Here is a 141,348-nt window from a genome sequence, read left to right as displayed (position 1 = left end):
TCTAGTTGCCACAGCCATGCTAGTGAAGGAGGCCAGCAAGCTCACCCTTGGACAGAATTTGCAGATAATTGGGGAGCATCATATAGAGAGAATTTTGAAATCCTCTCCTGATCGCTGGTTGTCTAATGCACGGCTAACTCAGTACCAGGTGCAGTTGCTGAATTCCCCATCAGTCCAGTTCCTGAAAAGTGCCGCCTTGAATCCAGCCACCCTGCTTCCAGCCCCTGATCCAACCATCATGCATAGCTGCCATGAAATATTAGAGCAGGTCACAGGCATGCGCCCAGACTTGCGGGATGAGGCATACAAAAAACCAGAGCTTGCTCTGTTCTCGGATAGCAGTAGTTTCCTTAGGGAAGGGCAGCGGTACACGGGGGCTGCGGTAACCACGGAAACTGAAGTCCTTTGGCAGCAAGCCCTGCCAAAAGGAACTTCAGCCCAGAGGGCGGAGTTGATGGGGCATTTGCAAGGTCTAATCTTAAGAAAGCTGCAGGATATCTCTGCATATCTAGGGACTTTGAGTAGAAGATGCCTGTACTAGTAGGGACTTTTGGCTGCCACGTACTGAGTTTAAGTGCTGAGTTTAAGTACAGTCCTTCCCAGGGTGGGAAAGGAGCAGGGATTAAAGGTAGACTGTAGTTAAATCTGGATGGGCAAAAATATGTAGAAAGGTTGTGAAAGTTTTAAACCTGGAGGAAAGGAAACCTCAACTACTTGTTTTCTGGTTTTATGGTAATGTAGTTTCATTTTGCTTCCGTTTCTAATCAGAAACCCCCTGTATCTGAAGACCTAGTTAGGGTCACCTGAAGACCTAGTGAAGGTCGCCTGTAACCGGTTGGAGAGAATGCCTTTGCCACTCAGGACCCAGGAAGGGTCATTTGGGCCTGATGTGTGTTTCAGCCTGAGGCAAAGGAGCACGTCTCTGCCAAGAGACCGGACCTGAATGGCATGTCTCTGCAGAGGCTCCAGTAGACGCACCGGTGCAAGAGGATGCCTCTACCTGTGTGCTGTTCTTATAGAACTCCGTCTGTGTTTTAGATTTTGTTCTGTATCTGCTCTGAAAAGAAAATTGAGGATTCCAGGGATAGTTAAAACTTCACACTCTGTAGGAAAGTGAACAAGGGAAAGTGCAAGATATGTAAATGAAGATGTATGAAAGGATACAGAAGGTTAGTGGATGTTGCAGAAGGTCTATGGGAAGCTGTAAAGATAGAAGAGGGTTTGTAAAAAGGTGTGTAAAAGGTTATAAAAGTTTGTGAAAGTTTTGGAAAGAAAGTGTGTGGGGCCAGTAATAGAAGGTATAAGGCATAGAGATGCAATCTTAGTAGATATCAGAAGGAAAAGGATTTTCCTTCGCACTTGGTATTTTTCTCCCTACCTGATCCCTCCAGAATTTGGCATTCTGAAGGAGTGAGTAATGACATAAGGTTTCTCTGCATAAATCCATTAAGACCAGTCATTAATAATTTGTTAACCGATGCTTTGACTGGAATGTCACGCCTGAAGGAGGCATGTCTGGGTTCTGGTTGTCATCAGGAAGCCCCGAGGAACTGGGATTGACTTGAGAAGCTAGCAAAAGCCCACAGGAAGAAGTTTGGTACCTTGGTTGATTGTGTGGTTCGTGGCAGTCTTTCCAGGGAAGGAGCGAAGGTTGCTTTCCTGAAAGATGGATAAAAAGGAACCTGTAGGCACAACGAAAGCCTCAAGGATTTAAGTGAAACAACTGGTACAGGCGAAGCCAGGTGGCAGATGTGTGGCTCTGCTTCTGTGCCCTGAGGGGCGGACTAAAAGTCAGTCTAAAGGTTCCCTGAGTTCCAGCGAAGCAAACTTAAAGATCATAGGCGATCCAGGCTGCTCTTGGTGTGTTTATGCAAACAGACAGGCAGAATTAAAAGTTGGACTCAAAGTAGTCTCTTTAATAACGATGAGGGTGATCTTAAGGAGAAAAATCATGGTCTAAGGAAAATCACAATGCTCAGTATTGGATATAGGAATCATGCAGCTGTCTTGAAAGTTTGCTTTCATTTGAAAGTTGAAACTGGGTTTGTAATATTACCGAAGATGTTCAATTTACAGGCACGAAGGGCCTGTCAAATTGCCATTGCTGTATGTCATCGCAGCAAGGGCCTTGCAACTGAATGTCTTCCCAAAAGACAGTCTCACCAGCATAGAGACTGGCTTGGGAGTGGTTGTGTAAATTAACCTGCGTGTTCCTCCTTCTGTTTTCATAGGGCGTGGGACTATGGCCTCATTACCTGAGAGAATGGTTGCAATATAGGCCTCACTTAAGGATCCCATCTTCATCATCTACCCCTGAGACTCAACTAGTTTGGTTAAACTAGGTAGTTGGGTTGGTAAAGGGTTTGAGAGATCTGTGGGCTTCACTTCAGAGCTTATCTTCCCTTTTCTGTCCTAATAGCCAAGACAGAAAGGGCCCAGAGATCTGAAAGGAGAGAAATCCTGATATATTCCCCTCAGCCCGAGTGAAGTGTAGTGAGCCACAGGGTTTTGGACAGGTGTAGCATGTCTCATACACCTTCCTCCAGATGAGCCATTCTTTACCTAGGTGCCTGCCTTTCTGATTCGGTAATTATGATTTAATTGTGCCTTCCAACTCTCTTGCCAAATCTGTCACCTCCAGAATATGACGAGGATGCCAACTGTCCAGTAATGCCAGCCTTTGGACACCGAGCCTGCAACTTCGCAGTGACAGCCAACTGACTTGGATTAAATAAGGTCCTTCCCCTTACAGGAAAGGACTACCTCCGTGCTGCACCCCCTTTCAGGGCACCCCTGACCCAAGGTTAGGTAGGACAACGTCCATGTCCAGCCGGAAGCAGTTACAAGAAGATGAGACCTTCGCCCATTGTCCTTTATATAATTATAAAGGGGTTATATATCTGAAAGGAAGGATTGAAGCAGGGTGCCGCCAAGAGGAGGGCCCAGGAAGGGATTTGTAATAGGGTCCAGAACTCAAGGTGTACCATTCCTAGGCCCCTTACTCATAATTCTTCTGGGGATTAAGCCTAGGGCCTTGCATCCTACAGACCCTAGTTCAGAATCTAGAAGCCACAGTCACTCGTACTGCAGTAGCTAAGGTGCTGGCCCTTCAGAATTATCAGCATCAGTACCAGAAACTAAGGCAGTTTACTGATACCCAGAACTATGGCCAGCTCTATAGTGATGCTAAAGGAGCCGAAAACGACTTTTTGCATCAAAAGGGGGGAATATAGTAGATAATGGTTTAGTTAGTATGCTGCTCCCAGTTACTATGCTGCTTCCAGGTTGCCCCTGGCTGCTCACTTACAGGTTCAGTGAGCCCAGGTGGCACTAAGGGAACCTGTGCTCAGGTTTGGGGAGGAAGTGAACCCCTAGGCTCTATAAGCTGAGCCTGCATGAATATTAGGAATTGGATACTAAGCCCTGTAGGTACACCACCATTTTAGGTAAGCCGATTATAGAAATCGTTGTTTAACAACAAGGAACATGACCCACTCCTCCGAAAAGAATCCAGGATTACTGAAAGCCCCTGAGGGCATTTGGTTTATATGCCTCCAAGGAATATATCTTTGTTTGCCACCAATTTCTTATCCAGAATTTCGTGTAACTGGGTACATAATTCCCCAAGTGTATCTCTATGCAGGAAACCCAGATTTTGTTCTCCCCTCTAGGACTAGGAAAAAAAAAACTCCCCTTCTTATACCCATAGTAGCCACTGTTAGGATCTTAGGGTCCCCCGCACTCAGTGCCGCAGCCCTCATTCGGGAGATTTAGAGTTAAGGCAGCTTTCGCAGACTTTCTCTAAGGACATATCTCTGCTGCAAGATCAGGTAGCTGATTTAGAAAGACTGGTAGACTCCTTAGCAGAGGTAGCTGTCCAAAATCGGAGAGGATTAGATTTATTGTTCTTAAGGAAAGAAGGATTATGCTCAGCATTAGGAGAAACTTGTTGCTTTTATGCTAATCATTCAGGGATAATTAGAGATAGTATCAAGGTCTTAACCCAGAGACTAAAAGAATGAGAAAATCTAGAAGAACCAACGTAGTACGCAGGAATCTATTAAGATGTCCCCATAGTTGACTACCCTGATTTCCTGTATTAGTGGGCCTTTATTAATTATACTCCTCTGTTTAACCTGTGGCCCCATCATTAGTATGATTCAAGGATTTGACTCATAAGTGCCAACAAGGAAATGGGGGAATGTTGAGAGCTAGGAAAGAGGGCTAGCCAATTTTAAGCATTGCTAAGCAGAAAACCTCTTGAAGGTCACCAGAATAGATAGGGGAGAGAAACAACATTGTCGGCCAAAGTAAAGGTAAACAATACGTGATTTGCAGAGGGCTTATTCTGAGTTACAGCCAATTAGAGGGCCATAAAACTTTGGGTGCCAGACTCATCTCGGGTCTGGACCCTTATCTTTAAACTGAGGGTACAAATTAAGTGGGACAGACAGATGGTTCTTATCAACAGGAGACAGACAGATAGTTCCTCCTGACCCCAGAGCTATGCAGAGATAGCCGCAACTCCCACTTTTGTAACTTGCTTGCTTGCTTCTCACCGTATAAAAGAGCTAGCCTGTGAGCGTTCGGCGCGACTCCCCTTTGCAGCCTTAACGGGCACCCTGGGAGTTCGCCCCTGCGCAGGTAAAAATAAAGTACCATCTAAGTGCACTCCACACGTCTCCATTTGATTTTCTGCTCGCGTACGGGATACAACAGAATACCCACAGATGCACAGTCCTTCCCTCTCCCTGTGCCCAGTCCGGGGTACCGTGTCTCAGGAAAAGAAGTAGAAGTCCGTGATTCAGGCTCCCGGCACCATCAGCTGTGTGGCTGCTGCAATCTTCAGTTAATCCAAAGCCATGCGGCACCTTCTCATGACCCACCAGCAAGAGTCCTTTCTCCCCTTTTTCTTCCCGTCAAAGTCTCTCCTGCTGCCTAAGCCGCGTGGCAAAAAGAAACACTCCAAAACCTCGTGGTCCTCTCTACTCTCCTTCAGAACCGTGTGGTCCTTCCATTTACTTCAGAACCGCATGGTCTACTCTTTACTTCAGAGCCGCGTGGTCTACTCCTTCCTTCAGAGCCGCATGGTCTCCTCCTTTCTCCCCCAAAACCTTGTGGTCCTCCCCCTTCTATGGCTGCCGCGCCTAGGTTTAAATCCCAGTGCCCATCTTCCTTTGCAGCCCCATTTCTGACTCCTCCTACAGTCAGTTACACCTGCCAGCATCCTTGTATTCTTCCAGCTTTACTGGGCTGCCACAGTAAGTCTGGGCAGGTGTGGCCCCATGGCATGGAGCCAATCATCTCCAAGCTCTCCCACAGGCCCTGTAACCAGGGGGAGTTGCTTCTCAGACCCACCTTGGGTGGAAGTCACTCCCATCTCCCTGGCTCAAAGCAGGGCCACAGCTATTTAACATATCTATGAAACCAGTTAAAGGTTATAGATATGTTAAATGACTGCCAGGGGTTAGCTACAAAGCTGTTGCTACCCAAAACAGCTCTGAATGGCCCTGTTCCATGTGTCCCATCCCCCCTGGCTCAGGCTTGTGGGGGTGAGGACATCCTACATACATTTTTCTAATATTTCCTGGACACCCCGAGTCCTGGACCCCATTACAAATCCCTTCCTGGGGCCCTCCTCTTGGCTGCACCCTGCTTCAATTCCATCAAATGTGAAAAACGATGAGAAATGCCAGGAGTGAGGGGGAGAATCCCCAAGTGAAATCACTTGGCAGCTGCTTGGGATTCTCCAAACCAAAACCTCAGGGCCTCTCAGCCCAGGCAGCCAATGGGACTCCCCACCAAATACCCACACTTCCCGGAGAGTCCCAAAGTGGGTCCCGGCGGAGTCGCCAAAATATGAAACCAGAGAAGACACTGGCATCCGGGCTGCCCGCCACTACCAAACCCAATCAGCAGCAACAGGGACTGAATCTTTATGGCGCTTTATGCACATGGCCGGCGATATGAGAACATGGCGGGTTCGTACCCTGACAGACCATCTAAATTCCATTTTAAAATGGCCCTTTTTATAAGGAGAGCAAAGCGTAGGTAGGGGTTTGGAATTCAGGGAAAAGTTCATTGGATTACAAACAAGTTCAGCATTCTCACCCTGGGCGGTGGGCTTTAGCTGTGTCCTAGCGGTGGGCATCTCACCTGGAGCACAATGGCTCAGACACCACCTGGAACTGGGTGTGGGCCTCCTGAGGCGCACAGGTGGAGCTGCTCCTGGCCTCCTGTAGTCAGGGTGGGTCCCACTACCAGTTCCTGGAACAAAGCTTTTGCAGGCATTGATTATTAAGCTTATTAGCTATTACCTAAACTGAAATCTTCCAACTCTTAAGTCCCCTATCAAACAGCACGTGAACTGTGTGTAAACAACATGTGAACAAAGCGTGGATGGCACGTGATCAATGGAAACAACACATGGATGGCACGTGATCGGTGTGTGATTGGCACGTGATCCATGCATGGACGGCATGTGAACACGGCAAGAATGTGGCTTGAAGTGGGGGGGGTGAGTGTGGCGTGAACATGGTGCTCCGTCCCCTCTCACCGTTCCCCTGGGGGGTTCTCTCGCTCCATGTGGAGGTCCGTACAGGGACTTATTCCCAGGCATAGATGTCTGCCGGGGTCCAGCCTCGGCGGGTCTCAGGGTCCCCGAAGGATGGACGGCACAGGCGACGAACGAGGGATCAGACACCAAGTTTGATGCCGGAGAACGGCCAGCCCTTGTGAGTCTGACCGAACTCTAAGAGTTTAATCAAGCTTTATTTTTATGGGGATTTGTTATATGACATCAAAGGAACAGGTGCATGGCATGATTTCTCAAGCAGGAAAAGTTTATACAGAAATACCAAGGAAATGTACAGGAAGTTCTACAGATTTGTTCATACTAAACAAAAGTTATTTTGACCAGGAGGGCCATCAATCAGACAAGCACAAGTAACTACATGTTCAAAGTTTCAAATGGCTATTGATCATTTGATGTCTAACAAAGTGTTCAGAATTTGGCATAGGTCAAAAAGATATGCTAGACTAGCCAGCAGTTATATGTGAACTATTAAAGGGCCTATGTGGTTAGGCTCTCTAACTCAGCCGTCTATCTTCCCGTCTAGGTTCTTTCTTTATGTGCTTTGCAGGGGATGATCTTTGTATTTGTTACCTCATGCTTAAATCATCTTAGTTCACGTATTTTCCTTGCTCTTTTACCCATCTAGTTCTGTCAATTATTATTCCTGTCCAAGGTATATGGGGGGTTGTACTAAGGGGAACATCTAGTAAAACTTTTCTCTATTTCCAGGCAGCTGGCCTGCCCATTGTCTAATATTAATCTTCCAATAGGTAGGGGAAGTAGGCTGCAGAGGGGTTATAAGGGACTTTTGTTCTATGGCCAAGAAATCAATTTGTGCCATTGTGTTGGAATTCTGCAGATCAGTGGACCTGAAATACAAGTGCTCAAAAATCCCACCACCTAGTAATAGCAAAGACAGACTTGCAAGAAGAGATAGACAGGAAGCCCAGCCACAGCTGCCTCTGCTGTGCAGACGCATCTCATCCGTCCCAACTGTGTCAAGGGTCGGCTGTTGGTGGGCTCCCGGCAGATGCCCACATGCCATTGCTGGGGCATTTAAATTTTTTCCTGTTTGCTGCTTTTCTAAATAAATCAGCTTGATTTTTGTAAATTGGCCTTGAACCCAGTGGCTTGGGTAAAATCACGCGTTAGTCTGGCAGTTTGTGGATGTTTCTGGATCTTCCCTACAGATGCCCCTGTCATCTGTCCCTCTCTGACCCTCCCTCCCACTTTAAGTTTCCGCCCGTGTGGCTTGCTGGCCGATTGCTCCTGTGTGTCCCTTGGAGGTGCAGTGTCGGTGGGCGCCCTGGTTCCACTCCCTGGCACTGCCCATCTGGCACCCGGCACCTCTGGCCAAACCGGGAGATGTTTTGGAGGCAGCTGTGTATTCGGCGCTGTTTTCCCTTTCTAATGGGGCGTCTCACTTCCTTCTGCGCCTCCTGAGGTGACGCCCAGCTGCCCGGCAGCACCGTGCCCAGCAGGGGCTCCCTGGGCCGCTTCAGACCGTTCTCCTCCTAGCCCTGTGTCCGGAACCCCGCGTGGCCCGGGCACGGCTACTCCCCAAGGTCAGCGTGCAGCCGCCCACCTCGCCCCTCAGCCTCTGCTCGGGGTGGCCCAGCGCCACCTCCTGGAACTGAAGCAGGGTGTAGCCAAGAGGAGGGCCATAAGAAGGGATTTGTAATGGGGTCCCGAACTCAAGGTGTTCAGGAAATATTAGCAAAAATTTATAGGATGTCCTCACACCCACAAGCCTGAGCACGGGGAAGGGACATATGGAACAGAGCCATTCAGAGCTGTTTTGGGTAGCAAGAGCTTTGCAGCTAACCCCTGGCACGGTCATTTAACATATCTATAACCTTTAACTGGTTTCATAGATATGTTAAATAGCTGTGGGCACACTTTGAGCCAGGGGGATGGGAGCAAATTCCACCTAAGATGTAACTGGGAAGCAACTCCCCCTGGTTACAGAGCCTGCGTGAGAGCGTGGAGATGATTGGCTCCATGCCATGCAGGGGGCCACACCTGCCCGGACTTACTATGGCAGCCCAGTAAAGCTGGAAGAATACAGGGATGCTGGCAGGTGTAACTGGTTGTAGGAGGAGTCAGAAATGGGGCTGCAAAGGAAGATGGGCTCTGGGATTTAAACCTAGGTGCGGCAGCCATAGAGAGAGAGGACCACGTGGTTCTGAAGGAGAAGAGGGACGACCACGAGGTTTTGGGGAAGAAGGGAGAGAAACATGCAGCTTTGGTGGAGTGAATAGGAGAGGACCATGGGGTTTTGGAGTGCTTCTTTTTGCCACATGGCTTAGGCAGCTGAAGAGACTTTGCCGGGAAGACAAGGGGAGAAAGGACTCTTGCTGGTGGGCTGTGGCATGGGCTGCCACATGGCTTTGGATTAACTGGAGATTGCAGCAGCCACACAACTGATGGTGCCAGGAGTCTGAATCACGGACTTCTAATTCTTTTCCTGAGATGCGGTACCCCAGACTGGGCAGAGGGAGAGGGAAGGACTGTGCATCTGTGGGTATTCTAGAGGACTTTAGTATCTTAATGAAGACATTCAGTCATTACTCTAAGTCTGTGTGATTTTTAAATAAATAATTTCTTTCCTTTCAACAGTCTCTGGCATTGAGAGACGTCTTTCCTCTGGCGGCGGGCATTTCGAACCTAGTAGGTATGTGTGTGCGTGGGGTAACCTCCAGAGACAGAAAGGGGGAATCCTTTCTGTAAAACTTTATCATGAACCACCCCCCGCGTGTTCTATAACAGAACGGCCCGTGTGCTCGACTCAGACCCTGGGAGGTGTTCGGGAGAGGGAACCCCCCCCCCCCCCCGCCAAGGTGTAACGAGGTCACGGACCCCCCAAGCGCGCTCCGCAAACAGATGTCCCCTGCAGGAGCCCCTGTCTCCGCATCAGGAAAAGGACACTTCTGTTTGGTAAATTATTACAAAATCAGCCTTCCAGCTGAAAAGGGCCACAAAACAATACCCCTGGGTGGGGGGGAATGCTGCCAGATGGTTTCTTATTAAAAACCATGATGTTAAAAACAAAATAAAATTCTGTAACAACTCGACAGAGAGCAGAAGGGCCCCTCCCCTGGTCCTGCAGAGCGATCTCTGTAAAAAGCTTTCTGTAATTTCAGACTTTTATTTGCTATACCTCTCAGTCACTTTGGAAGCTCAGCTCGGCTCTGGTTTGGGGATTTCATGAGTGTGTTTAATGCCCACGTCTGAGTGTTTCAACCCATTAACTGCACCAAGTCGAGGTGCCTCCGATGCCTGTGGATGCCGCTCAGCTCCTGGCCAACCCTGCACCCCAGGCCACCACCCACTCCTCGCTGGGGACCTCGCAGTGCGGGGAGGGGACCCTGCCAGACCTCGCTTCTGACACACTCCCCTCTCCGGGTCTCTGAGTCAACCCACCCCCAGCTCCTGTTCACAGGTTCCTGACTAGGAGCAACCCTGTTCTCCACGCTGCCTTCGCCATTGGACGAAGTTCAGGGTGACCCACGGTGGGGACTGTGTGCCAGACTCTTGGGCTCTGGGGGGCAGTTATGTGCCCACAGGAAGCCTCTGCTGGTTGGGCCGAACCCCCACGCCAGCTGCCCGTCCTCCAAGGGGCCCACGTGCAGGGCCAGAGGGGGCCTCATTCGAACAGCACGTCGCCAACATGCAGATGATTCCCCGAGGGGAATGTGCACCCCAACAGTGTTCCCTGCAGGGGAAGGGGGTCAGTGACCAGGCTCACATGGCCTCCCGTGCCTCCAAGGCCGCTTGCTGAAGGCTGGTCCATGGGAGTCCGTGGCCCGAGCTCAGACCGCCACACACAGGAGACACCGTCTCCCCAGAGCCACCTCCATGGACATACATCCGGTGGCTGTCCTGACCAGGTGGGAGTCTGCCGGATCCGACCTGACCCTCGGCGAGCCCCAGTCACCCATCCGAAGACAGTGGCTCCCCCTTAATGTCACATCTGCGTGGGATTCCATCCAGAAAACATCACAAGTGGAAAATAATTCTAAAACAAATGCTCCTCAGCAGTTCCACAGCCAGCCAGCCAACCCTGGGGATGACAACAAGGGTATTGTTAGTTATTGTTTATTATTATTACCACTATTACTATTACTGCAATAGGACAAACCCAGGGCCCCAAAGCTCAGGCGACCTGGCCTCCTTCAGCCCGGGGAGAGACCTGCTGTGTGTGCACCCTGTTCTGCAGGGGGGTGTGGGGAGGTGTCCTGGACAGGACGGGCCCCAGTAGTCCCCGTCTCAGCATGCTCTCTCCAATGCCATCCTCCCGCCCGCCCCACGTGGTGGCAAATCGCTGCTTAAAAAAAAAGAAAATCCCAATCCCGGATGTTTTGGGGGGGCAGCGGGGTGAACGGTGAGCCTAGCCCTGAGCACAGGTGCAGGTCCCTCACAGATGCTGTACTGGTACAAACCAGAATGCTGTCTGCTCAAGTTCACTACCGTTTCTCCTACTCGCAAACCCAACCACAAAAGGACTATTTCATCATCTTCACCCTTCTTGCTCCCAGAGACTGGTCCCCTGGGGTTTAACAGACAGAAGTTGTTAGAGCCATCGAAGCAGAAAGACAACCACTGGGGAGAAAACCAGGGTTGGGGGGGTCCTACGGGAATATGTTCCAAATGGATGCAGGTCTCCTTGGCGTCCAGAGGCTGGGTCTGCATCAGGCCCCAGCTGCGACCTGGACATGGGGAGGGGAGGGTGCTGCCCAAGATGGGGGATGGGGGCACTTCAGTGTCACTACAAGTTACCAGGGTGGGAGAGGGCCTCCGTGGTGCCAAAGGGCAGGCACTGCCTTCCCCGGTGACTCTGCCTGGAGGGAGGGAAGAGACGGAGATAATTAGGGTTTTTTCATGGAAATCAGCATTTATCCGAAATCAAAGACCGAGGATTCTGCACCATCTAAATGGGCTTCTGCCAGAGAACTAAAACATAAAAGACCATCGGTCCCCACAGCCCCCCGCAAAAGCAATTAAATTGTTCACCAAAGGGCTGTGAGCCATCAACGCCACCTGCTTCCTGGGTTCAGCAGGGTGGTACAGATGCCTGAAACTGGACAGAGATGTGGAGTTCTGGGGCCTCCCCGCAGGCCACGGAAAAGAAGCTGAGCCCTGGTGTGCCTCCCCGGTGCCGGACCTCCCAGGGGATCACAAACCAGGTGGGAGTGGCGTTTCATCCCAGCTCTGCCACAGTTTGGGCAGCTGTAGCATGGAGCCAGGGAGTGAATGCCCTGAGCTTTTCACTCTGGGGTGGAAGACTTTAAGGAAAATGCTGTGGGGGTGGGTTGAAGTCAGAGATAAAACGGGCTTGTGTTTTAAAAAATCCTCAGCACTGTCCACTGAGGAGAAAAAGGCAGACCAGCCACAAGGAGCACCCCCGTCCCTGTGTTTATACCCGTCCTGGGGAGCAGCAGGGTCCCCGAGAAGGGGAAGAGCTAGCATGCCAGGGCTGCAGTTCCTGAGCCTGAAGACTGGCCTCTGAGGTGATAAGCCCTCACCATGAGTCTACTGGAACCTCAGACCCGGTGTCCAGGGCCCATGGTCCACTTCAGGCCGTCCGCTGAAGGAGAGGCTGTGGCAGGAGAGGCCTGGAGACAGTGAGAACTCACAGGGGCCTGGAGGGCACCTGTCCTGCCTTCTCCCACAGGCTGGGAGTTTCCACATCGTTTCCGAGTAAAAGCGCAGAAGTATGACCTGTGTCCATTCTCCTTGTGAATTCTGATCGTCCAGAGAAAGGGGAGCCCTCCTTGCTGTAACCCCACAAGGGACCCCACAACCAGCTGCATCACTGGTCCAGGAAGCCCCCCACGGGAGCCTTCCTCTGAGAAGGACGAATTGCTGACCTCCCCTTCTTCCTCTGGCCCCACGTGTGTACCTGGTGTGTCTGAGAGCCCTGGCCACACGGGTCGTGCACTCGAGTCAGGGACTGACTTTTCCCATTGCGATGCCCCTTGAGGACTTCCTGGCAGGGTGTGGGGGGCTGCACTGCTGGCGACCTGGGCCCGGGGCTGCCCTGGTTGGGACTCAGTTTCCTCCTCTGCGCAACGAAGGGGCAGGGCCTGCAACTTCGGGAACCCCGCCCAAATGGGAGCACCTGCAGGACGCCCAGGCTCTCTGTGGTCCCTGCCCCCTGGGGAGGAGGTGGGGCGGACAGGGGTGTGAGCCTATGAAGCGGGCTGTAAAAAAAAATACTGAAGTATAACATACAGAAAAGTACACAAGTTCTAAGTGTACGGATGCATAAAAAGTGACCACAGTCATGTAGCCAACAATCAGGTCAAGAAATAGGAATTCATGAAAAAAATACTAACTCAGGGTAAAAATAAGTCAGCGTAATGGGTAACTTTGGGAGTTATCATCTGGGATGCGACACATCTGCTGGGGTGTTCAAATGTTCTACATCTTGATCCGAATGATGGTTATCATGACAGTTTACGTATTTAAATATCATCTTGTACTTTTAAGATCTGTGCGTTTTCTCTACTTATTATAATTCAGTAAAAAATAAAATTTATTAAAGGGGGAAAAAAAAAGGAAACAGCTCCGCCTGCTCCCTGAGTAGGTGAGAGGGGCCAGAACAGCAGGGGACCATCATCCTTCCCAGAGAGAAGTCAAGGGTCTGGCGGCGGCAGCAGCAATTCTGGGGGGGGCTCTGCCCTGCTCCTCACAAGTGTGTGGTGCCCATGCCCATGCCTCCCCCGCCTCAGGTCCCGGGGACCCTGAGCTTGAGGACCGGTGAGGAGGGGGCTGCGGAGCTGAGGGCTGGCCATGGTGGGACTGCCGCATTTGCCAACCTGACCCCATGGCCCTCGTCTGCTCCCCTGGGGTCTTTGGTTTAGATGAGCCCATCTGGTTGGAAGCACAACTGCCCACTGTCCCCAGCCTCACATGGAGGAGCTGCTCATGTGGCTGCTGGGGGTCCAGAAAATTCACTCCTCCCCCAAATCATAGCAGCCAAGTCCTTGTGAGCAGGCTGCTACCGCCAGGGGCGGGGGCTGCTGCAGGACCCAGCAGCCAGGGGATAGGTTCTTCTTCTCCAGGAAGTCAGAGAACTGAAGGAGCTAAACAGACAGCCCAGCTCCCACAAGAGCAAAGCCACAGCAGGGGCCACACCAGCTGGCGCTGTCCCCGCCCTGGCCCTCAGGCCTGCTGGCAGCCCTGCCCCATGAGGCTCAGCCACCAGGCCCACTCAGCAGCTGGATTCTGGCCCAAGAGGGTCTCCATCTCCCCCCACCCCAGGGTACCTTTCCTCTTGACTGTGTCCCTTGGGTCTCTCCCTAGAACACAAAGGTCTGGATGCCTCCAACTTGTCCCCAGGGAGTAATCTTTACCAGTGCCCCAGGAGGTCAGCTGTTTTCCAGGAGCCAGGACAGGCCTTATCTGTAGTTTCTGAAACAAAACCTTTAACATATACATTACTTGCTAGGCTTATAACTTTTAACCTTAAACTAAAATTTTCCAACTCTTGAGTCCCCTGTCATTAGCAGTTTCTTTTTAACTCTTGGTGTACAATTTTGAATAAATGTTTTTCTCACTGTTTAAGTAAGCGGCAACAAAAAAATAAATTACAAATGATTTTCAAGCACACTTGCAACATTTTTACAACTGACTATATACTAAGCTAGAACGCAGGTTCCAACAAATGTCTCATAAAGTATGTTTATTGCTCTCTTTGCCATTCATCTGGAAACCAGTCACAAGGTAACTAGAAAGTCCCTACATTTAGATGTTTTAAAATACACTTTTAAATAACTGTTCAAAATTAATCACAGTCAGAGTTGGAAAATAATTAACATAGAAAAATGATAAAACCACTGCATACCAGAGCAAGTTCTGTTTTCCAAAATGATAAAGGCTTCAAATTCATTGGTTCTCAACCAAAAGTGATTTCTGCCCCCAAGGGGGCTTGAGGCAATGTGCTGAGCCATTTTAGACTGTCCTGAGGGGAAGGGAAGCCAGGGTGTGGGCAGTGAATAGAGGTATAGGATGCTAATAAGCACCTACAATGCAGAGGACCATCCCCCAGGAGAATGAATTATGTGGCCAAAAAGGTCCATAGTGCTGAGAGTGACAAACCCTGCTCTGTATCCTGAAGAGTCCCTTAGAATACAAACAACATGTCCCTCTGCATCCTACATGGGAAATGCTGCCTTTCTTGGAACAGGCAGCATGGAAGCTGAAACTCAGAGAACAACAAATGCCAGCCATCTTGCAAATACTGGGGAGAAGTGTCCCAAGTTGAGAAGACATCTGGAAAAGTTCAGGAGACAAAGGAAGATCTGACGACTTAGGAGACTGAGTCGCACTGTGATAAAACTGAGTCAGCATCTGAGGATCCCTGCTTCTTTCCATTCCTCATAAGTCACATTAATAACCGTTTCATAATGTCACTTAGAACAAAGAATCTTACTCTGTTAGATGCCAGAATTCACCATCTAAAGTTTTCCTCTTTGAAAACGTGAACATTTGCTACCTTGTGTGTTCCTCAGATTACCAAGTCGGGGGCACATCTCCGCTAACAAAACACTTGAGATTTCTAGAACACCATGCTTGCTTCCAGGCTGTACAGTCCCTTAAAACGCTAAGAACGATGCTGCTCTTTTATTTAGTCATTAATATATCTAGGACTAACAAAAAGAATTTTTCTAGCTCCTCACATTACCTCACATCTTTCTATTTCCTTTCAAGCTTTAACTATTTCTATGTCATATACAGCTACCAAAATGGAATAATCATTACTGCGGGAGAGCGAGTTTACCTTCATAACTCATGAGAATCAACGGAAAAGTATCACAAATGGAATTTAGTGCAGTGATGGGGAAATAACATGCAGAAATAAATGTAGAAATAGTAAAGTAAAGATACAATGTGTTAAGGACTCAATGGCAACAAAACAGGTTTAAAAAAAACCCTCGGAATACACTTAACAATGATGTACAGGATCGGTATGAACAAAGTTGGAAACTGCTCCCCAATAACAGAAACTGTAACAAAGGAAAGCTATCTTGTTCTTGGATTAAAAATTGGGTATCATTGTATACCCACATACCAAAGTTGTCTATAAACATCATATAATCTAGATTAACATAGGAAAGTGGTCCCACAGGAAGTGGTCCCTTAAATCGGGACCCAAGATGTATACCCAGGAAGAGTCTGGCCCCCCTTTTCTGCTGCCTTCGGGGTAGCTGTATCTGCCCCCAGTCCCCTCACCTCATACCCCCTGCAGCTCACCTCCTGTACCTGGATTGCGTTGTTTGCATCACGTTTGGCCAGGAGCATCACCTCGTGACAGCAGAGACCCGCGGCCAGCAGCAGCGCCTAACCTCGGGCCCATGTGGATGCTCATCTCTGGTCCAGAACTGCCAGCCCCTCAGGCCTGCCAGCCTAAATTGGCCTCCCACCCAGCCCCACCCACATCTCTGGCCTGGCCAGCCCTCTCACCTGCAGCCCAGTCCTGCCTCTGGACTCAGACAGGCCCCGCCCCTCATCTGTGGGTTTGATTTTTAGTGGTCCACTTAAACAAAATCAGTCAGGAATCGACTATACCTGTGGACAGACATAAATGATGTATACTTTATGAAATTAAAGAGTACTCTGGGGAGAGAACCAAGATGGCGGCGTAGGTAGACACACTGCGCCTCCTCGCACAACCAGAACTGACAGAGAATCGAACAGCAAGGGGGACCAACACCAAGGAAACAGAAAATAATCATTCATCCAGACTGGTAGGAGGGGCGGAGACGGGCACCGGGGTGGAGAAGACTCGCGTGGCGTGGCTGTGGCGGGACTGAGACTGGCGGAGTGTGGGACAAATGGCGGAGGCAGTCCGAGCACTAGCAGACCCTGCAGTCCGACATTTGCACAGATAAACCCAGAGGGCCGGACACAGAGTGACGGAGAACGGGGCAGGCAGAGTGGCGGGTAGCACCTTGTGGCACCACATTCGCCCACAGATAAACCGGACGAACGGCGGGCAGAGAAGCAGACCGCTGAGCAACCCAGGGCTCCAGCTCGGGGAAATAAAGCCTCAAACCTCTGATTGAAAGCGCCCCTGGGGGTTGGGGCGGCAGGAGAGACTCCCAGCCTCACAGGAGAGGTTGTTGGAGAGACCCACAGGGGCCTAGAGTGTGCACAGGCCCACTTACTCGGGAACCAGCACCAGAGGGGCCCAGTTTGATTGTGGGTAGCGGAGTGAAAGACTGAAATCCGGAGGACAGTGAAGCGGGCGCCATTGCTCCCTCTCGGCCCCGCCCCCACGTACAGCATCACAGCGCAGGACCAGCATTACCCAGCCCCGGGGAACACCTAAGGCTCCGCCCCTTAAAGTAACAGACGCGCCAAGACAAAAAAAAAAAAAAAGGCCCAAATGACAGAACACTTCAAAGCTCCAGAAAAAATACAACTAAGTGACGAAGAGATAGCCAACCTATCGGATGCACAGTTCAAAGCACTGGTTATCAATATGCTCACAGACTTGGTTGAATCTATTCGAAAAACAGATGAAAAAATGAAGCCTATGCTAAGAGAAACAAAGGAAAATGTACAGGGAACCAATAGTGATGAGAAGGAAACTGGGACTCAAATCAATGGTATGGACCAGAAGGAAGAAAGAAACATCCAACCAGAAAAGAATGAAGAAACAAGAACTTGGAAAAATGAGGAGAGGCTTAGGAACCTCCAAGACACCTTGAAACGTTCCAACATCCGAATTATAGGGGTGCCAGAAGGAGAAGAGGAAGAACAAAAAATTGAAATTTTATTTGAACAAATAATGGAGAACTTCCCCAGTCTGGCAAAGGAAATAGACTTCCAGGAAGTCCAGGAAGCTCAGAGAGTCCCAAAGAAGCTGGACCCAAGGAGGAACACACCAAGGCACATCATAATTACATTACCCAAGATTAAACGCAAGGACCTACATCCAAGATTACTGTATCTAGCAAAGCTATCATTTAGAATGGAAGGGAGGATAAAGTGCTTCTCAGATAAGGTCAAGTTGAAGAGGCTCATCATCACCAAGCCCTTATTATATGAAATGTTAAAGGGAGTTACCTAAGAAAAAGAAGATCAAAAATAGGAACAGTAAAAATGACAGCAAACTCACAGTTATTAACGACCACACATAAAACAAAAAGGAGAGCAAACTAGACAAACAACTAGAACATGAGGGTTGTCAATAAGGGAGTGGGAGGGGGAGAGGGGGGTAAAGGTACAGAGAATAAGTAGCATAGATGATAGGTGGAAAATAGACAGGGGGAGGGTAAAAATAGTGTAGGAAATGTAGAAGCCAAAGAACGTATAAGTATGACCCATGGACATGAACTATGGGGGGGGAACGTGGGAGGGAGGGGGGTGGGCAGGATGGAGTGGAGTGGGGGGGGGAATGGGACAACTGTAATAGCATAATCAATAAATATATTAAAAAAAAAAACCAGCAAAGGAAAAAAAAAAAAAAAAGAGTACTCTGAAAAAGTTCAGAGAAGAAAAGGGCAAGACACAAAGTGTGAGAAAATAGGAATTACCTAAAACATAGGGTACAAAAAGACAGAAGGTGAAAGAACGGGAACAGATACACAGGGTGGTACAAAAGCAGCTTTACAGTTGTTTACGTGGAAAATGATATCGTAATTATTAAATAATAAGACAACGATAAACTTTGATTCTCGTACTCGCAACTCTGACCCTATTTTTCTCCCATCCTCTATTACGCAAACATAAACCACATGAAAATTACGTAATAACATGCAGTGGACCTCAAGGTAAACAGAATTAGTAGAGATGAAGAGCACTTTATATCAATAGGTTTAATTTACCAGGAAGATCCAAATTCACCATGTACTTGATATCATAAACTTAAATTATATAGAACAGAGACACAAAAATATTTATAATCATACTAGATCTAACAAACCTCTCTCGTCAGGAATAGAGCATTCCTTTCACAAACAAGAGAGCACCTCAAAAAATTCAGTAAGGATGTAAGACACACCGTGAGCAGCAAACTGGATTCAGCATCCACAGACAACCGAGTATATGCAACTTTTCCTGCTCACCTGCACAAAGGTGATATTTCCAAAACGAAGAGATGCAGCTTGGGAGATTTTTTATATCCACCATATTGTTACGAGGCCAGTGCCAATGAAAATTCGAAGGACTGAAATTAGATGAAGTATGTTTCTTGCTCACATTGTAGATAATCTAGAAATCATTTGTAAAAGGTAACTAGAAAGTTCTTACATTTAAAACTGATGAAATACACTTCTAAATAACCCTCAAAATAAGTCACAATCGGATTTAAAAAATAATTGGAACTGAATAATAATAAAAATAATACATCAAAAACATATGGGAAAAGTAGTGATGAACCTGCACACTAGGGGGAAACAGCTGAAAATTCACATGTTCTGCATCCATATTACAAACCCAGAATGATAAATTACATCCAGAGCAAGCAGAAGAATGGAAATAGGCCAGGAGAGATGTCTGAAGGGTATATACTTAAAACAATAGCAGTTATTGGCAGTTTGGGTAGAATTTTGAATTAATTTTCACTTTTCTGTATAATTTAAATAATCTGTAACAAAAAAAAAAAAGTCATCCTCACTTTGGGTTAAAAAAATACGAGGGAAAAACATGGCAAAATTTAAGAATAAAAATAACCTAGATTGCTGTGGTGACACCACCAGAGGCCTTTTGTCTGCTCACCCAGCCCGATCTCCGCACTCAGAGGGGCCCATTCTCCAAAGTGCGTTTCTTTGTGTGCAAAATGCAGCCGAGCAGAGAGGAAATGACAGGACCAGAGCAGAATGAGCAGCACAACCTCAGGGGGAACTTGCCCCCGGGGTGACTCACTGCAGGGCCTGCTCAACCCTGCTGCTTCACAACTAAGCCGCAACACTACACACCTGAACCACAAAGGTGCTGTTTCATGAGTCACCTGGAACAGTACTGGGATTCCTCTCAGCCATGATGCACTCACAGCTATTCTGTACCAAAACGGAGAAACTCCAAAAAGTAACGGCCCCTTCTTTCCCACACCCCGACACTGGAACACATACTGACATTGAATTGGGGTCAATGACCATTAGTTGATAGAGGGAACAATTCCTTGTATGTGAAATGTAACCCAGAACACTTTCGGAAAAGGCAGTGTGAGCTGGGTGTGACAGAAAGCACAAAATACAAAGGACCGGTACTTCCAGGGGTGTAATGTGCCCAAAAAGGCAACAGGAGCATCTGTGGCAAGGACTCGGGCTATCCCGGGGGGGCTCTCTAGGGTCCAGGCGCCCTCTGTCGCCTGGAGAATGCCCAACCGACCCTTAACCCCCACAGGACACCTGCATCCCGCGATATGCGGCCCTCCGCCTCCAAGGGGCTCGGACCCGTGGGGCCGGTGTACAAACAACTGGCCTACGTTACGGCAAACCCGAAGACCCGTCCGTCCCATCCCCACTACTGCGAAGATCCCACTGTTCTTCCATCCCCTTTACGGGTGGAAGAACAGGGGGGAGGCCCCAGGAGATGGCTTTCGTCCGAACCGCGGCTGGCTGGTTTCCGGCCAAGATGCCGGGCCTGCAGGCGCAGGGCAGGCCCCCCCCAACCCACAAGCCTCCCTCGGGGCAACGTGCCACACCCTTGAGATATCAGGCCAGGGTCCCAGGGTCCCAGGGCTGCTGTCCGGGGAACTGCAAGGCCTCCCTGCAACCAAGAGGATCGCGGGTTTCCCCCGAGGACCACACTTCCCAGCAGGTCTCCCACCCCCGCTGAGGCAGAGTGCCCAGGGAAGACTTTTGGACCTGGGGCCGTGGCGCAGGGCCGGCCACGGTTCCGAGCCAGGTGGAACGGGCCCTGGCTGGGGAGACGCACGCCCACGGATGCGTTCTCCCGTGGGGACTCATGCCTGCGCCCCGCCTGGGCAGCTAAGAGTCTTGTTTCGGCTCAAACTGCCCCACCCTACCCCAAGGCGACAAAGTTGGACCCAGCTGCTTCAAATCTCTAAAGTCTGGGCTAAATTATGCGAGAAAGGACTGTGACCGCCCAGGCCCCGGTCCCCTAGCGCTCGAACCCCCCTCTCCATGACGGCATCTGCGGCCTCCTGTCCTTGGTGTCCGCAAAAGGCATTCACCTGCTGCGAACCTGGGCTCCGGTGAGCGGGACCAGGCCCCATGGCAGGAGCCTGGGGAGGCCACTGGAGCCACTGGGCCCAGGGCTGGGGATTTTCCTGGGGGCTCTCTCGGGGCCCAGGCACCCTCTTTCGCCCGGGGAGTGCCCACGTCATCCCTTTACCCCCACAGGACACCTGCATCCTGGGATAAGCGGCCATCTGCCTCCATGGGGCTCGGACACATGGGGCCGGGGTAGGAAAAACTGGCCTATATTGGGGGAAACCCTCAGACACCTCAGTCCCTTCCTCCCCACCGTGAAGATCCCCCTGTTCTTCCATCTGTAAGGCGTTCCCCGCCTTGGTACTGAGAAACAGAGTAGTGTCCCAGGAGATATATTATTCGCAGACTCGGCTGGCTCATTTCAGGGCAGGCCTGGGGCCAGGTACGTGCAGGGACCCTCGTTTTAGAAGCCTCCCCAGAAACAATTCCTGTCTTCTGCGGGGCAATGCCCCCCACTCCTGACTCATCATCCCAGGTTTGCAGAGTCCTCATGACTGTGTTCACAGAACTGTGTGTGTGGGGACTTTGCATGCAGATCTCCCAGTCTGCTGGGGATGCAAATACGTCTACCGAGACAGGATCTGCTGGGGGAGGAAAAGTGGTTTATCTTCAAAGGGGAAGGGGACGGGGAAGAACCTTTTCCTCAATGAGCTTTTATTGGGTTCAATTTGCACAGGGATACAGCTAAAGCTCATCAATCTTTGTCAGTCAGTAATGATCAAACAATAGATAACATACAAAGAACTCTGAGGGCTTCTTCTCAGTCAGGGTCAGTTAGCTAAAGGGCTATAAAACTTTGGGAAACAAACTCATTTCATGCTTGGACTCTTGTGAGAAAACTGAGGGCATTCTTAGCAAAGCAGTTTTCACAGGGTTTTTTGTATTCTGTCTTAGGCCTGATCGTCCCCAGGGAATCTGCCCTTTCCAGCACAGGGCTGTACCGCCCTCTGTCATTGTTTCATGCTTAAGTCAGGCAGGGGAAGTAAGGCAGCCAAGAGATTAGGTGACTTCTTGCAGATAGAATGAGGACTCAGTCTATGTCAAAGCTGAGGGGCGAGGGTCCATCCCCCCTTTTTCTATAGCCCCCCAAGTCCTTCCCTGAGGGCCTCTTCCTGACCATGCCTGTCTTAGGTCATCCCTCCCTTGAGGAATCTTACCTGTCATTGGCTAACTGGTCAGGCTCAGGGTGAAGCAGGGTGAAGTAAAGTGGGCTGGGGCAGTGCTCCTGCCAGGGAGATAAGCTTTGTCTCCTTAATGGCTTATGGTCCCAAGGTCTTTCACTCAGCCTTAGCCATGGGGGTTTACAGCTTCTGAAACCAGGCAGGGCACTTCCCAACATCTCCCCCCTTTTTCTTTGTGAAATCAATTGTAGTTGTGAAGCATGTGAAACCAGTATTTGCTGTTTCCGAATGCAATCTCAAGAAAATAACCTCCATATACATTGTAAGGCACAAATAAGAATTAAGACAAGGAGGCGCCCGACGGCTGCCAGGACCCAAACTCATAAATTCAGTCCGTCGAACCAGTTCTTTTGGTTCAGCTATTGCAGATTATCGTGGAGGGTCTGGAACACTTTCTGTTCAGTTCAGCTTCTGATGTCCCTGAGCTGCGGTGGAGCTCATGCTGGAGCTGATCGACTTGTCCTTTGAGATCGCTAGAGAACGCGTCCTGCAGGTGATGACGAATATCTGCCCAGCAATGCTGCCTGGAATTCCACTTCAAGGGGGTGACCCACAGCTTAGAGAAACCTGCATCGGGGGAGTCCAATGGAGTGGAGGTGGGTTGCCGCCAAGGAAGCCTTTTCTGTGATATGGCTTCACCCTCTTCACCGCCAGCTCCAAAGTCCGTTCTGGAGAGGAAACACAAGCATACCCTCTTCCCCGAGTCAATAGTTCAGCTGGGCCTTTCTAGCTTCCTTCCCCTAATGGGCCTTTGTACAAGACCAAGGGGTGTGGGCCTGCGGGCCTGTTTGGCACAAGGTGTTTGTCTATGGGTGACTTTGAATTATCATCACGATTCCAAAAGTTGTACGTATATATTGCTAGCGTGGTGAAATTCCTGGGAGGTATTGCCTGACTCCCCCTTTTTTGTTTGTTTAATAATGTTTTAAAGGTCTGGTGAGCTCTTTCAATAATTGCTTGGCCTGTGGGGTTATAGGGGATACCGAATTCCCCATTTTTCTAAGAAAGCCTGAGTGGCTTGTGGAATGTATCCTGGGCCATTATCAGTCCTGATTTCTTGTGGACGGCGTAAGTGGCTGAAGGCCTCAAGCCAGTGAACTGTAATACGTTTTGCTGACTCCCTGGGAGGAGAGTGGCGTGTAGAGCACCTGAGTAAGTGTCTACAGATATATGTGAATATTTCAATCTTCCCAAAGGGGCGTAGTGAGTAACACCTGTCTGCCAAATCATTCGAGGTTGCAACCCTCTAGGGTTCATTCCAAGAGTAGGGGATGCTTTTGAAAGCGCTTGACAATCTGGACATTTGCTGATCACCTGTTTTGCTTGGGCCCGTGGAATACTAAATTCTTTACGTAGGGCCTGACTATTCTGGTGAAAACATTGATGAGGCATCGCCACAGATTGAAAAGTATTCACCAGGCTGACAAGAGCATCAGCCAGAGAATTACCCTCTGCCATAGGTCCAGGCAAGCCTGAATGAGATCGGATATGGGTAGCAAATAAGGGGTGCTTCCTTTGATCTAAAGGCCTTTGCAGGGTTAGAAACAGACTTAGGAACTGAGGCTCAATGGACCCTTTGAACAGAGCCTGATCTATATGAAGGAGTGTATATACAGTATAACCAGAGTCACAAACTAAGTTAAGAGGCTCTTTGGGCCAATGCTGGAGGGCAAGAACAGCCCCTGAAATTCCTGCCCCTTGAGTAGAAGAGTGCCCTCCGGAAAGAAAATGTTTCCATTCGTTCCCTCTTTCCAGGCGATAGCAGCTTTCCCTGTTTTCCATGAACCATCATTAAAGATGGTTTTAGCTTTGGGAACAGGAGTGTCACTGAATTTTTCCCCTATGTGGATATTAAGAGTGGGGAGGTTTTGGAGAAGTTTATCAGAAGGTAAATTAATATTAAACCCCCTACAAAATCAGCGACTGCACACTGAAATTCTAAAGATTGACTGGAAAGTTGTTGTAGATACACTTGGGTGAGTGGAACATCTGGGTTCCACTCTAACAGCTGGGTCGTGGCCAAAAGCTGAATGACTATCATGGCCTTTGATAATAAGCTGACATAGCACAGTAATGTAGGTGGTGATAGTGTGCTGGGTTGGATGGGATAAAAAGAACCATTGAATCATTTCTAAATTAGGTGACAACTGTCACCATTAAGGCAGTAGGAGTCCCCAGTGTGCGGAAACAAAAAAGTCTGACAGGTAGTTGTCCGTTTACCCTAGTGAGCTGCCTGGAAGAAAGGTATTGGTTAACCAAATCTAACTCCTGTCTAGCCTGATCACTTAAGGATCTAGGAGAATTTAGGTCTGAATGTGTACAGTCGCCACTAAGGAAAAGGCGGCAGGGTGATTTGTATTCCCCACTGAGTAAGGAGGTCCCTGACCCAGATATTAAGTTTGGGCAGGGAGTATGTAAGGCTGAATCCGTCCAACTTGCCCAACCAGACCAAAACCTTTCAGAGTCCACACACTTTTGCGGGGCTAAGAAACGCCCCCTACTCCAGTTATAGAAATGCAAATAAAATAGAAATTCCTTTCTTGAAATTAAGCATGCCAGCAGCCTCCCAAAGTACAGGGGCTGCTGTCCCTTACCTCAGAGATGACCTGGCTGGAACTCCCCTTCATGATGTGCTGTCTTCGCCAGTTCTGAGTCTGCTGCTAGACGCTGTGTAACTGTACCCCGGGGGCAGACCCAGTGGGCCAGGACCCACGCCTGGCTCTGGGTGCAGGGAAGGTTGCTCCCATGCGCACGGGGAGGAGAGGATGAGAGGGGCACCAGATCCCCCTCCACCTCTGTCACCCGCCCTGGTGGAAAGATGCGGCCCCACTGCGCTGCGAGTGTGCACACACTGGCTCTCACCAGGCTCAGATGTGATGTCTGCCGGGGAAGGGCCTGGCTGGTGCCCATCTGTCCCTTCTCTTTTTGTCTAAGCTTTCCTGATTGTGAAAGCATCTCTGCCCTGCTTTTTCCCATATTTCCAAATCTAAAGATCCCTTACCTGGGAGACAGCAGCAGCCTTAAAAAGCTGCTGAATTAGCCTGAAACATTGCTCCTGTTCCTTCGAGAGCCCGTTCCCCATGCTTGAGAATTCGTAGAAACATTTATAGAAATTCCTTAACAAATAAAAGAGCCTTTTCTGAGATTCCTCCTGCCGCAAGCGTGGCCATTACAAAACCAGTTCCGGTTTCGCTTTCGCTCTGTCTGCACCCTCAGACCCTGTTTCTTGCTAGTGAAGAGAGTGTAGTGGGTTGAAATGTGCTGCTGGTGGAAGACAGTCAGGGAGGGCTGCCGGATATTTCGGGTACCCTAACCCTGGGTATGGGACTCGGTTTCTCTTCCCAGTTGTCTAGACCAGCTGGGAGGGCTCAGAGCACTGGGTGACTAACCCTTAAATCGCGCTTCCCCAGATGCCAAAAGTTAAATTACGTGAGATGGAATTCCCTGTGAGGCCCCTGCAGGTCTCAGGGATTCGACTCCAGACACCTCCACGAGGCCCCCACTCACATAGGGACACCCAAAATCTCAAGCTGGAGGGAGGAAGTGCCTCTTTTCTTCAGCGCTCAGCAAGAAGCTGAAATACTCATAAATACCTCGCTAGGAAAGCTGATAAAAGGGAAAGTCTTTGCTTTCTCCTCCCCCAGCCTAAACCTAGGCGGGGATCGAGCTGCAGGCGATGGGACTGTGAATGCTTTTCCAGTGTGCCTCTCATTGCCTGGACTTTCGCTTGCGGCTGGCGGGAAACCTAGCGTTCTGTCCCAGTCTACGTTCCACCTTATCCTCTCACAGGAGTCTCCTAGCAGCGAGCGCCCTGGTGGCCTTTAAACGCTTGACCCATGCCCGCAAAATGCAACAAATGCTGGGAGAGAGAAAGCAAGTCTCCCATTCATGGAAGAGGGTGCAGGGGAGACAAAGGAGAAGAGAACAGCTCAAGGGGTGGCACAACAGAAACCTTTCCTCTCATCTGTAACATGCCTGGGGGCCTTCCCGAGAGATGCCCTGTCCCTGGGGGGGATGAAAGCACTAATTTCCGTCCCCTTAGGCATGCCATCTGTGATGATGGCGCCTAGCCTGTGGTCGAAGCAGGTCCCAACTTCTCAGGTCCCTGTTTGGGTGCCAGATGTCGGGGAGCTTTGCTCACAGAGCCCCCCGTCCACCACGGATGAAAATAAGTCTATCGAGACATGATCTGCTTGGGGAGGGAAGGTGGCCGATCTCTCCCAGGAGAAGGGCTAAGAGCCTTTTCCTCAATGGGCTTTTAGTGGGTTCAATTTGCACAGGGATACAGCTAAAGCTCATCAGTCATGGTCAGGCAGTCAGGATCAAACAATAGATAATAGTCAAAGAACTCAGGGTTTATTCTCAGTCAGGGTCAGTTAGCTAAAGGGCTATGAAACTTTGGGAAACAAACTCATTTCATGCTTGGATCCTTGTGAGAAAACTGAGGGCATTCTTAGCAAAGCAGGCTTCACAGGGTTTTATGTATTTTTTCTTAGGCCTGATCAGGCCCCCACGGAACCGCCCTTTCCAGCACAGGGCTGCACCGCTCTCTGTCACTGTTTCAGGCTTCAGTCAGGCAGGGGAAGTAAGGCAGTCAAGAGATTAGGTGACTTCTTGCAGACAGAAGGAGCACTCAGTCTATGTCAAAGCTGAGGGGCGAGGGTCCATCCCCCCCTTTTTCTATAGCCCCCCAAGTCCTTCCCTGAGGGCCTCTTCCTGACCATGCCTGTCTTAGGTCATCCCTCCCTTGAGGAATCTTACCCGTCATTGGCTAACTGGTCAGGCTCAGGGTGAAGCAGGGTGAAGTAAATTGAGCAGGGGCAGTGATCCTGCCAGGGAGATAAGCTTTGTCTCCTTAATGGCTTATGGTCCCAAGGTCTTTCACTCAGCCTTAGTCATGGGGCGTTACAGCTTCTGAAACAGGGCAGGGCACTTCCCAACAACTGCATGCTTTCCCTACTGTCCAGAGGACCACACATTTTTCTGGAGACCACATTTCCAAGCATGTCTCCCACCCACATAAAGGCAGAGTGCAAAAGGTAGAACCAGGGACTGCCGGACAAGATGGAGTATAGGGAACTGTTCTACGCGGGGGAAATGTAGCCCAGCTCCCACTCGGAAAAGTCAGTGGGAGCGAGGTCTGGCAGGCAGGACCCACGCCCACACACACAGCTACTTCTGTGGGGAATCAGGCCTGCCCTGTACCTAGGTTGCTCTGAGACTTGCTTTCTCTGAAACTCCCTCACCCTGGATTGAGGCAGCAAATGTTGACTGAGTATCTTTAACTTCCTAAAGTCTGTGCTAAACCACCCAAGTATGGAGTGTGACCAGTTCAACCACTTTCCCCCCCGGAACTGTAACATCCTTCTCTTTGATGTAATCAGCAGCATTCTGTCCTTGGTTGTGTGTAAAAGGTAATCACCTACAGTGAGCATGGGCACAGTAAATGTGGACCATCCTCTATGTAAACTGCCCAGAAAAGCAGTAAAAGCCTGTCCAGGCAGGGATCGGGCTTTCTCAGGGGCTCTCTCTGGCCCTCATGCCCTCTCTCACTTAGAGAGTGGCCATGCCATCCCTTTTTCCCCACAGGATTTTTGTAGTCGGTGTGAATTTGTCTATTGCTGCCACAGCACACAGATCCCGCAGGCCGGGATCCTCATCAAGTTCACAGACACCCGATGCCAAAACATACACAGGCCCTGGAGTCTAGAACCTGGACCCTGGAGTAGAGCCAGAACCAATAGCTGAATGCACGTCAATTTGAATCACAAAATACACTGAATGGTGAGAAAGATACTGCATACCAAAACTTACGGAAAACATCTTCACCCTTAAATGCACAGTATCAAAAATAAAAGCTGAAAATATACAAGTTTTGTGCCTATACTTAGAACCTAAAATAGTCAATTAAATCCACAGACAGTAGACAGAGATGTGCACGTCGACATCTCCGCAAGTGTATGTACATAAAATGATAGCATTTCTTTTTAACTCTTGGGGTAGAATTGTGAAAAAATTTTTTCCTCACTGTTAAAGTAAGCAGCAACAAAATAAATTAAAAATGCTTTCCACGCACACTTGGAGCTTTTTAAAACATGACTATAGTTAGCTATAAACCAGGTTTCAGCAAATATCCCACAAAGTACTTATTGCTCTCTTTGCCATTGATCTGGAAACCAGTCACAAGGTAACTAGAAAGTCCCTATATTTAGATGATTTAAAACACTCTTCTAAATACCTTCCCAAAATAAATCACAGTCAGACTGGGAAATAATTTACATAGAAAAATAATAAAAATACTGCATACCAGACCAAGATCTTTCTGCTTTCAAAAATGATAAAAGCTTCAAACTGTTTCTCAACCAAAGGTGACTTCTGCACCCAAGGGGGCTTGAGGCAATGTCCTGAGTCATCGTAGACTGTCCTGAGGGGAAGGGAAGCCAGGGTGTGGGCAGTGAATAGAAGTACTGAATGCTAATAAGCACCTACGATGCAGAAGACAATCCCCCAGGTGAATGAGTTATGTGGCCCACAAGGTCCATAGTGCTGAGAATGACAAACCCTGTTCTGTATCCTGAAGAGTCCCTTAGAATACAAACAGCATGTCTCTTTGCATCCTATGTCTGAAATGCTGCCTTTCTTGGAACAGGAAGCATGGAAGCTAAAACTTAAAGAATAACAAAGGCCAGCCATCTGACAAATGTCGGGGAGAAGTGTCCTAGACAATAGATCGGGAGGCAAAGGAAGACCCCATCCACTTAGGAGACCAAATCACACTGTGATTAAACACAGTATTCATCTGAGGATCCCTGCTTCTTTCCATTGCTCATATGTCACTGTAATAACTGATTCATAATGTCACTTAGAACAAAGATTCTTACTCTGTTACATTCCACATTTCACCATCTCAAGTTTTCCTCTTGAAAAATGTGGACATTTGCCACACTCTGTGTTCCTCAGATTACCTCCCTGGGGCACATTCCCTGTAACAAAATACTTCTGATTTCTAGAACACCATGCTTCCAGGACCCAAACTCATTTAAAATGCTAAGAAGGATGTTACTATTTTATTGAGCCGTTAATCTATGTATGACTAACGAAGAAAATTTTTCTATCTCCTCACATTACCTCACTTCCTGTGTTCTTTCAGGCTTTAACTATTTCTAAGTCACCTACAGCTACAACCATTTAACGATCATTATTGCATGAGAGCATGTTTACCTTCGTAACTCATGAGAATCCACGGAAAAGTATCACCAATAGAATTTAGTGCAGTGATGCGAAAATAACATGCAGAAATAAATATGCAGAAATAGTAAATTCAAGATACAATTTTTTTAAAGACTCAATAGCAACAAAACAGGTTAAAAAAAAACTGGGAATAAGCTTAACAACAATGGACAGGATCTGTATGAACAAAATTGGAAATTGCCACCCAATAACAGCAACTTTAACCGATGAAAAATATCATCTTGTTTTTGGGTTAAAAAATGGGTATCATTGTATATCCATGGACCAAAGTTATCTATAACTGAAACATAATCTAGATAAATATAGAAAAGTGGTCCCACAAGAAGTGGTCAGCTAAATTGGGACCTGAGACATGTACCCCAGAAACAGCCAGGCCCCCCTTTTCTGCTCCCCACAGCGGGACTGTATCTGCCCTCCACCCTCCCCGCACCTCAAAGCTCCGACACAGCTCAGCTCCTGTCCCTGGTTTGCATTGCTTGCATCAACGTAGGCTGTGAGCAACACCTCCGGACCACGTAGACCAGAGACCAGCAGCAGCTGCCAGCAACTAACTTCCAGCCCACGTGGTTGCTCATCTCTCCCCCAGAATTGCCAGCCCCTCATGCCCCCCAGCGTAAATTTGCCTCCCACCCAGCCCCACCCACATCTGTGACCCCTCTCACCGCCTGTGCACGTTTTTGTCTACTTTCTCTGAATTTAATGTACTATTTGAGGTTCCTAATATGGGTAAAAAAATTGTAAATTTTCAGCTTTTATTTCTGATAATGTGAATTTGAGGGCGAAGATGTTTTTCATAAGTTTTGGTCTGTGATATCTTTATCACCCTTCATTTTCAATTATTTTGTAATTGAAATTGTGTTTTACTTTTGAGGTTGTTTACGAGTGTATTACATAACTACCAAATATAAGGACTTCTGAGTCCCATTTCTGGAAAGTGAATTCTGGCTGAAGTGCAATGAGAGCACTTAAGAAACATTGTATATAATTTCAATGCTGCGATGCTTGTTGAAACTGGCTTTATATTGGCTTGGCCAAACGCTAAAACCTTTTGGGAAGATGGAATTATGAAGATGCCTGCAATATTGCAGAAAGCAGTGGAACAAAACGGTGAATGCATTGTTCAATACAGTTATTGGTGAAAATGAAAAACGTCTCTTCCTTTTCGTCTTCGCATAAAAACAGGATGAACCTTTTGGCCAAATAGTACAGTGTTCCAAGTGTGCGTCTCTGCTGCCATCTCGTGGGCATTTCAGGAATAACATGTTAGTGGCAGGTGAGCAGGAAAAGTGGTTGACTGTAGTAGAACATCAATGAATGTTGACTGCAATGTTATTTAAACGTGTATTTAGTAATTTTTAAATATCAGGACTTACTAGTTACCCTTTGTTCCTGATTTCTATGTTAACAGCAATGACAGTAAGAAACATACTGTATGTAATTTCAGTCCTTTGAAATTTGTTAAAATTTGCCTTATCGCAGGATTGTCCCTTTGAAAATTGTCCCAAGTGTGTCTCTCTGCTGCCATCTCATGTGTCACTTGGGAATAACAGCTTCGTGCAGGCCGTCAGGTAAAGTCATTGGCTCTAGTGAATTATCGACTAAGGGTTTGTGGAATGTTATTTGAGAAGTGTCTTTCATTACATTTAAATGAAAGGACTTTCTAGTTACCTTTTGTTTCTGAGTTCTACATTAGCAGCCATGAGGGTGAAACATATTTTCTATAATTTCAGTCCTTTGAAGTTGCTTGAGAACACAGGGATGGTATAACATGGTCCTTTCCAAAACGTTCTAAGTGTGCATACTGCTGCCATCTTGTGGGCTTTCTGGGGAATGACATCTTAGTTGAGTCAGGAAAAGTGGTTGATTCCAGTGGAATATCAATGACTGTTGATGGCAGTGGTATTTAGAAGTGCACTTCAAAACATCTAAGTGTAAGTACTTTCCAGTTACCTCGAGACTGGTTTCCAGAATAATGGCCAAGGAACAATAAACGTGATTTATGTGACATGGTTGGAACTGGCTTTATAGTGTAATCAAGTTGTTAAAACTTGCAGGTGTGCTTCAAAATCACTTGTCATTGGCTTTGTCTGTTGCAGCTTCCTTAAACAACGTGGAGGGAAAATTTATTCATAATTTTGCACTAAGAGGTACAAGAAAAAAAGAGTAAAATATAAGCGCCATCGTTGTATGTATGTGCCCTTCTGGACATGTCTACAGGCTCGTTTCCTCCACTCTGCCTGGACTTTGTTTACCATTTCAGATTCCTTGTATGGGTGCAAAACTTGTGCATTTTAAGCCTCTGTTTCTAATGTGTGCATTCAAGGGTGAGAATTTCTTTCTCAGGTTTTGGTCCGTGGCATCTTTAGCATCATTCAGGTCAAGTTACTTTGTAATTCAAATAGTGGTTCATTTTGGAGGTTCTGTAGGAGTCTATCTGAGAAGGTCTGTACAGCAGAACTTTGTACTCATCCATTCCCTGTGAGTGCCAGCTCAAGTGCCATTAGAGCAGAAAACATATTGTATAGACTAAGAGGCTGTGATGATGGTTGAAACTTGCTTTAAATGGGATTGTCCAAAAAGTCAGTTTGGTCCCGCACAACTGCACCACCTCTGTGTCGCCCCCACCTCATCACCTGGCACCAGTCCCGCATACTTGCCTTTAATGTCATTTGAAACTGTTTTTTAGACAGTATCGTGACAGCTGTCATATCCCCGTGGGGTGAAAAACCTCGTGACAACTGGTGAATGTGTGTGTGGCCCTCTTCCCACTGAAGATGCATGAACATAAGGAACATTTTTGGCCCCTCAGTCTGTGTCATTTCCAGAAAGGTACAAGCCCAAGTGTAAGGCAAGAAAAGATGCTTGGTGTGCGGAGAAGATTCTGAGTCTGATGGAACATGTGAGAAGTGGGTTGCAAAGATTCATGTGGGAGATTTCTCATGCGCAGTTGCCCCATGGGTAGGCAGACCAGGAGCAGTGGAGAGCCATCCAGGGGAGATGTTAACAGAAGACGGACCACGTTATGGCACATGGGAGACAGGCAATATACTCAAAGTATCCCAATCAAGTGTCAAAAAGCATTTGCAGCAGCTTGATTATGTTAGTCTCTTTGATGTTTGGGTTCCACAGAAGTCAAGCTGGTGGTGGGGGTCCCATCTTGACTGAATTACCACATGCAGTTCTCTACGGAAATGAAAGGGAAATGTTCCATTTCCAAGACAAAGTGTGAGGGGATGAACCGTTGATGTTTGAGAATAATGTAGAACAGGAGATATTGAGGGAAGTCCAGGAACCACCAGCAGCCCCTCCAAAGGGCGGTCTTCATCCGAAGGAGGTGATGTCCTGCAGTGGGAGCTCCTTGCAGAAACCCAGCGGGCTTCTCCCAACAAGTACTGATCTCTGTTAGACCAAGTGAAAGTCACCCGAGGGAAAACGTCCAGAACTTGTCAGGAAAGACAGGGGAGCTTCAGGATAAGGCAGGAGCGCACCCGCTTCTCTTTGGTGACCAGGGGAAAACTGTTCCAGCCTGGCTGGGCAGTCACGATTCATCCACAGTCCTCACCAGAGCTTGTGTCTTTGCATGACCCTTTATTTTGGTCTTTGTGAATTTCTCTTATTGAAAAGAAATTTCCATTCCCTGCAAGACTGCAGAAGACACCTGGAAGAGAAGAGGACAATGTTGTGGGACGATGGAACAGTGAAGTAGCTTGAAAGGTGGCAGAGGGCAGTGGAACAAAACGGTGACAACGTTGTCCAGTAGTTGTTCAGTCCCGTTGTTTGGGGAAGAATGAAAATTGTCTCTGTCATAGCATCTGATGGTAAAAAGCAAACAAAATTTTTGGCCAAGGCATCAGTAAGCTATGTATTCCAAATGCTGGCCTTTGCTGCCCTCTCGTGGCCATCCTTAGGAATGACACCTCAGTACAGGTCAGCAGAGTAAGTGGTTGATTCCAGGGGAATATAAATGATTTTGGATAGCAGGGGTATTCAGAAGTGCATTTGAAAATGTCTAAATGTCAGGGCTGGCCAGTTACCTTGTCACTGGTTTCCAGATTAACGGCCAAGAGCGCAATAAGCATATTTTATGTGACATTTCTTTGATCTGGCTGTGTAGCGTGATAGAGTTCGGTTTCTACAAGATCCAGGTATGCTTGAAAATCACGTGTAATTTGGTTTGTCTGATGCAGAATCCTTAAACTACGAGGAGGTAAAATTTATTTAAAGTTCTCTAACAGGAGATGAGAAAAAGTGAAGTAAAATACAAGCACTTTCACTTTATGTATATCCCCCTGTGGACGAGTTTACGGGCTCGTTTACTCAACTTTGCCTAGAGTGCGTTTACTATTTTCGGGTCCTCCTTCGGGTAAAAAGCAAAGGAACCTTTGTGGGAGGCCAATAGCAGAGTGTGTGTTCCAACTGTCGGTCTCTGCTGCCACCTCGTGGCCATTCTTGGGAATGACACCTCAGTGCAGGTCAGCAGGAAAAGTGGTTGATTCCAGTGGGCTGTCAATGACTTTGGGTGGCAGTGGTATTTACAAGTGCATTCGAAAACATCTAAATTTCAGGGGTGTCCAGTTACCTTGTGATTGGCTTTCAGGTTAAGGGCAAAGGAGCCATTGATATGTCTTATGTGACGTTTCTCAGAACTGGCTCTGTAGAGCAGTAGTGTCAGTCTTGGACAAGTTGAAGGTGTGCTTGAAATTCGTTTGTCTTTGCTTTGTTGCAGCTTCCTTAAGCAATGTGGAGGTAAAATTTATACAGAATTCTGCACCAAGAGGTGCAGAAAGGCAAAGTAAAATATCGGCGCTATCGGTGTATGTACTGTTGTTTCCTCAACTTTGCCTGGACTTCCTTTTCCATTTTTGGTTCCTACTTCTTGTGCAAACCTTGTACATTTCCAGTTTCTGCTTCTGACCTCTGCATGGAGGGGTGAAGAATTGTTTATCAAGAATTGGTAATTAGCATCTTTAGCATCATTCGGGTCAAGTTATCAAGTAATTCCTATGGTGGTTCATTTTGGAGCTTCTGTAGGAGTCTCTTTCGGAAGTGCTGAACAACAGAACTGTCTATTCGTCTATTCTCTGTGAATGCTAGGTTAAATGCTATGGGAGCAAAAAAATGGACTGTATACGATGTTGCGGCTGCAATGCTGGTTGAAACTTGCCTTAAATCAGGTCAAAAGGCCTCTTTGGCCAAAAAGCCTATTTGGTGAAAAAGTCCATTTGGCCAATAGTCTGTTTGGCTGAAAAGTCAGTTCAGCCACAAGTCAGTTCAGCCTGCAACCCCACTCCCACACTCCCACCCCATCACCTGTCTCTGGTCACCCATACTTGCCCTTAACATCATTCAAAACCGTTTTATTAGACGGTATTGTGACAGCTATTATATCAGCTTTGCCCGCAGAGCCCCCCGTCCGCCGTGGATGAAAATAAGTCTACCGAGACATGATCTGTTTGGGGAGAAAAGGTGGCCGATCTATCCAAGGAGAAGGGCTAAGAGCCTTTTCCTCAATGGGCTTTTATTGGGTTCAATTTGCACAGGAATACAGGTAAAGCTCATCAATCTTTGTCAGGCAGTAAGAATCAAACAACAGGTAACATTCAAAGAACTCTGAGAGCTTATTCTCAGTCAGGGTCAGTTAGCTAAAGGGCTATAAAACTTTGGGAAACAAATTCATTTCATGCTTGGACCCTTATGAAAAAACTGAGGACATTCTTAGCAAAGCAGGTTTCACAGGGTTTTTTGTATTCTCTCTTAGGCTTGATCCCCACCCCAGGGTACCGCCCTTTCCAGCACAAGGCTGCACCACCCTCTGTCATTATTTCAGGCTTAAGTCAGGCAGGGGAAGTAAGGCAGTCAAGAGATTAGGTGACTTCTTGCAGACAGAAGGAGCACTCAGTCTGTGTCAAAGCTGAGGGGCGAGGGTCCCATCCCCCCTTTTTCTATAGCCCCCCAAGTCCTTCCCTGAGGGCCTCTTCCTGACCATGCCTATCTTAGGTCATCCCTCCCTTGAGGAATCTTACCTGTCATTGGCTAACTGGTCAGGCTCAGGGTGAAGCAGGGTGAAGTAAAGTGGGCTGGGGCAGTGACCCTGCCAGGGAGATAAGCTTTGTCTCCTTAATGGCTTATGGTCCCAAGGTCTTTCACTCAGCCTTAGTCATGGGGCGTTACAGCTTCTGAAACAGGGCAGGGCACTTCCCAACAACTGCATGCTTTCCCTACTGTCCAGAGGACCACACATTTTTCTGGAGACCACATTTCCAAGCATGTCTCCCACCCACATAAAGGCAGAGTGCAAAAGGTAGAACCAGGGACTGCCGGACAAGATGGAGTATAGGGAACTGTTCTACGCGGGGGAAATGTAGCCCAGCTCCCACTCGGAAAAGTCAGTGGGAGCGAGGTCTGGCAGGCAGGACCCACGCCCACACACACAGCTACTTCTGTGGGGAATCAGGCCTGCCCTGTACCTAGGTTGCTCTGAGACTTGCTTTCCCTGAAACTCCCTCACCCTGGATTGAGGCAGCAAATGTTGACTGAGTATCTTTAACTTCCTAAAGTCTGTGCTAAACCACCCAAGTATGGAGTGTGACCAGTTCAACCACTTCCCCCCTGGAGCTGTAACATCCTTCTCTTTGATGTAATGAGCAGCATTCTGTCCTTGGTTGTGTGTAAAAGGTAGTCACCTACAGTGAACATGGGCACAGTAAATGTGGACCATCCTCTATGTAAACTGCCCAGAAAAGCAGTAAAAGCCTGTCCAGGCAGGGATCGGGCTTTCTCAGGGGCTCTCTCTGGCCCTCACGCCCTCTCTCACTTAGAGAGTGGCCATGCCATCCCTTTTTCCCCACAGGATTTTTGTAGTCCCTGTGAATTTGTCTAGTGCTGCCACAGCACACAGATCCCACGGGCTGGGGTCTGCGTCAAGTTCACAGACAGCCAATGCCAAAACATACACAGGCCCTGGAGTCTAGAACCTGGACCCTGGAGTAGAGCCAGAACTAATAGCTGAATGTCAGACCTCCGACCCAATCCTAAAACTGTCCCCACGACCCAGGACAGACCATGTACACTGAATGCCAGTCACTGGACACCAGAGACTGTCAGAACTCTGGACACCAGATTCCATCCATCAGACCCTAGAGCCAGAGCTACATGTGGATCCCACACACCAACCCAGCATGCAAAGCCACACTAAAGAGACTCCACATCCCAGACTCACAGCCCCAGGCCACAGACCCTGGAGACAGAACCTAGATCTGTACCCAAGGTCCCACAGCCACACTCCAGAGTTGGAGCTGGGCAATGGAGCCCAGTTGCCAGATGCCAGATGCAGGAGCAGAGCCGAGTCCTCCCAATGTAAACAGAGCCAGCGGTCAATGAAGAACACTCCTAAGTCCGAGCAACTGGCCTCACAAATACTTTTCATGCCGGTGTAAACGTACAAGAGAAGAAAGTGACTCCCAGCACTACTAAATTGTACCAAGCCCTGCAGAAATAGACCAAAAAGGCTGATAGAGCAAAATATAATATTAATGCCTACTTTTGCCAGGAGATGTCCACGATCTGTCAGAGGCTGCACTTTCCAGAAGTTAGTGTCCCGGCCATGCTTGTCACATGGCCAGCTCACCAAAACTGTGCCATACCTTCTAAGTTCTAAGAACTGGGATAACAATCAAATTAACATAATCTAATTAACGGGAGGTATTCAAGGTCAAACACATGGGCAAGGGGAATTCATATTCAAATGAATACCAAACACAATGAGGTGATACTGCATATATAGGGTATTTTGGAAAATGGAAGAACAGAGTCTTAGATTTCAAAGGTGAAATGGGGGACATGCAGGTAATTTAGAAAAATGGGCAGCATACCTGCCAGGCAACTCCCAAAACTTTAAGACACGAGGAGACGGTAAGAGGGTCAACAAGCTCTTGCTAGGAGTTTCACTGTCTGAAGCTGAGGTGATGGTGCTGAAGCTCTCTTCCTAAACCAAACTGTGGCAACTAAACCTCTTAGGAAGAAATGAGATGACAATCCTAAGTAATTTCTCAGTCTTCCCTTTCTTAACAGCCAGTTTCAAATCAACGTGCCAAGTGCAAAATGTTGGCCATCTTCATTGCCACCTTTGAAACATTAAATAGAAGTTGTATATCCACAAGCTACATTAGTACATTGTTCCCTATTTCACTGACATAATCGTTCAGTTTTGAGAATAAGTTACTTTACTTAAATTGTTACATCTTCCTTAAGTAAATGGTGACGTACACGTACTCCCCAAATTCACCTCATATTAAACACCTGACTGCTTGCTTACCTGGTGGGGAAACAACCTTTCCTGTGACCTCAGGAATCTTTGGGCTGGTCTAATAATCCAACAGGTATGACACAGGTTAGCAAATGAAAATGGCCAAATGTAAGATATGCATAGGCAGGAGAACCTCACTCACAGGAGAGAGTCAGAAACCCCACACACAGAAGAGCATAAATGAGGCAGTGAGATGAGGGGCCGTGGTTATTTTCTATGATAAAAATATCTCCTTACATATGTGGGAAAACATTTGTGATATAATACAAGGTGTTGGAACAACTGAAGGGGAAAAATACTGGGCCCCCTACATCACATCCTCCACCCAAGTCAATTCTTTGATTTTAATAGCCACTCATAACTAACACAAAACACTGAGAGCTATCTGAAACATACCAAGAGATCTAAAGTGAAAGAATGGGAAAAATATAGTACATGAACATTAACCAAATGAAAATGATATAACCTATAGTAGACCTGAAAGAAAAAAAAACAACACTACTACAAATGAAGAGGAGTACTTCATATCAGTAAGTTCAATTTACCAGATAGTTCCAAATCTTTATTCACTTAATAACATAAATTCAAAGTTATATAGAACAGAGCTACATGGAAAAATACACAAAATAATAATCACAATAGGAGATATAACAAACCTCTATCATTCAGGTTCTGTTTCAGAACCAACACTGCCCACAAAAATTGGTAAAAATATTTAAATAATAACATGAGAAGCAAATTGCATTCAATGTGCATAAGTACTTCACTACACCCCAAAAATGCAAATACGCCCCAGATGCTTTCCAAGCACCCTGGGAACTTTTTAAAAAACGGACCATATAGTGATATAAAGCAAGTTCCAAAGAACTTCAAAGGACTGACATTTATTGAGAAATATATATATGTCTTGCTTTCACTACCATTAATCAAGAAATCAGTAACAACAGATAACTACAAAGTACTTATATTTATAAATTATGAAATAGACTTCTAAATAACCACCCCAAAATAAATCACAATTGGATAGAAAATAATTTGCATGGTTGATAGTGAAAACACTTCTTACCAAGGCCAGATCACTCAGGTTCCAAAGATGATCCAGCTTCAAGATCAGTGGTTTTCACCTGAGGTTGACTTTCCCCCCAAGGGGACATTTGGCACGTTGTGTGGACACCTTTCAGACTGTCCTTAGGGTGGGGTTAAGGTGGGAGTTACTGGCATGCACTGAACAGAGGTAAGGACTGCGAATAAGCACCTACAATGCAGAGAAAAATCTCCCAACAGAAAGAATTATCCGTAGCCATGAGAAACCCTCCTCTGTATGGAGCAGGATGAAGAGTCCATTAGAATACAAACAGCATGTGACTTTGCACCCTGGATCTGAAATCATGCCTCTCTCTGGACAGGCAGCCTGGAGGCTGAGAGCTAAAGAACAACAACAATAATAACAGTGCCAGCCGTCTTGCAAAGACTGGGGACAAATGTCCTCGGCTAAGAAGACACCTGGGAAAGCTCACAAGCCAAGGAAGATGGCACCTTAAGAGACTGAACCACACATGATAAACCACAGCACTGGGGCTCACTGTCTCTTTTCATTGACCATAAATCACTCTTCAGTAATTGTTTCTTAAAATAACTTAGAATCTACAATCTTACTCTTCTATTTTCCAGAATTCACCATCAAACGTTCTCCTCTTTGAAAATGTGGACATTTGCCATATTGCCAGTTCCTCAGATAACCTACAGGGGGCACAATTTTACTTACAAAATACTTCTGATTTCTAGAACACCATTTCTCCAGGCCCTGAACTCATTTATGATGCTAAGATTCATGTTACTATTTTATTTAATTACTAATGAACTTATAACTAACACATTTAACTGTTCATGTCTTCATGTTTATTCCAAGCTTTAACTATTTTTTCATATTTTACACAACTAAAGTAATGTAATTTTATTTTTGCATGATATCTTATTTACCTTGACAACTCATCAATATCAGCTTAAAGTTATTATAAATAATACAACTTAGTAAATTGTGTGGTAAATAACAAGCAAAATAAATACCTTTTCTGTAGACAAAGAATAATTTAAAGATATAATCAAAGAAAAGAACCCATGGGACACCCCCAAATCTGGTGTGTGGTCCGGATGATGTGCTCGTACAGAGTGGTCCCAAGGAACTGGTGAGTAACATTGGGACCTGAGACTTGCACCTCAAAACAGTCTTTAAAAAAAAAATCAACAGTTACTGATACTCCAGTATAATCAACCACTTTTCCTGCGGACCTGCACTAAGATGTTACTCCAACAATTCCCACCAGATGGCAGCGGAGATACACACTTGGGACACGTGTCAGTGGCTTGGCCAAATGGTTTGTATGATTTTTATGTATAAAATGATAACAGTTTTAATTTTTTAAACCTCTTCGGTTAAAATTTATTTTAAATACATTTTACTTTCTTCATTGTTTAAGCAAGCTGCAACAAACAAAGCAAATTGCAAATGATTTTCAAGCACACTTGCAACTCCTAAAAACCTGACTCTATTACACTATATAGCAACTTCCAACAAATGGCACATAGAACACGTTTATTGCTTCATTTTCACTAGTCTGGAAACCAGTCACAAGGTAACTGGGCAGTCCTCACCTGTGCACATTTTAAAATACACTTCTAAACACCATTGCCATCAACACTCATTGACATTCCACTAGAGTCAACTACTTTTCTTGTTGACAGGCACTGAGGTGTTATTCCCAAAATGAACAAGAGATGTCAGCAGGGAACCACGCTTGGAACTTTCCTTTCTTTTTTTTTTTTCATTGACCATATTGTACTATGGACCAAGTTTCAAAAAAACAAAATCAGATTCTCTGAGGTTCCGACCAAGATGGGGCCATAGGTAGAAACCCTTCACTTCCTCACACAACTAAAAGCAGGATAACAACCAATCCAAAATCAATAAACAACCAGAAGTGCCACAAAATCAGCATGCATGGAACTCTGACAACAAAGGAATTAAAGAAACAGTCAACCAGACCAACCAGACTGGTGCACCAAAACAAAGAAATATGGCCCAAGCGAAAGAACAGACCAAACTCCAGAAAGAGAGCTAAGCGATGAGCAGACAGCCAACCTATCTGACGGAGAGCTCAAAGCCCTGGTGATCAAAATGCTCACAGAACTGACTGAGCTTGGTCGCAAGATGAAAGGACAAATGAAGACTACCCAAAGTGAAATAAAGTAAATGTTCAGGGAACCAACAGTGACAGGAAGGAAACCAGGACCCAAATCAACTCTTTGGAATGAAAGGAAGAAATAAACATGCAACTGGAACAAAATGAAGAAAGAATTCAAAAAATGAAGAGATGCTTAGGAACCTCTGGGACAACTTTAAATGTTCCAATACCCAAATCGTAGAGGTGCCAGAAGGAGAACAACAAGAGCAAGAAATTGAAAAATTATTTCAACAAAAAATGAAGAAAAACTTCCCCAATCTGGAGAAGGAAATAGACTTCTAGGAAGTCCAGGAAGCCCAGACAGTCCCAAAGAAGGTGGGCCCAAAGAGGAACACACCAAGGTACATCATCATTAAGTTATCCAAGATTAACGATAAAGAGATAATATTAAAAGCAGCAAGAGAAAAGGAGACAGTTAACTACAAAGGAGTATCCATAATGCTATCAGCTGATTTCTCCAAAGAAACCTTACAGGCAAGAATGGGCTGAAAAGAAGTATTCAAAGTCATGAAAGGCAAGGACCTCCATCCAAGACGACTCTATCAAGTAAAGCTATCATTCAAAATGGAAGGGCAGATACACTGCTTCCCAGATAAGGTCCAGTTAAAGGAGTTCATCATCACCAAGCCCTTATTCTATGAAATGTTAAAGGGACTTATCTAAGAAATTGAAGACGATCCAAAATTATGAACAGTGAAATGACAACACACTCACAACTCTCAACAACTGAACCAAAAAGAAAAGAAAAAAAAAAGAAAATCAAAACTAAGCAAACAACTAGAACAGGAACAGAATCAGAGAAATGGACATCACATGGAGGAATTTCAGCGGGGAGGGGGAAGGGAGAAATGGGGGACAAAGGTACAGGGAAGAAGAAGTATAAAATTAGGCATAAACAAGGTGGGAGGCATAGAAATGGTATAGGAAACAGAACGCAAATAACTTACATGTACAAGGCATGGACATGAACCAAGCGGGGGAGGAATGCTGGAGGGTAAGGGGTGTGGGACAAGGGAGGATAAAGGGGGGAAAATTGGGAAAACCGTAATAGCATAATCAATAAAAACTTTTTAAAAATATAGTAAGTAAATAAATAAATTTAAATAAATTTCAAACAACCAAAATAACTGCACATGACTGACTGATGGTAAAGATGCTCTGTATGAAAACTTAAGAAAGAAATCCTTACCCTTCAATGCAAAGGTTAGAAACAGAAGCTGGAAATGCACAAGTTTTGCACCTGTGCCAGGAACCTAAAATAGTAAACCACGTCCAGGCAAAGTGGAGGAAATGAGCCCGTAGACATGTCCTCAGGGGCACGTACATAAAATGAGAGCGCTTGTATATTACTTTACTTTTATTTGCCTCTCGGTGGACAATTTCAAATACATTTCACCTCCATGTTATTTCAAGAACCTGCAATGAAAATCAAATTACAAGCGATTTTCAAGCACACTTGGCACTTGTAAAAACCTGCCTCCAATACGCTACAAAGCCAGTTCCAGGAAACGTCACAGACAATAGGCTTATTGCTCCCTTGGCCGGTATCTGGAGACCAGACACAAAGTAACTGCACAGTCCTGACATCTGGACATCTTCAACTGAGCTTCTAAATTTCACTACTATGAAAAGTCAAAGATATTCCTACTGGAATTTACCGCTTTTCCTGAGGACCTGCACTAAGGTGTCATTCCCAAAAATGGCCACGAGATGGCAGCATAGACTGACACAGGCAATGCACGTTGCACTAATGCCTTGGTTGAAAGTTCCTTAGCTTTTTATGGTAAGATGCAATGAACGGCACACTTTTCATTTTCCCCAAAAATTATAACTGCACAACGTCATTGCCATTCCGTTCCATTGGCCTCTGATATCTTTCAGGCAACTTCCCATTCCATCGTCCCACAGCACTGATACCTTTAGCAGCAGAGAGTTCTTCCAGGTGCCTTCTGCAGTCTTCCAGGGAACAGAAATTTCTCTCCACGGAGAAACTCGGGATACGGAACTAAACGGCCATGCAAAGGTGCAATTTCTGGTGAGTTCTGCTAATGAATCACGACCAGCGCGGCCATGCTAGAACCGTTTTTCCCTGGTCACCAAAGAGAAACATACTCTCCCACCTCATCCTGAAGCTTTCCCGTCTTCTGCTTCGACTCTGTCAACCGGCAGTACTTACAATTCTTCTGATGGGCCAGCATGTGTTGCGAATATCCCACTGGTTTTCCCCAAGGAGCATCTCCTACAGGAATCCCTGCCATATCACCACTTGCGCAACATCACCTCCTCTGGATGAAGACAGCCCTGTGGAGGAGCTGCTGGTGGTGGTTCCTTCATTTGCCCACCATCTCTCCTGTTCCACATTATTCTCAAAGTTTAATAGTTCATACCCCCCTCACAACTTGCTTGCAAGCAGAACGGTTTCCTTATGTTTCGGAAGAGAAACGTATGTGGGAATGAGGTCAAGAAAGTCCCGCCCCCTCACCCCTTTAACTTCTGTGGAACCCAAACATCAAAGGCATTCACATGAACATGCAGGTGCAAATGATTTTCAGTGCTCAGTTTGGATACTTTGAGTATGTCACCTGTCTCCCACATGGCATAACCTGGTCTGTCCTCAGTTAAGGTCTGGACTCAATGGCCGTGAACTGCTAACGGTCTGCCAGACCCGTGGGGCACCTTTGTGTGAGAAATCTTGGGCATGAAACTTCACAAACCATTTCTGACACATTTCATCACCTAAGGGTGCCTTCTCCATACACACTACAAATCTTTATTTTGGCATTCCAGATGTGCTTTCACCTTTCTTGAAATGACAGAGCCTCATGTGCCAAAACTGTTCCTTATGTTCACCCATCTTCAGGATGAAAATGGCCACCACATCACTCAATGGTTTTGATGAGTATTTTCTTGAAACACATGCTGGTATGACACCTGTCATGATACACTCCAACAAAACAGTTTCACATGAAGTTAAACACAAGTATACAATCCAGAGTCACATGAAGGGGCAGGATGGCAGAAGGGTGGTGGGGGCCGTACTTACTTTTGGGCCAACCCGGTATAAAGACAGCTTCAACCAGAATTGCACCATTGAAATCAATTACAGTATGTGTTTTGCTCTCGCAGCACTAAAGCTAGAGATCATTGAAAATGGGTGACTGGAAAGTTCTCCTGCTTGGCACTTCTGAAATAGACTCCTACAGAACCTCCAAAATGAACCACCTTGTGAGTTACAAAATGGTTTGAACTGAATGATGCTAAACATACTACATACTTAAACTTGAGAACAAAATCTGCACCCTTAAACACACGTGTTACGCACAAAACCTCATATTGTACAAGAGTGGCATTCATTTGAGGAACCGAAAAGAGTAAATGAAGCCAAGACACACTCTAGGAAACAGGCCTCTAGACGTGTCTGGAAGGGCACATACAGAAAATGACAGCGCCTTGATTTGATTTGACCTCTGAGTGGAGAATTTTGAATACATTTTATTTTCCCCTTGTTTAAAGAAGCTGCAACACATAGCAAATTACAAAAAATTTTCAAACACACTTAGACCTTGTAAAAACCTGACTCTATCATACTAAAGGCCAGTTCCAACAGATGTCACATAACACACGTTTAGTGCTCCCTTTGCCCTTAATCTAGAAGCCAATCAGCAAGTAACCTCATAATCCTTACATTTAGATGTCTTGAAATGCACTTGTAATTAACATTGCTGTCAAAAGTCATTGATATTCCCTGGAATCAACCAATTCTCCTGGGGACCCGCACTAAAGTGTCATTCCGCAAAACAGCCACGAGATGGCAGCAGAGATGCACATTTGGACCACGAGTACTTTGATCTTTGCAGAAGGGTTCCTACGGGTTTTACCGGGAGTTGCAACGACAGGCACATTCTTCATTTTCTCCCAACAACGTGATTGAACAACGGTTTCACCGTTTTATTCAACCACCCTCTGCCATCTTTCAGGCAACTTCACCATTCCGTCTTCCCAAAATATTGTTATCTGTTGAAACAGGGAACTCTTCCAGGTGCCTTCTGCAGTCTTCCAGGGAATGGAAACTTCTCTCCATTAAGAGAAATTCAGAAAGCCCGAACTAAACGGCCATGCAAAGTTGCGATGTCTGCTGAGTACTGTGCACAAATCACGACTGGCAGCCAGGCTGGGAACACGTTGGCCTGGTCACCAAAGGGAAACAACACTCTCACCTTATCCACAAGCTTCCGTGTCTTCTGAAGACAAACTGCCAGCTCTCCCTGGAGTGGTGCTTTCAGTTGGTTTAATCGGGAGCCATACCTGTTGCAAGTAATCCCACTGGTTTTCCGCAAGCATATTCTACTAAAGTACTCCCTCCCGAACCCACCACATACACACTACCACATTCTTTGCACGAAGATGCTCCTTTTCTTTTTTGAAATATCCTCTTTTTATTTTTTTAAAGATTGTATTTATTTGTTTTTACAGGGAGGGGTAAGGAGGGAGAGAGAGAGAAACATGAATGAGTCATTGCCTCTTGAGCACCCCCTACTGGGGACCTGGCCCATATCGAACCTGACTGGGATGTGTCCTGACTGGGAATCGAACCTGTAACCCTGTGGCTTGCCGCAGGCACTCAATCCACTGAGCCACACCAGTCAAGGCTGAAGATCCTCCTTTGGAGGGGCTGGTGGTGGTTCCCTTCATATGCCCATGATCCCTCTCATTCCATATTATTGTAAAATATCAACAGTTCTTCCTCCTCCTCACTATTTGTCTTGGAAATGAAACATTTTCCTTGTGTTTGATTAGAGAATCTCATGTGGAAATATGGTCAAGAAGGGTTTAATCCCACCTCCACCCACCCTACTTAACTTCTGTGAAACCCAGACTTAAAACAGACTAATGTAACTGTGCTGGTACAAATGATTTTCCACGCATGATTCGGAAAATTTGAGTACATCACCTGAATTCCATGTGCCATAACGTGGTCTGTCCTCAGTTCACATACGCCCTGGATGGCTCTCCACTGCAAGTGGTCCACCTACCCATGCAGCCACTGCACCTGAGAAACCTCCAGCATCAAACTTCCCAATCCACTTCAGACATGTCCCATCAGTCACAGCATCTTCTCCATAAATCTTTTCTTGCCTTACACTCGTGCTTGTACCTTTCTTGAAATGACCAGCCTAAGTGGCCAAAGATGTTCCTTACGTCCACCCGTGTTCACTGTGAAAAAGGCCACACACACATTCACCAGTTGCGATAAGTTTTATCACACGCTTATATAATAGCTGTCACAATACCATCTAACAAAACTGTTTTGAATGATGTTAAGGGCAAGTATGGGCGACCAGAGACAGGTGATGGGGTGGGAGTGTGGGAGTGGGGTTGCAGGCTGAACTGACATGTGGCTGAACTGACTTTTTAGCCAAACAGACTTATTGGCAAAATGCACTTTTTTGCCGAACAGGCTTTTAGGCCAAACAGGCCTTTTAGCTGACCTGATTTAAGGAAAGGTTCAGGCAGCATCGCAGCCGCAAAATCGTATACAGTCCATTTTTTGCTCCCATAACATTTAACCTAGTATTCACAGAGAATAGATGAATAGACAGTTCTGTTGTTCAGGACTTCCGAAAGAGACTCCTACAGAAGCTCCAAAATGAACCACCATTTGAATTACATGATAACCTGACCCGAATGATGCTAAAGATGCTAGTTACCAATTCTTGATAAAGGATCCTTCACCCCTCAATGCAGAGGTCAGAAGCAGAAACTGGAAATGTACAAGGTTTGCACATGTAGGAGGAACCGAAAATGGAAAAGGAACTCCAGGCAAAGTTGAGGAAACAAGAGTACATACACCGATAGCGCTGATATTTTACTTTGCCTTTCTTTCTGCACCTCTTGATGCAGAATTATGTATAAAATCTACCTCCGCGTTGTTTAAGGTACCTGCAACAAAGCAAAGACAAAGGAATTTCAAGCACACCTTCAACTTGTCAAAGACTGACGCTACTACGCTACAGAGCCAGATCTGAGAAACGTCACATAAAACGTATCAATGGCTCCTTTGACCTTAACCTAAATACCAGTCACAAGGTAACTGGACACCCCTGAAATTTAGATATTTTCGAATGCACTTGTAAATACCACTGCCACCCAAAGTCATTGACATTCCACTGGAATCAACCACTTTTCCTGCTGACCAGCACTGAGGTGTCATTCCCCAAAATGACCACGAGGTGGCAGCAGAGACCGCCAGTTGGAAGACACGCTCTACTATTGGTTTCCCACAAAGGTTCCTTCGCTTTTTACCCGAACGAGGACCCTAAAATAGTAAACGCACTCTAGGCAAAGTTGAGTAAACGAGCCCGTAAACTTGTCCACAGGGGGATATACATAAAATGAAAGTGCTTGTATTTTACTTCACTTTTTCCCATCTCCTGGTAGAGAACTTTAAATAAATTTTACCTCCTCGTTGTTTACGGATTCTGCATCAGACAAACCAAATTACAAGTGATTTTCAAGCATACCTGGAACTCGTAGAAACCCAACTCTATCACGCTACACAGCCAGATCCAAGAAATGTCACAGAAAATATGCTTATTGCACTCTTGACCGTTAATCTGGAAACCAGTGACAAAGTAACTGCCCAGCCCTGACATTTAGACATTTTCAAACGCACTTCTGAATACCCCTGCTATCCAAAGTCATTCATATTCCCCTGGAATCAACCACTTATGCTGCTGAATTGTACTGAGGTGTCATTCATCAAAGTGGCCACAAGATGGCAGCAAAGACCAGCATTTGGAACACATAACGTACTAATGCCTTGGCCAAAAATTTTGTTTGCTTTTTACCATTGGATGCCATGACAGAGACATTTTTCATTTTCCCCCAAACAACGGGACTGAACAACTACTGGACAAAGTTGTCACTGTGTGTTCCACTGCCCTCTGCCCCCTTTGAAGCCACTTCAGTGTTCCATCATCCCACAACATTTTCCTCTTTCAGACCAGGGAACTCTTCCAGGTGTCTTCTGCAGTCTTCCAGGGAAGGAAAATTTCTTTCCAATAAGAGAAATTCACAAAGAGCAAACTAAAGGGTCATGCAAAGGCGCAAGCTCTGGTGAGGACTGTGGATGAATCATGACTGCCCAGCCAGGCTGGAACAGTCTTCCCCTGGTCACCAAAGAGAAACGTGTGCGCTCCTGCCTTATCCTGAAGCTCCCCCGTCTCTCCTAACAAATTCTGGACATTTTCCCTCGGGTGGCTTTCCCTTGTTCTAACAGAGATCAGTACTTGTTGGGAGAAGTCCTCTGGGTTTCCGCAAGGAGCTCCCAGTGCAGGACATCACCTCCTTCAGATGAAGACCGCCCTTTGGATGGGCTGCTGGTGGTTCCTGGGCTTCCCTCAATATCTCCTTTTCCAAATTATTCTCAGATATCAACGGTTCATCCCCTCACACTTTGTCTTGGAAATGGAATGTTTCCCTTCCATTTCCGCAGAGAACTGCATGTGGAAATTCAGTCAAGATGGGACCCCCACCACCCAGCTTGACTTCCGTGGAACCCAAACACGGAAAAGACAGTAACATAAGAAAGCTGCTGCAAATGCTTTTTGACATTTGATTGAGATACTTTGAGTATGTTTCCTGTCTCCCGCGTGCCATAACATGGTCCGTCTTCTGTTAACGTCTGCTCTGGATGGCTCTCCACTGCTCCTGGTCTGCCTACCCATGGGGCAACTGCGCATGAGAAATCTCCCGCATGAATCTTTGCAACCCACTTCTCACACGTTCCATCAGACTCAGCATCTTCTCCGCACACCAAGCATCTTTTCTTGCCTTACACTTGCGCTTGTATCTTTCTGGAAACGACACAGACTGAGGGGCCAAAAATGTTCCTTATGTTCATGCATCTTCAGTGGGAAGAGGGCCACACACACATTCACCAGTTGTCATGAGGTTTGTCATCCCAGGGGGATATGACAGCTGTCACGATACTGTCTAAAAAAGTTTCAAATCACATTAAAGGCAAGTATGCGGGACCGGTGCCAGGTGACATGCTGGGGGTGATGCAGAGGTGGTGCAGTGGGGGACCAAACTGACTTTTTGGACAACCCCATTTAAAGCAAGTTTCAATCACCATCATAGCCTCTTAGTCTATACAATGTGTTTTCTGCTCTAATGGCACTTGACCTAGCACTCACAGGGAATGGATGAGGACAAAGTTCTGGTGTACAGACCTTCTCAAATAGACTCCTACAGAACCTCCAAAATGAACCACTATTTGAATTACAAGGTAAGTTGACCTGAATGATGCTAAAGATGCTACGGACCAAAACCTGAGAAAGAAATTTTCACCTTTGAATGCACACATTAGAAACAGAAGCTTAAAAATGCACAAGTTTTGCGCACATACAAGGAATCTGAAATGGTAAACAAAGTCCAGGCAGAGTGGAGGAAACGAGCCTGTAGACATGTCCAGAACGGCACATGCATACAACAATGGCGCTTATATTTTACTCACTTTTCTTGTACCTCTTAGTGCAAAAATATGAATAAATTTTACCTCCATGTTGCTTAAGGAAGCTACAACAGACAAAGCCAATGACAAGTGATTTTGAAGCACACCTGTAAGTTTTAATAACTTTATTACACTATAAAGCCAGTTCCAACTATGTCCCATAAATCACGTTTATTGTTTCTTGGCCATTATTCTGGAAACTAGTCTCGAGGTAACTACAAAGTCCTGACACTTAGATGTTTTGAAATGCACTTGTAAACACCACTGCCATCAGCAATCAAAGATATTCCACTGGATTCAACAACTTTTCCTGACTCAACTAAGATGTCATTTCCCAGATTTCCCACAAGATGGCAGCAGAGACGCACACTTGGAACACTACTATTTGCTTGGCCAAAAGGTTCATCCCAGTTTTTATGTAAAGACGCAAAGGAAGAGACGTTTTTCGTTTTCACCAATAACTGTATTGAACAATGTATTCACCGTTTTGTTCCACTGCCTTCTGCAATATTGCAGGCATCTTCATAATTCCGTCTTCCCAAAAGGTTTTATCGTTTGGCCAACCCAATATAAAGCCAGTTTCAACAAGCATCGCAGCATTGAAATTATATACAATGTTTCTGAAGTGCTCTCATTGCACTTCAGCCAGAGTTCACGACAAATGGTACTCAGAAGTCCTTATATTTGGTAGTTATGTAATTACTCGTAAACAACCTCAAAAGTAAAACACAGTTTCAAAAACTTATGAAAAACATCTTCACCCTTAAATTCACATTATCAGAAATAAAAGCTGAAAATGTACAATTTTTGTACCCATATTAGGAACCTAAAAGAGTACATTAAATCCAGAGAAAGTAGACAAAAACATGCACATCGACATCTCTGCAAATGTATATACATAAAACGATAGTGAAACTGGAAAAGACACTGGCATTCGGGCTGCCCGTCACTGCCAAACACAATCAGCAGTGACAGGGACTGAATCTTTATGGTGCTTTATTCAGATGGCCGGCGATCTGACACCATGGCAAGTTAGCGACCTAACAGACCATCTTAAATTCCATTTTAAAATGGCTCTTTTTATAAGGAGAAAAAAAGTGTAGGTAAGGGGTTTGGAATTCAGGGAAAAGTTCATTGGATTACAAACAAACAAGTTCAGCATTCTCACCCTGGGCAGTGGGCATCTCACCTGGAGCACAGGCGCTCAGACACCACCTGGACCTGGGTGAGGGCCTCCTGAGGCTCACAGGTGGAGCTGCTTGTGGTCTCCTGGAGTCAGGGTGGGTCCCACCTTCAGTTCTTGGAACAAAGCTTTTACATGCATTGATTACGAAGCTTACTAGCTATTACCTAAACTGAAATTTTCCAACTCTTAAGTCCCCTATCAAACAGCACGTGAACTGTGTGTAAACAACATGTGAACAAGCGTGGATGGCACCTGATAGGCACGTGAATGATGCATGGATGGCACGCAATCGGCGTGTGAATGGCACATGATCAGCACGTGAACAGGGCATGGGTGGCACATGATCAGCACGTAAACGGCACATGGGCAGGGCATGGACAGCATGTAATCAGCACATGGATGGCACATGATCAGCACATGAATGGCATGTGAACAGGGCATGGGTGGCACATGCTCAGCATGTGAATGGCATGTGATCCATGCATGGATGGAATGTGAACACTGCGTGAATGTGGCTTGAAGGTGGGGGGTGAATGTGGCATGAACATGGTGCTCCGTCCCCTCTCACCGTTCCTCTGGGGGATTTCTCTCATTCCATGTGGAGGTCCGTACAGGGATTTATTCCCAGGTATAGATGTCCACATGCTGTTGCCGGGGCATTTTAAATTTTTCCTGTTTGCTGCTTTTCTAAAGAAATCCGCTTGATTTTTGTAAATTGGCCTTGAACCCAGTGGCTTGGGTAAAATCACGCATTAGTCGGGCAGTTTGTGGATGTTTCTGGATCTTCCCTACAGATGCCCCTGTCATCTGTCCCTCTCCAACCCTCCCACTTTAAGTTTCCGCCCGTGTGGCTTGCTGGCTGATCTCGCTTGTGTGTCCCTTGGAGGCACAGTGTCGGTGGGCGCCCTGGTTCCACTCCCTGGCACTGCCCATCTGGCACCCGGCACCTCTGGCCAAAGCGGGAGATGTTTTGGAGGCAGCTGTGTATTCAGCACCATTTTCCCTTTCTAATGGGGCATCTCACTTCCTTCAGCGACTCCTGAGGTGCCACCCAGTTGGCCGGCAGCAGCGTGACCAGCAGGGGCTCCCTGGGCTGCTTCAGCCCAGTCTCCTCCGAACCCTGTGTCCAGAACCCCGTGCAGCCCGGGCACGGCTGCTCCCCAAGGTCAGCATGCATCCGCGCACCTTGCCCTTCAGCCTCTGTCTGGGGTGCCCTGGCGCCCCTTCCTGGAACGGCCTGTGTGGTGGGCTGAGACACTGGGAGGTGTTCGGGAGTGGGATCCCCCCCTGCCAAGGGGTAACGAGGACACGGACCGCCCGGGTGTGCTCTGCAGAGGGGTGTCCCCTGCAGGAGCCACTATCTCCACATTAGTAAAAGGACTCTCTGTTTGGTAAACTATTACAAAATCAGCCTTCCAGCTCAAAAGGGCCACAAAATGATACACTCAGTGGGGGGAGATGCTGCCAAATGGTTTCCTTATTAAAAACCATGATGTTAAAAACAAAATAGAATTCTGTAACAACTCGACACAGAGCAGAAGGGCCCCTCCCCGGCTGGCCCTGCAGAGCGATCTCTGTAAAAACCTTTCTGTAATTTTAGACTTTTATTTGCTCTACATCTCAGTCACTTTGGAAGCTCAGCTCCGCTCTGGTTTGGGGATTTCACAAGTGTGTTTAATGCCCACGTCTGAGTGTTTCGATCCATTAACTGTACCAAGTTGAGGTGTCCCCGATGCCTGTGGATGCCCCTCAGCTCCTGGCCATACCTGCACCCCAGGCCACCACCCACTTGTTGCTGGGGACCTTGCAGTGCAGGGAGGAGACCCAGCCTGACCTTGCTTCTGACACAGCCCTCTCCAGGTCTCTGAGCGCCACCCCCGGCTCCTGTTCAGAAGTTCCTGACTGGGAGCACCCTGTTCTCCACTCTGCCTTTGCCGTTGGACGAAGCTCAAGGTGAGCCATGGTGGGGACTGTGTGCCAGACTCTTGGGCTCTGAGGAGCCGTGATGTGACCACAGGAAGCATCTGCTGGTCTGGACAAGCCCCCACACCAGCTGCCCGTCCTCCAAGGGGCCCGCGTGCAGGGCCAGAGGGGGCCTCATTCAAACAGCACGTTGCCAACATGCAGATGATTCCCTGAGGGGAATGTGCACCCCAACAGTGTTCCCTGCAGGGGAAGGGGGTCAGTGACCGGGCTCACACGGCCTCCCATGCCTCCAAGGCCTCTCGCTGAAGGCTGGTCCATGGGAGTCCGTGGCCTGAGCTCAGACCACCACACACAGGAGACACTGTCTCCCCAGAGCCACCTCCACGGACGCACACCCGGTGCCTGTCCTGACCAGGTGGGAGTCTGTCAGATCCGACCTGACCCTCGGCGAGCCCCAGTCACCCAGCCAAAGACAGTGGCTCCCCCTTAATGTCACATCTGCATGGGATTCCATCCAGAAAACATCATGAGTGGAAAATAATTCTAAAACAAATGCTCCTCAGCAGCTGCACAGCCAGCCAACCCTGGGGATGACAACAAGGGTATTGTTAGTTAGTGTTTATTATTATTACCATTATTACTATTACTGCAATAGGACAAACCCAGGGCCCCAAAGCTCAGGCAACCCGGCCTCCTTCAGCCCGGGGGAGAGACCTGCTGTGTGTGCACCCCGTTCTGCAGGGGGGTGTGGGGAGGTGTCCTGGACAGGACGGACCCCAGCAGACCCCGTCTCAGCGTGCTCTCTCCAATGCCGTCCTCCCGCCCTCCCCACGTGGTGGCAAATCGCTGCTTAAAAAAAAGAAAATCCCTAATCCCGGATGTTTTGGGGGAGGGGCAGCAGGGCGAATGTTCAGCCTGGCCCTGAGCACAGTTGCAGGTCCCTCACAGACGCTGTACTGGTACAAACCAGAATGCTGTCTGCTCAAGTTCACTACCATTTCTCCTACTCACAAAACCAACCACAAAAGGACTATTTCATCATCTTCACCCTTCTTGCTCCCAGAGACTGGTCCCCTGGGCTTTAACAGACAGAAGTTCTTAGAGCCATCAAAGCAGAGAGACAACCACTGGGGAGAAAACCGGGGTTGGGGGGGTCCTACAGGAATATGTTCCAAACGGATGCAGGTCTCCTTGGCGTCCAGAGGCTGGGTCTGCATCAGGGCCGCAGCCGCGCCCTGGGCATGGGGAGGGGAGGGCACTGCCCAAGACGGGGGATGGGGAGCACTTCAGTGTCACTACAAGCTACCAGGGTGGGAGAGGGCCTCCTTGGTGCCAAAGGGCAGGCACTTCCCCGGTGACTCTGCCTGGAGGGAGGGAAGAGACGGAGATAATTAGGGTTTTTTCATGGAAATCAGCATTTATCAGAAATCAAAGACCGAGGATTCTGCACCATCTAAATGGGCTTCAGTCAGAGAAATAAAACATAAAAGACCATTGGTCCCCACAGCCCCCGCAAAAGCAATTAAATTGTTCACCAAAGGGCTGTGAGCCGTCAACACCACCTGCTTCCTGGGTTCAGCAGGGTGGTACAGATGCCTGAAACTGGACAGAGATGTGGAGTTCTGGGTCCTCCCCGCAGGCCACAGAAAAGGAGCCGAGCCCTGGTGTGCCTCCTGGGTGCCGGACCTCCCAGGGGATCACAAACCAGGTGGGAGTGGCGTTTCATCCCAGCTCTGCCACAATTTGCGCAACTGTAGCGTGGAGCCAGGGAGTGAATGCCCTGAGCTTTTCACTCTGGGGTGGAAGAGTTTAAGGAAAATGCTGTGGGGGTGGGTTGAATTCGGAGGTAAAAAGGGCTTGTGTTTTAAAAAATCCTCAACTCTGTCCAGTGGGGAGAAAGAGGCAGACCAGCTGCAAGGAGCACCCCCGTCCCTGTGTTTATACCCGTCTTGGGGAGCAGCAGGGTCCCTGAGAAGGGGAAGAGCCAGCACACCAGGGCTGCAGTTCCTGAGCCTGAAGACTGGCTCCTGCGGTGATAGGCCCTCACCACGAGCCTACCGGAACCTCAGACCCAATGTCCAGGGCCCATGGTCCACCTCAGGCCGTCCACTGAAGGTGAGGGGGGCTCTGGTTGGGACTCAGTTTCCTCCTCTGCTCAACGAAGGGGCGGGGCCTGTAACCTCGGGAACTTCACCCAAAGGGGAACGCCTTCAGGACGCCCAGGCTCTCTGTGGTCCCTGCCCCCTGGGGAGGAGGTGGGGCAGACAGGGGTGTGAGCCTGTGAAGCGGGCTGTAAAAAAAACACTGAAGTATAACATACAGAAAAGTACACAAGTCCTAAGTGTACAGATGCATAAAAAGTGACCGCAGTCATGTAGCCAACAATCAGGTCAAGAAATAGGAATTCATGAAAAAATACTAACTCAGGGTAAAAATAAGTCAGAGTAATGGGTAACTTTGGGAGTTATCATCCGGGACGCGACACATCTGCTGGGGTGTTCAAATGTTCTACATCTTGATCCGAATGATGGCTATCATGATAGTTTACATATTTAAATATCATCTTGTACTTTTAAGATCTGTGCGTTTTCTCTACTTATTTATAATTTCTCTACTTATTATACTTTATTGTAAAAAGTAAAATTTATTAAAGGGAAAAAAAAATGAAACAGCTCCGCCTGCTCCCTGAGTAGGTGAGAGGGGCCAGAACAGCAGGGGACCATCATCCTTCCCAGAGAGAAGTCAAGGGTCTGGCGGCGGCAGCAGCAATTCTGGGGGGGGCTCTGCCCTGTACCTCACAAGTGTGTGGTGCCCATGCCCATGCCTCCCCCGCCTCAGGCCCCGGGGACCCCGAGCTTGAGGGCCAGTGAGGAGGGGGCCACGGAGCTGGGGGCTGGCCATGGTGAAACTGCCGCATTTGCCAACCTGACCCCATGGCCCTCGTTTGCTCCCCTGGGGTCTTTGGTTTAGATGAGCCCATCTGGTTGGAGGCACAACTGCCCACCGTCCCCAGCCTCACACGGAGGAGCTGCTCGTGTGGCTGCTGGGGTCCAGAAAATTCACTCCTCCCCCAAATCATCACAGCCAAGTCCTTGTGAGCAGGCTGCTCCTGCCAGGGCCGGGGGCTGCTGCAGGACCCAGCAGCCAGGGGATAGGTTCTTCTTCTCCAGGAAGCCAGAGAACAGAAGGAGCTAAACAGACAGCCCGGCTCCCACAAGAGCAAAACCACAGCAGGGGCCACACCAGCTGGCGCTGTCCCCTCCGTGGCCCTCAGGCCTGCTGGCAGCCCCGCCCCGTAAGGCTTGACCACCAGGCCCACTCAGCAGCTGGATTCTGGCCCGAGAGGGTCTCCATCTCTCCCCACCCCAGGGCACCTTTCCTCTTGACTGTGTCCCTTGGGTCTCTCCCTGGAACACAAAGGTCTGGATGCCTCCAACTTGTCCCCAGGGGGTAATCTTTACCAGTGCCCCAGGATGTCAGCTGTTTTCCAGGAGCCAGGACAGGCCTTATCTGTAGTTTCTGAAACAAAAGCTTTAACATATACATTACTTGCTAGGCTTATAACTTTTAACCTTAAACTAAAAATTTCCAACTCTTGAGTCCCCTGTCATTAGCAGTTTCTTTTTAACTCTTGGTGTACAATTTTGAATACATTTTTTTCTCACTGTTTAAGTAAGCGGCAACAAAAAAATAAATTACAAATGCTTTTCAAGCACACTTGGAACATTTTTACAACTGACTATATTAAGCTAGAAAGCAGGTTCCAACAAATGTCTCATAAAGTATGTTTATTGCTCTCTTTGCCATTCATCTGGAAACCAGTCACAGGGTAACTAGAAAGTCCCTACATTTAGATGTTTTAAAATACGCTTTTAAATAACTGTTCAAAATTAATCACAGTCAGAGTTGGAAAATAATTACCATACAAAAATAATAAAACCACTGCATACCAGAGCAAGTTCTGTTTTCCAAAATGATAAAGGCTTCACACTCAGTAGTTCTCAACCATAGGTGATTTCTGCCTCCAAGGGGGCTTTAGGCTATGTGCTGAGCCATTTTAGACTGTCCTGAGGGGAAGGGAAGCCAGGGTGTGGGCAGTGAATAGAGGTACAGGATGCTAATAAGCACCTACAATGCAGAGGACCATGCCCCAGGAGAATGAATTATGTGGCCAAAAAGGTCCACAGTGCTGAGAGTGACAAACCCTGCTCTGTATCCTGAAGAGTCCCTTAGAATACAAACAGCATGTCCCTCTGCATTCTACATGGGAAATGCTGCCTTTCTTGGAATAGGAAGCATGGAAGCTGAAACTCAGAGAACAAAAAATGCCGGCCATCTTGCAAATATTGGGGAGAAGTGTCCCAAGTTGAGAAGACATCTGGAAAAGTTCAGGAGACAAAGGAAGATCTGACGACTTAGGAGACTGAGTCGCACTGTAATAAAACTGAGTCAGCATCTGAGGATCCCTGCTTCTTTCCATTCCTTGTAAGTCACATTAATAACCGTTTCATAATGTCACTCAGAACAAGGAATCTTACTCTGTTAAATGCCAGAATTCACCATCTAAAGTTTTCCTCTTTGAAAACGTGAACATTTGCTACCTTGTGTGTTCCTCAGATTACCAAGTCGGGGGCACATCTCAGCTAACAAAACACTTGAGATTTCTAGAACACCATGCTTGCTTCCAGGCTATAAAGTCCCTTAAAACGCTAAGAATGATGCTACTCTTTTATTTGGTCATTAATATATCTAGGAGTAACAAAAAGAATTTTTCTAGCTCCTCACATTACCTCACATCTTTCTATTTCCTTTCTAGCTTTAACTATTTCTGCGTCATATACAGCTACCAAAATGGAATAATCATTACTGCGGGAGAGCGAGTTTACCTTGATAACTCATGAGAATTAACGGAAAAGTATCACAAATGGAATTTAGTGCAGTGATGGGGAAATAACATGCAGAAATAAACACGTAGAAATAGTAAATTAAAGATACAATTTTTTAAGGACTCAATAGCAACAAAACAGGTTTAAAAAAAAAAACACTCGGAATACACTTAACGATGATGTACAGGATCTGTATGAGTGAAATTGGAAACTGCTCCCCAATAACAGAAACTGTAACAAAGGAAAGCTATCTTGTTCTTGGATTAAAAATTGGGTATCATTGTATACCCACGTACCAAAGTTGTCTATAAACATCATATAATCTAGATTAATATAGCAAAGTGGTACCACAGGAAGTGGTCCCTTAAATCGGGACCCAAGATGTGTACCCAGGAATAGTCTGGCCCCCCTTTCCTGCTGCCTACAGCGTGGCTGTATCTGGCCCCAGTCCCCTCACCTCATACCCCCCCGCAGCTCACCTCCTGTACCTGGATTGCGTTGCTTGCATCACATTTGGCCATAAGCATCACCTCGTGACAGCAGGGACCCTCGGCCAGCAGCGTCGCCTAACCTCGGGTCCGCATCAATGCTCATCTCTGGTCCAGAACTGCTAGCCCCTCAGGCCTGCCAGCCTAAATTTGCCTCCCACCCACCCCACCCACATCTCTGGCCTGGCCGGCCCTCTCACCTGCAGCCCAGTCCTGCCTCTGACCTCAGACAGGCCCCGCCCCTCATCTGTAGGTTTGATTTTTAGTGGTCCATTTCAACAAAAACAGCCAGGAATCAAGTATACCTGTGGAGAGACATAAATGATGTATACTTTATAAAATTAAAGAGTACTCTGAAAAAGTTCAGAGAATAAAAGGGCAAGACACAAAGTGTGAGGAAATATGAGTTACCTAAAACATAGGGTACGAAAGGACAGAAAGTGAAAGAACGGGAACAGATACACAGGATGGTGCAAAAGCAGCTTTACAGTTGTTCACATGGAAAATGATATCGTAATTATTAAATAATAAGACAACGATAAACTTTGTTTCTCGTACTCAGAACTCTGACCCTATTTTTCTCCCATCCTGTATTTTGCAAACATAAACCACATGAAAATTACGTAATAACATGCAGTGGACCTCAAGGTAAACAGAATTAGTAGAGATGAAGTGCACTTTATATCAATAGGTTTAATTTACCAGGAAGATCCAAATTCACCATGTACTTGATATCATAAACTTAAATTATATAGAACAGAGACACAAAAATATTTATAATCATACTAGATTTAACAAACCTCTCTCGTCAGGAATAGAGCATTCATTTCACAAACAAGAGAGCACCTCAAAAAGTTCAGTAAGAATGTAAGAAACACCGTGAGCAGCAAACTGGATTCAGCATTCACAGACAACCGAGTATACACAACTTTTCCTGCTCACCTGCACAAAGGTGATATTTCCAAAATGAAGAGATGCATGCTTGGGAGATTTTTTTATATCCACCATATTGTTATGAGGCCAGTGTCAATGAAAATTCGAAGGACTGAAATTAGATGAAGTATGTTTCTTGCTCACATTGTACATAATCTAGAAATCATTTGTAAAAGGTAACTAGAAAGTTCTTACATTTAAAACTGATGAAATACACTTCTAAATAACCCTCAAAATAAGTCACAATTGGAGTTAAAAAATAATTGGAACAGAATAATAATAAAAATAATACACCAAAAACATATGGGAAAAGTAGTGATGAATCTGCACACTAGGGGGAAACAGCTGAAAATTCACATGTTCTGCATCCATATTACAAACCCAGAATAATAAATTACATCCAGAGCAAGTAGAGGAATGGAAATAGGCCAGGAGAGATGTCTGAAGGGTATATACTTAAAACAATAGCAGTTATTGGCAGTTTGGGTGGAATTTTGAATTAATTTTCACTTTTCTGTATAATTTAAATAATCTGTAACAAAAAAAAAGTCATCCTCACTTTGGGTTAAAAAAAATACGAGGAAAAAACATGGCAAAATTTTAAAAATATGAGGCAAAATTTAAGAATAAAAGTAACCTAGATTGCTGTGGTGACACCATCAGAGGCCTTTTCTCTGCTCACCCACCCGATCTCCGCACTCAGAGGGGCCCATTTTCCAAAGTGCGTTTCTTTGTGTGCAAATGCAGCCGAGCGGAGAGGAAATGACAGGACCAGAGCAGAATGAGCAGCACAACCTCAGGGGGAACGTGCCCCAGGGCTGACTCACTGCAGGGCCTGCTCAACCCTGCTGCTTCACAACTAAGCAGCAACACTACACACCTGAACCACAAAGGTGCTGCTTCATGAGTCACCGGGAACAGTACTGGGATTCTTCTCAGCCATGACGCACTCACAGCTATTCTGTACCAAAACGGAGCAACTCCAAAAAATAACGGTCCCTTCTTTCCCACACCCCAACACTGGAACACATACTGACATTGAATTGGGGTCAATGACCATTAGTTGATAGAGGGAACAATTCCTTGTATGTGAAATGTAACCCAGAACACTTTTGGAAAAGGCAGTGTGAGCTGGGTGTGACAGAAAGGACAAAAGACAAAGGACCAGTTCTCCCAGGGGTGTAAATGTTCCCAAAAAGGCAACAGGAGCATCTGTGGCAAGGACTCCGGCTATCCCCGGGCCAACGTTGCGGCAAACCCGCAGACCCCTCTGTCCCGTCCCCCTCACTGCGAAGATCCTCATGCCTTCCATCTGTAAAGGGGACCCCCTTTACGCATGGAACAACAGGGGGGAGGCCCCCAGGAGATGGCTTTTGTCCGAGCCCCAGGTGGCTGGTTTCGGGCCAAAACGTGGGGCCAGGTGGGCGCAGGGCAGGCCCCCCCACCACAAGCCTCCCTAGGGGCGACGTGCCCCACCCTTGAGATATCAGGCCAGGGTCCCAGGGTCCCAGGGCTCGTGTCCTGGGAACTGCAAGGCCTCCCTGCCACCCAGAGGACCGCGCATTTTCCCCAGGAGCACAGTTCCCAGTAGGTCTCCCACCCCCGCAGAGGCAGAGCGCCCAGGGAAGACCTGGGGACCTGGGGCCGGGGCGGGGGGCCGGCCCCGGTTCCTCGCCAGGTGGAGTGGGCCCGGGCTGGCGGGACGCAGGCCCACGGACGTGTTCTCCTGTGGGGACTCAGGCCTGTGCCCCGCCTGGGCGGCTAAGATTCTCGCTTTGGCTCAAACTGCCCCACCCTGCCCTGAGGCGGCAAACCTAGACCCAGGGGCTTCAACTCTCTAAGGTGGGCTAAACTACGTGAGAAGGGACTGTGACTGTGGCGCCCTCGTTCCCCCAGTGCTCGAACCCCCCTCTCCGTGACGGCATCAGAGGCCTCTTGTCCTTGGTTTCCCCAAAGGGATTCACCTGTGGCGAACCTCGGCCTGGTGAGCAGGAACAGGCCCTATGGCAGGAGCCTGGAGAGGACACTGGAGCGACAAGGGCCAGGGCTGGGGATCTTCCCGGGGGCTCTCTCAGGGCCCAGGCACCCCCTCTCGCCCGGGGAGTGCCCACGTTGTTCCTTGACCCCCGCAGGACACCTGCATCCCGCGATAGGCGGCCCTCTGCTTCCATGGGGCTCGGACACCAGGCCAGGTTCACAGGGTCCCTTGGCTTGTGTCCAGGGAACTGGAAGCCCTCCCGTCCACCCAGAGGACCGCGTATTTTCCCTTGGACCACACTTCCCAGGAGGTCTCCCACTCCCGCAGAGGCAGAGTGCCCATGGAAGACCTGGGGACCTGGGGACGGGGCGGGGACCAGCAGTGGTTCCGCACCAGTTGGGGCGGGCCGGGGCAGGCGGTACCCACGCCCATGGATGGGTTTTCCTGTGGGGACTCAGGCCTGCTCCCCACCTGGGCGGCTAAGAGTCTGGCTTTGGCTCAAACTGCCCCACCCTGCCTCGAGGTGGCAAACTTGGACGCAGCAGCTTCAACTTTCTAAAATCTGGGCTAAAGTACCCAAGAGGGGACCTTGACCGCTGCAACCTTGGTCCCCTAGAGCTCGAAGCCCCTTCTCTGTGAAGAAATCAGCGCCCCCCTCCCTTGGTGTCTGGAGAAGGCATTCACCTGCGGTGAACCTGGGTTCCGGTGTCCAGGACCAGGCCCCATGGCACGAGCTTGAGGAGGCAACAGGAGCCTCTGCGGCCAGGGCTCTTGCTCCCCCAGGGTTCTCTCGGGGGGGCTAGGCGCCCTCTCTCGCCCATAGAGTGCCCACGCCGTTCGTTGACTCGGGCAGGACGCCTGTATCCCATGGGTAGCGTTCCTCTGCCTCCATGGAGCTCAGTCCCCTGGGGCCGGGGCTGGAGTCACTCTCGTCACTTGCTGGAAACTGGAGGGCTCCTCCATCCAGTCCTCCCCACTGCAGGATCGCCCTTATGGAGGTAAGATTAGAGGAGGCTCCCACGAAATGACCTCAGTCAGAGCCACACCTAGCTCCTTTTGGGCCAGGATGCAGGCCAGGTAGGTGCAGGGACCCTGGCATCAGAATCCTCCCCAGAGAGAATTCCTCCCTTCCCAGGTGCGATGTCCTCCACTGCTCAGTCAACATCACAGGTTCACAGGGTCACTGGGATTGTGTTCATAGAACTGCATGCTTTCCCTGCTGTCCAGAAGACTTCTCATTTTGCTGGAGACCACGTTTCCAAGCATGTCTCCCACCCACATAAAGGCAGAGTGGAAAATAGAAGAGCCAGAGACCTCCGGCCAAGACGGGTTATAGGCCACTGTTCCACGCGGTGGAAATGTGACCCAGCTCCCACTCTGCAAAGCCAGTGGGATCAGGGTCCAGACTGCGGGACCACACCCACGGGCAGGTCCTCCATTTGGGAAGGAAGCCTGCACTGAATCCAGGCTTCTGTGAGTCTTGCTTTGGCTGAAACTCCCTCACCCTGCCTTCAGGCAGCACATACTTCCTGACTATCTTGAACTTCCTGAAGTCTGTGCTAAACCACCCAAATACGGAGTGTAAGCATTCAACCAGGTTCCCCCTTGAGCTGTGACATCCTTGTCTTTGAAGTAATCAGCGGCCTTCTGCCCTTGGTTGTCTGCAAAATGCAATCACCTGCGGTGAACCTGTGCACACTCAGTGAGGACCATCCCGAAGCAACATGCCCAGAAAAGCGATAAAAGCCTGTCCGGGCAGGGGTCAGGCTCTGTCTTGCGCTCTCTGGTCCTCTCGCCCTCTCTCTCACTTAGAGTTTTGCCATGCCATCCCTTTTCCCCCACAAGATTTCTGTAGTCCGGGTCTTGGAGAGCGCACCCATGTGAACCCTCAGCCGGCTCCGGATCCGCGAACCCCCAGACCTGCGCTGCGCAAATTTTTGTGCCCGAGAGAGGCCAGAGGCCAGGTGCGCAGCATCGTTTGCGGTGAAGCCACTCCACTACGCCCACCTTTCCTTCCCACCGGGGAGAGGACCCCCCAAAGCTGTGTTAGCGCGCGACTCCGTGTCCCGTCTCCGCCCCATCACTCTCCCCACAAACCATCCTGGAGTATCTCACGGTCTCCGTCACCTGCGCCCACCCGCAGGTCCCCGTCCCCAAACCTCCCTTCTCTGCGTTCCAGCGGAATTCCGCGCGGGCCCTTCCCCCTCCTGCTCCCAAGGTAACCCGTTCAAACCTCCCCCGGGCGGCTCCGGTCCACCCTCTCCTGTCCCCACCGCGTCGCCCTTCCCTTCCCATCCGGCCTTGTCCCCGAACCCCGAGCCCCGACCCACCGGATCACAGCCCCGCCGGCCTCTCCTGCCCCCCCCTTCCCCGTCCCTCACCAGCCCCTCTGTCCCTCGCCGGTGGCCGAGACGCGGTGCAAGTGTCCAGGCTGCGCGGGCACCTGCCCGAGCGTAGCGGGCGAAAGGGACCCGACGCCTGGAGACACGGAGTCACGGTGGTGAAGCGCTGCAGGCGTCCCAGGATGACGGCTTTCCTGTCATTGCTCACACGTCACTCCTTAATACCTGTTCTGTGACGTCACTAACAGTAAGTACTCTTGCTTTCCCAGATTCCCAAATTCACCATCTCAAATCTCCCTTACGGACAATGCGGACACTGGCCAGATCGTGAGTTCCTCCGACAACCTCCAGGGGGCGCGATTTCTCTTACAAAACACTTCCGGTTTCTGCAGGACCAGGGGTCCAAGCCCTGAACTCACTTAGAAGTATCTTCTTGTTCCTGTTTAATTTCATCATTAATGACTCACCGCCAACAAAATTTTTTCTAGCTTCTCACATTACCTCACTTCTTCAGGTTTTCTTCCAAGTTTTATCTACTTTTACATTTTTACATAGCTAGCTAAAGTAACACAATTTTATTACTGTATGATAGCTTATTTACCTTGATAATCATGAAAAGCAATTAATACAAATAACAGAATTTCTTACAGGGAGAGGAAATAACATGCAGAAATAAATATCCTTTAGATGTATGTAGAGACAGTGAGTTAAAGATATAATCATGGGGGGAAAATGGAGACAACTTTACTTGAACAACAATAAAAAAGAAAAAAGATTAGAATCAGAAAAGAAAAAAATTTAGATCAAACATAAAACAAACTGAGGATAAGACAGTTGTAGTATGGGTATGCTTACAATTTCTTAATGCATTTTGAAAAAAATTTTTGTGGGCATGTGATTTCTGGGGGTAAATTTGGAAATGTCTATAACTCAATTTATTTTCCAGAAAACAAGTTTATAAAACAAGGAAAAAAGAGATATAATCAAAGAAAAGCAATAGCAAAAAAACAGATACAATACCTAAGATGAACCTTAACAAGAATGTGCAACATCTGTATGCACACAATTTTTAAGTAATACCGAATGAAAGACACTTCAACAACTGGAAAGTAACATTGTGTTCTTGCGTAAAAAAACACATTAAGATGTCAATTCACAAAGTTGTTCATAAATTTAATGTGACTTAGATTACAATATCAACATCTTTAAAACTAAAACAAACTTGTTTTCAGTTCACTGGTTAAAATAAACATGCTTTACAGTTGAATATGAAGAAATAAATATCTTTTATGTATACAAAGACTAAAGATACAATCAAAGAAAAGAACCAATAGCAACAAAACTGATAAAGTGCTTGGGAATAAATTTAACCAGAACATTCATGATCTGCATGAACATTTTGACATGCAGCCCACATAAAAGAAACTTGGAAAGTAACATCACATTCTCGTTAGAAAAACCATATGCAGATGTCATTTCCCAAAGTTGTTTAAGATATTAAAAAGCTGCTCCTGAAGGTCTCACATGTACATACAACCCCAGACCACCGAGGGTGACCACACCTCCTGGCATCCACCTTCCAGACCACCTGGCGTCCGTCGTCACGACTGATAACCACCCAGAACCCATCCTAGGGCTAAGAATGCAGGATGAATAACTCTCAGGAAGGTGCTTTGTACCATAAGAATTTTTCTCTCTTCTCTCCTTTGTACACGTCAGGGTTTTGGCCTGGCTGTGTCTGTTTGCAAATGCTAAGGCTCTGGAAGAAATCCCTGTCATTTCTCTCTGGCACAGCCTCCAGACTCTTTGACTTCATTTGACACATTTAAAATTACGGCTGTGGTATGTGTGTGCGCAAATGCACACAAGAGGCTGAGAGGGGTGCACACCGTTTACTGCATCGAACAGTGTCCTGCCCAAAATTCTTGTCCACCTGCAACTTCAGAATGTGAGCTTACTGGGAAATGGGGTCTTTGCAGAGGTAATTAGCCAGGTGACAGTGAGGTCACACTGGGTTAGGGTGGGCCCTACTCCATTGGCTGCTGTCCTTCGCTGACAGTCAAGTGCACACATAGGGAAGAAGGCCACGGGAGGGTGAAGGGATGACAGGGCTGCAGGCGTCGCCGGAGGCCAGGAGAGAGGCAGAGAGGCTGCTGGCTCCTGAGAGAGCTGATGCTGCTGACACCTTGGTGTCAGACTTCCGGTGTCTGGCACTGTGAGAAAATAAATTGCTGTTGTTTTAAGCCACCCATTTTTGATAATGTGTTATGGCAAATTAATTTAACCTTTTATGGCTATTTTTTTCCAATAAAAATAAATTAGTAAAGAAGTTACCCACATTTTATGTTGGAACCTTTGGCTCTGCCACCTAAGTAGGAAATCTTGGCCAACTCATTAGCTATATGAAGGTCTCAGTCGCTTTGTCTGTAAAATGGGGATGTTATCATCCACCCTGTTCACTTTCCAGGCTGTGCTTGGCGTCTCCCTGGACCCTTCTCTCATGATCCACAACCATTTCTCCTCCCACGCAGCTCTAGTGACCGTGACCATCCTCTCCACCGGTCTCTAGTCCACATCTCCAGCCCCCAGCATATCTGTTTCACCGAAATACCACTGCACGTGCCTTTTCTTTTTGAAGCCCTTCAACAGTCTCTAATTACCTATTAAATTAAATTCCAGTTTCTTCATTTAGTTAAAGACCCTCTACACTTGGCGCCCCACCTGCCTACCACTTGCTTCCCTGGTTCAAAACCAGATCAGAGACAACCTTTGAACCTGGAGCCTGGCCCTTCTCAGCGGTGCCAGTGAGGGTGCTCTTCCCTGCACGCGCGGCCCCTCCTCCACCCGGGCCCATTTCTGGCCTGAAGTCTTCTCCTGCGGCCCCACGATGGAGGGGACTCCCCTTTCCTCTGAATTCCTAGAGCACAAACCCTCAGCATCTTACGTATTTTGATTACCACCCATTAAAATGCAAACGATTTTTTAGAGATAAAACTTTATTCACTATTGTGCCTGGTATGCAATCTCATGGAGAGTGGGTGCTCAGTACATATCTGTCACGTAAATGAATAACGATGATAAAGCACTTGAGTTTTAGAGTATTAACATAGGTTTTAACAATTAAAAAATATTTAGATAGAAATGATATTCAGCCAGTACCACCAGACTAGTTATAAAACACTGAGATACTTCCCTCCATTGCCCCTGCACACTGGATGCTGCAGGCAGGTCGCGGCCCCCTGAAAGCGTCTGCACTCCCACAGCCTGGCAACCAAAGGAGCAGCGTCCTGCTCTGCCCACCCGGCCAGGGCCAGCTGGTGGGGGTAGTGTCCCTTCTGACTGATCAACACCCACGAGGTGACAGTTAGATATTTTTGTAATGACCTCTGTTTATAAATAAAGTTTAATTATACAATTTGAAAATGGTGCTTCTCCTCATTGCCACATCTCCTAAAAGAGCAGATTCGGGAATAGAAAAGGAAAATGATACTTTGTCAGTCTCTGCAGATTTAGGGCATATCCATTAAGACTCAGTCTTCATGTAAACCAGAAGATAGGCAGTTTCTCTCCTAGAGAGAAAAAAAAATGCAACATCATAGCAGAAATGAAACAGTCGCAGTTAACTGATACATTATTAATTCACGACAGGATAAAGGTCAGCAAACTTCCCAGGCTGTTGGACAGCCATCCACCTCAGAGGAGAACGTGGGACCTGGGGAACAACCACTACACTGCGGTCCGTCAACATCTAAATCGGGGGCTGGCAAACGAATCCAGGAAATCCCACTGGCACACAGCCACGCTCTTATCACCCACAAGAGCAGCATTGAACAGCTGCAACAGAGACTGTGTGGCCCACAAAGCCTAAAACATTGATTCTCTGGCCCCTTTTTAGACAGCTTGCCAAACTCTGTCCTAATTAATGGGGGAGGGAAGTTGCTGACAACAGGAACTGACAAAGAGTGAGCACCCAAGAGAGGTGCTTATAAGAGAGAAAAGGAAGGTTGGAGGATTTTTTTGTTGTTTAATTTTTTTTTGATATATTTATTGATTATGCTATTACAGTTGTCCCATTTCCACCCCTTCACTCAACTCCATCCTGCCCACCCTCTCCCTCCCACATTTCCCCCTATAGTTCATGTCCATGGGTCATACTTATAAGTTCTTTGGCTTCTACATTTCCTACACTATTCTTACCCTCCCCCTGTCTGTTTTCCACCTATCATTTATGCTATTTATTCTCTGTACCTTTCCCCCCTTTCTCCCCCTCCCAATCCCCTATTGATAACCCTCCATGTGATCTCCATTTCTGTGGTTCTGTTTCTGTTCTAGTTGTTTGCTTAGTTTTCTTTTGTTTTGGTTTTAGGTGTGGTTCTTAATAACTGTGAGTTTGCTGTCACTTTTACTGTTCATATTTTTTATCTTCTTTTTCTTAGGTAAGTCCCTTTAACATTTCATATAATAATGGCTTGGTGATGATGAACTCCTTTAACTTGACCTTATCTGAGAAGCACTTTATCTGCCCTTCCATTCTGAATGACAGCTTTGCTGGATACAGTAACCTTGGATGTAGGCCCTTGCCTTTCATGACTTGGAATACTTCTTGTCAGTCCCTTCTCACCTGTAAGGTCTCTTTTGAGAAATCAGCTGACAGTCTTATGGGATCCCCTTTGTAGGTAACTGTCTCCTTTTCTCTTGCTGCTTCTAAGATTCTCTCCTTCTGCTTAATCGTGGCTAATGTAATTATGATGTGCCTTGGTGTGTTCCTCCTTGGGTCCAGCTTCTTTGGGACTCTCTGAGCTTCCTGGACTTCCTGGAAGTCTATTTCCTTTGCCAGGTTGGGGAAGTTCTCCTTCTTTATTTGTTCAAGTAAGTTTTCAATTTTTTGTTCTTCCTCTTCTCCTTCTGGCACCCCTATAATTCGGATGTGGGAACGTTTCAAGATGTCCTGGAGGTTCCTAAGCCTCTCCTCATTTTTTGGAATTCTTGTTTCTTCATTCTTTTCTGGTTGGATGTTTCTTTCTTCCTTCTGGTCCACACCGTTGATTTGAGTCCCAGTTTCCTTTGCATCACTATTGGTTCCCTGTACATTTTCCTTTGTTTCTCTTATCATAGGCTTCATTTTTTCATCTGGTTTTCGAACAGATTCAACCAATTCTGTGAGCATCTTGATAACCAGTGTTTTGAACTGTGCATCTGATAGGTTGGCTATCTCTTCCTCGCTTAGTTGTATTTTTTCTGGAGCTTTGAAGGGTTCTGTCATTTGGGCCTTTTTTTTTTTTTTTTGATCTTGGCGCGTCTATTACTTAAAGGGGCGGAGCCTTAGGTGTTCCCCGGGGCGGGGTAACACTGGTTGCTGCGCTGACGCTGTACGTGGGGGAGGGGCCGAGAGGGAGCAATGGCACCCACTCCACTTTCCACCAGATTTCAGTCACTCCCTCCGCTACCCACAATCAAATTGGGTCCCCCTGGTGCTGGTTCCCGAGTGGGTGGGCTTGTGCACACTCTAGGCCCCTGTGGGTCTCTCCAACGACCTCTCCTGTGAGGCTGGGAGTCTCTCTTGCTGCCACCCCAAACCCCACGGGCTCTTTCAATCAGATGTCTGAGGCTTTATTTCACCGTGCTGGAGCCCTGGGTTACGCAGTCTGCTTCACTCCCCGCCGTTGGTCCTGGTTTATCTGTGCCCGAGTGTGGGGCCTCGGGGTGCTACCGCCGCTCTGCCTGCCCCGTTCTCTGCCATTCTGAGTCCGGCCCTCTCGGTTTCTCTGTGCGTGAATGTGGGGCCGCAGGGTCTGCTAGTGGTCAGACTGCCTGCCCCGTTCGTCCCACACTCCGCCAGTCTCGGTCCTGCCACGGCCACACGAGTCCTCTCCGCCCCGGTGCCCGTCTCCGCCCCTCCTACCGGTCTGGATGTATGTTTCTTTTTTATCTACTTGGTGTCGGACTTCCTTGCCGTTCGATCTTCTGTCAGTTCTGGTTGTGCGAGGAGGTGCAGTGTGTCTACCTACACCGCCATCTCGGTTGCTCAATCTGGTTGGAGGATTTCAGACACAAATTTCACCTAGGTCATTACTTTTCAAATGATCCGGACAACTTGTGCAGCTGAAACCATCTCCAAAATCACCCCTGGTGCACAATACCAGCCCTAACCCAGAAACTCAGCCAGAACACTTACAAAGTCTCTGCTTTGATTTCACCCAGCTTTTCTCTTTCCAGCTTCCCCTCTATAGTTATTGATTTTTAAAAGTACAGTTATGGATATTTACTAAATGCAAGCCACTGCCCCAGACGGAGAAAGAGGAAAAGAGTGGTCCTTGCCCCCAAAGAGAGCGTGGGCTACCGTGACAGTTATGTCAGCAAACGGACACAAAACTGTGGGGCCCTTTCCATAAAGGAGGTGTGTTTACAACACAGTGGGGGCTCAGGAGGAGCCCCTGCAGATCGTCCTGGGTGGACCAGGGCAGGCTTTGTGGAGTAGGGAAGGCCACGCACGCACAGGGGCACACAGGCAGGGCTGGGCCTCTGCGCTGGTGATGAGCTCACTGGCCAGGCCCTGCGTGTGCAAAGCCAGGGGGAGGACATGGAGGGCACAGGAGCTACCTCCTCGTTAGTTCTTTTTGGAGTGTAAACTGTGAGAAAATCGCTCTGGCCGGCGGCTCAGTTGGTTGGAGGGTCGTCCTGTACACCTGATGATTGCAGGTTTAATTCGCAGTCAGGGCACATGCCTAGGTTGCAGGTTCGGTCCCTAGTCGGGGTGAGTACAGGAAGCAACCAATCGATGTTTCTCTCTCTCTCTAATCAATTTAAAATACCATATCCTCGGGTGAAGATCAAAAAAATAAATAGATAAAACAATCTGAGAAAACCATGGTGCAGTGGGGTGGGTATGAAAGATGGAGTGGACCAGCTCGTCGCTGGGGAGGTGGGCGAATACACTGGTGGCTGAATCCATGAGCGTTCCCACAGCAGTAAGAGCCCTGTGCCAGCTCACGGGGCTTCGCCCGCTCATGGGGCTTCGCCTGCTCAAACACATCTCTTACCAGCGGTAGCTGCGATTTCCGTAGGTACACCGGATGTCTTCCCAGGACACCTGGACACACACAAACACACAGAGTGAAGCACCCAGACAGCACAGGGTGCTACAGTCCCCCCTCCCTCACTCCTCCCGACAAACCTGCCCAGGGACTCCCGAGACCCACAGCGTCTGCTGATAAACGCCATGGAAGTAAAGTGTCTCTTCATGCCCTCGCTTCTTTGCTTAAACCTGGTTATGCTCAGCCCAGAGTTCTACCTTCACATTTCCACCTCTCCTTGCTTTCCTTAAGTTTCCCACACAGCTTGGAGCCGCAGGGTACTGAGCTTAGCACGCCAAACCCTAGACTCCGAGACAAGTGGACTCGGGGAGAGCGCTAGCCAGATGGCAACTTCGTGCAGAAAACAGCTGTCTCTCCCATAAACTGCCCCATACACACAGACCAGGGCCACTCTGCTTGTGTGACTTCAGGGACCCACCCAGCCCTGGGCTCCAAAGACACCAGAGAGCGCTAGCCAGGGGCCAGCGGTGGTTTTGGGTGGTGTCACTCACCCCACACACACTGGAGTCGTTGAAGCAGAACCACCGTCCGTCTGCGGAGCTCCGGATGTAGGCGCAGTAATGGCCGAGGTCAGGCAGCCCCACGTGGGCGATCACGGCAAAGAGCTCGTACTGCCCTCCGAGCTGGAAGAAGCGCAGACACAGGCGACTCTCCTGTGGCCCTGCTTTCCCCGCCCAACCTCAGAACAAGGAGATGTTTCCCTGCACATGTGTCTGGAATCTACTCCGCGCCAGGCCTGGGGCTTCATGGGGACCAGAAAACAGTCCCTGACTTCAAGAATTTCACTGCTAAGTAAGCCAGAATCAGAATGCTGTGTTTTATACCAGGTGGTATTCCAGGCATATTCAGGAAAACCCAACTTTTGCCCCAAAAAGGAAAAGGAACACCAGCTGAGGAAAGGCTGAGGCTGAGGAGCTGGGGGAGAGCCCTCCAGATATAAGACATGCTTGCAGTGACCCTGCAGAATGACCAAGACTGGTGGACAAGCCATGGAAAGGGGGCCCACCTGAACGTGGACCCAGAGCCACCAAGGTTCCGCCGCACAGCAGCGTGGAGCATCCTGAGGACATGGACGTGGGACGGGAGTGGGGGGCTCCTCACCTGGCCATCGGCATCACAGGGGGAAGCATCGTCTGTCAGAAGAACCTGACCTAGGTCCAAGCTCTGGGGGAAATGCAGGGAACTGCAGAGTTTTTCTGTCCGCGAGTTCCTGACGGAGAACCGCATGAGGTGGATTGTCAAGGTCTGGGGCAAACGTGTTGGCTTCAAGACCTGCGAAAGCAGAATCACTGGAGATGAAGCCGCGGGCACTGGAAATGGGGAGATTCGGAGAAATAGCACAGCCAACGCATGAGGGGGGACACAGGAGGATGTGGTGCAGAGCGGGGCCCCAGTGGAAACGGAAGGCCTGAGCCACCCTGGTGCAGTTCAGCAGCACCTGCGCGGAACCCAGGGCCGCAGTGGAGTCTGCTGGGGGAGCTCCTCCAGCCTCGAGGGCAAACTCTCCCCGCTCTCGGGCCCACCCTCCTCCTTCACAGGCGGCCTCTCGCCCTGATGTCAGCGGAGGAGCCCCAGGACCCTGGGCTGCCAGGGGCTCTGTGAAGAGTCTCTCAGGGACAGCCCCCCCCTACACAGGGGGGCTCTGCTCACGGGAGGGAGTACCTGTTTGCCGCTGGTCCTCCTCCCGCAGTGCTCGCAGAAGCACCTGCTCTCGCTGGACAGCGGCCTGGGCTGGAAGAAGCAGTGAAGGGCCTCCTCCTGCCCAGGAACGAGAAAACAAGCAGGGTTGGTGTTTCCCGTGCAGAGTCCAGAGCACAGCCTGGACCTGCAGCGGGGACGTCAGCTTCCCTTCCGGTGTCGCCGTGCCCAGACTGGGGCCCAGGGCGGGATGGTGCCAAGTGCCTGCTGATCAGAGGGGAAAAGGGGACAGGGCCCCTGAAAGTACAAATAGGAGGGAAGAAATTTTTTGGCCAAATCAAAGGAGAACTTAGCCAGAGCCATGCAAAGGAAACAGAAATGATTTTTAAAAGCCAAGTGTGAACTGCAGAAGCCCAATTGCTGAACTAAGGAAGAAAGAAGGGGTTCAGCAAAAAGACATTTTATATCGAACAGAGACAACGGTGTGGAGATGGCCAGACAGAAAGGGGGTGAGTGGGTGGAGGTGGGCTAAGCGGGGCGAGGGGGGATAATGAAGTGGAAAGAGACTGCAGGGGTGGCGGGCACACGACTGTGTGCAGCTGGTGCTTCACTGACTCGCACACTCGCAAGCTGAACGGTTTGGCGAACCGATGTCCCCCATGGCCTCCATTCCCTTACAGGACATGGGGACATGTGGGGACAGGAGACTCACCGAGAGAAGCCCCTTACCAACGTCCTGAGGAGATTCGACTCCGCGTCAAAGAGAGGAAGCGGGAGGGTCAGCATGCTGCTGTCCTTGCTGCTCTCCCCAGCGCAGTCCAGGCACACGAAGGTCTCCCTGGTCCGGATCGTGTACAGGGCCTGCAGCCGCTCCGCCTGCGTGGGAGGAGGGAGGGTGGGGGTGAAAAGGCGCAGAGCCATCCACAGGCCAGGCCGGGACAGTTTCCACAGCTGAAGCCAGCAGACCGGAGCTCAGGAAACAGCAGCTACTAATGCTCGTCGCTCTCCTCAGAGAGGTGAGACGATGACGTTAGCAACAGCACGGTTCGGCTGGGGCAGGGGGAGTGCGGGGGGGGGGGGGGGACGCAGACAACTGTAACTGAGCAACAATAAAGGAATTTTTTTTAATTAAAAAAAATAATATCATGGAGCTGTGATCCGCATTTTATGAGATTTTCTCTTTTTACCCTCTCTACACATCACGCCGACCACTGCTGACTGAGCTGACTGAGCGGCGTCTTAAACTTGTGCGTGCTCCCAGAATCTCACCAGGTCCACCTCCGTGATCTGGTCCTTAAGGAGGTTCCATACCATGAGGTAGAGTTGAGCAGCGTCATGCTGGACGAACACTGGCCAGAGAGGAAAGGCACAGCCTGATTAGCAAGTCCCCGAGGACACTGCTCGAGCCCTGGGGCCTGGATGCCCGTGGGCGTCCACCACCCTGCGTCCTCCTGCCTTCGCCCTGTTTTCAGGCCCAATCCCCACTGGACGTCAGGTGCCATGAATGGAAAATAAGCTTGGTGCCGGTTTTTGAGAGCTCCTCTCGAAACTTAACATCCACGTGTTCTGCCTCTGATTTGCCACCCACCCCCAAAGGCCCCCACCCAGGGACCCAACTAGATAAAACCAACAGTTAATGATGGATTCTCTCCTGTCTGGGTCAACATTTGACTTGAATTCCTACGGCCACTCACTGCTCTGTGCCTTTATGTATTTTCTTCATTCACTTCCCTAAAACTCAAGCACTTTCTCAGTACTCGTATCTGACCCAGGTCCTCCCCAACACTGTCCAGGAGAACAAGAAGAGAAAGGACCACTGCAGAGGTAGGGGAGGCAACACAGAAGCAGTGAGTTCCGTGCATGTGACGTAAGTGGACGTAAAGCTCAAAGCGTAAGTACAGAAGCCTAGGAAACAGACCTAGGAAGACAGAGAAGTGAAAACACATCGAGGACTATCTTATCAAAGGGTAGCTATCAGCCGAAACACAAAGACATTGCAAGAAGGGGTCACTATTGTAAGTGCACTAAACCACCCTATCCGCTGCCTCAGGCCCATTTTATTTCCTTCGTGATACTAATCACAAAGGAAGCGTTTTCAGGGTTTGCTGTTGAGCGTGAACAACACCCACCCTGTGCCTGCAGAAACGTGGGCTCTTCAGTGCCTCCGGTACAAGGGGTCCACCATCCACCAAACGTCCCGCTTAGTCCCTCAGCTCTCTTTCCTCTCGCTCTCTCGCTCTCTCGCTCTCTCTCCCCCCCCTCGGTCTCCTGTGCCCGCCCGCTGGAGCGCCAGGCCAGGAGCCGGTGCTGGGGGGGCTGTCTTACCGGGCACGTTGTGCTTCCGGAGGCAGTACACCAGCTCCGTGGGCCGCACGGCCTTCTGCCGGCTGTCCTGCACCCTCTCCAGCAGCAAGAGCAGCTGGAAGGGCACGCTCCTCTTCTGCTCCTCCACGCCCACTGGCACTTTTAACCTGCCAGGGAACAGCAGCCATGAGCCGCCCTGGGTCTCTGGGTCGGGGGCACACCGTGCACACTCAAGGGGACTGCCAAGTCTTCATGCCCAGGCCACTCTGTGAATTAAATCGGAATTTCTGGCAATGGAAGCCAGTTATCAGAATTTTTCGGTGTTCCAAATTATTTAAAAGATTTTATGTATTGTTTTTTTTAGAGAGGGGAGAAGGCAGGGAGAAAAAGAGGGAGAGGAACATTGACGGGCAAGAGAAACATTCATCAATTGCCTCCTGCATGTCCCCCACAGGGGGCCTGGCCCGCAACCCAGGTGTGTGCCCTGACCGGGAATCGAACCCACCACGTTCTGGTTTCTGGGACGAAGCCCAAACCAATGAGCCACACCAGTCAGGGTGGCATTTATACATTTTTTGAACTTATTAGGCGACCGTGTGTCCAGAATGTGCAGAACAAGACTTCCCTCTGGTGGCTTTCGAAAGGAAACTATAGTCAAGAGTCTGTGGGCTTCTGGGCAACATGGAGAAATAGGTAAAGGCTGCACTCACCTCCTCCCACCAGCTCATCAAAATTCTTGTGCAACTAAACGGCAGAACAGCCATGATCCAGCACTGCCTGAGATCCAGCTGAACGGACAGCCTACAACTAAGGATGTGCAGACGCAGCCAAGCAAGAGGGACAGACATACAGGACGGGCTGGTCCCACACCCACATGCGGCGGGTAAAAATCAGGAGGGACATCTCGGCTGCACAGGTCCCCTGAGGAGCAAGGGGTCCCAGCCCCACACTGGGGCCCACAGCCAGCCCAGGGTTCCAGTGGCAAGAAGAGGAGTCCCCCTAACTTCTGGGTGTGAAAGCCAGTGGGGACTGTGGCTGATGGAGACAGAGGGCTTCTGGAGTCCCAGGAGTTCATGAATTCGCCAGAGAGACTCCCTCCCTCCGCACTCCAGCGATGAGGCAGCATCTCACAAGGCACCAGGGAGACACATGGGGAGGAACTGAGGCGTCTGGCTGTGGGCTGAGGGCTGAGGGCTGAGGGGCAGCTTTCCCCAGACAGACATGCTGACCAAGGCCACTGTTCCTTCGATGAGCCCCCATCCCCACCAAAAACGCAGGCGGGCGGGCCCCACATCTGAGTCGCCATCGACCTGCTCACACTGCCTGTCCTGCCCTACTGATTCCCCGAGACCCACACCAGTGAACCTGCAGAACCACCCCAGCGGTTTCCAGGGGCGTTTCCACACAGACAGACTGGCTTGGCTCATGCTGCAGACTTCCCTAAAGTCTCTCAAAGGTTCACAAACCCCAGAGAAGCAGCATCTGGCCTCGGCGTGCTAAGCAGCCCCAAGCCCGACACTGACAACAGCTGGCGTCCATTCGCAGCTCAGCGTCTCTCCAGCCCCTCCACGCCGAGCACAAGGGGCAACCACCGGCAGATCACTTTGTAGCTCATACCAGGTGTCCCCAGGCAGGCCAGAGGCAGCAGCTGACCTGGGCCTGCACCTCCCAAGAGGCCCCAGAACCAATACACTCAGTGGCCAGATTCAGACCACACCAGAGCACCGCCCAGCCACCCCCAAATGTCATACCCAAAGGGCAGGCCCCAGAGCCGAGTGCCTCCTGCTTCGTAGGGTCAGCCCCTGCACTGTCGTCGCGACCAGTTCCCACAACCAGCCAGCCAGAGGGCCACTGCATCACAATGGCGTGCCCACAGCGCTCAAGGCGCAACCACAACAGGAAGGCACACGGAACCTGCACCGGCGCCACGGTGAACGCACTGCCTCCGGTGGCCAGGGAGGCTGTGCCACTAGGCCCCACAGGACACCTGCTACACACGGCCACTCGGCCCCAACCGGGAGACACAGCAGCTCTACCTGACACACAGAAACACGCACAGGGAGGTGGCAAAGTGGGGAGACGAGGACCCAGGTCCCAGATTAAAGAACAGAACAAAACTCCAAAAACAGAACTAAACAGAATGGAGACCAGCCATCAACCTGATGCAGAGGTCAAACCACGAGCCAGAAGGGTGCTCAGCGATCGCAGCGAGGACTTCGACAGGGGGCGGGAGACAGGAAACAGTTTAAAAGGCAGTCAGAGATTCGGGATACACTAACTGGATAAAGTATACACTAGAGGAAACCAACAGAAGCAGAGGACAGAATCAGCAATCTTGAAGATAACAATTTTGAAAACAATCGGAACAGAAAAAAAATATTTTTAAAAATGAGGAGAGTTTAAGGGGCCTCGGAGACAACATCAAGCACAACATTCATGTTACACCGAGAGCAGGAGGAGAGCGGGAGAAAGGGACTGAAAGCTTATCTCAAGAAAGAGTGACAGAAACTCCACCTGGAAAATGGAGACAACTGCACTTGAATAACAAGTTACAAAAAAAAAAAAAAAGAAAGCTCCCCGAACCTGGTAAAGGAAATAGACCTACAAGTCCAGGAAGCACAGAGTCCCACACCAGATGAACCCAAAGAGGCCCAAGACACGTGATAATTAAAATGGCAAAGGTTAAAGACAAGGAGAGAATCTAAAAAGCAGCAAGAGTAAAGCAGTCAGTTACCTACAAGGGAGCTCCCATAAGACTGTCACCCGATTTCTCAACAGAAACTTTGCAACAAAATGTTGAAAGTGATGAAAAGCAGGGACCTACAACCAAGATTATTCCACTCAGCAAAGCTATCATTTAGAATCGCAGGACAGATAGAGAGCTTCCCAGATAAAAAGCTAAAGGAGTTCATCAACACAAAATTGATATTAAATAAAATGGCAATATCTACCTATTAACAACTACTTCAAATGCAGATGAGTGAAATGCTCCAATCAAAAGACACAGGGTATCTGAATAGGCAAGTAAACAAGACCCTCACACATGCCACCTGCAAGAGACTCACTTCCGATGGAAAGACACACACAGATGAAAGCAAAGAGATGGGAAGAGAGTTCACGTACACAGTAACAAAACTATCTGGTGTAGCCATACGTACACCATACAAAATGGACTTTCAAAGAAAGGCTGTAACAAGAGACAAAGAAGGACTCGGCAATTCTACTTCTAGATATTTATTTGAAGAAACCCAGGCACTAATCTGGAAAGACACACGCATCCGTATGTTCACCACAGCACTATTTACAATCGCAAGCTACGGAAGCAACTTCAGTGCCCGCCGACTGATGAGTGGATAAAGCAGTGTGGCATGTACTCAATGGACTATGACTTGGCCGTTACACAAGAATGGCATTTTACCATCTGTGACAACATGGATGGACCTAGAGGGTAGTACGCTAACTGAAATAAGTCACACAGAGAAAGACAAATACCATATGAATTCACTTATATGTGGAATCTAAAACACAAAATAAAAGAAAATCCAAGATACTCATAAATACAAAGAACATTTTGATGCTTGCCAGATGGGGGTGGAGTTGGGAGAATAGGTGAAAAAGGTAAAGGGTTAAAAAGTACACATTGGGCCCTGGCCGGTGTGGCTCAGTGGGTTGAGCGTCTGCCTGCAAACCAAAGGGTCACCGGTTCAATTCCCAGTCAGGGAACATGCCTGCGTTGTGGACCAGGTCCCCAGTTGGGGGCTTGTGAGAGGCAACCACACATTGATATTTCTCTCTTTCTCCCTCCCTTCCTCTCTTTCCAAAAAACACAAATCTTTTTCAAAACAGTGCACATTGGGAGTTACAGAACAGTCACAGGAATGTCACGCACAGCACAGGGAACACAGTCACTGATACGGTAGTAGCTGTGGAGGTGGCAGGTCGGTGCTGGACTTATCAGGGTGACCCCTTGTAAGTTACGTGAGTGTCTAATCACTGTGTTGAACATGTGAAACTAATATATATGGAAGGTCAACTTAAGTGAAAAATACGAAATTATTTTTAAAAGTCCAAATCACTGGAAATAACAGTATTTGAAAATATAGCGTAATATACATGATTAAGGCCTGAGTAACAGTCTTACCTCTTCAGGATCTGGGTAAAGCCCACGTTCCTGATCAATACCTGGATCAGGGAGTTGAGGCAACAGGTCTGTCCCAGGTTGTGCAAACCGACTGGGCCTACAGAAAGAGGAGGAAAGGCACTGAGGACAAGGCCTGGCTAAGGGACGTGACAGAAGTCACGTGTCTCTCAGGACTCTCCTTCAGGACTCGAGATCCTGTGAAGCCCCCTCAGAGAGACGAAGAACTCCTTAGGGACCGTGCAAAAAGTGGTGGAGGACAGATCTAGCAGGAGCTCTGGGGAGCGACACAACGGTCCACTAGGAAAAGAGGTGTCCCGGGACACTGTGTGGCTCAGCGTCACAGGTGCATGCGCCACTGTTGGGAGAACAAAGGAGAAGTGAGAAACGGTTCCGAAACCGTGCAGGACTTCCTGCCGGAGCTGAGTCCCACAGGCATGTGCCCAGTCGATGGCGACTCACCCACATGGTTGGAGAAACCGGAACAAAGCTCATTCGGAGAGTCACTATAGCCCAAACTCACCCACAGGGGCTGAAGCGACAAGGGACCTAGCAGGAGGTCAGAAATCTGAAAGGCAGCGTTTCTCTAACCCACCTGCAGCCCACGTCTCCTTCCCCACCCAGCCCGGGGCTCCACGGTCCCTGCAGGTGAGTGACTTAAGAGGGAGGGAGGACCACTCCTCGCAGGATTCCTGAGGCAGGGCAGTGAGAAGGTAAAAACCCAGGGGTGTCAGGTCGCAGAGTCACGCTCCTGAACCAGCAGAGGCGCTGGCCTCTGGACACACCCGCACACAGGGAGCGCGGGCAGGAGGGGGCTGAGGTCTGAGGAGTCCCCCCCCACGCCTCACGTGCCCCCCACCCCACATGCCTTGCACGACCACATGCACTCAGCAGCAGGACCCTTTACTCCCATTTACAGAGGCTGAAATGGAGGCACAAGGGATCAAGGGTCTTTCACCAGAAAGCCCTACTGCCCGCGGTCTGGTGGGTGAACTGTGCAGTCAAAGGGGGTGGGGGAGAGGGGTGGAGAGGGCCGTAATGACCGTGAGGGCTGTCCCAGGCCCCGAGGTGCGAAGGTAGCTGCTCCCTCTTCTTCTTCATGCTGCTGCTCTCTCGCTTGTTCTCTACAGGGTCCGCTGAGGGTTGCTGAGACTCAGCCAGGACGGATGTGCAGATGTCCTCAGGAACCGAAGCCCCTTGCCCATTAGTGACCACTCCGGAGTCCCCAGGCCGCTGGCCGGCCAGTGTTCAGCACAGCATGACCTCACTTCCGGGAAGAGGTCTCCTGAGTGGGATGTCTGTGAAAATACAGCACAGGCCTTAAGGACAAGCAGGGGAGACACGCACTCCTGGGCCGCTCTGCTTCCAGGGCCGAGTAGGGGAGGAGATGAGCGAGTGGGGAGACCGGAGCCGGCTCGAAGCTGCGCAGCAGCAGTTCCAGCCTCGGCCGTCCCATGGCTCACACGAACCAGTCACTACAACTCTGCAGCACGCCAAAAACATACCATACTTTTTGCCAATCTGAGAAAAAATATATATAGGTATAGTTTTGATTCATTCACACCGGATGGCTACTCTCGTGCTGGCTGTTGTCATTTCTTATTTGACCATCTGAGGGGAAAAGCTCAGTGCCCCCAAATAACAGTCGGGTGTTGCATGTCGTAAAAACCCCTGCAGCACCACGCTATGCCACGGACACTAGTTGGAAACCACGGGTCTAGGGCTGGACGAGAACCAGACTCCACACCCACCTTCTTCGTCTCCGTTCTTAACTCATCAGAGTGGGCTTCCCCATTTTCTCCACTCCCCACCCCCAGGTTCTTTGTTCTGGCAGACCAGATATTTGCCTCGGGGTGCAGACCAGAAGCCTGGTGTCCCCTCAGGCCTCGTTCCCCGGCCCAGAGGCCCACTCGGGCTGTCAAGTCCTTGGCCTAAGGCCGCTCACAGGTACTCTTACTGTTGTCCACAGCCTTGACTTCCGGTGCAAAAGATTTACACAGAGACACTTTGAAATGGAGTCAGAGCTGTTGTGCCAGGGGAAATGCCTCACAGGTCTGAGACCTCAAGCCTTCGGATGTTAAAGGGGGGCAAACAGCCTTTGGACTGGGCCTAGAGCGACAGGGTGCCTCAAAGGACTGTTTGCAAAGACAACAGGAAAGCGGTGTGATGACTAAGGGCCCGCTGAGTACCAGACTGAAAACTGGATACTGCTTAGAATTAGTGTCCCAGGGGGAGCTTATCTGCACCAACAGAGCTGCCAGGGTGTGGAAGACACACCCCTGGCCTCTGTATCCTCATCAGGGCAGTGACTGGCTTTCCCTGAATCAGAGCTTCCTAGAGAGCTGTTCTTTGATCTCCAAGGCTCACTGTTTCTCACGGTGGCCTTCGGTTTTGGGTTAACGCTGAAAACCCTGCCCCGCAGGCCCGGGTGCTGTCCAGGTTCCCAGGCACTTTGTGCACAGAGCTACTGAACCACTTGGCCCACGGTATTCTCATCGCGTGGGGAAGAGCCATCTCCGCACTTGGGGTGGGTGAGCATGCCACTCAGACCCCTGCAGGGCAGGCGCCAGGCCCGGGCCCAGGGGTTGTTAGTGGCCGGCAGCTACCAACTGAGTCCTTTGGGGAATCCGCCCCAGGGAAGGAAGCTGGCCAGTCCCAATCCTGGGGCCAGAGGAGGCGCAGGTATAAAGACTTGGGCACCGTGCCTGCAGGCGAAACAGCTCTGAGGGTCATCCTGCCCCAGAGCAGGAGACCATCTAGCAGCACTCCCCCCACTGTCTCTCTTCCCACCCCTGCTTTGCTCACCCCAACAAACCTCCTGGACGCACATCTCAGACAGAGTCTTAGTGTTGGAAACAGATATCCACCTGCAAGCCCCGTGTATTTTCAGCAGCTTCCGCTGCACCCTGCACAGGGCCCAGTGAGTGAGTGAGTGAGTGAGTGAGTGAGTGAAGGAGTGGATGAGGTCGTGTAGGGAACAAAACAACTTCCCAAATAACTAAAAGGCTATCACGTGGAAGAGACGAAACCAGACTTACTGTCTGTGGGGCCTGGGGGTCGGCGGGTCAAACTACCTACTGTGTGACCACCACAAAGACACAGGTTTCATTTCGGAACACCTAAGAGCTTCCACACAGCCCTGGTGGGGGCCTGTAAGCTCGGGTTGCAAGGCCGGCCCCTGCAGGAAGGCACGGGGGGAAGGGACAAGAACAGCTGGGGGGCAGGAGCGTTGGCAGCAGCAGGAGCGCTGAGCTCTTTCCTCTCCCTCCGGCTTCACTCGCCCATCTAAATAGTCGTTTTCACTCAGACACACGCACTGCTCAGGCGGCTAAGGCAGATGAACACGGTGAAGACATATCTGACTCACAAACCCCTGAGTGGGTGTTCCCAACACTCCGTGTGAACCGACTGTGGGGAGGGGTCCCTAAAGGCATAGGCACTGTCACCGAGCTGCCACAGCGGAGACAGGCGGACTCCGGGCCACAGTCGGTGGGGAGGCACTGCCCCCTAGTGGTACACAGTCACACACGCACATCCTTGCACGTGGCGCTGAATCCCAATGCACTTGAAACATTCATTGTACAGGAACTTAAATTTTTCAGATGAAGGAGGAAAGTCCCCAGGCGTGGTTTGGAACGTGGTCATTCAGCCAAGGTCTGCTCCGTGGCTTCCACGCTGCTTCAGAAAGGCCAAGCAACCAAGCGCCGCCTTCCGCTGCAACGCGGGTGTCCCTGCTTGTGCGGGCAGCGGCCACCGTCTAGGGTCACTACTGTGACAGAAAGCGAAGGCACTGGGAGGGACCGTTAGTGCTGCACAGCCAGTTGCAAACCTTCCACACCCTACTCAGCACAGCGACACCTCGTTCATGTGGTCAGGTACAAAAGCATCGTTTTTGCTGCCAAAGGAAGATGCTGCAATAATGAATGTTTTGGGCCATTCGTTATACACGTACAACTATTACTTTAAAATGTTTAAAGAAGGAAAATAAATAGAAAATTAATACACATATTAAAGAGAAAAATAGTTGTCTCTAATAGTTTTCTAAATAGTTTATGAAGACTATTACATCTTTGGGGGCTTTCGACTATTTATTAAATTTTAAAAGTACCTCTTGCTGGTGTGGCTCGGTTGGTTGGAGCGTCCTCCCCTACATGGTAAGGGGGTTCAACCCCTGGTCAGGGCTCCTGCCTAGGTGGTGGGTTCAATACCCTTTTGGGGTGCATGTGGTACCGCATGGGGGCGACTAATCAGTGTTTCTCTCTCACATTGATGTCTCTCTCTCCCTTCCACCCTCTCTAAAATCAATAAACATTATTAAAATATAGATCGATTTTAAAAGTAAGTTAGAATAACAGAATTAAGATCGTATTGCTTCTATGCTTTGTAAAATTGTTTGGTATACCAGCACTCATACTATTAAACAAAGAAATCTTTGAGAATTGTTTTCAAGTTTTAATTATTTAATACCAATTAAGTCATGAGTCTTTCAAGAAAAAAATCCATTTGCAAATTCTGCACATTTTGTGAAGATGAATTAAAAGCAGAACTTGAATTTTATCACCTCAAATTATCATGATATATATTATCATATATAAAAATTATCATTATATATAATTATAATCTATCATTATCATTATATTGATAATATAATGATATCATTATCACTTAATTATCATTATATATAAATTATCATAAACATATATATTAAAAACTCTATAATAAATATCATGCAATTCAGGTATAATAAAGAATATTTTAAGATCTGGGGGGGAGTGGAAGGTGGGGACCCCTGGGTCCAGGTCCTGCACCAACAGCCAGCCTTTCACATGCAGCCCTTCCCCCAACATCCCACGCGCTGCCACGGTGGTGGGGCGGGGGGTGCGAACAGTCAGCCTGGATGCCAGCCCGGCAACGCGTATCACACCCTCAGAATGACAGCTGCCATTCCTGCTAGCCCAGTGCCCCTCCTTTGGGTGGCAGACTCGCCTTTCCAAAAACCATCTCCATTTTCAGACCACGAGGACTAGGCAGAGCTCATGCCGGGGGTCCTTCGGACGCACAGCGTCCACAGTGGCTGCTGCAGTGGTGGCCGCCAGCCCCACATAGAGCGGACCATCGTCAGCCCCTAGACTGCTCAGCTGTGACTCCAGGCGAGAAGGACTTGCACTGAACTGTCTCCTCCACCACAGCAAGGAAACCCACCAGCCAAAGAAAAAAAGCCCATGACTAGAAGGGGACAGAGCCAAGAGCTGGAGACAGACAGAAAACCAGAATCCAGCGGCCTTCAGCTTCAGCCCTGGAGGCCACCACGCCTCCCCACTCAGAGGTCCTCTGCCAGTTTACAGACTAGCTCGAACTGGGGTCCTGTCCCCTGTAGCTCGAACGGTGCTGACTGGACCTGATTCGACTTCTAGGGCTCTCTCTTCAGGAAATAATCAGATATCTATGTAAGAGATTGTTGACCAAAATTTGTTTTTATGGCCCATTTTCATTATGTACTTAACAAACAAGGTAAAATGACGTATCGATAAGAAAAGTGATGACATTTAGGAAATCGTGGGACATTCATTCCGTTACCGTTTTGTCCATTCTTCTAAACATCTTATTGTTCCTCATTTAACACTAGGTGATTTATCAAACAAGGATTTTTTTTGTTTTGTCAACTGCCAAAAAATAAAAGTACCCTTTCAAATTCAAGAGCTGCAGCACTATTTATAGTAGCAAAAAAAAAAAAAAACAGAAAATGCAACAATAAGAGTTAACTAAATTATGATTCATAAAATGAAATACTATGGTGACATTAAAATAATTGTAGACTAATAAAGATGAGGAAATAACTATAATATTTCATTGAATAATAAGAAATTATAAAGAAATCATACAGTATGATCCTAATCGCATGAAACATAACTACACACACACAGAACATGACTGGGATGAAATCTAACAAAAATGTCACTGAAAGGTGAATCTCACTGGTGGGATTGCACACAATTTCTGGGTTTTCTTTTTTTTTCTTGTTTTCAAATGTTATTTTTAGATAGAGGGGAAGGGAGGGAGAGAAACATCAATGTGTGGTTGCCACTTGCATGCCCCCTACTGGGGACCTGGCCCACAACCCAGGCATGTGCCCTGACTGGGAATCGAACCAGCAACCTCTCCATTTGTGGGCCAGTGCTTAATCCCTTGAGCCCACACCAGCCAGGGCTCTTCATTATTTCCGTTAATTTCTAAATATATTGCAATTAATTGATAATGTAATTTTTAAATAATCAATAATTCACTTAGAGGATAGATTTAATATCTTTTAATGGGGCCTTTGTTGGCATAGTGATCTCGTTCCAAGATCCCAGAACTTAACGAATTAGGAATGAAAAGAAGTGTAAGAATCTTTTTTCTTAATTCTTTTATAAAATGTGGAGGAAAGAAGAACATCTGCAGTTAGGAAACAACTAAATATAAGTGGATATATTATTAAATTCTTGCTAACACACACCTCGTTTTCTTAGCAAATATTTATTTTCAAAAGTCATCAACAGCTGTTCCTCTTCTGAGTCTCAGTCTCAGCAAAGTTGAGGACAGGCGACAATTCCATGAGCAAGAAACAGGACTGACTCTGCGGCCACCCTGGGGGGAATCTGACAGAACAGAGTCTCACCCTTGAGAGACTCTCACCCAGCCCGTGTTTTCCAGACACTGTTCCACCAAGACCTGGGAAAGACTGGCTGCAACCGAAAAGGGCAGTGAGACCCAAGCTGGCAGGCCAGATGCCAAAGGGCAACAGACAAAGGCAGCGACCTTCAGAGCTGATGGCAGAGGAGACAGGTAAGGGAGACGACAACAGGAAGGAAAGTGAAACTTAGAATCCAGAAGGGTGGGGAAGGCGGAGTGGGCAGACAGCAGGCAGCTGAGCTCAGTGCGCTCGACAAACACCCTCCAGAGAAGAGAAGAGAGGTATACCCCAAAGAAGCTGAATTTTCACAGAAGACCCCTGACCAAAAATTGGCTCCGACAGAGGATTTTTAAGGCATGGCACTATATGTATGACAGTGTGACGGTGGATATATGGCACTATACAGACCCCAAGAGTGAACCCTCTTGTAAAGCATGGACTTTGGGCTGTCGGAGTAGTCCATCAATTGTAACAGATGTACCTCTCTGGCGGGGGAGGTCCATATGAAGGAGGCTGGGGACGGGGGCCCTATGTGGGAAGTCTCTGTGCTTCCCACTCAATTTGGCTGTGAAGGTAAATTGCTCTAAAAAATAAACTGTTTTTAAAAATTAAATTGATTAGGGTGACAATGGTTAATAATGTTATTTTTAAAATACATTTTTTGTTTACAAAAAACTAAACCAACTTAGCTCCCATCTTTCCTAAATTTTTACCCTTAAAATAAGCAGGAGGCGTGACTGATAGAAGCAGCTGGCTTAGGCCCACAGCCACTGCAGCCACAGACTCGACCAGGGTGTCCGAGAAACAGCAACTAGTGTGATGCAGGAAACCCAGAGTGGTTCCCATCATAACGAGACTATCTGCAAAACCCCTGACTTTGTCCGTAAATGCCCCGAGCACAAAATTAGCTGCCCTGGAGTATGACGCAAGCTGCCCCAGGCTTCCAGACCCAGCCCATAAAGCCAACAGCACACCCGGGCCTCATTCTTAACTACTGGCTGTGCTTCTTCAGTGCTGCCAGGGCGCTGGGCAGGCAGGTGACTGCTCAGCACCTCAGACCCAAAATAGGAGGGGAGCTCAGGGCTACTCTCTCCAAAAACAAAGAGAGAAGAAAAGGAAAGGAAAAAAACCCAACCATGTGAAAGGCATTAGGACTTACCTTCTTTTTCTAATCAAATCTTTTTCAATAAAAGATTTTGTTTGCTTATTTATTTATTTTTAATGAGAAGGGAAGGGGGAGGGAGAAAGAGAGGGAGAGAAACATCAGTGTGAGAGAGAAACGTCCATCAGCTGCCTCTCCTACACGCCTGGACCTGGGACCTACCCTGAAACCCAGGCATGAGCCCCGACCAGGAGTCGAACCCCCACCATTCCGCTTGTGGAACATCGCCCAAACGACAGGGCACGCTGGTCAGGACGGGACCTGACCTCTTTTAGCCTGTGTACAGGTTAAACATTTTCCCCTTTGCAAGCCCATCACGGCGCCAAAGTTCCAGAACTGTGCAGCACATCTGTTAATAGTGAAGAGGGGAGATAAAAAGCCTTCTCTGCAGTTTTTTGCTAGTGCTCCAAAAACCAAGATGAAGCTGCATACCTGTTAGTCTCCTACCCATTGTCCTGGGAACACGGCCCCTGACCTAGATACGCAGACTTAACCTTACCACCACCACCACCACCACCACCCCGCCTCCCTCTGTACAACATAGCTCTGAAATATGTTTAAATATCTGCCTTGATTTCTGGAGCAATTTCCAAGTACAGCCACCTCAGTGACTTAACTTTCAAGAACCCAGAGTTTCAGGAGTCATAGAATGAAGGTTTATGTTTAAAGATCTAAATTTAGCATTCTCACGGGAAAAGTGGGGAGGAGGTAGGAAGCAGACCAAAACTAAAATACTGTGATTTGCCAGTATTTGCCAAATGGACAAAATTTTTCCAATTTCTCAATATGTATGCCCACTGACCCCGCAATTCCACTTCTAGGAACTTTCCACAAGTACGTTTTTAGGTTAGTATGAAGGTGGACATAAAACGGTATTTATTGCTGCATCATCTACACCAGTAAATACAGGAAACAACCTAAATGTCCATGAGTTCTTTAAACAGATGAGATGCTCCTCACACTATGCACCAATTTTCAAAACTAGGAGATATCTCTATGGCTTGTCATGGAAAGATGTCCATCGTATACTGCCAAGTGAAAAAAAAGCAAACCCCATAACAATTTTAAAGACTTGTACAGATGCAAATTTCTAGTAAGGTGTACACAAAAACGATACTGAGTTGAGGATTTAGAGAAGCTTTTGTTTCTACATTACACCTTTGTCTAGCTGGCCTGTGTATTCCATTTTTTTTTTTTTCAAAAGCTTGAAGTCATGCAAAAAGTCTACATAAGTATATCCACTTGGAAAAAATTCATTCGTCCCACATATGCATGTAATGACTATAGACCATTATTAAAATTTGCAGATCCCCTAATACATTCCTTAATTATCCTGGTGGATATGAGCATAGCCCCGTGGGGTGTTTTTGTGGAAAGGAAGACCAAACTTGCCTTAAGTGCCACACCGGCGCCAAGCTCCCACTGCTGAGTTGGATGCTGGAAAACAGGAGAGCGTCCCCCGTGCTGCCGGCTCCAGCTCTGTCCGCGAAGCACTGAGCCCTAGCCGGAGCCGAGCTCCCGCCCGCGCCGCTCCGCCCGCCCACTCTGCCCGCCCCGCCCACCCGGCTTTCGATTCCCACGGAATGGAAAGTGAAACTCAGCGGGGCAGCTCAACGCGGTGCCCGCGGCACGAGAGCGCCTGCGCAGACGAGCACGGCCCGGAGGCGCTCGGGGCGCCGGCTGTCTGCATTGTGCTTTTTAAGTAGGCTGGGTGTGCAACGCACGCGTTTCGTCTAGGATCCCAAGGAGACACTTCTCCCCATTTAACATTTTCAGATTCCTGTACACACGATGCGTTTTATAATCGCTTGTCAGTTCACAGTACAGCAGCATTTTTCCCTCTTCTAGTGCTATAATTTCTTGAATTGTGTACCTTCAAGTCAACACGGTGCGCAGTCGATGAAATATGGCACATAGGCATGAAGCTGTTGCTCTATCCTGTGGTTCTGCTGCCCTCCAGACTGCAGGACAGGATCCACAGGGTGAAGGGTAGAGCAAACCGGGAAAAGAAGGTGCACTATTTAATTCTCATTAGAAATTCTAGAGGCAAGGTCTATTTCAATGCCAACAGGAATCCCCAATTTGGGGTGCGGGGAAGAAGGAAACTATTCAGAGCAAAAAGCTCATCTGTGTAACAACACGGCTGGGAGGCAACCGTGGGAGGAAAGGGCCCTGGGACCAGGGACCATGGGGTCAGGTTCCTCTCCGGCTGTACACTCCGCTCCTCGTGAGGCCGGAAAGACGCTCTGCAGCAGAAAGGCGCAGTTACCCCCAGAACCAGAGCAGAGCCCTGGCAGCTGGGGCTCGGTGGATGGAGCACGGGCCTGCGAACTGAGAGGTGGCTGGTTCAACTCTCAGGCAGGGCACAGCCTGGGTTGCGGGCTGTGAGAGGCAGGAAGGCCGTGTTTCTCTCACACGTAGATGTTTTTCTCCCTCCCTTCCCCTCTCTACAGAAATAAATAAATAAAATCTTTAAAAAAGAAAAAAAAACTGGAGGGAGGTGGCTTATATGGGCAAAAGTCCCTTCCCCTGGCCCCTGATTGATCTGCCCTCATGCAAATGAAGACTCCAATCCTTGAAGTTTGATTGGCTCAAAAGCACTGTCCTAGTTGGTGAAAATAGAGCCACTCTGGTTGGTCAGAGCTGTATCTATGATTGGATGGGGAAAGCCCCAGTCCTATTGGTTGAAATAGGATTCCAGGGAACCTTTATAAGGGTGGCTCAGCCGGCAAAAGCACAGTACAGGTTTTTCTCTGAAATGCAGTTTGTGTGAGAGGCCCCTGTGCAGAAATGGCTGCTAAGTTGTTTTTAAAAGTTTTAGCCCGGTGAGCCACAAGGATCCCTTCTTAGTAGATGTCTTCCCCAAGGTTCACAAGCTCTGACATCTACTGTATCCCTGAGAAATGCCAGTCTCTCTACTAAACTCTAAGCCTAATTTGATCTGGACTACAGCATCTGGATGGAAAACCTATTTTTACCCCACTTTTAAGGATGAGAATATTAAATTTCAAAGAGGTTAAATGACCGACCTGCCCAAGGTCAGAAAATTACAAGAGGGGAGCCAGGATTTCAAAAGGGTCTGACTTCAGAACCTCGGGCCTTAACTGGCATGTGCAAAATACAATCTCAGTGAAATTAGGAACTAACCAGGTGGGCAAGCAGATACATAAGGTTAAAGGATCTGTAACATACACACATGAAGTGCTTGTTGCCCCTTTATTTCGTGTATGCACACTTCTGCGGGTAGGGGCTGAAGCGCCATCTGCCAGGGGCTCAGGCACTGGCTGTTGGGCAAGGACGCAGGATGGAATCTGCCCACAAGGGCCCGTCCTTTGTGAGAGCTTCCCACTGGTGGAGGTGAGGGTGGGAGGTTCCAGAAACCCAGGCCTCCTTGAGTCGGGTCTGCCGTGAGGCGTCACGGCAGGAAGATACACGTGTACACGGTATGTGTGGGTGGGTGTGTCAGAGGCAGGAGCACAGACGCACGCACATGCTATATAAATACCTACATCCATGTGCACGAACGCGTTCACCCTCTCACCTGTGCTGAGGCTCCCGTTGCCTCACAGTCTGAGTGGAAATCAGTACGGTGCACAGCATGTTCTCGCTGGCACTGGGGTTGAGTGTGGACAACACGGTGTCACATAGCACATCTGCGGACTGACCAGTTAGTTAGTTGTAGAGCCAACATCAGAGCCTTGTCAATAAACAGGAACCTCATAAGTTCTCACAGGTGTAGGATATTGGGGAAGGATATTGCAAAGTGCACTGTAGTTTGCTAAATATTTTAAGTCAGTAGAATTTTAGGGAATAAGCTCTGTTTGTTTCCAGTGATTCTTAGCAGAGAGCTGTTTCTAGTCAACCAATTCATTCTGCCTGAATCTCGGTGACACAGTGGAGCAAAGTATCTGGTGTTGCTGTGCCTGTGGAGGGGACAAGAGCCGATCTTAGGGCTAAAGGCTGGACACAGGATGTGAGATCCATTACGGTTATGATGAGGGCTCTTTCTCTTCCCTTCCCAAGCAATTCAGTGCTAAAGCCACCAGGCGGGCAGAGCACAGGAGGCATGTGCACAGCAGGGTTCTGCAGTGGCCTGGAGCAGAATTGCATCCGCATGATAGAGCTGTCCAAGGAAGCGTGTGGGCCTCTAAGCAGAGGAGAAGGGTGTCCACACATGGTGGGGGGACAGGCCAGTACACAGGGTGTCCGAGCCCAAGCAGGATGAGGAGGGCATCTGCCCAGGCAGGTTGTCCAGCATGGGTGTCAGAATCTACGTGGGGTGCAGAGAACATCCACGTGGGGAGGGGGTGCAGCCTGCCCTAGGCCACCAGAGCCCAAGGGGTCTGAGGAAGGCTTCTGTGCAGAGCGTTACTGAATTCCAGGGGCTCACTGCCTACTCTTCAAGCTTGAGACGTGGTTGTCGTAAGGTGACTTTATTTACTTGCAGCAAGTAAAGGATACAGAATTCTCGTCTCCTAGACGGGGGCCTGACCGTGGCTTATACACACTATTGGGTCAATCGCATGTTGATGTCAATATTTGTAGAACACCTTCTCCGACGACAGCAGAATACACATCCTTTTCAGACCACTGGCATAGCATAAAAATGTGTGGAATGTAGTTAAAACAGCACTGAGGAAGAAAAAATTTTTAATCCTCACCCAGGGATATGTTTTATTGATTTTAGAGAGGAAAGGGTTGGGGGGAGAGAGAGAGAGAGACATCAATGTGGGAGAAAGACATGGATCGGTTGCCTCCCATTGGCACTCTGACCCGGGATCAGACCCGCAACCTTTTGGTGTATGGGGTGACTTTCCAACCAAGCCACCCGGCCAGGGCCTGAGGGAGAAATTTATTGCAGTAAGTGTCTGTGTTAGAAAAAACGTTTCCAATCAGTGATCTAAACTCTACCCATAAGAAACTAGGGGGAAAAAGAACAAAATAAACGCCAAGCAAGCAAACGGAAGGAAATAATAAAGAGCATGAATCAGTGAGATTGAAAATGGGTATACAAAGAAGAAAAATCTATGAAATTGAAAGCTTGTTCTTTGAAAAGATCCATAAAATTGACCAAACTCTAACAAGACTGACAAAGAAAAAAAAAGGTACAAATAACCAATACCAGGAATTAAACAGATACTATAGAGACCCTGCGGCTACAAATCATAACCGAATACTATAAACACTATACATATAAATTTGACAGTTTACTCCAATTGGACCAATTCCTTTAACAGCACAAACTACTACAACTCACCAACAGAAAACAGATTATTTGCATAGTGCTCTAATTTTTAAAGAAACAACTATTAATTTTTTAAAAGATTTTTATTTATTTTTAGAGAGAGGGGAAGGGAGGGGAAAGAGGAAGAGAAACATCAATGTGTGGTTGCCTCTCGAGTGTCCCCTACAGGGAACCTGGCCTGCAACCCAGGCCTGTGCCCTGACTGGGGATGGAACCAGCAACCCTTTGGTTCGCAGGCTGGCACTCAATCCACTGAGTCACCCCAGCCAGGGTTTAACTATTAATTTTTAAAACTCCCAAAACTGAAATCTCCAGGCCCAGCAGAACCCTGCCAAATGTTTTAAGAGTTAACATTAATCCATGATGTACACTTCCAGGAAATGATAGGCCACTTCCCACCTCATCTTATGAGACCAGCATTGCCTTGATACCAAAATCAGACACGGCACAAAAGAGAAAACTGGACACCAACATCCCTCCTGAATTCAGATGCAAAATTCTTTTTTTTTTTTTAAGATGCAAAATTCTTCACAAAATATTAGCAAATAGAATTCAGCAATGTGGAAGAATTCTATGCCCTGACATTTGACATTTCCTAAAATCCTACCAGAGCTGCCAGCTTCAGGCAGAATGCACTCAGGACGTGTCCTGTGCTTTTTTTAGTGGCACACGGGTTTCTCCCTGCCCCCACCCGCCCCTTCACGAGGCAGCAGGTGGGCACTGGGCCAGCCACTGCAGACAGACACAGGCAGGCAGACTGCAGGCAGATGCGAGACCAGGCCTGGTGGCCCCTCAGCACCTCTGTCTCCTGCACAAGCTCTCCGCACCTCAGGTTCTTCCCTTGTAAAATGAGAACACCCATGCTGAGACGGCCAGGGGGATTAGCGATAGGGTCTGTGTGTATATATAGTCACCATCCTGCTCAACACCTTCCAGAGCCTCTGTGTCTGCCTAGAGTAAAACCTAAACTCTTCTGGGCAGTCTGTGAGGCTGAGTTTGCTTGGACCCTGCTTGGCTGCTGTGGCTCCCTCTCTCACCACCCTCCACCTGCAGGCGTCCCCTCTGCTCCTCAGACACTCCAAGCTCATCCCCACACCTGTGTTTTCACCCCATGCCCAGCACCCCCGACTCCAGAGCTTCCCGGGATGGCTCTTTCCTCCATTCGGGTCGCCATGAGGTCTTCCCCAACAACCCAGCCCGTCTCACCACTGCTTGTTTACTTCACGCCACTTAACACCACCTGAAGTTGTCTCGCTTGGTTCTTGTTGTGTGTATGGGGCAGGAGACATGTCTTTTCCAGGATCTTCCCAAGGCCCAGATCCTTCCCTTCCCTGGTCTTACCTTTGCCAGGCCAGCAGGCTGTGTTTCAGGGTGGACACAGCCTAACCTAGAATTAAAAATCCTGATCAGGCCTCCGCACATGTACCTTGGCTTCACCTTAACCCAGAGATGGTGACTGTTATTTTCTTTATTGATACAGAGCTGCCCAAGGAGGGATCAGACAGAGCACAGCGCCCGTTTCAGCCCAGCCACCCGCAGGGACGGGTGTCAGACCAAGATCAGGCTGCAGCTGGGAGCGCCACCTGTGACAGCTACAGGTGCTGGGAGCGGAGCAGCAAAGACAAAGACAAAGAGACTCAGCCAAGAGGAACATGTATTTAAAATTCCTCTCCTTCATTTTCTTCTTCAAATGAATCCGTCCCCACTTCTTCATAATCCTTCTCCAGGGCAGCCAGGTCCTCCCGGGCCTCGGAGAACTCTCCTTCTTCCATGCCCTCTCCCACGTACCAGTGGACAAAGGCCCGCTTGGCGTACATGAGGTCGAACTTGTGGTCCAGGCGGGCCCAGGCCTCTGCGATTGCCGTGGTGTTGCTCAGCATGCACACGGCCCGCTGCACTCTGGCCAGGTCCCCTCCGGGCACCACTGTTGGAGGCTGGTAGTTGATGCCCACCTGGGGAAAGAGAAAGACGGGCAATACAGGAAGGCACAGGGTGGCCGAAGGACGATGCCCCGTGAGGCACCTTTAGGATGTGGTGTGGGTGCAGGTAATGGGGCGGGGCTGTGGGCTGGCATGGGACGAGGGGAGCAGGAGGTCGGGAAGCAGGCCAGTGGAGAGAGGTGAGTGCTGAGGACAGAGTAAAAGTGGGGTGGGCACAGCCAGTCCAGGAGGAAGGACTCGGGGACCCAATGACAGGGAGCGCAAGGGGCATGGGGCTGGGCGCAGAAATGTTTGTGGGGAGAGTCAAGTGGCCACACAGAGCAGCGACTGGGGCTGTTACGAAGGGGGAGGTGAGTAACACGTGTTTATCTCTGAAAGGAAAGTAGGTTCCCTTGGGGAGGCGAATTTATTTCTACACTCGAGGTTGTTATAAAGTTTATTCTTCCCCAATGGTCATCTGAAGCTCCTCCCAGCTCTGTTGTCAATAAATTTAGGGAAGTCTCTCTGCAAAGGGTGAAGAGCTGTTTAGAAGGTCATGGAGAGAGTCCAGAGCAATAAATAAAAAGGTCCAAAGGGCCGTGGCAATGGGGTCAGTGTTAACCAGCCCCATGTCTCTAGGGAGCGGGACTTCTTGGAAGGAAAGCGAGGATGCCAAGCAAAGGAAAGCAGCTAAAACCCCCACTCTGGTGGCTGGGCAGGGTCCAGCCAGTGAGTCCAGCCCTGGCTGACAGCGGGGCTACTGTACGAGAAACCTCCCTTTTCCCCGCACACGTATCTGACCAAAGCCAGCCGTAGCAACTGTAGGAACCTGGAATAAATCTAAGGTGACAAACTGGGACACTACTTATGGGATGCTGAGATCCATGGTGCCGTCCAAAAGACACCTCTTCTACCCCGGCCACCCTTCAATTCTCAGCTTTGAAACGTATGTCCTCTTGGGGGTGGGGGTGGCAGTGGGCTCTACAGCCAAGACGGTCAACCCAGTAAGTGGATTCACCAAGGTCTACAGTTCCTCTTAGACTGAAGAACCATCTTGGTGATGAAGGTGATGCTGAGACGGAGCAAAGACGAAAGATGGGGAGGGGGAGGGCCCGTGACACCTTCTGCCGGGTCTGGGCCTGACCAGCAGAGACGTGCTGCCGGCAGCCAGCCGTCCTCGCTCTTGAACAGCAGCCCCCCTGACCCGAGTCACAGGGAGACGAGCACCCTTGGGACCGAGAGAGGAGGAAGTTCCGCAAACCGGCCCCTACAGCATGTTCTCTGAAAAGCAGGTCAGGGTGCTTGCTTGGCCTCCTGCTCCTGGACATGACCCCAAAGCTTCCACTTGAGAGAGGAGAGAGACATTTCCCCACCACCCTCTCCTCTCCTTTTTTTCTACTTTTTCCTTATTCATTTTCCTATTAGCATGTTTTGTTGTTTGTTTCCATTTGAAAGAGAAAAAAAGAACTGCATTTTTTTGAAGATCTTGGCTGTTTTCACAATAAAGGTCAAGACTGACCCATAAAACAGGCAGTCTGGAAAAAAAGATTACATGTGTCAGGAGGGGCCGCACAGTGAGGAGAGCCACACGCCCTTGCCCGAAGGTCAGCCTGGTCAGGGAGAGGCGGACACGCTGGTAAGTCCCACCAGGGGAAAACCGAGTCACCTTCACCACTGCCTGCAGCCTGGTGCTCAGTAACCCTCTGAATAATTCAGTACCGGCCTCCTGGGCAGCCCCAGTCAGTGGAGACAGCAGTGCCTGTCCTGATGTGTGTTCTGATTAAAGGCCGTGGAACACGGCACAGAGCGACGAGCCAGTTCTCGTGCGGGGAACTGGCTGCATGCCCTGCCGTGTAGCTCAGAGGGGCGGCTTCACCAACATTCGATGTCCAGCTAGCCCTGAGACCTGGGGGTCTTCCCTGGACCATCCGCATCCCCCCACAGATGGTTAATCTCTCCCAGTCACGCAGGAGAAGCACAGATCTTTTGTTAAGAGGAGGGAATTACACCTCTCTGGCAACTTGAATAATTGGCCTCACTCCATGTTCCAATCTGTCAGATCACAACGACCTGCACCCCTTCCTCCTGTGCGCCCCACCTGCCCACACTGGTTCTTTCCAGCCTGCCCACTCAGCCCTGTGGACAAATAGCCCTTTCCACCCGGCCTCTGAGGCACCTGCAGGTCTCAGGGCAGGAACTGCAGGACTTCTCTCCGCTGCCACCATGTCCCTCCCTTCTTTCAACAGTCCTTCCCAGTACATCTCTCTCTTACCTGAAGTAAATGAAACGATAAGTGAGTAACTAAACAAATGAAGGAACGAAGGAATAAAAGGAATGTTACCCTCAGGTGAAGCCCCCCTTCCTGCAGCGGCCCATGAAGCCTGAAGCTCCGCTGGAGCTTACACACCATCTGCCCTGCCTCTGGAATGCTCCTCAGCCACCCAGCTGTCTGTCTCCTCCCTCATTCAGCAGCTCTCACCTTGAAGCCTGTGGGACACCAGTCCACAAACTGGATGGTCCTCTTGGTCTTGATGGCGGCAATAGCGACATTCACGTCCTTGGGCACCACATCCCCACGGTAGAGCATGCAGCAGGCCATGTACTTGCCGTGCCGGGGGTCGCATTTCACCATCTGGCTGTTGGGCTCGAAGCAGGAGCTGGTGATCTCCGCCACAGACAGCTGCTCATGGTAGGCCTTCTCAGCGGAGACAATGGGTGCGTAGGTGACCAGCGGGAAGTGGATGCGGGGGTAGGGCACCAGGTTGGTCTGGAACTCGGTCAGGTCCACATTGAGGGCCCCATCAAAGCGCAGAGAGGCTGTGATGGAGGAGACGATCTGGCTGATGAGTCGGTTGAGGTTGGTATAGGTGGGGCGCTCGATGTCCAGGTTCCTGCGGCAGATGTCGTAGATGGCCTCATTGTCGACCATGAAGGCGCAGTCTGAGTGCTCCAGGGTGGTGTGGGTGGTGAGGATGGAGTTGTAGGGCTCCACCACGGCCGTGGAGACCTGGGGGGCTGGGTAGATGGCAAACTCCAGCTTGGACTTCTTGCCATAATCCAGGGACAGGCGCTCCATCAGCAGAGACGTGAAGCCAGAGCCAGTGCCGCCACCGAAACTGTGGAAGATCAGGAAGCCCTGCAAGCCGGAGCAGGCGTCTGTCTTGGGAGAGAGAGACAGGAGAACAACCGTGAAGACAAGTCTCCAGGAACACCCTTGGGTGGACAACAGCAGGCAGGCCTTCTGTCTGCCCCATGCCATCCCTCCACGGTTTTATGGACATGAAACCAAAACAGCCTTGAAGGAAATGCACCAGGAGGGGAACTGACCTTAGGAGGCCCAGTGAAAATTTGGGGCAGCACGCTGCACACACACAAGCCTGTAGGTACGTGAAGGTTCCTGTCGGTGGCTTTGTTGAACCAGGAATGAGAGTTCCAGGACCACAGGGATCAGTGCCAATGTCCTTCGAGAGCCCCCAACTCCTGGCCCCTCCCCCTGCCTTCCTCATTCGATTTTGTGGAAGCTGCGGGCCTGCACATCAGAGCCCAACCTTGGAAGGTGGTGCAGGGAACCAGTTTCAGAAACAGAAATGGAGTCAGAGAACCTGAGTTTTAATATCAATTTGCCATTTCCCAGTTGTAAAAACTTGAGCAAGTTACTGAATCTCTCCAGACTTCTGCTGCTTCGTGGTTAAAGTAGGTCAGTAAAACACACTCATCTCACAAGGTCACTGTGATAATTGAAATGAGGCAGCATAATATGCTAAGCTAGGACTTGACCTGTGGTGAGCACTCCGTGTGGGCTCCTGGAGTCTCAGAACCTTGCCACCGGGTGTGGTCTGTGGTCACTCGATCCAGTGGCTTTGAACTTTGTGGGATCAGACAGCTTTGAGACTGACAACTACTGTGGCCCCTTCTCTAAACTGAAAAGGTGATCATATAAGAAATGTGGCATCCTTAGCTCCCAAATAAAGAACGGCTGATCAAGTCCCACCTTCTTCTTCAGATGGATAAGGAGACAGGAGCTCCAGTAGACAGTGGCCACTCTACAATAACAACTTTGAGTCAAACCAACTGGCTTACATCTTACATCTGCCCCTTTCTAGCAGTGGGGCCTGGCCTAAGTTATTGAACTACCTTGGCCCTCTTCACCTGTAAAGTACAGGGAAGCGACCTCCTTCCTGCCATTATTAAGGGGATTAAATTAAGGAATATAATCGACATTCATAATGGCATTTGCGAGTACTGAAATGTATCAACAATCGCTAACTCTTTTCTTCTAAGTTCAATGCTTCGTTAGCCTCCAACAAGCCGAGAGCTCAGCCTTCCTTATGTCTGGGATGTTCCCCTGACACTGCCACAAGGATCAGTAAGTATTAACAGGGCCTCAGCCTGTAGGGTCGCCCACAATGTCCAGGCGGAGGAAAGGGCTCAATCCCTGCAGAACCTTCTCGCAGAACATAAGGAGAAATTCCCAAATCTGAGGCCCTGAGCCTCCAACCCCTCCACTCAGACAGACACGAGTCTAAGCCAGTCCACTCTGGCCTTATGCACCGAGCGCCACCCTTGCTCACACTTACCAGCTTCCTGATGCGGTCCAGCAGCAGGTCAATGCTCTCCTTGCCCACCGTGTAGTGACCACGTGCGTAGTTGTTGGCAGCATCCTCCTTTCCCGTGATCAGCTGCTCCGGGTGGAAGAGCTGGCGGTAGGTTCCCGCCCGAACCTCATCTACCGAGAGAGGGGGACCATTGGGTCCCCTTTCCCATTAGAATACCGTACAGCACCCTGCCAGGTCTCCATAGCCCCCACTTGTCAAATTCTACTGCGGTGAAGCCCGACAACCCTGTAACAGACGGCTGAGAGAATTCCAGGGTGACGCAGGCATGACAAGAGCCAGAAGCCAGGGCCTCAGGCAGGTGAGGAGAAGCAGGTGCTCCCCTGGCTGGCACCTCACACAGTCTTGGGTTCACAAAGCTCCCTGAACACTCAAACTGACTGCCACTCCCTCCTGCTGCCTTCACCCCCCAAGGCTTCCCTTTCACTTTTTCTTTCATGGGGAAAAGTTCCCCCCAAATTTAAACTGGTTTCACTTGCATTAGAATGTTCTAGGGACACAGAGAAAGATTCAGTGTGACCTGCTCAGGTCCTAGGCTCCCCCAGAAATCACCCCCCGCCCACCTCCACTCAAGATGGTAACTGCATATCAGGCCTTGGAGGTGGAGTGACTGGGAGGCAGAGCCACGTGGCACGTCCTGGAAAAGCAGGAGCTCAGGAGGCTGTCAGAGGGGTGCCCCTCCCCTCTAAGCGTCCACAGGATGTGGGCCCATGGTAGATCAGACACACCGGCCCCAACTATACCCTCTCTCCCTTTCAGGGGTCTCCTATCCCTGACACACCCATTTGCACAGTGGCCTGGCAGGGTAATCTGCACTTTTTGTATTTGTACAAAGTCCCCGAGGACTGGAGTCCCTGGAGTGTCCAGGCCTTACAGACATTCGCCCTGACGCTCTGCAGTGCCTATGCACCCCTTGCCTGTTGAGCCTCAGAGCTGAGGACAGACCCAGGGCTCAGGCCCAGGGAAGGGGTCTGGGGGTAGGGCTCAGACCTAATTCCTGTCTCCTAAGGCCCAGGAGGCTTGTGCTGGGACGACAGCCGCCTCTGGCCAGAAGTTACTGCCCTGTGTGCCAGGCACTGCAGGGCCGTGCCAGACCCATGAGAACAGGGGGCAGTTATTACAGAATCAGGAATCTGTACTCTGAGACACTGACTATTTGGGGGCTTCATTTGTATTTTTTTACCCTCAGTATGTTGAAAGCTATCTTGACAATCTCGCCAGTCCCTGCAGGCTTACGTCAAGGGCGTTTTGTTTGCGGTTTGGAGCTGTGCTGGGGAATCCAGCCCTGGTTCCTGCTGGGCACTGCCCAAGACTATGGAGAATCCCAAGAGCACACCGGAAGGGCCCAGCTGAGCCACCCCCACTTCCAGTCAAGGTTCCTCCCAGTGTCCCACTGCTTCCCGAGTGTAGGGGGGGAGGGGACAGGCGCACTCACCAACTACGGTGGGCTCCAGGTCAACCATGACAGCCCGCGGCACGTGCTTCCCATTGCTGGTCTCGCTGAAGAAGGTGGTGAACGAGTCATCGTCCCCGATCTTGCCGGCCTGGGCCCCGAAGGTGCCATCGGCCTGGATGCCGTGTTCCAGGCAGAAGAGCTCCCAGCAGGCGTTGCCGATCTGCACTCCCGCCTGGCCCACATGGACGGATATGCACTCCCTCTGTGGGAGAGGACAGAAGCTGGTCAGACAGCCCCAGGGCCCACCCAGGGCCCTGTCCTGTGTCCCCCACCCCCCACGACAGCGACCCCCGGCCATGCGGTGCCAGAACCAGGGCCTGGGGTCTCCGGTGTCGGAGTGCCCCTGTGTGGGACTGGACCGGGAGTCGGCTCTGAAGAGCCGCCGTTTCATGGTCTGCTCCAGTGGTGGCTTTCCAGGGTTCATCCTTCGTAGTGAGACAGGAAAAGGGGGCAGCGGCACAGATGAAAGGCGGCAGAGTAGTTCCAAACCACGAGTCTCCTGTGCTGATGGGGCATGGGGGGAGGGGCGCCGCAGGAAGAACCAGTGGTAGCAGCAGACACTGCAAAGGCAGCGGTAGCATGGTGCATGGTGTCCTGCCTAAACCCCGGCTCTCCTGGACAAGTCACCCTGACGCAGAGTCCCCGGGTGTCACAGAGCAGACACACACTCCCAGAAGGAGAATGCCTGGGAAGCACATGTCGCGGGTGGGGTCAGCGTTCGGACCCCAGACGTGGGAAGGAGAAGGGGTTGGCACTTGAAGAGCCTGCGCTCAAACTCTAGCGTCAGAGGCAAGACCTGCTCTGTGCTCAGCGGGCGGCTCCAGACCTGCGGCTGCTCAGCACCTGGCAGGCAGCTCATCTGAGCTGATGTGTGTACTAATGTCAGATGCCCACTGGGCTTCAAACCTTTGTGTGCAGCAAAGGCCAACTTGCTCCTGCATAGCGTTTATGCTGATCGCATGTGAAAATATGTTGGGTATATTGAGTTAATTCATTTAAAAAAAATGAAGGGTTGGCACGAGGGAGAGTGGGGAGCATGTAAATCAGGCTCCTCCTGAACTCTGAGAGGTGGGCCATTTCCTAGTAGCCACCTGCTTCCTCGCTATGCCAGGCCCACGTTGAATAAAGCCTCCCCTCAGAGGGTCACCGTGATGTGAAGTCAAGGTTACCTGACGGGTCCTAGTACCAGCAGCTGAGGAAGGGGTGTAGGGCAGGGGGAGTGCGAGCAAGCAAGTGTGTGAATGTGTGTGTGTGTGTGTGAGTAGAAGCCAACCACAGGGTCTGCTGGGAGCAGGGCCTCAGGCCCTGGCACAACCCACCGGTGGGGAGCAGCGGCTGGCACAAGGTGACTGCATGTGTGACTCCCACCGGCGCCCAGCAGGGAAGCCTGTGCCTGGCCTGTGGGTTTCTATTCTTGTCCGTGACGCCACCTGGCATTTTCCGGTGCTGGGTAACCCAAGCCAGGCACAGAGCCTGCAGAGCGTGAGGCTGGGCGTGGGGACCCACCAAGGGCTGGTAGGAGCACAGGGCTCCGGGGACTTGGAGGTTCTCCAGGTGCGGGGGCAGGGCGACTGCCCTCAGAAGCAGCTCAGAGGGTCAGAGGGTCAGGACCCATTGTTCCCAAGTTCATTATCACCACTGGACACCAGCTCCACACCCTTGTCACTGTGCCCTTGTCTTCAAGGAGGTCAGGTGTTCACAACAGTCAGCCCACAAACCCCCCGCATCAGGGAAGGGCTGAGCTGTGAACCCCCGGACCTGAGTGTGGCTGAGCTGACCTGCTCGCTGTGCTGTGTGACCCTGCCCGACTTACTTAACCTTCCCTCGTCTGGAGATAGCAAGTCAGCCATGACACTTGTTGCCATCCTTACTGTCGTCAGTGTCTTTACCTTGAAATGTGAGACCTCAGGTCCCCATCCCATTCACCTGTATTGTAAAGTCTATTTCCTGCGTTCACCCTAGGGACTCAGTTCTGGCCTAAGAACAGGAGTGTCCCACACCCAGGAGCCACCCACAACCAGCACCAGGCGACCAGACTGCATCTTCACACTGGGCACTGGCCGGGCCTATGAGGGACCCTGGAAACGCCTGAGGAAGCCGCGTCCCTCTGACATCAGGGTGGCTACAAAGTCACCGGCGCTGCCACTCCTGTGGCCCATTTATAGGGCTGCCACACGCCAAAAGCCTGAAGGGGGCCCGGGCTGATTCCTAATCTGCCTCCACGTCTCGTAGGAAGTTGCCTCCTACAGGAAGTCTGGGAAATCACAGACCACCACAGGGCCCTACTACGTGCTCCCACAATCCCTTTCCCCCCTGCCGTTCCATCTATCACACAGTTAATAGTTGCCTGTTCACCCTTCTGACTTCCCTGGTGGAGGGAGTCAGTTCTGGGAGGGCAAGAAACCCTGGTTTACTCCCTGAGGCCCCAGCGTCCAGCACAGGGCTGGGACACTGCAGGCTCTGTGAACAGAGGGATGATTAGCACAAAAACCCTGCCCTGAGGGGGCTGCCACCTATTTATCAAGAAGGGGAGTGGCCAGGGCCTAGGAGGCATAGGAGTTCAAAGGAGGAAAAAAAACCAACTTCTGGCTCTTCAGTTTCTTGGAGGAGGATATTTGCAGAAAGCCTGAGAGACTTGGACATGCTCAGGCGGCCATTTGGGTGGGACTTTGGAGCGGTGAGAGGCAGGAGAGTTCAGGGCAGGTCCCACCAAGTGCTCACCCGTTTGAGGCACAGGCCCCCGACGGGCAGGGACACCTGTGCCACCTACCAGCACCCTCAGCAGGAAGAGGAGCCTGTGTTCTGCAGGATGTCTCTCTCTCACACACACACACTCCTCTGCGACCTCACAGCCCTTTTATGCTCCCACGGTGAGACACCTTTCCCTAGGTCAGTCCCTCACTATTTCTGTTTAACAGCCATTCGCTTTTGCTTTCTTCTCAGAGGACGAAGGCCCTCCCCAGGAGAAGGCTCTGTAGCTCTGATTGTCGTTCGGAAGTACCACAGAACAGTAAGACTGGCATATTACCTGGAAAGGAGCTGACACAGGCCAGCACCGTGTGCCACGGGAAAACCTGAGACCAGCCCACACACCCCTGACCACCTGCCAATTATTCCTCGTTGTCAGCCGGGGATAATAACCTCCCTAAACTCCAGGATCTAGGTCAGACACGGCCGGCAGAGCATAGCTCCCACAGTGCTTCAGAGGGACGGTTGCTGTGAGAACATGTGTGACTCATCCAAAATTGTTTGAATTATCTCTGCTCCAAAGCCTTCGATCAGCACACATGTGGGAGTCCTCATACCAAACAACAGACGACCAGAAAGAGCCAGAGCCAGGAGCGGCCGATTCTCACCTGTGAGCGAAGGTGGCGCAATGGCTTGGGTACTGGCAGGGGAAGACATGGCTGACTTTGAGAACCGCAGGGCTGAGTGGGCTCCCAGCAGGAGGCCCCGGGATGTCCAAGGCCCTGAGCCTGAGCTGCCCATGGGGGCAGTGCAGGAGGTCTTAGGGGGCATCTGTCTATGTGCACAATGCCCAGGCTGCCCCCATTCTCTTCCAGAGGAAGATGCTGACCCCCGGTCAGACACCAAGGCCTGGCCAGCATGTCAGACCCGGGGGGCCACAGAGAAAAGATGAGCGGGTCCATCTCCTCCTCCCCCCAGATGGGCGACAGGCTCCCACCCACCCCGTCACTGGCCCTGTATGCAGCAGCTCTCCTAGGAAATAATGTTTAACTTTTCATGTTCCTTTCAGGGACCCTCAGAAAGGACTCAGCACCTGCATTACACCCCCTGCCCTGAGCCCAGGAGTTTCCCATGAAAATGCCCCCAGCACCTTCGCCCCAGCCAAGGCCTAGGGTGGGGGGCATTGCTCCTCAGGCCCCTGCGCTGCTCCCAGGCGCGGACCCTGGGATCCCTGTACTCAGGGCCGGGGACCTACGATGCCACCACAAACCACAGCCCATGGAAACCTGGGCTGGCGGGGACCCTGCAGAGCTCAGCCTCGCCCCCCTACGCAGCAGCCTTGACTCAGGATGAAGCCACAGAAGCCGTGCCCGTCTTGCCCCCCAAATACTCTGCCCTCCACCGGCCCATTTTTGCAGGAGCCCAACTCTGTTGCCCTCCAATGCCTATTCCCATCCAAACTCAGCTAGTGCACCCAGTCCAAGGCGGGGCAGATGCGGAGGCCCTGGTGCGTGCCTGCTTTCGCCGCCGCTCACCCATCCCCGGGCTCCAAACCCTGGCTGGGCTCAGGCAACTGGCCAGGCTTCTCCGTACCCCTTCCCAGGAAGTGTCGGAGTCTCAGCTCCGGGAGAACTGCTTCCAGGGGGACACTGGGCACAGATGGTCCACTGGGGGAGAACGGCAGTTAAAAATCTCTCAGCCAGAACATACACAAACACTGAATTAATGCTCCTTAACCCAGAGGCAGCCTTCACGCACCCCACCCCCGACCTCCATGCACAAAGTCCTTTCTGTGAGAGGGGGATTCGCACGGTCTAGGTTTGTGGATGTGTCGCCCTAGCCTCTCTCAGGAGTGAGTCCCAGGGTTTTTAGAAAGAGATTGTGTGAGTGGGAAAATGTCAATAAAAAAGGTTTTCCCATCAAGACAATGCTGTCATGCAATTAAACCTTCTAAATGCATAGAACCTGCTGTACAAAAGCCAGAGTTCCAAAATAGATGTTCTTTTTTCAAACTATTCAACCATAGTTTCCAGTTAAACATCTAAATTCTTCAGCACACTTAAATAAGGTTTGAGCTGTTTGAATTTTTGATTTTCCAGGTATCTTCAGAAACCTGCCTATTGAATACACATCGAAGGTGCTCACAGAGCCCTTGTGAGCTTCTTTTAGGACGTTCGGGTAAAAATTAAAACATGCAAGAGAAAGCACTTTGAAACGTATAAAGCACTAGCTAATGCTAGATATTATAAATATTGAATATAAACTGTTGAGTATGCTGCCTAGGATTTGCTTCACAATAATGAGGAGAGAGGGAGGACGAAATAAAAGAGGCGGGAATAATCTAAGTAGATAGTAGTTGGAATTGGATAAGGCCTAGGAGGGGATTCACTACACCATTCTCCTCCTATTGTATATGTTTGAAATTCTGTATAACAGAAGTTTAAAAGCAAAGCTAGGTGGAGCTTTGCATGTTAGAACCCCAACCCTTCTTCATATTGTAGTTGAGGAAAAACAGTCCAGAGAGGCTAAGTGACCTTCTTGAAGTCACACAGGCAGCTGCAGAACCAGAAGCCAAAACTCTGAACTCCCGGCCTGGGCTCCTTCTATGGCCCCACATCAGGCCTCAGGCATAAGTGGGTTCCTCTATCCACTCACTCTCCCGAATGACATCACCCTGTGCCCCCGAGGTCGTAAATCCCCAGGTGTGTCCAGGAGCACCCTCGGGAGAGGGGCAGTACAAAACGTATCTGGAGCTAAAATCAGTGGAGTTAGGGTGAGAGCCAGAAGACCCTGGGCTCTTTCCACTCCAGGCAGAGGCCTGGGTAGGCCGGGAGGTTCTCCCCTGGCCTGCTTGTCACTGACACCTGAACTCGGAGAGCCAGGGAACCTGACCTTGGCCTATGAGACTGCTCTTTCTGTCCCCCTCCCCCCCCCACCTCCACTTCCAGCCCACCTCCCTCCTGCTGAAAGACCGGGGTTCTGCACCAGGAGACTCTGGGCACCCATGGGATCACAGAAGTGGACTGGAGGTAACTATCCCACCCCAGTTGTGGAAGGAATGCAGGGAGGGATGCTAGAGGGTGGACTTAGGGGTGTGCAGAGGCCTCCTCCCCAGCAAGTAAGATCCGTGTCTGAGAAAGGAGACACATGCTGCTGGGGGACCAGGCCTTGCGGAGCCTGCTCAGCCAGGGTCCCCTGGCCTGCAGAGGGAGATGGCTGTGTGCCAAAGTCCTCCTGACTGACCTCTGGCAAACTGGGGAGTGGGCACAGTGCCAAGTGCCTCCACGCTGAGGCACTCAAGTTGGAAGTGCCCTAGACCCAGACAGATGGTGGGGCAGGAAAGGAGAACTACCCCAAGCCCCAGGCAACCGTGACACCCTAAGTCCCCTGTCACATTCTGGGACAAGGACACAGGAGACGTGGTTGGATTGGGTGCCCTGGCTGGACCACTGCCCCCATGAGGGCCCGACCATCTGAACCCCTGGCCTGTCTCTGCTCCCCGCACTCTGGTCCCTGAGCTTGGGGATCCCTCAGAGTCTCCCCCCCACCCCCGTCCTGGTCTGGGCTCTCCGTGTCCTCCCCCACTTCACCCACGTGCGCACATCGCCTTCAATTCCCTTTTAGATGCGTCCTGCCCCAGGCGTGTACTTTCCCTCCATGAAAATCCCCACCCGGCACCAGGTATCTTACGCCCCAGTGTGCAGCCCCCACCACCGCACCCTGAACTGAAACCCCCGGAGACTTCCAACTCTACAGACCCGAAGCGATGGGTCCCTTAGTCCCCAAGGCCCCAGCCCCCTACCCCCAGGCCCCTGCCCCGGCCCCGGCAAGCTCACCATCTCGGCTCCACTCCTCGCTTGCTCGCCTCCCTGCCGGGCCTGCCCTCCCCAACTGCTCCAGATACAGCCGCCTCCACCGTTGTGACACTCTGGGCGGGAGGGGGCTGGGGACAGACATGCTGGGCCAGCAGCTGCTCTCGGGCATCACAGTGCCCGGGGAGGGCGGGGCCAGCGGGTCATAGTGGCCCCGCCCCTGCCGGCCTCTCCCTCCAGCCTGGCCCTCAGGTGCCGCGCCGCGCGGCACCAAAAGCTATTGCCAGAAAGCACGGCTCCGCGCTGGGGGACAGGCCGGGACGATCCAGCTGCTTAGGGAAGAAATGCGGAATGCCGTTATAGACCAAGTGTTCGTCGCCTCGTGAACTCCCATTCTCGTCCTGCTGCCAGCGCTGGTCGCCCCAAGAAGGGCTGGCCGGGCGCCAAAGGCGCCTGGCTGGGGCTGAGTTGGCTGCCCTCACCCTCGACCTGGGCGAGGACACGGTGGGGGTGGCGCAGGACTCGGCCGCGGTGGGGCAGGCTGTGCCCAGCTCCACTGCTGCTGTGCTCGGGAGGCGCCAGCAGTGGGCCTAGCACCTATGCTCTGCAAGCCTGCTTCTTGCACATCGAGGTCCACCAGGCCATTGGCGAGTTAGGGGACATAATCTACGAAAAGCGGGTGCTCAGTACTTGAGCCACTCCTGTTCCCACCGCCCCACTGGGGTGCATCACCCCTCCACCATTGTTTCCAAATCTGGATTTTTTAAAAATATTTTTTTATTTATTTTTAGAGAGGGGAAGGAAGAGAAACATCCATGCGTGGTTGCTTCTCACACGCCCCATACCAGGGACCTGGCCCACAACCCACGCATGTGCCCTGACTAGGAATTAAACCAGTGATCCTTTGGTTCTCAAGCCCGCACTCAATTCATTGAGCCACACCTGCCAGGTCACTTCTATTATGCAATTTTAAATATTTTCTAAAATATATATGCATTGTCTTAAAACAAGAAGTACTTGTTTTATCAAGAGGCCCAGCGGCTGGCACGACTCCATCCTGGAGGGGCATCACCCAGACGGATTTCGCAGACTACTGGCAGTGCCAGGCCCACTGCCTTCAGTTCAGCTTCTTCCTGGTCCAAGAGAGTAAGGTCTGCACAGGGAGGAAAGGAAGGGCCCCCCTTCCCCTCTCAAACAGTCCACGTACTAAGTTCCACAGAGGGTGGCAAGTAAGGCCTGGGCTGGCCTGCAGGAAGCCGGAGTGGAAGGGCCAAAGTTGCAGCAGCCCCTCCCGTGGGTGCCAGTGCTGGGAGTCCTGCAGCCCGGAGGCTTTCTGTGCAAGACAAGAACGGCAGGTGAGGTGGTGGCGAGGTGCCCTACCTGTGGTTCCTGGCCAGCCTTCCTCTTTTGGCTGCTTCCTCTGGCAGATTTAACCAGGTGGCAGGGGCTGCTTTAGTGCCATTCCCGATTTAGAAAACACTGACCTGCAGGGCACGAGAGGCCTGCTCTTACCTCCCCATCGTGACACCAGGCAGGCTGCACAGACCGCTCTGCTTGCCAGAAAGCAGCAGGAAATGCATGGCCATTACCTGTCACCTTAAACTCCAGAGCTCTGAGCTTAGGAGAGGGCGGAGGTTCCGATGTGGTAAACACAGGGATGGGCATTGTCAGGATGGGCGGGGATATCCGCCTGGCAACCTAAGCCCACCCCTTATCCTATCAAACCACCAATGATGGACTGCAACTTTGCTCCAGGAGACCAATCCCTAGCCCCTGAGGAATTCTCTAGCACCAATCAGAATTTGGTGCTTAAAACCCCACCATATTCCCTGCTTGACCGACTTCTTCCACCTGGCTCCGTGCTGACCAGAGAATTTCGCCCAAGAGTGCAAACCCCAATAAAGCTCTGTACTGCCTAATTTTGTGGCTGATTGACATTTCTTCCTCGGCTGAGCCTAAGAAAACCTTTCAGGCATCAGCCCCACCCACTGTGGCCCATCACCCAATGGAGCCTTGTAGGTCAAAGGAAGGAGGCAGCTCCACAGGAGCTGATAAGGAGCAGGTTACCCCAGATTACTTTTTAAGTGTTACAGTGTGGTAAGACAGGAGATCAGCTCTAGAAGGGTAAACAGACTGGCCGCATCGGTGGCCTCAGGGCTGTAAACGGGGGTGTGGAGGACGGGATTCTTTCCGTGAATACCCTTTGGTAACTTCTGAATTCCGTACCATATATATATAACTCACGTCTATTTTTAAATGGTCTACAAATACATGCAGAAAAATGGGGGCCACCTGCACAAAGCTGTGAGCGACTCCAGTCCCTTCTCCTTCCTAGAAGCAGAAGTCGGGGTCCTCCTGCTGCCTCCTACTCCCCCATCACTGCCCACTGCAGCCTCATTTCCCACCCCTCCGACCTCGGGCCATCCGCCCCAGCCTCCCACCACACCACAGAAGAGCATTACCCATTCCAGCACTCCTCAGCACCCCTAAATTTTAAACATCTGCCCCATGCTGTACTCTCAGAACCATGCAGAACCAATCAACTCACTCCAGCAAAAGTCCTCCCAACCCAGATACATCAGCCTATTAACAGTGAGCCTCAGCCAGACAGCACAGACTTTAGGGCAAGTGAGGCAGAGCCATGGGTAGGGCAGGGAGCATGGGGCTAGAAGGTTGCACACCCATGGTCCTGTCCAGCCTGTGTGACTTGGGGCGAATCAGTCAACTCTCTGGGCCTCGGCTTCCTCACCTTACGCAGAAGGGGCCACACCAGCCCCTTGTCCCAGACCCCACGTCCAGCCTAACTCCACCCCACACTGCCACTCTCCTCACTCCCACCCACTCAGGGCCTGCTGTGTGCTGGGTGTGTCCCACAGCACTGTCTGAGAAAAAACAAAGTAAGCCATGTGTAATTTCAAACATTCTAGTAGCCCCACTAAAACGTAAAAGAAACAGATGTAATTAATTTTAATCACAGATTTTTTAATCCATTATGTCCAAAACACCATCTCAATGAGCAATCAGTATAAAAAGTGAACTTCCCTTTTCTTTAGTTCTAAGTCCACGAAAGTCCATGTGTATCATACGTGTGAAGAGCATCTCACTCTGGTCCAGCCACATTTCGGGGGCTCAAGAACCACCTGTGGTCGCAGCCACCACCTGGCAGCACAGGTACCCAGTGCTCTGACCTCATTACACCCAGAGCTGAAGGCGGACGGGAGGGTGAGCCTACATCCTGAGCAAAGTCAGAATCCCAGGGAAGTCCTAGTCTGGGCCCCTTGTCTGGCCAAGAAGGCAGGTGGGCGGTATTCAGGACAGACACCCAAGGAGAACCGGGAGGTTCTGCAGGCACAGCAGCGCTGCTTCACACTCGGGGCTCTCACAACACAAGCCCCACACCCCTCATCCTATCAGCCGCGGCAACTCATTCCAGTAAACACCTCTGGACACCTCCCTCCCTGGAACGCAGCAGGCAACAGGGACACAGCAACCCCTCCCAAGGGCTCCTGCTCAGGTGAGGACAGCAGGTTTGACGCCTCATCCCCTGGGCGGACACCAAGGCCGAGAGAGGTCCGACCTTGTTCCAGCAGCCACAAAATGGGCTGCTGGTGCAGCAGGGTCCCAGCTGAGCTCAAACACGGCCATGCCTCCCAGCTACAAAGAGCTCTCAGGCCTGGGAGGGACAGAAATTTTACAAGCATGAGGCCATGGGGTCACTACAGCAGAAAGGATATGAAACAGGCTGGAAGCAGGGGACACTGAGAAGGGTTCCCAGGGGTAACCTCATGTGGTCTGGAAGGCTTCACGGCTCACCAGGCACAAAGTGGGGCTGGGCACTCCCGTGGGGACAGCAGAGGTATATTGGGGGGCACCTGTGTACGGACAGAGGCCCGCAGGGCGTGGGGGGCGGCGTGTGAGCCAACCCCAGTGCCTAGGAAGCCTCTCGGAGCTGTTCCAGCAGGGAGCAGGACCACAGGACCGGATTTTCATTGTAACAAGTCATGCAGAAGGAGACAGAAAGCTTCTCTGCCCCCTCCCCCTCCCCCTGGGGCCGTGATATTTAGGAGTGCTGGGGAGCTGTTTCCTAGTCAGAGCACAGCCTGCGGGCTTAACCTCAAGAAGCTGACTTACTCCACCCATCTGACTAAGGAGATGTTGAGGACTTTTAAAAACCAACCCATGGAAGGCTGAAGGCACCTACTTTGTTCTGTTTCAGCAGAGAGGTCCCAGGGGCGGGAGGACCTGGTGGCTTCAGCCCCCAAAGGCCAGCCCCTGTCCTGGGGCAACAAGTGCGTTACATTTACCTGTGTAGAAACCTGCACAGAAACGTGGAGGGTGCCCGTGGCTGGTGACAGCACTGCCTTCCAAAGCCTGTCTGCCCTCTGCTCGTCCCTCCAGCTCCCAATCACCCAGTTCCCTTTTTGGCTTGTCAGCCTCTAAGGCTGGCCCACTTTTCAAGGCCACACAGCAGAAAGTGTGTTATACAAGCAATAGATTCTAATTAGAGTGGGACACAGAGAGGGGGAACCAGCCACGGTGACCACCAGGTGCAGGCAGCACCTGGAGAAAAGGCCACTGGACAAAATGCAGGACTCCCCTACAGGAAGGGCGGGGGTGGAGAGAAGGCAGTGACACTAGGGGAACAGCACAGGGCTCGGCCAGGCGATCTGGAAGAGCGTGCTGGAGCCCAGGAGCAGCCGGCAGGGTCACGTTCCCCGCTGGGAGGAGCAGAGTGGACTCACTGAAACTCAGCAGTCCCCAGGGTGGCTCTGAGTGCCAGGCCCTGGTCTACATAGACCAGGGGCCCCAGCAGGTGCCAGCCCAAGGCAGGACCACAGGAAGAGTGCTCAGAGACCACCAGACCAGGGGCACGGGGAAGAGCAGGGAAGGGAGAGATGCCCTTTCGGTCTTGCTTGGCCCAGTGACAGGCCTCCCTGGGGGCAGTATTCCAAGGGGATTTTCTGAACTTCAGCTTCATCAACACCCTGACCTGCGGGTGGAGTGCTCCACAGACACACTGCATTCCGAAACCACGAGGGGGCCCTGGGTATGGGGTGGGTACTGATCCGCAGGACTTGCGCCCTTTGGCCCAGCTTTGTCTCTGCATGACCTTCTGAAGCCAGCCAAAGTGGGGTACTGGGGGAGAGCCTCCAAGCAGAGAGAATGAGCTGTCTCCCCGCCCAGGGCCCAGCCAGCAGCAGGAAAGGGGTCATGGACAGGCAGCTCTGATGCAGGTAGTGGACGGTGGAGGCCACAGGGAAGACCACTCAGTCAAAGATGGGGGGCTGGTGGAGAGGAGAAAGCAGAGCCCCCCGGATCCGGTGGAACAGCTGAGCCAGCCTGCAGAGCGAGGGCAGGGAGGACGGGGAGGCTGCAGAGAGAGGAAGCCGTCAGCCATGGGCAACCCTCCCTCCTCCTCCACACTCAGCCCACTTCCTGCCACAGAAGCTCTGCCACCTGGGCACAGGCAGGATTTTCAAAGCATATCTGGGTGCTTCATGTTATTGGTCCCTCCTCCCCTCCCCAGCAACAAAGAACTTCCCTTTCTCTAGGACACACTCTGGAATAGACTTTCTTCACCTGGATTACAACGGCCTAATCTGCTGAGAAAAAAATTCAAATGTATTATGTTTTCATCTTTTGATGTACAAAAACTGCTAATGTGGCTGCTTTTGATGCGATAAGAGGAATCTGAGAAGAGACTTTCTGCTACGTTCATTTCTGTATCTTATATTTGGAGCCGTGTCACAGTATCACCTATTTTTATCATAAGTTAATTATACTGCAATAAAATAAAGTAAAATTTACCTCCTTGGAATTAAAGCTGAGTTGGTTTGTTTTTGATTATTTGAATTACTGTTTTCTTTCTTTCTTTCTTTTTTTTAATTTTATTTATTTAGAGAGTAAAAGGGAGGGAGAGAGGGAGAAACACCAATGTGTGGTTGCCTGTCATGCGCCCCCTACTGGGGACCTGGCCCACAACCCAAGCATGTGCCCTGACTGGGAATCAAACCAAGGACCCTTTGGTTCGCAGGCTGGTGCCCAATCCACTGAGGCACATCAGCCAGGGCTGATTTTTTTTCTTTCTTAAAAGGAAAACGTTATTTTTAAAGGAAGCTACCAACGGGCTACCTTCTGCATATCATTCCTGCTGGGTTCTAACTGCAGCCCATCCACCGTCCACCAGTTCTCCTTTCCCACAGGACCACTGTTGCCCCGCCGAGTCAGGATGGGAGTGAGGGGAGGCAGGACCCCCAGCCAGGGCCTTTCTGAAGACATCTGAGCAGCCCTGCAAACAGCTCCAATGGCCCTTTGCCACACGCTCTTAGGGACCAGGGTTTGAGACTAACACGTTTATAAAAACCATAAAGTTTTTCCAAATTTTTACCAAGTCTCTGGTACAAAGCAGAAAGACAGAAGGTAGCTATGAATGAATACAAAACCACCCTCACTCACCTGACAGCTCACTAGTGGCTCCTCCCTGATGCAAACGGAGCTCCTCAGAGGGAATTCCTATTTGGTGTTCAGTGAAGGGGTGAAAGGGACAACCCTGGGCTACATTATATGACAAGAGTTCGCTGACTTGGAGAAAGGGAAAGGCGGGAGGGGGACGAAAATCCAAAGGTTGAACTGAGAACTGGCAGTTTCAAATCGTTTCTGTGACTACGGGCTAGTCACTTTTCTCTGGGGTCCTCAGACTTCTCAACCAGAAAGGAAAAAGAAAATAAAGGGCCTGGAATGAGGGTTTCCAGTTCTCCTCCAGCTCTGAAAGTTACATAATTGTATCCTAAGTTTACGTTCACAAGAAGAGTGGAGATTAGATCATAACTCACGGGGAACCGAGAAAAACATGTGAATGTGTGTATGCCGACCCTCCGTCCAGGGCTCCCCCTTCTGAGGAGTTAATCCTCTGGATGGCGGGGGGCAAGGGGGGCTTCTCCCAGAGAATGCCCAGCGAGCTCAGGTCTGCCTTCCCCACTGCAGGGAACAGAGCGCGAGACAGTGACACGCTCTGCAGTGGGGAGTTGCTGGAATCAACCACGGAATCCTCTATAAGGTAGAGTATTATTTAGCCATTTAAAGCCATGTTTCAAAGAATACTTACGATGTGTAAAATTCACCTGGATCCATGTAGCTGTATCCCTAGACACAGGCTGAGTGTAACCATTATAATAGCAGACTTACAGGGGATTTGTTTCCTTCCTTATACTCTTCCCTATTTTCCACATTTTCTAAAAAGTACATGTATTTTATTTACAACTTACTATGTATTAAATTAACAGTTATAAAAAGGTTATGATGAGGAAGATTTTTGGACTCTGAGGTTCTATTCTGGGTTCACCCTGGATAAAGGAGAAGCTGGCATAGGTGACCATGACTCAGAGTCACATCCAGGGTCAGCAGGTGGACTGCTCCCAGGTACCCTGCCAGTCTCTCCTGGGGGCTGGCCAGCTCCTGCTCAGGCCCAGCAATCCCTCCTTACAGAGCCGGCCCCTGTCCACAGCCTGCTTGGAAGGGTGGGCAGGGATGCAGGCTCCAGCACTCACCTGGGTCGAACCTCACCAGCAGGAGGCAGAGGACCAGGGTGGCCAGGAGGCTCTTCTTGAAGGGCAGGGATGTGAAGTGGCTCACAGCAGAGGCCCACAGCCGGCGAAGCAGCATCAGCAGTGACAGGAGCTTGTGGGAGGTGCCTGGCAGGGAGACAGAACATCACTGCAGGGTAAGTCACGGGAACCACTTCCCTACATCTGAGCTTTGAGCTTGATTGTGAGATGAACCAAAGGGGATGAGACTGGTTTACTCCTGTGATTCGTAAAGTGGTTCCAAAGGACGGACTGGGCTACCTGAGTGTCATGTCCTCAGGGAGGCCCCATCTGCTCAGCTAGGTAAACCTGGCCTCTCTGGTATTTTTCTAAATAGCCTCATTACTGTAGAGCATTCTCCCTGTCCTGGCCTAAGCTGCATGCAGAGAGCCACACAGAGCAACAGGTCTAGAATGTCACGGTTAGCACACCTCGGCTGGGCCATGTTTGTGCCGGCATGGAGAGGAGGGACAGCAGCCCCTAGGCCAGCGTGGCACAGGTGAGAGATCCAACAACAGAGCCCCGAGAAGAGGGTGACTTTCAGGAGAAAAGTATCAAGGTCCTGAGACCCCATACGGAGACTCTCCTCCCACTGCCGACATCGGAGGGTCTGGGCTTCTTAAGCAACTCCTGGGTTTCCTAGCCTGGGATATGGGAGTCACGCATACAAAGAACGGCTTGCAGGCTCCTAGGCTCCCAGGCATGCCACAATGGACCAAGCTCCAGGGGAGAGCCCACGGTTGCACCTGACAGAACCCACAGAAGGCCAATACCCTACCTTCCTGGCTCAGCTGCTGGTCCTCCACAGAACCAGCAGGTCGGTGTCTCTGCTGGTGCCTCGCTGTGCAAATGGCCTGTAGGGCATCCAACCGCTGCTGCTTGCTGAAGGCCACCGAGCCCACCAGCTCCTCAGCCTCAGACACGTGGCCCAGAGGCAGCAGCACGCGCCGCAGGTGCAGCTCCGCCAGGGCTGGGCACTCTGGGAGGCCCTGGTTGTCTGGGTCTCGGAGCCAGGCGCGGGCTGCTCCTAGCACAGCTCCAGGGTCTTGCATCTTGCTGTATAAAAGAAGGCTGCAGCCCCCCAAAAGAACAGTCAGCACTGCACAGTGGGTTCAATCTCAACACCAGCCCCCTCTCCTCTCCTGCCGGCACCTTCCAGCCCTGCCCCCTGGAAGGTGGGCAGCGCAACAGGTAGAGGAGTTCACAGGAAGTAGCAAGAAGCTCTCTCAGCTCTGACCTGCCACCCTCATCCCACGTCACACCTCTTTCCTCTAACCCACTGCTAAATCCCCCTTCCCCGTCCTTTAGTGATGTTTTCAGGTTGGGAGGTGGGGGTGGGGGGAAGAAACGGAAAGACTCAGACTTGGAGGGAAATTGTGGAGAAGAGGAGACAGAAGCGGAGATGCAGGACGACAGGAACACCCTTGTCTCAGGAGGACACACTGAGTCACAGCAGGACCTACCACAGCTCCAGCACTTTGGGCGGCAGCTTTTCAGGGACCTGGTAATACTGAAGAACCCAGGCCAGGGCTTCCCGCCACCGGTCCATTTCCGCCAGGGCCTGGATCCCCACGACACAGAGTGAGCATTTCACCTCCAAGGAGCTGCCAGCAGAAAACCTGGTTCAGGTTGGGAGGTGGCTCCCCCTCATTCGCATTCACACCTCCACCCAGGGCTGCTCTTCCCCAGCTCCCAGCCTAGCAGCCATCACCTCTGTCCTCCCCCTTCTCCTCCATCCTATTCAAGTGGGCTCAACTGAGAGAAAACTAGAAATTTTCTAGTTCTCCTAGAAATTAGAAGTTCCTGAAACTTCCTAGAGGCAAAGCGACTGTTGCCCAACCAGGTGTGGGGGTGCAGAGGCAGCTAGAGCCAACAGTTTGCTCCCTGGAGAAATGGGCCTGGAGCCTGAGGGTGGGAACAGGGGCTGCACCTCCAGGCTCCCAGAATCACAACCTTCAGCGTTCACTGCAACAAGCCCCCCCAACCTCTAAAATCACAACCTGGGCTCCCCAGTTCTGGGGTCAGCTCTGACAGTGAGAGTCCAACTTTACAACCCACAGAAAAATGACGCCCTCAAGTCTCAGAAGAGGCCGGCACATCAGAAAGGGCCATGGAGGAAAAGGTTTTCTCCAAGTTGAATCTCTATTTTCAAGAAAGAGAGAAACACCGATTTGTTGTTTCACTCACTGATGCATTCAGTGGTTGATTCCTGTATGTGCCCTGACCTGGGACAAACCCCGCAACCTTGGTGCATGGGGACGACGCTCTAACCAACCGAGCTATCCGGCCAGGCCTTCCAGGTTGATTCTTTAACCCAGTTCTTCAGCAGGACCAGAACCCCGTTCCCACTCCTCAGCCACGACCGGGAGTGAACAACTTGGGGACGGGGAATGGAAAAAGGAAAGGACTGAGCCCACGGACGGAGAGTCGAATACTTTAGATAAAGGCCATCTTCCCATGGCACCATCACACTGGGGCAAAGAGCTGGCCTCAGGGCCCCCCGCTGCAGAATGGCTCCCTGGGCGCAGCCACAGGATGACAACCCGAGTCCCCCCGCCCCTCCAGCGATCCCCACACGTACGCGCCCGCAGGCTCGCCCGCCAGGCCGCCGGCGCTCAGGCTCCGCGCCGCCCGCTCGCAGGTACGCAGCGCCCCGGGGAAGTCCAGGTACACCACCAGGAGGTCCGCCGCTTCCTCCAGCAGAGCCGCAGCCGCCGCGGGCGACAGGGCGCCCTCGACGCTCCCCCGCGCGGCTGCAGGGGTCGGCGGGCTCCTTTTCATAGCAGCCAGACACCGGGCTTGTCTGCACACGTCCGGGTGGCCGCCTCCGCGGGGCTCCAGGCCAGCCCTACTCGGTGCGGTTGAAGCAGCAGGTCCCCCCGGCCCCGCCCACCGCCCTTCCCGGGCCGGAACGCCGGACCAGACAAAGGTCGGGGCCGCATCAGAGCCCAGAGCCGGGCTCCCGGACCCCGGGGAGCCAGGTCACACCCCGGCGTGCGGAACGGCTGCGCGCCTGGCCTACTTTTTCCGGCCCCACAGCACGTGCGGATGCACGTCAGCCCCGCAGAAAGCGGCTTCGACTCCCTGCCTACAGAAAGAGCGGCTTACTTGGAGGCACCACAACGCAACAGCTTCCCTACTCGCGCGGCCCAGCGGCGCGCTTCCGGCGGCGCGCGGGCCTCTGGGAGTTGGAGTTCCCCGGCTCTCGGCTCCGTAGCCCTCTTGGTGCAGGTGGGCAGGCCGAGACTACAACACCCAGGATGCCGCGCGCCCCAGAAACTGGTGCGTGTCCCGAGAGAGTACAAACTGGCCCAAGTCAGGGAAAGTGCTGAGGTTAGCTTGACCCTTTGCTAACCTGGCCTGGTTGAGGCCAGACTGAAGGACGGAGGCGGAGCTGCACACTGGCTTCTGAGCAGCCGCGGGGGCCGCGTTGTGGGCCGACCGGGTAGGGCTCTGGCTCCCCCGAGCGCAGTGTGTCCGCGCCCCACGCCCCGTGCTGCACGCTCCGCGAGCATCTCGTTTAGGTCTTCCCTCGGAACAGCCGTCGTTCCCTCTTCACGGAGATGGAACTGGAGTTCATCTAAATAACTTGGTCCAGCCACGCAGCTGGTGACTGAAGTGACGTCCGTCCGAGCTGCGGGACGGGCTGGAACCTGCGCTCTGCTCCGGGTGCGGGGTCACTGCGGAGCACGTCACATGAGCCGCCGTTGCGGTCTGCGGAGCAATTCGTAATGAAGTTCCAGAGCAGGCACTCCGTGAATGATAGCTTTAATAACAATTACTAAATAATTTCACAAAGGTACGCAAGTCGCATTTATGTATGTCTGGGCTTCACCCAGGCTTTGCCCCACCCCCCAACTTTATAACGAATGCTCGCAGCTCTTAATTTCTCCCCAGTTCCCTACTTTTCGCACTTGCTCGTCCAGATTAGCCAGGCCAGGCCCGGGTAGGTGCCAACTCACCTCACACAGCCCCTCCTTGTCACCAGGTTTAGACGCGCCCGTCTGCTGGGACTTCAGTTCTTTGCAGAAGGTCCTCCTGAAAAGCAAAGGGAAAAACATCAAATCTATCAGACCCTAAGGAGAGGGAAGCCTGGACCCCATGACCAGTAAGAGCATGGAGTTGGGACGTCGCCGATTGCACAAGTCCTTTTCCAACACCTGCCAGGTGCCAGGCCCTCTTCTGGGAACAGCGGGTCCTCCGGTGAGCAGAGGAGACAAACGTCTGCCTTTGTGGAGCTTACCTCACAGGGAAAAGAAACTAAATAGGGGACGAGTAAGTGAAATACAGCCGTAGGTCGGATGGTAATAAATGCTGACGATAAATAAGCAGAATAGAGAAGAGATTGGGAGGGACAACAGTGGGGTGTGGGGTTGGTTTCTACCTTCCACTTTGTTTCCTAACAGTAAGCCCAGGGCTGGGAGCAGCAGAGCAGAGAGGAAATGTGGTCGTCATGCTCAGAACTGGGGAGTCGCCATTCATTTTGGAACGCTGTCCTTGGGACCGACGTATTTTCAGGGTCATTGTGAGAAGTTTCCCTCTTCCTCACCCAGCAAACTCCAGAGGTAAACAGGGAGCCCTGGAAAGTGGGGGTCAGTCTGAAAACGAAGTTGCCAAAATGTTTTATCAGCTCTGCCTCAGGTTCAACATGTGAATGAAAAGAGGCCACCCCCATGCTAACCCTGACCAGCTCAGGGGAAACCTGCGTGGCAGCCTTGAAAGCTCAGACCTACAGGGACCACGTGGGATTGTCTGAGGTGAAAACTTCTTAGCCAACAGCAGGTCATGGCAGGTAGTCACATCCTAGGCCGGAATCTTCCCTGATAAAAGTGCATCTTTACCTTAACTGGGCCTGTCTGTTTCTTTTTGCCTCTGTGATGACACAGCTTTGGAACGTCAGGCCGATTTCCTTTTTCCGGGCGCCTACGGACACAGGCACCGCACCGGGGGAGACCACAAATCTCACTGACTGTCATTGTGTTAATAGTCGACTGTTCACTCTCCTGTGCCCACCTGTGTAAAAGAAGCTTGTGTCTATCATTTTACGTTTTCATACAATCCAAGAGGCTTCCCTTTGCTTTTTTCCACCTCCCTAATCTATCACCAAAGGATTTCATGTAACTCCCTCACACCTCTTCTTTTGATTGTACGGTATAAAATAAGGTGCAAAACTTACTTTTCCCGGAGCATTTTCCCATTCTGTTGAGGTTTTACTTCTTGGCAGTTGTGGACGGTTTGGCTCAAATAAACTCATAAAAATTCTTACAGGTTTGGACGTCTGTTCCACCGACAGACCACAGATGATGAAGACTGTTAGTAATAACATACTTACTGGACTGAAAAAATATTTTGCCTCTCAGGATTGGGTTTCCAAGTCTTCCCTGAAAAGTCTGGAAAGTAGCAGGAGCACCAGAAGCCAGACCTCGGCAGGTTGGGGGGTCTCCACCTCCAGGAGCCCTCCGAAAGGCTTCGGCCAGAACACATCCCCTTCCTTTGTTCCTAACAAGAAGTGGTTTGCTATCCCCGTTTTTCCCAGGAGGGGGCAGCACAACCTTAGAAGAAGCAGACCTGCCGGAAATGAATTTGCCACTTAGTGGCGCCATAGCAGCCAAAATGAGGTCAAGATATTTAAGGGGTGGGTGGGGTGCTAAAAATACGATTGTGTTCTATTTCTGTGTTTCAACCAGTTTGACAGTGCCGGGCTTCATAGGAGTCTGTGTGTCGCCACTTAACCTTTAGCACTGTGGTGCCCCCAAACTATGCCACCCCCTCCCATGCAGCGTGGTGTTTGTCCTCGCATCAGGCGGGGTGCTCAGTGCATCGGTCTATCACTCCACCTGTGGACGTGGATTCGCTCAGCCTACTTGGAGCACAGGACATATTGGTGTTTTTGTAGCAGAAAGCGCTAGACAGGAGGTTGAGCTACACCAGTTAAACTTCTGTTTCCGATAGTGATTAAGCCAGGTGACTCCTAGAAAGTCACCAAACTCCTTCGAGCCTCTGTTTTCTCACCTGAAGACACAGGGTGACTGGGAGGATCAGAAGAGACCATCTAACAACCCAGTGAACTCTAAATCACTGGACTATTTCGGGCTAGTCTACGGTGAGATGCTATAATATATGGGGAAATGAGGAAGGAGAAGAAAGAATCTCATTCCCCCTAGAAGGTCTGTAATTTTTCTTTCTGACCTGGAATTGACTCTTGACTCTTCCTTACAAAAGTCAGAAGCACCTACATCTGTGCCCAGCCCAACTTCTCCTGACCTCCCCAACCTGGTGCTACATTTCTTGACAATAGACAGAACCCATACCTGCCCCTGTCAACACATCTCAGCCAATCAGAGCCCCTCAGTACAGGGACATTGGTGGCAAAGGCCTGAGTGCAGTAGGATCACATCCAGAGTGGACCTTTGGCCAGAAGCAAGCCAGAGAGGTAAATACTGGCAGGGTGGAGACCACGTGTTTCCCAGATGGCCAAGGGGTATGCCTCTCTCACGCCAGACCTTCATCGGTTAGATGGCATTTTTTATGGCTCTTTAAAAGCCTGAACTTGTCCAGAGCAGAGCTCAATGCTGCCCGCTTGCTCCTCTGCATGTAGACACAGCAGAATTTTCACCTGTCTTGTGTCTAAGAAGAAATATTCGTAATCTTACTCCGTATAGCACTTTACAGTGGTAATGATGATGGCTTAATTCATACGGTACTGTATTAACTATGTGCTTGGTGCTGTTCTGAGTACTTGACACTTAACTCATCTACCATCAACAACCTGGGGACAAGAGTTTGGGGGTCATTCCTATTTGTCAAAGAAGAAACTATGGCTCAGAGAGGCTCCGTGACTTTCCCACAAGAAGCGCATGGCTGGGACTTAAACCCAGGAGATGTGGGCCCAGCATCTTTCTCCTTAACTAACACCTAATACCAGCTCTACAGCACGCTTTCACTTACTCTGTCTGAGCTTGACAGCAAAACGGTGAGCAAGATAACACAGATGGCAGTGTGGGAGAGGCAGGGAGGAGAAATGTTGGAATTTCCAGGAATCTTAATTTTCTACCTTATCCGGGTGATGAACGTCAAAAAGGAAAGTTACGGTGAGAGCTCAGAGAAGCAAAGGGGCAGGCCTGCAGTTGGTCCTGGCAATCCTGGCAGCATCAGTGGCCCTAAAATGGGATATTTTACTCAGTCAATTTCAGCAAGTAAACAAATCTTTGCCCAGCACTGTCCCATGTGGCCAGGGCCTGAAAAAAAGAAAGTAACAAGTCTAAAATAAATCAGAGGAGCCTCCGTTTGCCTTTGCATTGACTCTTGTTCCTATTCTCAGACTGTGCGGTCAAGGGCACTGTGGCACTCCCACCCCAGCCCAGCGCCCACTACCAACGGAACTCCGACCCCACTCAGCATCTGTCCTGGAGCAAAAGGAGAACGTCAGATGGAAGAGTAACATGAGCAAAGTGGGGCAAACAGGCACCTGGGCGTGTATTTTAACCCATGACGGTTGAATTCATTTCAAAAACTGTTAAGAGCTATTCAGCCAAGCTCCATCTGTTGGCTTTTTTCTCATCAAATTGGTATGCTCAGGGCAGAGATGGCGGGGAGGACCCTTCCTGGGATTCCCACAGCACAACCCTAGGAGGCGCCCTTCACACAGAATCCTTGTAAGTGGCACATGTATGGTAGCTCAGTTTTTTCTGACAGTCTCAGTGGTTTGTGGCAGCCGGAAGGAGCCAGCCCTCCTCTGGCCCCAGGCTCTGGTCCTCCTTGGGGATGGGCCCCCAGCCAGCAAGCTGCCTTCAAGCTTGTGGGGACTTGCCTGTGGGAAGTTCTCTAGGGGGAGGATTGCCGTGAATGGTGAGACACTGTCACCATCCCTTCTACACTGTGTCCTTCTGCAAAGCAAGCTTGTTCTTTGTGTGTCTGGTTCTAAACTGTGGTGACATAGTGGAAGTAGATTCCAAGTAGCTCTCCACGCCCTTGCCCTAATCCCTCACTACACAGAGGCGACTACCTGGACAGGTGAATGAGTGGGTGTGTCCTCCTCTCTGACAGCCAGAGTCTGAGGAATCAGGAAGAATGGAGGTGGAAAAACGGGAACCCCGTTACCATAGGAAACAAGGCAGGTCATGTGGGCACAGGCTGCGATCGAAAGCGTCCTGTTACTACAGCCTGCGGCATAAACAGCTGAAAGTTTGTCTCCGGCTGGCCGGCCGGTCATCCCTCTGGTTCCTCTTCGCAAGCACCTGCCACTGTACTCACACAAACGACTCCTTGTTGCCAGAAATCCCTTTTCCACACCTAAGAAAACACGCTCTGGTGTAGGAAGGCCATCGCACAGATCTTCCTAGCTAGCACTTTACAGCCATGGATTGGACACCTCAGTATCTGCTCTTTGTTCGTCTCTTAACTTTTAACACAATGAACATGCCCAAGTAAAAATATTCCCAACAAGACAGAAGAGTCCAAGAGAATAAAAAGGATCTGAAATCCTGCCATCCAGGAATGACCAGTTGTGACATGGTGATGAACATCCCTGCATAAACACACGAAGTACACACGTGTAATTATGCTTAATTACGTCGCCCCGGATCCTGGCTTATTTACTCACAGTCTGTCACGCAAGCCCTTTTGATCCTTCTGTGGGTGTTGGTGTTATCCACTGCCTGAAACAAACATGATCCTGCTGCTGCTGCTAGTGACAATGCACACAGTGATCGACCGCTGCAGCAGGAAAGCAACTGTACAGCCCAGACGCTGGAAGGAGAATGCAGTGGCGCCCATCTCCTGTCTTTGCGTTTAATTCTAATCCTTTCTCCATTGGTTGGTACAGAACTTTACAACTTAACAAGCACCTTCAGCCCTGGCTGGTGTGGCTCAGTGGACTGAGTGCTGGCCTGCGAACCAGTGGGTGGCCGGTTCAATTCCCAGTTAGGGCACATGCCTGGGTTGTGGGCCAGGTCCCCAGTGGGGGGTGCTCAAGAGGCAACCACATGTTGATGTTTCTCTCCCTCTCATTCTCCTTCCCTTCCCCTCTCTCTCTAAAAATAAACAGATAAAACTTTTTTTAAAAAAACACCTTTATATTGTTTTATGTGGTTATCACCAAGTGAGATGGTGAAACGGGAGCTGAGTGATGCCCCTGCAACGACAATGCACTCCGGTCACGACTGCGTCGGATTTACGTGCTGCGTCCGTGCCAGCCGCACAGCACTTAGTGAACGCTGGCGTGCAGCAGCTCTGTGCTGTGCCCACGACACACGCGTCTCCTGGACCCTCACCATACCCGTCTGAGAGGTCACATAGCTAAGGCTTGTGAAGTCATGCAATTTGATCAAATTTCCACAGTGCATCCAGGTGGAATTCTGATCTCAACGGGTCTGACTTTAAAGTTCCCTATTGTTAATCAGATTGTCTCTAGTCACAACTAACCTTTGCACAGCACTTTGCAAAACCCCTAAGGGACATTGCAGACTCCATCTTACAGATGCAGAATGGGGCCCCGGTGAGAGGATATGCCTGAAGCCTCGGGGCCCAGGTCCTTCCCACCATCTGGATTCTGGGCCTGCTGCCGTGTCTGCCAGGCTGCACCCGCCTCTCTCCTTGGATTAAAGGCGCTGATCTCAGACGTCTTTTATCAAATCTCCAGAGAAGAGAGTTCTCATTAAGGTCTTCCAAAAATCATGCAATGAACTCTGTTTCTTCTCCTGAAGGAACAAGATTGGCCTCATCCACAAAGACCAAGCCCTTGGTCACGTCCGGGCATGAGCTAGGAAGAGGCGAGTCTGTGCAGTTTAAATCAGGTACAAATCATCCCTGCGTACGACTTTCTTGTGCTTTCAACATAGGGCAGAGTCGGTCGGCCTCACCCTTTCCTTTTCGAGAGGAGGGAGAGAGAGGACATTTATTCTTGAGGGTGTGAAACCAGAGAGGATGGAAACAATGCAACGAGATGCAGGGAACCATTTAAACGCAGGGCAGGAGGGAGGCATGTCAGGTATTAAAGGGAATCTTACTGATCTGCAGGCAAAGAGTTGGTTTGTGGAGGCAATTACAATGAACATTTTCCTTTTTAAATATAACAATTTTTATTTAGAAAGCAATCCCCACCTGAATGAACTCAGAGCATTTAATGTGTGCTGGCTAATTACTCCACCCAACAACCTGGCAATTAGAGAGAGAGAGTTGCCCCATTTTACAGATGGGGAGACTGAGTCACGGAAGGGCCGTGCCTTGCTCAGAACCAGCTTGCAGAGAGTTGGAAGTAGCAGTCCAGCAGCCCCATCCCACCGGCACAGGGCTCCTGTTCCAGACGTCCTCTGGGGAAAGCACAGTCTGCTTGCCCCCGGAGAGAAGCAGCCACCTTCCTGGGACTACAGCTCCCAGCAGACAGTGGGAGCCCACTCCAGATTCCCAAATATGGAGAAGGACTGAGCTTTGGAAGAGGAACAGCACACTCACCCTTGAGAGAGGGGGAGGGAGGGAGGGTGAGGTAAGTTTGAAATATTTAACTCTTGTCATCTCAGTGTCTGCCCGAAGTCATGATCTGTTCATAAATCTTTCCCAAGGGTCTCACTCTGTGAATCAACCGTGAGTTCAGCAGAACCCTGTTTTGTCCTGAGGTTGGTTAAGTGTGTGCCGCCCAAGGCTGCCTCCGTCCTGCGGGGTGCAGAGAAAGAAGATGGGGGAATGGGGGAAGAACAGCCCTGCCACCCCAGGAGCAGACACCCTGGGAGGCTCACTGAGGGTAGGATGAGCCGCTCCAGTGGGACCAGGGTTACTGGTCATCTGTCCTGGAGGCAGCTGAGCTGGCCTGGTGGGGAGGCAGCGGGAACCCATTCTGTCTTCATTCTGTCAACAAACACTTATTAAAGCGTACGGGCTTGGTCACTGCTTGGGATGCTGAGGGGGATACAGATCATAAGACCTGAGCTCTGTCCTCAGGATGCTTCAATTAGGAGAGGGGGCGGGTATGAAAGGAATGAGAGAGCAAAGGGGAGAAAGAGACAGACAACACCAGGCAGTGTATGATTGTTTACACTTTCCATCCAGCATGTAGTTACCTGTCACGCACTGTGGGCCAGGCACTGTTTAAGCCACTTAGAATACAGTGGTGAATCCACCAACAGCTTCGGCTTCTACAGGTTGTACCTTCTGGTGGTCCCGGGACCGCTGCAGGAGGACGCTTCCACCTGAGGGAAGACAAAGAGCAGAGCTTCGAGCCGGACGTAAACTTGGTGCGGTGACTAGATGAGCCGAAAGCAGGAGGAAAGGGGGTCAGATCTAGGCTGGGGTTGAGCCACACCTGACGAACACAAGAAGCGTGAGGGTGTCTGTCGAAATGTAATGGGAAACCCTTGCTTTTCAGGGGTGGGTTGATGTGGTCTGATGTCAGGTGCCCAAGGGCAGCACGGACACCGGAAGGCGTCAGGAGTGTGGACCAGGGGTGTCTCTGAGCCAGGATGCACAAGGAGGCTTCCCAGCAGAAGGAGAAGCTGGGTGCCGATGGTCAAACACAGTTCTGCTCTTGAAAGAGGGCTGTTAGGAGGAACTTCGGGAGCAAGGAGTAGCGTCAGCACAGCACACGCGAGACAGGTTCAGGTGGGTCTGACACGAGTGTGGGCGTGGGGGGGCCATCGGAACGTGAGCTTGGAGAGGCATGGTTGGGGAGATTTGCCACCTCTCTGTCAGCATGTTCTGAGCCTTCGGTCACAGTAACAGGAGACACCCATGTGCAGGCCACCCCTGGCAGGCCGAGAACCTGGCCCGCCAGGAAACACTTTCCCTGAAGAGGTGTGTTGCTGAAAAGGCTTTTGAGCACCACATGGAAGTCACAACTCCAGAGGGTGCCATTCATTTACACTGTACCATCTGTGACAGGCGCCCCCACCAACCACAGGTGCGAGAGCAGAGATACTGGTGAACATTGTGGAGCATAAAGCGCCAGCCCGCCAACAGGTGACATGCAGCACTCTAGAGCGTTCTTTACCTCTGAGATCAAAATCTGGTGGGAGGAATGGCGGCAGAAAAGGAAGAGCGGTGGGATGAAGAGAATGGAGGGAGGGCTGGAAAGGAGAGAGGGAGAAAGAGGGGTTCAGAGGGGAGGCCAGGGAAGGAGCCCTTAGTTGGGGTCATCCTTTCACCTGGCAGTAAAGGTTGGGGAAAGAAGAGCAGCCGGAGGGGAGGACCGGGCCACTGGGCCAGCCGAGCTGCTGGGTGTCCCAGCGGAATTGCCCTGTGGCTGTGGTCACACCCTGCAGCCAGTGCATCCCAGGTGCGGCTGTCTTCCGGCCTCAGCCGGGCGCCACACTGCCGTCTGCCCGGCCCTGGCCATGAGATGATTACTGGGCATGAAGAATAAGCTGCACCTCACGCAGGGGTCTCATCCTAACTGTTACCTTTCCCCTTGACTTTGGGGGAACCACAGTACTGTCCTCATAGGTCAAAGCAGGCAAACAGAGAAGGGGATCTGCCTGAGCAGGGAGTGGCTGGCCACTGAGCGCCTGGCACCCTGCCCGGGAAAGGGCAGGGTGCTGTGTCTGGGGTTGGGCTGTTCTCTGCCCAGCTGGGTTCATTCTAAATTCTCGGGAACAGTAAGTAGCAATAAAACATTCCCCTGGGCTGTCAGACTGACTTCCACACCCCTCAGACAGGGGAGACCCGCCGGTTCCAACCTGAGCTACGCAAACCACATGCGGCAGCGTTTCTCTCCAGCCTTTCCCCCAACCCCACGGTCGCTGCGCCAGGGACAGAGCTGCCCTTCACTCCCTGTAGGAAACACAGGGGAGCCTCGTCTCGAACTTAACTTGTTCTGGAAGGCTACTGGAGAAATGAGTTGTTCGGAAACTGAATCCTCTTTCCCAGGCATCTGCATGAAATGTCGTCAGGTTGAGAACCGAAGTTTGGTTCAACAACCAAGACATGTTTTCCTTGAACATCTTCGCTGAGAACGCGTTGTTTGAGATGGGAGAAATTCGAGAACTGAGGTTTCACTGTACAAGCTGCCTGCCCTGCTCCCCCCGCAAATGCCCCATCCCAGAAACCAGGAGAGGGATTCCTGACTTCAACAGGAGAGCCTCAAAGGACGTGGAAAGGATCCTCGAGATCCAAAGTCCCCGAGCACACCACAGCTGTGCCCCGTCATGCTGGTGGAGAACCTCTGAATTTCCTTGCCTCCCCTCCACTGGATGACTGCACAGCTCACCTCACGCCTGGGCTCTGAGAGGTGGGGCGTGTTCCCAAGTACAGGGCGCAGCTGCTGCCAGCCCATCAGTTGGTACAGCTGGTGAGACCCTCTGGGCAGCGTGGCTCACTCTCCACCGGAGGAGGCTTGCCTCTCACCTTCAGGACCCAGCCTCTGCGCCCCCTTCCAGCCTGTTTATTAAACCCACAGTTCCAGTCGCAAGCCCTCTGTCCTTCCAGGACCCACCCTTCTCTCTGAAACCTGGTGCTTTGAGGAAATTATTCCCTCTTCTTGGGAGCCCTTTCCCACCTCCTGAACTAAGTCCTGGTGACCCTCCAGAGGACAGCTCAATTATCACGTCCTCCGGGGAGATTGTCCTGACCCCTCTTCACCTCTGCTGGGTGGGTTAGGTGCCTCCCCGTCTTCATTCCTGTTGCCCCAGGACCGACTGCATTGTGGCACACCAACTGTTTAGTGAAGTGAGCCCACCACCCGACTACTCACTTCTTCAGGGTAGAGAGCTGTGTGTTTCCTCTCTGCCTTTCCATCTCCTGACCCAGGGAAGTGGTCGTGAGTTCATGTTGATTGAATGAATGGCCAGGATCCCTTGGCCTAATGAGTAACTAGGTCCCCAGCAGTGAGGCCAAATAAAGAAGTAAGGCTAGGAGGTGACCTCAAGTTGCCAGGCCAACCCCCTGTCTTCCTGACATACCACTTCCTGGAAAAATCCATCCCCACCCCCCACCTGCTCATCACCCCCACCTCTCACCACCCTCCACCCTGAAGTCACTGAAGGGAACCAAAGTTTTGCCTCCTCAAAACAAGCCTTTTAGGGCATTGATTTTAAGCTGGTTACTAAGAAACAAAAGACTCAGGAAAAAACCTGTGACCCTTCCCCTCTTCTGCCTAAAGAGGGGAAGGAAGGAATTAAGTGTGGCAAACAGGGAGGATCCAAGCAAATATCTGTTGGCTAGAGCCCCTCTGGGATACCCAGCAAGAATTTGTCCATCATGTGTTTGTTCTTCCTCATCTACCTTCGCTTCCCAGAGCCCAGCCCCCACACTTCGTCCAGAGTTGCGTACAAGCCTCAGCTGCCCCATGCGTCTCCCGGTCTCATATCTCGTGGCAGCCCTGACTGCGTACCGGTGAGAAACGCGGACCTCTCCTCACGTCAACCTGTCTCACGTCAATCTGATGATCAGCTGGAGGAACCTAGAAGCTGGGAGGAGAGGCGCTGTTTTGTGCCCCATGCCCCCCTGAGCACTCGCTTGGCTAAGCAAACACTCGTTTCTTTCTGAATAACCAAGGAGAAGGCACGTCCTGTGCTTGCATGTCGACCCTCCTTTCCCTCCTCCTCTCCCTAAATCAGGCGAAGGCCGGCTCTGCACCTTTCCAAATCACACTTGGATGGGCCTCTGTCCCCCCCCCCCGCAACCTGAACCAAGGGGGAAGCACAAAACTTCAGGGAGGGTCTAGAGGTGGCCTCCTGCATTGCCCCCCCCCCCCCATATCACCAGTCCCGCTTCCTTCTTCGTTGCTGCTGGGAGGTGATCTCTGTGACCTCGCCTGACAGGCACCACAGACGAGAGCTCACTGAGAAGGTCAAGCTCTCCTGATTCTGGGTGAATGTTTAACAGAAATACCTGCCCAAGCAGAGACTCCGGGAGAACCCATGCCCCCTATCCCCGCCCACTGCACAGACACTCAGTGGGAGCCTGACTCCTGATCCCCAGGCACGACCTCTGGACCCCCAGTGCCTCTCCCTACGGGGTAGGGGTGGGGGTTCTTCCTGCAACTGGGAGGTGACTGGAGCCCTGGGCAGCACTGGCTGCCAGCAGAGTCCTGCCCCACACCCTGCCCCAGACCAGACCGGCGGGGGCCAGGACCACGAGGAAGGGCAGTGTATCTGGTTCTTCCCTGTGACAGAAAACGGGGTGCAATGGTCACTGGCAGTGAACCCATGCCAGCTGCAGGCCTGTGGAAAAAATCAGCTAATCCATGAATCATCCTGTTTACACCGGAAACAAATGGAGACTTTGCGCCTTTGCTTCACAGACGGGGCAGAAACTGTAGGTCGTTCCAAAAACACTCATGGAGCTGTGATTTAGCCCCTTCTGATTGCGGAAGACTTTGGCACCAGGCTTCTGGGCTCCACTCACGGCGAGTCGTGGGCTCGTCCTGGGTAACTTCCGTGTCCGACAGACCAACTGTTTATAAACCAGGGATCGCAGCACATCCACGTGTCAGGAAATTGACTTAGAAGATTGTGACTACGTTTTTTTTGAAGACACAGAACATCAGAGTACTTCACAGGTAGGAAGCGTGGTTTGGGGGTAAAACATTTATTTCGATAATACATATTATATGACAACATATACTAATAACGTATTATTTCAATAACATAACACATACATGAGTACTAGGTCATGACATCATGGGCCACAACCCAAAGTGTGAAAGGGGTAGGAGCCCATGCCATAGAACATCATTCAGAGTCAAAAGGAAGTCCTGACCTGTGCTACAAACACACGGGAGCCTCAAGGACACGAGCTTCGGGAAGGAAATAAGCGAGTCAGTGCATGATTCCACTTCCATGCAGGGCCTCCTGTAGCCTCATTCCACAGAGACGGAGACAGAACTGCCTCAGGGCTGGGGGGGCAGGGAGCGGACAGGTACCGTTTAACAGGGACAGACGCCCAGTGTTGGGGGACCACAGTGGCTCTGGTGACACCGTATAGTGAACCTGCTCAACGCCACTGAATCTGCTTACTGCACTTCAAACACTTAAAATAATCAAAAGGTTCAATGTGATGTTTTGTGTATTTTCCCACAGGTTTTAAAAAGCTGTCAGAAATCTCCAGGCTGCTGGCGCAGCTCTCAGGGACTCCAGGCCTCGAGCCCACTCCCCAAGCCACGCCCTGGCCCCGTCTCCACCACCTGTCTTTTCTGCCTTCTCATTCCTCTTTATTCTTTTTCTTTAGTTCACTTTGCATCAGGTTAATTCTCGCTTACTTACTGATTTTTCACACTGCATTGTTCAAACACAGTTTGCCTTCTATCTTTCTCCGCAGCAGTTTCTGCACGTGCACAGCCTTCTCCCTCCCCTCATCCCCACGGCACTCATACTCCGCCTCACTGCACGGCCTGGCGCTCAGTGGTTGCTAGTGGTTGTCACATTTTGTATCGTATTTGACACACTCTATCACTTACTTACAAGGGAAGAAGGAAGTCCTTTGTCATCACCCATTATAAATGGGGAAACTACGGGTTGTCCAAGGTCAGAGGTGAGGAAACAGCGAAGGCGGCAGACACACTCACACCTTCCTTCCATTTGCTTCACTCGGCACACGTAACCTCAAAGAATCAGGATCATGAATCCTAAACCCAGGACCTTTCAGAAAAGAGGGACGTGTTTTTTTCTGGCTTCCACGGGGCCCCAGTGAGGTTCTGGTGAAAGCCAGGGACAATGGAGGACGACGTTCTAGACTTGGGGCCTTGCCCATTGTGCTCATTCTAGCGCATCTCAGACAGGAAATCCAGCCGGGTGTGTCCACAGAGCAGGGTGTGTGCAGGGAGGCTCCGGCTGCCTCATCGGCACCAGGAAAGCTGTGGAAAGACCGTCTGGATGCCAAAGCCCTTCCTCCTCCCAGAAACGCTCCGCAGTCCCTCTCGCCTCTGTCTGGGTCAGTTAAATGCCAATGACTGGCCACGGCCTGAAGCATTGATTTCAGGGATGCTGAGAAGGTCCTGAGTGCATCTAGTCACCAGGCCTGGAATTTTCAGAATTATCCTGACTTCAGCCCTGGCTAGTGTGCCTCAGTGGGCTGGAGTGTCGCCCCGCACAACAAAAGGTGAGGAATTCGATGCCTGGTCAGGGCACATGCCTGGCTTTCAGGTTGGATCCCCGGTTAGGGCACGCAAGGGGGGCAACCGATTGATGTTTGTCTCTCACATCAATATTTCTCTTCCTGTCTCTCTCTCCTTTCCTTTCTGAAATCAATAAACATTTTTAAAAGATTTTTTTTTTTTTGACAGAGGGGAAGGGAGGGAGAAAGAGAGGGAGAGAAACATCAATGTGTGGTTGCCTCTTGTGCGCTCCCTACTGCCCTACTGGGGACCTGACCTGAAACCCAGGCATGTGCCCTGACTGGGAATCAAACCAGTGAAACTTTGGTTCACAGGCCAGCACTCAATCCACTGAGCTACACCAGTCAGGGCTCAATAAACATATTTTTAGTGACACTATAGTTGAGTTCTAATAATCCTCTACCATCAGACCAGCTTCAATAAACATATTTTTTTAATTTAAAAAAAAAAGGAAAAGAATTATCCTGACTTCAAAACTATTCTGGTTTGCCATAAACCATCCAATTATCCTAAATGTTCCAAAATTTCTATTTCTAAATTACACCTAAAAAGAAGCTTCTGAGATCTAAACTTAATTTTAAAAGCTCTTTGGCAGACAATGTGTTCTAATGTTTTATTTTAGGAGATATGGTCACCGAATCCAAGTTTTCCAAAAAGCGGCATCTGCTCTGCTTGCCGTGACCTGCGGTCTCACAGCTGGAGCTTTGCCCCCTCACTTGACTGGGGACTGAGACTGCAGCCTTTTGGTCTTGGGGACACTGCTCCTACCAACAGAGCCACCCGGCCAGGGCAGGGCTTCATTCCTTTCTGTCTTAAAGTGGCTTCAGGGCTACCAGTGGGCAAGTGTTCTGTGAGAGAGATTTCGGTCAAACTTCCCTAAGTCACTTTTAACTTAGAGGCGCTGAAAGCAAAGCTTTGCCCAGGAGACAGCAGGCAGGACATGAGGCTCAAAAGGTGCACCTCAATCTGTTTGTCACTATCACATCTTAACGGGTATTTTTTTACATCTATTTCCTGATTATCTCAGCCCCCCATAAAGGTTTAATACCACAGACACACTGTGTATCTGTTTGTGTAGTGTATGCCTATCGGTGCTTATACGTAAAAAGAATATGTTTTCTTCAGTCCCCAGAGAACCAGTCCCCCCTGGTTTGGAGAATGTCCCCCAACCAAGAAGCCATTACCCCACAGAAACACACACAGATGACAGAGGTGTTGGGGGCACCACAGACAAGCTCCTTACACAGCCCAGCTTTGCTTGGGGTGACGTCTCACTCTCTGCAGTCTGGACAGCCGTCCCCAGACCGCAGAGGCAGAACTGTACCTTCTGTCCCCAACTCCCATGTCCCTCACATCCAGTCCAGACGGTTCCTAGGTTCACAGGCTCCCACAGGACACGTGTGACTCTGGTGGGTCCGTGGGCAGAGTCACATGCCCCAGAGAGAGTCAGGTGCAGTCTGCAGGGCTGTACTTCCCACCCGGTGGTGGAGTGGGGAGGACTAGGGAAGGGAATACATGGGGCCACCCTCCCTGGGGGCAGGACGGGGGTAGGGGGGCACTGAGACACGGTAAAAAAAAATCATCAGAAAGGGTCCCTCCCAGTCAGTGCCCTCTATGTTTTCAGTGAATGCTAGTTACTGCCTCGCTGGCTGAGATGGACCGGCTGCTCAGTTTTAAAAGACCCCCAGAGATGAAAGCTACGAGCAGACCAGCAGAGGAATTATCAATACACAGCAATGCAGCCAAGAGCGGCAGGCACAGAGCTGGCCCGTGTGCAAATCCAGACGCAGGCAAGGGACCGCGATCGCATGGCGAGGGCGGTGCAGTCCAGGGGACAAGACGGGCTTCTATAAATACAGGCAGCAAAATATTCGTCCTAGCTGATGAGCTCATCGCACTCAGCCCATGGGAGGGTCTCTGTTGGCTCCTGAACTGAGGCTGGGACGAGAACAGACTCGAGAGCAGAGTTCGGGCTGCTGGCCCGCTGGATCTACGTTCCCATAAGCCATTTAATTCTTAATTAGATGCAGCTGAAGTCGTTAAGACTCGATACCATCAATCTGGACTGTGGCCTGTGTTTTCACGACTTGCTGGCCCCCACCTTTTCTGCCCACCTCCACCCACAGCAACCAGCTGGCTAGTGGCTTCCTCTCACTGAGCGCATGGGGCCGAAACAGGAAGAGACAGGCGGCCGTGAGCCCGACGCAGGCCTGGAGGAGGGGAAAGGCCAAGAAAACCCCCAGCACCTGCTCCTCAGGGGCTATTTTCTCTGGATCCTCACTGTTCCTGGGTCTCAGCAGGTGTGGGAGGGAGGCTGGGCCCTGTGGAGATATGAAGTCGCTGCCGTGAGTGGAGGAGAGTCCCAGACATTGGGGGTGTGCTCCTGAGCAGACCGGGTCCCGCCCAGGGGAGCTTGACCTTGGAGCTAGGGGTGGGGCACTTGGTGGTCCCTGGAGACAGAGGACATGAATGATGATTACACAAGATAATTTCACATGCTGACAAGTGCTGTCCGCAACATAAAATGCAGATAGAGAATAATTGGAGGGGTCATTTAGCTCAGGAGTTAAGGCAGGCCTGTCTGAGCAGGTGTTGCCGCCTGGAGGGTGAGGAGGCAGTGACATAGCAGGGAGAGTGGGCCTCGAAGAGAACACAGAGCAGAAAGTCACCGAGTCAGGAGAGCAGGTGCTCGGTGGCCAGGAGGGCAGTGCCCTAGGTACCAGACGTGGGGGGAGCAGCCTGTGGACACAGGGGGCCCGTGATGCACGGCCTTGCAGGCCGCGGAAAGGGATTTGGATTCTGGAGCATTTTTAAGGGAAGAAAGCTCTCGTACAGTTTCTATTGTAGAAAGACCTGGCTGCTGTGTAGAGAACAGACCAGGCCTGAGGGGCAAGAATGAAGGCAGGAGACTCGGTGGGGGCATGACCCGAGGAAGGGAGACGGCAGTGGTTTAGCTACGGGTGGGGAAGTTGAGGTAAAATGGGAGGGAAGGTTCGCGGTGAGATGTGGGAGAAGGCACAGAGTTAGGGTGACTCCCGGGCTTTCATCCCGAGCACCGGGACACACACAGGTCGTTCCTCAGATGCGGCCGACCAGCACACGGGGTTCGCAGTGGGGAGGAACCAAGCTTTCTGTTTCAGACACATCGACTTTGAGGTGCCTTCTCCATTTCTCTCAGACGCCACCGGCGCCTGGTGGCATTTGTGCCTCAGCCTCCTCGCCTGTAAAGTGTAAGAGCACCTGGGGTTGACATGGAGATTGAACAGGTTGTATGTAGAAAGCGTGAGAGCAGTTCCAGGTGCAGAGGAAGCAGCGTGATATGAGAGTTTGGCATCAACACGAAGGCAATTTTTCTTTTTAATCGCAAATTATGATGGGGAGGAGAGAGAAAAATTGAAAAATTGGGAGAGGAAGGGAAGAAGCAGGCGAAGACCTGCAAGGACCAGGGCTGATGCCCAGAGTGCAGGTAGAGGGTGGGCCCAGGTAGGATTGGGCGCTGCTGCTGCTGCTGAGGCCAGGAGGCCAGCTCCTGGGGGACCCATGCGGCGGACAAGGGGGTGGGGCGAGGAGACAGTTCTCTGACAACATCAGTTTTCTCCATGAGATCTAAGGCAAGGTCATTCTCTAGCATAAAGGGCAGGGGGGCTCTGGAGACCTGAAAGGAGATCAGGTGTGGGAGACCTCTTCTCCAACGGGGGACGGAGCACTTTCTCAGACAGCACTTTCAGCGTCTGGCTGAAGGTGCAGCCTCCGCATCTCGGACCACCTCGCTCACAAGGTTGGTTGTGCCGTAGGCTGTGATGTATTCCCAGGCGAGAGGGTCTTTGCCTCGTGGCTGCTGCATGTCTGACACCGGGCTGCATGTGTGGGGGGGACAGTATGTGCTGAGTGAAGAGACAGGTTTAAGAATAAAGGAGATAATTTGAAGACAAATTCAATTTGAAGCCAAAGACCATACCATAGAAAACCACGCTGCTAAGGCAGCGGAATTTGCTGTGCGCTGGGACCTGAAGAATGGCCTTGTGGTGGAGGCGGAGTCTGAGCTAAGAACTCAGCATCGCAGGGCAGGTTATAGGGACTCAACTGTCCCCAAATCAGAGGCCACCGTCACCCGGCGTCCTCGACCTTCGCATCCATGTCCACCAAGGACATGGTGATGTGGGACCACACTGAATCGCCGGCTCCGTCGGTGTGGGCCCACTCGGGTCATCCGCGGAAACAATACACTTCTGTTCCGGAAAGGAGGGGCACTGTCTTCTCAAACAACAGAAAGGGTTTTCCCATCATAACTGGCTCTGCTGTCCCTGACACCGTGTGGGAAGACGGGCCTGTGGGGAAGAGCGATTGGGAAACAGTTTGGCCTGAAGATAACTGGGAAGGTCATGTGGAAATCCAGCCCCATCTCTCTGCCCTAGCGGCGTGGGCCTCGTTCTTCTCGTCCTTGCGCAACGGACGTCTGTTTTGTTATCAGTAATTATCAGCCCTGTCCAGCTCAGAGGCCCAGCTTCCTTGGGACCCTCCCCAGCAGAGGGAGGGCCATGAGAGACTCTCCCAAGCCCATGAGAGGGCAGGCGAAGGGGCCACTGGAGAGGCCTGTGGCTGAACCCGAGATGTGTTCCAAGCAGAGCAGCCAAGACTTGCTCTGTGCTGGCAAAGTTATTTTTTAAACTGGAATTGCTGGTGAGGCTGCTTCCCTAAAAGGCAGCTCCAAGCCTGTCTGCCGCTGGCCCTTCCCTGGAGCTCTGGCTCTCTGCCAGCTGGCGGCTGTTGAGACTCCACCAACTCCCTGAGGGGTCAGGGTCTCCTGGTCCGTCCTCCCATCTCGGTCTCTTAACTCTGCACTCAGCTACCCTGAGCCTGTCCAGGGTCAAAGGGAATGTTTGGAGGTGTTTCCAATAATGTTTCGCATTTTGAAATGCCTGCGCAGCCCAGGCTGCAGCACAGCCCGAACCTACAGACTCGGCTGGTGCAGGAGTCTCCCAGGGTCACTCCCCAAAGGGCACAAGCCCAGTCTAGGCCTCTTCAGAGCCTCCGGCTCTGCGGTGCAGTCTTGTCTCAGGATGCCGCTCAGACGTGAGACAAATGTGGCCAACTTCCCTGCCCCTCCCCGTGGTGCTGGTCCGAGCCCACGGGAGCAATGGCTTCGCCCGGCCCTCGGAGAAGGGGACTTGGTACACAGATGAGGGAGGGAGGGACCAGGGAGGCACAGCTGTTCCTGAGGCCCCAAAGGCTTCCCTGGCTGCCATCTCTCTCCCTCTCCAGGCCACCTTCCCGGACTTCTGGGCCTGATCCCATGAGGCGAGTACTCCCTGTGGCCTCTCTGACTTCCTGGGTGGAGGGCAGTCACAGGAAACAAGAGCAGCCTCGAAAATCCCCAGAAAAATGAAGCAATGGAATACCTGGGACCTGACAGAGGACAGAGGCCCATAGAAGGCCATGTCGTCAGTTGGATGGGACGTGGGGAGTTTGAGGAAGGAGGGGAGTGACGGGGGTCGGAGGAGAGACCTGGGTGCCAGGGGCCAGTGTGAAACAGCAGTGAGTTCCTCGTGGGGGTGGCCGGGTTCCTGTTCCTGGAGGCGGCCAGATGGGCCTCTGTGTGCCTTTGACAGACAGAACTCACCGCCCTGGAAAAGGAGTGGGTTCCGAGAGGGTTGAAGGGATTGCTCCAGGCACCCCACGATTCCCGAGCTCACCCCATGTGAACCTGGGCGAGGTCAGGTCACTGGTGTGCATGCCCCTCCCGCTGTGCCCAGGCTCCCACTGAGGTCCGAGGTCTGGTGTCTGCTCCTGGATTCTTCAGTGCAGCAACACATGGTGAAAGTTTGAGAGCTACATTTATAAAATGTCCCCAGGTCCTGGAGAAAAAAGACTTTCCTTTATTTGTTTTCATTTGTATTTTATGACACCTATACCTTCTCTTTGAAGAAATCGGCACGAGAGGCAACTCCAGGCCTCCACACAGAGCCCGAGGGCCAGAGGGTGCAGGTGAGACTTCAGGAGCTCGTGAGACCTTTGTATGTGCTGTTGGTACCGGGTTGCTAGCAACGTTCTTTCTCCTTCTCACTCGCAACGCCGCCGAGCAACCCTCTGGATCTTTCAGACGTTACTTTGTAACCCACCCACGGTGGTGCTGCGAGTCTTGCCCGGGCCAGGCGGCGCTCTAAGGGTTGACAGAGGCGGGGACGCCCCACCGAGGACCTCGGTTTCCCACGCGTGGCTGTTGTGGGGGGATCAGCAGAGACATGACTTCTGAAGGCAGGCCTCTATTTGAACGCGGCCGTTTGGCCCTTCAGGCCGATCTGTCTGCCATGTTTTCCTTCTGCGATGGTTTCACAATGCCGGCCTGATCAAAGCTCTCCTGCACACCACCCACCAACACCTGCAGTCCAGTCAGGGAGGGCAGCTGTCACCTTGCAGCCAGATGGCCGTCAGCAGAGGTTTCCCGGGGCACGATTCTGTCTTCATCCTCAGACTCACCTGATCTCCGGCTCTTCCATTTTTGTGAGGGCCACAGGGTGGGACAGAAGGGGACCCCAGTCACCGGCCCGTGGGCACAGCGCGGCGCAAGCCTCTGTTTCTACTTGGCCCCGCAGCATTGCAGGTTTGCGCACAGGTTCCGGGATGACCCACCAGAGTGAGTGACTGTGACTGACATCAACACTGTAGAAAAGCAGGCAAAACAACTTCGATGTTGGTTCAGCTTGTTATCTAGAAAAGGAAATGACAGCTGAGGTAAGTCTGTCAACACCAGCTGGACTTTCTTACGGGGTGTCAGTGACATCTGGCAAGCAGTAGAGGCTAGAAAAATGGGTGTCTGTGAGAAAACAAAGCTTCATCTACCACGTTAGAATAACCCACTGAAAACTGCTCACTCGTTTCATAGTTGTCCACGGTCGTCCTCACACCCGTCAGCAGGCGGTGTGACACCTGCCCCGGACACAGAGACACGTTTGCAGTGCTGTCGGTGGTTGTCATGAGTCACCTTCAACCCCATGTTGGCCTTGAGAGGAAGCAAAGGTGGAAGCGTTTTTAAAAATCAAGCCCCAGAGAAGTAAAAATGTCTGGTTTTAGATGATTCCCTTCAATGTTTCTCTGCAACATTCCTGGAGTCCCACCTCGCGTCGGCAAAGCCTCCGTGCACCCCTCTGTCCACCAAAACACTGGGAAAGCAGGAAAAGCGCAGCCATGTCTTTATTCTTCAGCTCTCCATTGCATTTTTTGAAATAAATCCTGCTTTGGGCGCACCTCTAATGCAAGGAGATTACACAGCAGGTGTGTTGTGGGTCTGGTGACACTCTGACCGGAGTGTCTGGGTCTGGGGCCTGTGGCAGAACGAAGGCCTCAGAGACCAGTCGGGAGGGACGGAGGGGACAGAGTCTGGAGAAGGGAACGGGGAGAAAGGTCACGAGGGGGAGGCTGGTGGGACCCCGTCGCCCCAGAGCAGCACCAGCGAGGATTAGAGAAAGGGGGCCACCACTAGGCCGAGAGTGTGTGGTGGCCCTGTGCCCACCAGGCGGGTCCCAGGGCTCTGGTCCTGCAGCGCTCACAGTCCTCCTTTTCCTCCCTGCACCCCCAAACCCTGAGGCCCCCAGGAGTTCCATGGGCCCCCAGCTGCTTCCCTCCTGGGAGTTGGGAGGGCAGAGGGTAGGAGGCAGTGAGGAGAAGAGTGGCGAGAGCTGGCTCTGGGAAGGACAGTGACCGGAGTGGAGCCTCGCTGCCCTTTCTCTGAGCTCCGGCTGAAGGAGCCCCCCCACCCCCCCACTGCAGCGGGTGCTGGCCTGGCCTTGGCTGAGCTTTCCTGCCGCCCCCCTTGGCACAGTGCTGCGCTCTGAAGGGTCACATGGTCAAAACTTTGCTCAGCTGCCCGGGAGGGGAGACAGTGGCAGGGGGTGGGGGGGCACCCTATCTGTTCTCACTGTCTGCGAGGCCAAGCAGTTGGCAGACTAGGTGCCTGTCAAAGCACTCTCCCCCGACCCTGACCCTGACCCTGACCCTTGTTATCCAACACTCGGCCACCCACCCTGCTCCCTCCCTGTTCACACCGACACCAGCCTCTGTCCTCCGCACGTGTGCACACACACAGCTGGCCTTTTTCACATGACTCTCCAGGTTTCCGCTCCTGCCCTCAGCGCCCTCTCCTCAGTGTAAACTCACTTCCCATCTGACGGGTCCCCTGCTGTGACCAGACTCCAAGGTGGGGTTTACAAGCCAGCCCTGCCTCCCCTCGGCCCCTGCGGGAACCTTTCTCCCCACAAAACCGACCACAGCTCGGCTCTTTCCACGTGGCCCTGCCACCAGCCGTGGCCACCAGTTGCCATGGTAGCTGACGTGGCTGAGGTCTGGCAATGCCCTGGCTGCACCAGCTTGACTGCTCACGTGGTCAACAGGAAGCGTGGTCTGACAAAGTATGGCTGTCGTTCTTTTCAATTCACAGACATTTTCACGTAAGGTGTGGTCACCCCCCACCCCCACCCCCACCCCCACCCCCCGTTGGCCTCTCCCTTGCTGAGGCCACCGCCGTGGGGGGGACAGCCATCGGAGCTGTGATTTGTTGTGTGTCGTGTAAAAACTGCTCTCGTTATTTTACAGGTTCGATTCTGCCAGTTCCAACAAGGTTTTTAAACACACAGGACACGAAGATGCCAACCAACGCACAACACAGGCGGCAGTGCGTGTTCCTGGGCTTATTCGCTGGCGTCGAGTCCTGCTCGCCCGCCCGGCGGCTGTGTGGCTTTGGGGCCACATCCTGTTTTTGTGCGGCCTGTCCGCTAAGGACGGCTTTCATGTTTTTTTAGGTGGCTGAAAAAATCAAAAGCAGAATAATATTTTATGACGTGTGAAATTATATGAAATACAGATGTCAGTGTCCGTAAATAGTTTTGTTGGCACACAGCCACGCCCATTCGTTTACCTGCCCTGTGGACATTCTCTCTCTGCAGCGGAGGTGAGTTTCGGTGAGAGAGAGCACAGGGCCGACCAAGCCTAAAATGTTTCTTGTCTGGTCTCTGAGCAGAGAGGTTTGCCGACTCCTGTTCTAGGGCATTGCTCCTCAGTCCTCAGATGCCTCTGGGGAAGGGGCTGCACCATCTTTCGTCTGCCCGTTGGCTTCAGGCTGTTTCCGTAACTTGCTGTTGTGAGTTAATGTGGCCAGGAGCTCCGAGGGAAACAAAGAACAAGTCTCTTTGAGATCCGTTTGTTAATATTGTGTTGAGGATTTTAGCATCTATGTTCATCAGGGATGTTGGCCCATAATTTTCTTTCTTTGCAGTGTCTTTGCCTGGAGTTTGCACTCTGTCCCAGGAGCATTAGGACGCAGCGTAAGGCACAGCGGAACAATGTGATTACTATTTATAAAACCTCACTCTTGTCCATCAACCGACCAACGGATACACGAGCGTGGGGCACGCACACGGTGGACGGATATCCAGCCTTAGAAAGGGGGAAATTCTGCCGCGTGAATAAACCTTGAAAACTCTCTGCGGAGTGAAGTAAGCCAACAGGCACATAAGGACAAATGCTACGCGAGTCTGCCTGCCTCTGTGAGGTGCCTAGAGTGGGCAAAGTCGCAGAGGAGAAAGTAGGAGAGAGATTACCAGGGCTGGAGGGGGTGGGTGGGCAGGTGGGTTTGTTTTTAATGGGAGCAGAGTTGCAGCCTGGAATGATCGAAAAGTTCTGAATCTGATGGTGGGGTCGGCTGCGCAGCCTAGCGAACGTACTTGGTGATCCCGAGTTGTTCTCTCAAACACAGTTTAAATGGTCTCCAGGGTCCTGAACAGTCAAAACGACCTTGCAGGGAAAAGTGCATTCTAATTTCAAACTATATTACAAACACATTTCCCTGTTAATTCATTTCTGAGATTAAGTTCTACCATGGCAGCGGTAGAAATGGGCTTTGAAGGGGAAAGAAGGTGCAGGGGAGAAAGAAAGGATGATTTGAAGTGGGTAGTGGTGGCCCTGGAGGATGAGGGTAGGGGTGGCACAGGGACCTTGCAGAATTTTTCTAGACCAAATAAAAAATACTAGGGGAGACTGCATATTTACTTAAAAACTGTGTTTTCTGCCCTGGCTGGTGTGGCTCAGTGGACTGAGCACCGGCCTATGAACCAAAGCATCGCCAGTTTGATTCCCAGTCAGGGCACATGCCTCGGTTGTGGGCCAGGTCCCCAGTAGGGGGCGCACAAGAGGCAACCACACATTGATTTCTCTCCCTCTCTTTCTCCTTCCCTTCCCCTCTCTAAAAATAAGTAAATAAAAAAAAAGTGAGTCCACTCTTGCTGGCAGCGCTCCAACCACCTCAATACGCCTGCTCCTCACCTTCCCCTCAGCCCTGCATCCTGTCCCTGGGGGGAGATGGTCCCTGTTGGCCACAGTTGGTCAGCAGGGCTGAGCAGGTCTCTGCCTCCCTGGGAGGGAACGGGAGGGCAGCCCCAGGTGGCTGTGCCCTAGAGAGGAGAAAGGACGACCAGGTGCCATTGACTCTGACCCCCAAAGGCCCACCTGTTAATCAGGAGACATTTGCTCCAACAGGTTTGGACTCAGAGACAGGACCCCTGCTCATCATCGTTCAAGGCCTCCCATTCCTGCTGCCCCAGAATGCACCTCTCCACCGCCATGTCCAAAGACGACCTCAGCCCCCTTCCTCCCAGAAGCCCTCCCTCACTGCCCAGCTGAGGGTGCGCCCTCCATGAATCTGTTTCAACCAGATCGCCCCCAGTTTCCATTACGTTGCCTTTAAACTACTGCACAAGCCTCACAAAGAGGCCTAGTGAAACCACCTGTGACCACCTGTGGCCCATGGCCAACATGCGACCCTGGACGGATGGCCCAGCTGGGAATGGCTTGCAGCCTCCGTGTGGCTCTCCTCTGAGTTCCCCAGTTTTCTTTGCCTTAAGCTCTGTCTCGGAGGGTGGCCTGAGGAGCAGCAGCATTCCTATTGCCAGGGCTCCTGCCCAGACACAGAAGGCGGCGATGACTCACTCACATGAA

At 50.5% G+C, this 141,348-nt stretch overlaps 3 protein-coding genes and 3 long non-coding RNA genes across 10 annotated transcripts in view; 2 read left to right on the top strand and 4 right to left on the bottom strand.

The window, feature by feature from the left end:
* Window positions 1-4,671, top strand: part of LOC128779878 (uncharacterized) — a 6,003-nt gene extending 1,332 nt beyond the window's left edge. The window contains exon 2 of the long non-coding RNA XR_008425943.1: window positions 2,232-4,671. This is a non-coding gene — a long non-coding RNA (uncharacterized lncRNA). The remainder of the gene's footprint in view (window positions 1-2,231) is intronic.
* A 5,376-nt stretch (window positions 4,672-10,047) lies between these two features.
* Window positions 10,048-13,967, bottom strand: LOC128779846 (uncharacterized). The gene is made up of 3 exons (XR_008425921.1): window positions 13,846-13,967; window positions 11,354-11,415; window positions 10,048-10,637 (listed from the first exon to the last, which is right to left on the bottom strand). It is a non-coding gene; the product is annotated as an uncharacterized lncRNA (long non-coding RNA).
* A 50,232-nt stretch (window positions 13,968-64,199) lies between these two features.
* Window positions 64,200-87,527, bottom strand: USP18 (ubiquitin specific peptidase 18). Of its 2 annotated transcripts, XM_045200386.3 has the most exons (12): window positions 87,398-87,527; window positions 79,214-79,468; window positions 78,174-78,270; window positions 74,054-74,199; window positions 72,998-73,077; window positions 72,458-72,604; window positions 71,753-71,848; window positions 71,192-71,362; window positions 70,582-70,713; window positions 70,037-70,086; window positions 66,487-66,565; window positions 64,200-65,209 (listed from the first exon to the last, which is right to left on the bottom strand). In XM_045200386.3, the coding sequence occupies exons 2-11, from the start codon at window positions 79,269-79,271 to the stop codon at window positions 66,520-66,522; spliced, it is 1,023 nt and encodes a 340-aa protein (XP_045056321.2). In that variant the 5' UTR covers window positions 79,272-79,468; window positions 87,398-87,527; the 3' UTR covers window positions 64,200-65,209; window positions 66,487-66,519. The 2 variants fall into 2 exon arrangements, with proteins under 2 accessions (XP_045056321.2, XP_024422476.2); XM_024566708.4 differs by lacking the exon at window positions 64,200-65,209 and having other exon boundaries at window positions 65,269-66,565.
* A 3,805-nt stretch (window positions 87,528-91,332) lies between these two features.
* LOC112311601 (tubulin alpha-8 chain) lies at window positions 91,333-107,389 on the bottom strand. 3 transcript variants are annotated; one of them, XM_053916463.2, is made up of 6 exons: window positions 105,763-106,047; window positions 99,218-99,440; window positions 97,747-97,895; window positions 95,649-96,329; window positions 93,039-93,202; window positions 91,333-92,637 (listed from the first exon to the last, which is right to left on the bottom strand). In XM_053916463.2, the coding sequence occupies exons 1-6, from the start codon at window positions 105,763-105,765 to the stop codon at window positions 92,481-92,483; spliced, it is 1,377 nt and encodes a 458-aa protein (XP_053772438.1). In that variant the 5' UTR covers window positions 105,766-106,047; the 3' UTR covers window positions 91,333-92,480. The 3 variants fall into 3 exon arrangements, with proteins under 3 accessions (XP_053772438.1, XP_053772440.1, XP_053772439.1); XM_053916465.2 differs by lacking the exons at window positions 91,333-92,637; window positions 105,763-106,047 and adding an exon at window positions 107,119-107,389 and having other exon boundaries at window positions 92,888-93,202; XM_053916464.2 differs by lacking the exon at window positions 91,333-92,637 and having other exon boundaries at window positions 92,888-93,202; window positions 105,763-106,037.
* On the bottom strand, window positions 106,532-116,770 carry PEX26 (peroxisomal biogenesis factor 26). 2 transcript variants are annotated; one of them, XM_053916466.2, is made up of 5 exons: window positions 115,903-116,770; window positions 114,785-114,925; window positions 114,100-114,392; window positions 113,286-113,429; window positions 106,532-107,071 (listed from the first exon to the last, which is right to left on the bottom strand). In XM_053916466.2, the coding sequence occupies exons 1-5, from the start codon at window positions 116,100-116,102 to the stop codon at window positions 106,929-106,931; spliced, it is 921 nt and encodes a 306-aa protein (XP_053772441.1). In that variant the 5' UTR covers window positions 116,103-116,770; the 3' UTR covers window positions 106,532-106,928. The 2 variants fall into 2 exon arrangements, with proteins under 2 accessions (XP_053772441.1, XP_053772442.1); XM_053916467.2 differs by lacking the exon at window positions 106,532-107,071 and adding an exon at window positions 108,700-111,109 and having other exon boundaries at window positions 115,903-116,765.
* A 19,085-nt stretch (window positions 116,771-135,855) lies between these two features.
* Window positions 135,856-140,587, top strand: LOC128779815 (uncharacterized). Its single transcript, XR_008425890.1, has 4 exons — window positions 135,856-137,094; window positions 137,246-137,634; window positions 138,952-139,306; window positions 139,631-140,587. It is a non-coding gene; the product is annotated as an uncharacterized lncRNA (long non-coding RNA).
* The last annotated feature ends 761 nt before the right edge of the window (window positions 140,588-141,348 follow it).

Source organism: Desmodus rotundus, chromosome 13 (genome assembly GCF_022682495.2).
Source record: "Desmodus rotundus isolate HL8 chromosome 13, HLdesRot8A.1, whole genome shotgun sequence".
Classification (NCBI taxonomy): domain Eukaryota; kingdom Metazoa; phylum Chordata; class Mammalia; order Chiroptera; family Phyllostomidae; genus Desmodus; species Desmodus rotundus.
The sequence above is the reverse complement of the archived record's forward strand: the minus strand, read 5'-3'. Positions and strand labels throughout refer to the sequence as shown.

Bases quoted from the DNA above. Each gene is read 5' to 3' on its own strand.
- USP18 (XM_045200386.3), bottom strand. From the start codon at position 79,271: ATGAAGAAGAAGAGGGAGCAGCTACCTTCGCACCTCGGGGCCTGGGAC. The intron at 74,200-78,173 runs GTAAGACTGTTA...GTTCCCTGGCAG, and splicing joins TTTACCCAGATCCTGAAGAG to GTTAAAAGTGCCAGTGGGCG. The intron at 70,714-71,191 runs GTGAGGAGCCCC...CGCTTCTTCCAG, and splicing joins CCTGTGATGCCGATGGCCAG to CTCGGAGGGCAGTACGAGCT.
- LOC112311601 (XM_053916463.2), bottom strand. The intron at 97,896-99,217 runs GTGAGTGCGCCT...CTCTCTCGGTAG, and splicing joins CCTGGAGCCCACCGTAGTTG to ATGAGGTTCGGGCGGGAACC. The intron at 92,638-93,038 runs GTACGTGGGAGA...TTTTAATTCTAG, and splicing joins AAGCGGGCCTTTGTCCACTG to GTTAGGCTGTGTCCACCCTG.
- PEX26 (XM_053916466.2), bottom strand. From the start codon at position 116,102: ATGAAAAGGAGCCCGCCGACCCCTGCAGCCGCGCGGGGGAGCGTCGAG. The intron at 114,393-114,784 runs GTAGGTCCTGCT...GGGGGGCTGCAG, and splicing joins CCCAAAGTGCTGGAGCTGTG to CCTTCTTTTATACAGCAAGA. The intron at 113,430-114,099 runs GTAGGGTATTGG...TCTCCCTGCCAG, and splicing joins CCAGCAGCTGAGCCAGGAAG to GCACCTCCCACAAGCTCCTG.